The 123,057-nt window shown below is 30.9% G+C and overlaps 10 protein-coding genes, 1 long non-coding RNA gene and 2 pseudogenes across 12 annotated transcripts; 4 read left to right on the top strand and 9 right to left on the bottom strand.

Annotated features, from left to right (window-relative positions):
* The first annotated feature begins 682 nt into the window (after positions 1-682).
* NTRC (NADPH-dependent thioredoxin reductase C) lies at positions 683-6,017 on the top strand. Its single transcript, XM_016349530.3, has 11 exons — positions 683-854; positions 1,734-1,853; positions 2,293-2,500; positions 2,619-2,724; positions 3,085-3,350; positions 3,496-3,775; positions 4,222-4,329; positions 4,618-4,704; positions 4,825-4,929; positions 5,077-5,207; positions 5,688-6,017. Exons 1-11 carry the CDS (start codon positions 683-685, stop codon positions 5,746-5,748), a joined length of 1,644 nt encoding a protein of 547 aa, XP_016205016.2. The 3' UTR covers positions 5,749-6,017.
* A 12,118-nt stretch (positions 6,018-18,135) lies between these two features.
* Positions 18,136-18,839, bottom strand: LOC148554458 (uncharacterized; annotated as a pseudogene).
* Positions 18,840-22,381: 3,542 nt separating this feature from the next.
* LOC148554459 (xylan glycosyltransferase MUCI21-like) lies at positions 22,382-23,471 on the top strand (annotated as a pseudogene).
* Positions 23,472-27,905: 4,434 nt separating this feature from the next.
* LOC107646289 (F-box protein At5g07610-like) lies at positions 27,906-29,108 on the bottom strand. The gene has a single exon (XM_016350481.2). The coding sequence runs from the start codon at positions 29,106-29,108 to the stop codon at positions 27,906-27,908; it is 1,203 nt and encodes a 400-aa protein (XP_016205967.2).
* A 6,465-nt stretch (positions 29,109-35,573) lies between these two features.
* On the bottom strand, positions 35,574-41,444 carry LOC107645495 (ABC transporter G family member 15). The gene is made up of 9 exons (XM_016349531.3): positions 41,164-41,444; positions 39,283-39,362; positions 37,526-37,987; positions 37,233-37,352; positions 37,009-37,140; positions 36,659-36,937; positions 36,309-36,581; positions 36,119-36,226; positions 35,574-35,949 (listed from the first exon to the last, which is right to left on the bottom strand). The coding sequence occupies exons 1-9, from the start codon at positions 41,426-41,428 to the stop codon at positions 35,713-35,715; spliced, it is 1,956 nt and encodes a 651-aa protein (XP_016205017.2). The 5' UTR covers positions 41,429-41,444; the 3' UTR covers positions 35,574-35,712.
* Positions 41,445-55,223: 13,779 nt separating this feature from the next.
* LOC107646291 (ABC transporter G family member 15-like) lies at positions 55,224-59,821 on the bottom strand. The gene is made up of 9 exons (XM_016350482.3): positions 59,548-59,821; positions 57,897-57,976; positions 57,254-57,715; positions 57,044-57,166; positions 56,831-56,962; positions 56,472-56,750; positions 56,122-56,394; positions 55,938-56,045; positions 55,224-55,669 (listed from the first exon to the last, which is right to left on the bottom strand). The coding sequence occupies exons 1-9, from the start codon at positions 59,813-59,815 to the stop codon at positions 55,307-55,309; spliced, it is 2,088 nt and encodes a 695-aa protein (XP_016205968.2). The 5' UTR covers positions 59,816-59,821; the 3' UTR covers positions 55,224-55,306.
* Positions 59,822-62,785: 2,964 nt separating this feature from the next.
* On the bottom strand, positions 62,786-65,653 carry LOC107645496 (P-loop containing nucleoside triphosphate hydrolases superfamily protein). The gene is made up of 6 exons (XM_016349533.3): positions 65,248-65,653; positions 64,934-65,153; positions 64,727-64,797; positions 64,187-64,283; positions 63,715-63,932; positions 62,786-63,174 (listed from the first exon to the last, which is right to left on the bottom strand). Exons 1-6 carry the CDS (start codon positions 65,521-65,523, stop codon positions 62,935-62,937), a joined length of 1,122 nt encoding a protein of 373 aa, XP_016205019.1. The 5' UTR covers positions 65,524-65,653; the 3' UTR covers positions 62,786-62,934.
* Positions 65,654-70,404: 4,751 nt separating this feature from the next.
* Positions 70,405-76,276, top strand: LOC107645497 (P-loop nucleoside triphosphate hydrolases superfamily protein with CH (Calponin Homology) domain-containing protein). The gene is made up of 19 exons (XM_021103786.2): positions 70,405-70,463; positions 70,559-70,634; positions 70,863-71,020; positions 71,175-71,321; positions 71,440-71,698; positions 71,867-71,970; positions 72,054-72,125; positions 72,342-72,449; positions 72,675-72,749; positions 72,959-73,040; positions 73,175-73,270; positions 73,370-73,543; positions 73,636-73,742; positions 73,907-74,247; positions 74,334-74,584; positions 74,700-74,863; positions 74,961-75,607; positions 75,728-75,903; positions 75,986-76,276. The coding sequence occupies exons 2-19, from the start codon at positions 70,568-70,570 to the stop codon at positions 76,051-76,053; spliced, it is 3,096 nt and encodes a 1,031-aa protein (XP_020959445.1). The 5' UTR covers positions 70,405-70,463; positions 70,559-70,567; the 3' UTR covers positions 76,054-76,276.
* A 2,123-nt stretch (positions 76,277-78,399) lies between these two features.
* On the bottom strand, positions 78,400-80,789 carry LOC107645498 (uncharacterized). The gene is made up of 3 exons (XM_016349536.3): positions 80,085-80,789; positions 78,986-80,014; positions 78,400-78,889 (listed from the first exon to the last, which is right to left on the bottom strand). The coding sequence occupies exons 1-3, from the start codon at positions 80,787-80,789 to the stop codon at positions 78,626-78,628; spliced, it is 1,998 nt and encodes a 665-aa protein (XP_016205022.1). The 3' UTR covers positions 78,400-78,625.
* A 159-nt stretch (positions 80,790-80,948) lies between these two features.
* LOC107646292 (uncharacterized) lies at positions 80,949-82,165 on the top strand. Its single transcript, XR_015885723.1, has 3 exons — positions 80,949-81,089; positions 81,235-81,691; positions 81,774-82,165. It is a non-coding gene; the product is annotated as an uncharacterized LOC107646292 (long non-coding RNA).
* Positions 82,166-84,632: 2,467 nt separating this feature from the next.
* On the bottom strand, positions 84,633-87,075 carry LOC107646287 (xylan glycosyltransferase MUCI21-like). The gene is made up of 3 exons (XM_088490311.1): positions 86,595-87,075; positions 86,420-86,485; positions 84,633-86,176 (listed from the first exon to the last, which is right to left on the bottom strand). The coding sequence occupies exons 1-3, from the start codon at positions 86,818-86,820 to the stop codon at positions 84,840-84,842; spliced, it is 1,629 nt and encodes a 542-aa protein (XP_088346437.1). The 5' UTR covers positions 86,821-87,075; the 3' UTR covers positions 84,633-84,839.
* Positions 87,076-98,042: 10,967 nt separating this feature from the next.
* On the bottom strand, positions 98,043-99,109 carry LOC110263883 (uncharacterized). The gene is made up of 2 exons (XM_021105759.2): positions 98,582-99,109; positions 98,043-98,501 (listed from the first exon to the last, which is right to left on the bottom strand). The coding sequence occupies exons 1-2, from the start codon at positions 99,107-99,109 to the stop codon at positions 98,043-98,045; spliced, it is 987 nt and encodes a 328-aa protein (XP_020961418.1).
* Positions 99,110-110,030: 10,921 nt separating this feature from the next.
* On the bottom strand, positions 110,031-113,049 carry LOC107645500 (DET1 complexing ubiquitin ligase). Of its 2 annotated transcripts, none has more exons than XM_016349542.3 (5): positions 112,817-113,049; positions 111,930-112,181; positions 111,158-111,218; positions 110,614-110,675; positions 110,031-110,501 (listed from the first exon to the last, which is right to left on the bottom strand). In XM_016349542.3, the coding sequence occupies exons 2-5, from the start codon at positions 112,011-112,013 to the stop codon at positions 110,427-110,429; spliced, it is 282 nt and encodes a 93-aa protein (XP_016205028.1). In that variant the 5' UTR covers positions 112,014-112,181; positions 112,817-113,049; the 3' UTR covers positions 110,031-110,426. The 2 variants fall into 2 exon arrangements, with proteins under 2 accessions (XP_016205028.1, XP_016205024.1); XM_016349538.3 differs by having other exon boundaries at positions 110,031-110,534.
* Positions 113,050-123,057: the final 10,008 nt, after the last annotated feature.

The raw sequence follows: 123,057 nt of genomic DNA on the forward strand, positions 1-123,057 counted from the left end.
ACGTCGTTTTAAGATTCCGATGAACGGAAAATTCTTCAAGGACTACTATGAGTTTTGGAGTGGAATTTCAAGAACGAATTTGAGGAATTATTAACTTCGGGAATTACTTTGAGACTCGAGTGCAACTTCAGAAACTATTTTGAGACTTATCTCATAAACGACTGACACAAGATACTAGTTAGGACCTGATTATTCCTAATTTGCCGCGCATCTAAGAATCATTATTTAAGAGCTTGCGAATAATGTCTAAAACTATCATTTATTTATTTATTGATATTATAAAACTTTTATGTATATTCTAAGAAAATAATAATGTCACTTCTAATTTTTATAGTGTCACTTCTTAGTTCTTATTGTTTTTGGTATTGTATTTTGTATGAATTTATAAAAAAAAGTGCCATTATCTATCATCATCTCTCTATATTTTATAATATTCAACAAATTTTTTTTGGGCTGGAAATATATTCAACAAAATCGTTTCTGGACACGAACGGGGAGAGGGTAAAAAGAGAAGAATGAATGACATTCTAAAAGAAAGCCGGTTAACGAAAACTGTTTGTGGGCTAAGCCCAATAAGAAAAGCATAGTGGGCTAAGCCCAATAAGCGAAAGCATAGTAAGCAAAAGCCCAATAAGCCCAAGGTTTGGGAGCGATGAGTGTTATATTTGAATGGTGTGTGTAAATGAAAGTTATGATTAAACCAATGGCTCAGCAAGTGAGCATCATCTTCTCTAACTCGCTGCTTCCTCCCTCCACAACCACCACCACTTCCTCTTCCATTTCCGCTTCCAGGCTCCGACCAAGACCCTCCTCCTTCTCCCCTTCTTCTTCATCCTCACCACTTCCACCTCTAGGTAACTTCATTACTATTGCTTTCAATTGTTCTTTCTTTCTTTCTTTCTTTCTTTTTTACCATTTTAGTTTGTTGAGTGCAATTGCAATGCAATAGTTACTGGCTAGGGTTCAAATGGTGTTCTATAGAATGAGAGCATCATGTTTCTTGTTCTTAACAAAGAGGTAAGTAGCGACTTTCAAGACTCGAGCTAATTTGATTTCAAGAATGAAGTCAAAAGATTGGTACACCTCGTGGATCATCAACTTTAGCACATTGAATTCCGTGAAACCGAATCTTGGATTTAGGTTTTATTATCATTTTCTCTGAACTGATATTTTAGATAAAAAGAAGGAATATTAGCAGAATTTCATATTTATAATAGATTTTTTTTTTCTCATTTGGTTGATACATTTGCTGATTAATAGTTATCACTTAATATACTTTCATACGTGCTCATTAATAATTTAGATTCTGCTCGTTTATAGTGTGGATTCAGTTTTAATTCATAGTTAATGATAAAATATAGTACTATTCCGCAGCTATTTATTTATAGGGTGTTTTAATTGTAGCATTATCAAATAATTTTGAGAACTGTTGTAAAGTTCAGTAGTTGTTGATCACTCAGAACATAAAGATTTGATACCGTTATACCTTGCACCTGTGAGCTTGGTTAATCTTGAAGCACGTGTTCCACACTTTCAGATATATGTAGTATATAACACATTTATAAAGCAGTAATAAAAATTAGAAGAGAGAAAAAAAATGCACCAAGAAAGAGATATATAAGATGCACTTAGAGTTTGTTAGTCAAGTTCACTCATCACTCATACTTTTCACTATTTTGCAATATTTGTATGGTGAAAAATTATTATTAAACCAATGGCTGCTGCTAATATAGGAATCGGAATCAGAATCGGAACTCAACGATTCACCTTTATCTCCTCCAACGTGATTCTTCCTCCCTGCACCACTTCCAGTTCCAGGCTCCGAGTCAAAGCCTCATCATCACCTCCTCCAGGTCGCTTTATTATTAGTTTTTTCTATTTTCCGATTGGTTGTTGAATGCAATGCAATTGCTATGCATATATGCTCTATGTGAGTTGGATACTAAAGGAACTACTAATTAATTAAATTCATCACTTTGTTTGTTGAGTAACGCAATGTAATCCATGAAGTATAAATGAAAAGTGGTGCTGATAGTGGGAATTATATTGGTCCATATCATACTTATACACAATAGAAAAGCTTTTGTTGGAATTAACAAGTTCAAGGAATATGTCATATATATTATTCTAATTTATTGGGTTATATACAGTTTTATGTTATTTTATTTTTTAAATGTTCCTCTTAAAGTAAGAACCCAATATTTTAGTTGTTTTCTATACTCTTAAAATTTAGATAACCAAAGTTGACAGTCGAATTTACTTGTTCTCTTTCTTATGTTCTTATTATTACAGGAAAAGGGGTTGAGAATTTGGTGATTATAGGTTCAGGGCCTGCAGGGTACACAGCTGCAATATATGCAGCACGTGCCAATTTGAAGCCTGTGGTGTTTGAAGGGTACCAAGTTGGTGGTGTTCCTGGGGGGCAGCTCATGACTACCACTGAAGTTGAGAATTTCCCTGGATTTCCAGATGGGATTACTGGACCTGACCTCATGGAAAGGTTTCATTTGATAAAAAGACATAACGAATGAACAAAACTAACTTAACATCATAACTGTCACTCATGTTCTTTTGTAATTCAGTTACATTAAGTCCACATAGATTTTCTCACTATATAGGATGCGAAATCAAGCCGAACGTTGGGGTGCAGAATTGTATCAGGAAGATGTTGAAGCTGTTGATGTGAAAAGTAGCCCTTTCACCATCCAAAGTACTGATCGGAAGGTGACATGTTTGTTTAAATGCAAGTTGGTTTGTGATTATGACTGCACAGAATATTGATATGTCTTTGAATACGTTCTTTTAGAATGATCTGAGTTAGAATACAGCTACTTGTTTTTGCCACAAATAGGATTAACAAATTCTATGTAGATAATCATTTATTGATTATCATGGTCAATTTGGTGATATGGTGATAAACCATAGAGATTATTGAAATTATAGAATACCTGCTGAAATAATAGTCATTAAATGTGTTACACTCGCATCAAATTTACTCATTTTATTCACTGGTGTTTATTTAGATGGAAAGTTGTTTTTGTTGTTGTAGTTATATAAGGTGTTCTTGATTGTATTATACTCCAGGTTAAGTGCCATGCGGTCATTTTCGCCACTGGAGCTAATGCAAAAAGGCTAGGACTACCCCGAGAAGAGGAGTTTTGGAGTCGAGGAATAAGTGCGTGTGCAATTTGTGATGGAGCATCACCACTCTTTAAAGGTCAAATTCTTGCTGTTGTTGGAGGTGGTGATACAGCTACAGAGGAAGCATTGTACTTGACTAAATATGCTAGTCATGTTCACTTACTAGTTCGTCGCCATGAACTAAAAGCTTCCAAAGCTATGCAAGATAGGTATGTTGGATCAGTATTTCCCAGTTTTTGTAATCTTGTTACATAGTAGTTATTAATGCACAACTAATTATTCAAATGTTTGATACTCAAGTTTTCAACTCCTGAATGTTTGTTCAAGAAGGTTGATTATCTCAAATGTTTTCAGAGTGTATAACAATCCGAATGTCACCGTGCACTTCAATACAGAGGCCGTTGATGTTGTGAGCAATAATTCAGGACAGATGTCTGGCATTTTAGTCAGAAAGGTTGATACTAAGGAGGAATCTGTACTTGATGCAAAAGGGCTATTTTATGGCATAGGTCATTCACCAAATAGCCAACTTTTGGAAGGCCAAGTTGAGCTTGACCAGTCAGGTTACATACTTGTTGAAAAGGGTTCTGCAAAAACTTCAGTTGACGGTGTATTTGCTGCTGGAGATGTTCAGGTAATCTGATATAGCTGTTTATTTAATAACATTAATGCTAAAAAAAATGTAAAGTATATTCCTTTAAGGAAATACGGGAAGAGGAGAAGGAAACCATTTGACCAAGTTTATATCATATGCATTATACCATTTTCTTAAAAGTGATTTTCTCCTCCTTTTATTCATTTAAATCTTCTTGGAAAGGTGTGATGGAGAGAAGTCTATGGTACAGATTCTGCCATTGCAAGTGTTCTAGTAGGGAGCAGCAATTTGATCTTTCCCCTTAAAATAGATTTGGTTGCTGTTAATACCAACTCAGGCCATGTGTATAAATTATGAATTAGAAACATTTCAGAGATTATTTTCTTCATATATCTTGTGTTTGATTTGACCATTTGTTTAGAGTAGCTAGTAAGTAGTAACTTCTGTAGGAATTCTAGTAAATTTGTTCCTTCTAATTCTCATAGGACCATGAATGGAGGCAAGCAATAACTGCTGCTGGATCTGGATGTATTGCTGCTTTATCATCTGAGAGATATCTCGTGAGCAAAGGTCTTCTTGTAGAGTTCCATCAGGTATTGGAATGAGCCCCATTTCAAGTCTTAGTTATTCTCTTCCTTATATATAGTGGTACATAGTCAGTTTCGTATCTCTTTAGTTTATTGATTCTAATCCTTATAAGTCCTAAATGGCACTTGCAATTTCTTTATGTAGATTTGGAAAATCTCTTTAGCTGATAAGTTGCAAATAAATGTTTAGAAATTTAAGTCATTTGTCGTCAACTTTGAATACTTAAACTCTATTCACCATGCACCATATTCCACTGTGAATCTCATCCTTACAAATTTGATTGCTTGTAATAGCCTCAAACTGAAGAGGTCAAGAAGGAACTTACAGAAAAGGATGTTGAAGAGGGCTTTGATATAACACTTACAAAGCATAAGGGACAGGTAGGATAATAAGATTAGTCTTAGCATTGGTTACATTCAATCAAATCCCTTTCCTTTTTAATCTATTGGTTGTAATTTATGCATTTCTTTTGCTTTTCTTGTATGATTTCCTTTTTACAGTATGCTCTAAGAAAATTGTACCATGAAAGTCCAAGGCTTATATGTGTATTATATACGTCACCAACATGTGGTCCATGTAGGACACTCAAGCCAATTCTTGGCAAGGTAAGTGAGAAAATGAGATGTTATAAAGTTATTTCATGATCTTTAAATTTGGTGTCATAATAGTTGTCAGCATTGTGGACATCTGAGATAATGTGTATTCACTTATTAGCAATGTTCATTTTCCCACCTTGACATCTGGCATAGCAGGTAATCGATGAGTATGATAACAATGTACATTACATTGAAATTGATATAGAGGAAGATCCAGAAATAGCTGAAGCAGCCGGAATAATGGGTACACCATGTGTGCAGTTCTTCAAAAATAAGGAGTTGCTGAGGTTGGTTTTATTTTTATCTTTCTTACACTTATTTTGTTTCACTATTTTCTCCTTATAGTTATGCACGTGTTGCAAGACTAGTTATTGTTACCATCATAATGCGTTCATGATTATCATCAATTACTGCTTATTGATTTTGTACTTGAACTGCACCTAAGAGCTGATGGAAGTACTATATAGTTGTGTTGTTTACTTTTTGTCCTTGATGATTTCGAAAAGCTTAAAAAATATCCCCCAAGTTTAATTTGTTTGAAACTTTTCGAAAACATCCGGATCAAAAAGTAAACTTTACCTATTTTTATTATTTATTTGTTTGCTGGTTCTGCATTGTTATGGCATGAAATTGCTTGAGACATGTTGCTATATAAGCCAAAATGAAAAACCTTTGGAAGAAGTTATGTTATGACGTGTGTTATTAGAGACTAAGAGGTCATTGTTGCATATTTGCTAATTGGTTGTACTTTTACACTGATTTTACAGGACTGTCCCTGGGGTCAAAATGAAGAAAGAATACAAAGAATTCATTGAAACAAATAGATAGAAGTAGTAAAAAAGATTGGAGGTTGATTCCCTCATTCCATGATTCAATTTTGTTTTTCCAAATTGGTCAGCTTATTAATGCTGTCAATTTTGACAAGCCATACCTAGTCCTTGAAGTAATTAGCAGAGAGTCCTCCTGTACAAGTATAGTTGCCAATCACTGCCATACTTTTGGTTGTTCAGTGTTTTTTCTTTTTGGATTCACAGGGTGTAAGATACATACTTCACAGTCATATGGTGAATGAATGAAGCTTGTATAGGTTTTCGCCATATCATAGTCCAAACTGAACGTTTTATTGATCCACTTCTTTTTAATATCCAAATGAATATTACTTGAGATTTTACATCAAGCAAGTGTTAGAACTTGGAACTAATTTCCCCCTTCAGGTTCTCTATACTCAAATTAAAGGAATATACATTCGTTCACCATTGAATGGGATGCGGAATAATAACAAGATGTGTATCGATGTAATATATGAGGTAAAATAAGGGGTGAATATTCAATTCGGCTCCAACAATTTTTTCGAAGGAAAACGAGATCTCTAAAAAAAGAAATCACTTTTCGGCTCTTGATATTTTCCTTCCGTGAAATAAGTTAATCGCTACGTCAATAATCTATCTTTGGGATTAACGGAACGTGAATACGTGACACGTTAAGATGGTGATGGATTGGCATGTTAATGAATCATCTAACTCGGTCTAATGAATCATCTAACTCGGTCTCTGACAATTCTTTAAAAATATAACTTCGCATCTTAATTGCGCAGAACACGAGCAACCCTATATTTTTTCTCCTTTTTCTTTGTGTAGAATCCTAACTGTACTACCACCATGAGTCATGAAGATCATTCTTTAGAAACTAAGAGTCGCACTCTACGTGATTATAGTGTTGGTAAAGATAGTAGGAGCTGCACCCTTTCTTCTAGAAGTGTTGAGCAATCAAAAAAGAAGAAATCATGTCTCCAAAATATTATTGTGGCACCTATGCGATTCTCTTCCAATCTTGCACAAAACTTAACTCAGATAGGTCTAATTACAATGTAGGTATTGATTTATAATTTTTGCATGAAGTTAATTTTTTTTGTATACTTTTTAAATTTGAAAAATTTATATAATTTTGTATTTTTACAATCCAAATTTTTAATTTTAGACACCCATCCCATATTGCAAGTATTTCAGGTGACTAGATATATTAGTTTAACAAAATATTAATGAGGACATTACTTTTAAGAATGCTATTTTAATAGAAAAGAGATTGAAGGAGGTAGAATATAGAATGAAGGAGTTAGACATTGAATTAAATTTGAAAAATCAAAATGAAATTGAATCTCAAGATAGTAGATATTACTTCAGATTTAGGCTTATAATTTTGGATATAATTAGTATCATAATTTCTTCAGCCTTTAGGACATGTCCTTAGTTGTCATAACTTTTATTTTGACATTTTATGATAATTATGTTGCTTTGTAATACTTTTAAGATTAACTAAATCTGTATAAGGTTATATTTTATGTTAATAAATTTACTATCACTTTAATTTAAAATGATATTATATTAAAAGAAATTAGATTATACTACAAAAATAAATTGTTCACATTATCAATTTTTTGGAAAAAAAAATAGTCTATCCATTTGTAATACAAAAAAGAACTAAGGTATTTTTACAATTATTTTAGACATTTGACAATTTTTTAGTATGTCACATTATATGTTTTTTAGGTGGCATACACTTCCTTATTTGTTGTGAATGAATATAAGAGATTAATTAGTTTATATTGGTACTTCACTATGAATATAAGAGATTAATTAGTTTATATTGGTACTTCACTATATATATATATATATATATATATATATATATATATATATATATATATATATTGTATTACTTTATTATTGAGTACAGTAGTAGTACAATTTTCAATGAATGACTTTCACTTCACTACTTTGTGTGTGTTTGGATTACAGTTTGCAAACGGAAGTTTGCATAAAATTGATTTTGCAAACTTGATTTTGGTTAAAAGTAGATTTGTGTTAAAGTGATTTATGTTTGGTAATTTTTGTATCAAAATGGATTATAGTAAAATAAATGTTGTTTGGCTTATACCATTTAAAATTATTTTTAGATAAAAAATTACTAAAATGGACATCAACTTAGATTTTTTTTTATATTATCTTATTGTTTTAATTTAGATATTTAAATAGATTTTATTAGTTAATTTTATAATAAAATTAATATTTACTTACTAAAATAAAAATAACATATAAAAATAGACAAAATATATTTTTAAATAAAAATAAAAATTATATATATATATATAATCAAATATGTTACATTTTTTAATTATTAAATATTACTTTAGTATTTTTTTACATCGTACTCTTATTCTAGTACTCTCAATAATCTTATTTTTAATATTAATTTATCCAACGTTTATGATTTTATTATTATATATGATTAATTTTTTATTTAATTTATCTTTTTTAATGGAATCATAATCTATATTATAAAAAATTACACTAAAACATAGTATAGCAGAATTACAATTATAAAAGATAGTACTGAAAATAATAAAAAAAATTAAATATTTACTTTATAGTGATTGAAACAAATCTAAAAGTTCTTAATGATCTTTTTATATAATATATTTTTAGTATTTTTAGTACTCTTTTTTTAGTATGTTATAATTTTTTACTATTATTATTATTTACAGTTAATTTTTTTATTTAATTTACTTTACCTAATAGAATTAATAAATCATATTATAAAAAGATAATAACAAACATAATACACAAAAATCACGATTATAAAAGTGTATAATGTCAAACAAATAGCTAAAAAAAATAAAAATAATAAATAATAAAAAAATAGAATTCATATAAATAGAAATAACAAGAATTTTATAAATAATACAATAACATATACAAAGGATAAAGTTGGTAAAAAGTAAATAAAATGTTAGTATCTATGGCTAAAAGCCCGTTAAGAAAACGCAGAAACTAAAAATAGTTCTTCTTGTAAACGCTAGTTTTGGCAGCAGAATCACTTCTGCGTTCATGAGAAAAAAATTTGCCAAACCAAAAGTTGAAACTTTCAAAAAATTTAAACGTGCTTCTTCCCTTCCAACGGGTTTCCCAAACACACCCTTTCATCTTTCACGTTTCAAAGTCTCCTTCTTCTTCAATTCTACTTCCTGCATCAATGTATGAGAACACACTCATGCTTTCAATTTCTTACTCTATCTCAATTGCTATTATGGTATCAGAGCATTATTGACGCTGCAATTGCCGTGACAAGCACAGTTGGGTTTGCACCTCCGGAGTGCATCCCTGCAGGAGCAGCTAATGGCACATGTACCCTGACAAATACATGTTTCTTCCCGATTTGGGCGCCTTCGGTTCCTCCTTGGGTGAGCAAGATTAACGGCAGCGTTGGCCAAAACCTCCAATTCCATTTGGTGCAGCTGATATAGCAAGCCAAAAGCAGTCACGTAAAGAAAGAAGCGATGATGATCCTCTAACAGTAAAGAAAGAACCTCAAGAAGTAATGATCTTCGATCCCAAGCGATGAAGAAAAATGAACAAGAAGAAAACCTGAAGCTCATATGCGTATAGAGAGATTGTTGGATCACTTCAGTATTTGACTATTTCAAGACCAGATCTTGCTTTCTCTGTGAACAAGGTCTCTCAATACATGCACTCTCCAACAATTGAGCACTGGAAAGTTGTCAAACGCATCCTCAGATATATTACAGGTACAGTATCAGCAGGTATTAAATTTCAAAAATGTACTGACTTGAGACTACTTGCATTCGCAGATGCAGATTGGGCAGGGGATTTGGAGGACAGAAAATCAGTTACTGGCTATTGTGTATACTTAGGAAGCAATTTGGTATCATGGAGGAGCAATAAGCAAGCCAAAGTTAGTCGTAGTAGCACTGAGGCAGAGTATAGGAGCATGGCAGCATCTCAGTCAGAATTAGTATCTATACAGTATCTTCTAAAGGAGCTTCGAATTCCACAATCCATAGCACCTACTATTTACTGTGATAATCAAAGTGCTTGCTCATTAGCGGCTAACCCGGTCCTTCATACTAGGTGCAAACACATGGAAATTGACCTTCACTGCCTAAGAAAGATGGTAAATCAAAAACAACTTTATGTCCTCCATATACTTTCTATAGATCAGATTGGGGATATTTTCACCAAATCTCTCTCATCATCTCTATTTCACAAATTTCGAGACAAACTTAGAGTGGTTCTTCAACCCACTACTAAGTTTGAAGGAGACTGTGAATGAATATAAGAGATTAATTAGTTTATATTGGTACTTCACTATATATATATTGTATTACTTTATTATTGAGTACAGTAATAGTACAATTTTCAATGAATGACTTTCACTTCCACGTTTCATCCTTTCACTACTTTCACCTTCCACGTTTCAAAGTCTCCTTCTTCTTCAATTCTACTTCCTGCATCAATGTATGAGAACACACTCATGCTTTCAATTTTTTACTCTACCTCAATTGCTATTATTTGTATTATATTTTAAGATGTTTTTAATCTTTTTCTACCTCCTTTGAGTATTTATTTATTTTTATATTATTTTATATTTTTAATATTAATATTATTTATTTTTAATATGTATAATTAAATTCCAATTGTGATTAGTCATTTTTACTATGTGTCTTTTACGTGTGAATTTATATTCACACTTATTTACTTTATATATATATATATTATTTTTAACAAAGTCTTTTCCCTTATGATTTTACACGGTATGAAATTGAAAATTCGTTTATTTGTGAAATGAAAATTTCTTGGCGTGCTTTTAGGTCTCTCAAATTTTTGGCTTGAAATTCATTTCGGAATTTGTATTTCTTTTTTCTTTCGTAGTCATTATTTATTTTATTGTGCTAAGATCTCTATTATTTGATATGTGATGCATTTTCATAAGATATTTGTTATAGTGTCTATAAATAGTTGTCTAATTTACTTAAAAAGAATAAATAAATAATTTTTAAATATTTAAAATTTATTATAAAAAAAGAGTTCGATAAATTCAACACCAAACCTAGAAGTACCAAAGAATTTACCTTTTAATAAAATTAAAAGAGTATATAAAAAATAAATAAAAATAAAGAATATGGTCATGTATTTTTTTTATTTTATTATTTTTTATGTATTTTTTATTTTTTTAATATTAATATTATTTATTTTTAATATGTATAATTGAACTCTTATTACTTATCAGTTATTTTTACTATTTGTCTTTTTATGTGTGAATTTATATTCACATTTTTTTTATTATATTTTTTTTAATGAAGCCTTCTTCTTTATGATTTTACACGGTATGAAATTGAAAATTCGTTTAGTTGTAAAATGAGAAGTTCTTGGCATGCTTTCAGATCTTTCTCTTTTCTCTCTTCTTTCGCCATTGCTAATTTCTGTTTTCGTTGTTCTTTTGATTGGTTGCAGATCTCAAATTTTTGGCTCAGAGTTCATTCAAGTTTTTTTTCATAGTCATGATTTGATTTATTGAGTTTTGCTAAGTTCTGTTATTTGATATGTAATGTATTTTAAAAAAGTGTTTGCTATAGTGTCCATAGATAATTGCCTAATTTACTAAAAAAATAAATATTAATATTTAATTTAAAAATATAAAAATAAATAATTTTTAAATATTTAAAATTTATCATAAAAGGTAGGTTTAGTAAATTTGGTATCTAATTTATAGACACCAAAAAATTTGTTTTTTAATAAAACTAAAAGGGTGCATAAAAAATACGTAAAAATAAAGAATATTATTATATATTTTTTTTAGTTTGATTATTTTTTATGTACCCTTTATGTATTTTTTATTTTTTTAATATTAATATTATTTATTTTTAATACATATAATTAAACTCTTATTACTCATTAGTCATTTTTACTATTTGTCTTTTTATGTGTAAATTTATATTCACTCTAATTTTTTTTATTATACTTTTTTAACAAAGCCTTCTCCCTTATGATACTACTGCCCATTGTGTGTAATCGTTATCGTTTGTATTTGGACTCGGATTTTAGCCATCTTAATTAATTCACAGATGAAGAGAAACTAGTTCATAACATTTTTTTTTTCTCTCTGTCTCTCTCAATTGGCTAGTAGAAGTTGACAAAATTTCTTACATGTCAAATAAAAACAGAACCTAATTGATGATTGAATTAATTTGTCAAACAAATATAGTCTTTTGAAAATATTGGATGATAGTTATGTTTGATACAATAACCTAGATAATTATTGGAATGAGAGGAGCTTCACATGCTGCAGATTAAAAAAATAATTGGTGTTTTTATGTTGCCTTCTAATAATTGGTTGCTGATGAATCTTTAATTGTTAAATAATGTATAATTATGACTTGATCATCCATGTAACACTATAGAAATTAAATTTGATAGTTTTTTAAAACATATTTATGATACAAGCAATCGATGGAAGAATCCACAAATGAATCGAAATTATTTTAACTTTGAACATTAGTTCATTTAAAAATAAATTAAAAGTAGTTCAAATTTAAATAAACAGACAAAAAATTTAATTATCAACAAAAATATATCTAATTTATTTTCTAGATGTGAATAAGCACACATTCCAAAGCTTTTACTAAAATGTACTCACATAATTAGCAACTATTTAATAAATCAATTGAGCCATGTTGTACAAGTCTTAAGCACTGTAAAAACCAAAATCTGTGTTAGCAATACATACATAAGGCTGAATTTTTTAGAGGAATTTTAACAAACATTTAGTGTGCAGGTTTCATTAAATAAAAAAGTTTCATACTAATATGTTTGACAATTAAAAAAAAATAGTAAAGACAGACGTATATTTGAATTCAAATCATCAAAGTGTCATAGTAGATATAGGTTTATTTGTTGTAATTTTTTTATAATGGAACATAAAGAGTATATAGTATATAAGATGTAATAATTTAACGAATAATTTTTTAGAGATTTTTTATTTTTTTTAAAATGAGAAGAACTTATTTTTTTCACTCTCTCAATTCCTTCTTTTCTTTCAAAATAGACGTTTACGCTCAGTTTTCTCTAAAAAAATATTTCAGATTCTCCACAAAAATTAGACGAAAATCCAGTGCTATGAACAAGTAATTTGATCCGAACAAACGCAGTAGAATCTGAAATATTTGTGAGAAATTTTGATAAAAGATTTTAAATTTCTTTTGTTGCAGTTTTGAGAAATCAAAATCAACCGAAAAAAATGCAAAACCTACTCAAGTAAACAAATCAACGAAAAAAGATGGGAAAATGCAAAACAAATCAATGAATATAACAAAGAAAACTTCAAAAAAAGAGAGACTAAAAACCTGAAAGAAAAGTTTTGAGGATTTTTTTTTTCAGAAATAAAATATAAAAAAATAATTATTTTTCTATACATAATTTTTTAATTTTAGTTTTTCAAATACAATTTTAGTTCAATTATTTTTTATGTACTCTTTATGTATTTTTTATTTTTTTAATATTAATATTATTTATTTTTAATACATATAATTAAACTCTTATGCTCATTAGTCATTTTTATTATTTGTCTTTTATGTGTAAATTTATATTCATACTCATTTTTTTATTATATTTTTTTAACAAAGCCGTCTCCCTTATGATATCACTGCCTATTGTGTGTAATTGTGATCGTCTGGGACTCGGACCCGAATTTCAGCCATCTTAGTTAATTTAGACTGCGTTTGTTTTTAGAGACAAGACAGAACATGATATTGGGACAGTGATAATAGGATGAAAACACTAAAAATTATTGTTTGTGTATTGTGTTTGGATACATATACAAGACAAGAATGTAATGTTCAGTGTTATGTTTGGATACACATGGACAAGACTAAAATATTATATGAAATGACTAAAATAACCATATGATTCTAAATTTTCTACATCAAGTACAAACTAATTTAATAGAAAATGAGAATACGTAGGAGTACAGGCAAAACTTGAAAAAACGTCTGAAGAGACCAAAAATTTTAATAAAAAAATATATAATAGTATTTATATTAAAATAAAAATTATAAATATATTTATTTTATTTTTAAATTTATTATTAATATATAGGAATACATATGGTTAAGATTAATAAAAAAATAGATCTGAGTTTGATTAATAAAAAAATTTGTTTAGATTAATATGCCGAATTAATTTTAAATAAAAAATCAGTTTTAAAAAAGAATTCGTTTTTACATGGGAAAAAAAATTAGTTTTTGCACATAAAAATCTATTTTTATTTAGAAAACCAATTTTTTTTAATCTAAAGACTGATTTTTCTTTAAATTATATAAAATCAATTATAATTTATAAAGTATTTTTTAGCAATTTAAAAATCAATTTTACTTTTAATAATATTTATTTTTCAAAAGTTTCAAGACTAATTATAGAAAAAATAAGAAGGGATAAAATAGTGGAATAATAAAAAATATCTATGGATAAAAAGGGAAACAAAATTTATAAAAAAGTCGTGTCCACTCCTCCAAATTCCGTGTCTATCATTGTCCTTCGTAAAATAGTGGACACAAAAATATAAAAAACTGTCTCGGAGACAATGTGTTCCGTGTCCATGTCTCTACTTTCAAACACATTTTAAACATGTACTGTCCATGTCTCTGTGTCCTGTCTCTGAAAACAAACGCTACCTTACAAATGAATGGAAACTAATTTATATTTGAACATATAAAAAAAAACTCAATTATTACTAAAAATACATTCATGTATTAAAATTTCTCAAATATAGCCAAAATGCATCCAAATTTCAAATGAGCTTCCAATAAACTAAAAATAAATTGAAATTATTTCAGCCTTGAACATAAGTTAATTCATAAATTAACCGAAATTCTTTAGACTTTGAACATAATCTATAATTCTTTAGCATGTTGGAATAAATTAATTTCATTAACTCAGATCATTCATATTGAATTATCAAAAAATATAATATAATGCGGAAGCGTACCTTTACTTATAAGAGTCAGAAATTAATGGAAGAATTTGGATCTTGTGGTTCTTTCGATCTTCCTTAACCAAAGCCTTCTGTATTTCTAGGCGGCTGAACTGCAACTCTTTTGATGAGAAAAAAGCAACAAAGGCGGCTTTGGTATATTGGAGACCGAAACCCTGAAGGTCTATTTATATTTGAGCATGACACCCATTAGACCCTAAATCCCAAATAAAATAGTATCTAAAGCCCAAAAGATAATATATCTAAAATTCAAAAAAGATAATTACCTAAAGAACAAAAGATAATATCCGGTTTTATTCTCATTTAATTCCAAATCAAAAGTAATAATGACTTATTCAATTAGCATTTATAACAATAAATGAGATCATCATTATATAAGTCATTTAATTTGAAATAGCATAATTTGTGATTATAATTAATATATGTATTGCCCACAAATAAATTAGGAAGTTAAATAATTTCCTAACAATCTCCCACTTGGGCTATACATATATTTTTTCTTAACATAATCACATCTTATAAATTTTATGCACGCATATGAATGCTATTTCTCTCATTACTTTAACAATCTGGTTCGTCTCATACATTAGATATGAAACTACCGCAGCTTTTATCACATTAATGTCGTGACTAAACCACGACAATCACCATCCTAATATACTTAACGATATAGATCAAATTTGGATGAGTAATATGGAAATTACATGCCAAGTGATCTCATATATGTCTATTTCCAGCTGGTCCAACTTTATTGAGATCAAACACAAAATAAATATTACAAAATGAACATTTCATACAACATGAAATAAACCATCAACTTAATTCTGCAGAAAAATAATTCAATATATGTCATAGGTCATATAGCATAAAATAACTCCCACTAAACCAAGGTATCACTAATATTGACACTCATCCGAACAGTGTGCTCATGAAAAGACTTTAGGGATCAATTTCTTGGTTAATGAGTCTGCTAGCATATACTCTGTTCCTATATGTCCTATGGAAATCAGTTTTTCTTAAACTTTCTCCTTGACAACTAAGAACTTGATGTCTGTATGCTTCGATTTTGTCAAGCTCTTATTGTTATTGAAGTATAGTACTGCTGACTTATTGTCACAAAATATCTTTAATGACCTTTCAATGTCATCTACTATATGAAGCTCAATGACAAAATTTCACAACCATATGCCATGAAATCGGAATCAGAGTACCCAATGATCTCCAAATTTTCTGATCTCCGATAAGTAAGCATGTAATTCTTTGTTCTCTTTAGATAACGCATTACGCGTTTAACAGCTATCCAATGATCTATGCTCGGATTGCTCAAGTATCTACCCAACATTCCCAATATAAATGATATATCAGAATGTGTGCAGACTTGAGCATACATTAAATCCTCTAGTGCTGATGCATAAGGTTTATCATGCATTGCTGTCTTCTCAAAATCATTTTTAGGGCATTGCTTGAGACTGAACTTGTCTCCTTTAGTTACGGGTGTGTCCATTGGTCTACATCTTTCTATGCCATATCTATTTAAAATTTTTTCGATATAGTTATTTTGTGATCATCCAAGAATACCTTGAGAGCGATCTCTTAGTATCTCGATTCCTAATACAAAAGAGGCATCACCAAGATCTTTCATTTCGAATTTGTTCGATAGAAATTTTTTAGTTTCAGGCAACAAGCCTATATCGTTACTGACAAGTAGAACGTCATCAACATGTAAGACCAAAAAGATATATTTACTCCCACTGAACTTGCGGTATACACACTCATCTATGATATTTACCTCAAAACCATGAGGTAATGACTTGATGAACTTGTGATACCATTGACGGAAAGCTTGTTTGAGACCATAGATGGATTTTCTCTTTTCTCTATTGGATCTCCTTAGTGACACTTCTTGAGGTTGTTGAGCTTGCTGTATGGATTGGGATTGAGGAGGATTCTCATTATTTTCCTGTGCTGTAGTAGTATCTTGAGAAACAACGATATTCTCATTGTTCTCTTGTACTGTAACTGGATCTACAGTAGAATTTTTATTGTGCTCTTGTACTATAAATGTGTCTTGAACAATAATAGGTATAAAGACCAGATCATTGTCAGTTACAGAATCCTCATCAAAAGCAACATTCCTAATATTTCCTTCCCCCCAAACTCAACATCTTCAAGAAATCTCGCATTTTCCGTTTCAAAAATAGACCTTGATGCAGGATTGTAAAACTTGTACCCCCGTGAACGCTCAGCGTAGCCAACAAAGTAGCAACTAATTGCCCTTAAGTCCAATTTTCTTTCATGCGGCCTATAAGGTCGCGCCTCAGCTGGACATCCCCAAATATGCAAATGCTTTATACTGGGCATTTTTCCAGTCCAAATTTCATATGGGGTTTTGTTAACTGCTTTGCTTGGCACCCTATTAAGGATGTACACTGCGGTCTTTAAGGCTTCTTCCCAGAGTGATTCAAGCAAGGAAGAATGACTAATCATATTTCTCACCATGTCCTTAAGAGTTTGGTTCCTTCGCTCTGCAACACCATTCATGCTAGGTTTGCCTGACATGGTGTATTGCGGAACATACCACACTCCTCTAGAAAAAGAGTAGAAGGCCCGGGACGTTGCTCACCTGAACCATCATATCTTCCGTAGTATTCACCACCACGATCAGATTTGACAGCTTTAATTTTCTTTTCAAGTTAAAGTTCAACTTCAGCTTTGAAAGACTTGAAAACATCCAAGGCTTGGAACTTTTCATGAATTAAATATAGATACCCGTAACGAGAGTAATCATCTATGAACGTAATAAAATACCGTTGTCCATTCCAAGAGACAGTAGAAAATGTGCCACATATATCGGTATGTATCAGTTCTAAGACATCTTTAGTTCTCTCGGCACCTAATTTCCTTTCGTTTGTCGTTTTTCCCTTTATGCACTCAATACAGACTTCAAAGTCCACCAAATTTAGGGGTCCAAGAATTCCATCCGACACGAGCCTCTGAATTCTCTGTTTAGAGATGTGACCTAGGCGTTTGTGCCATAATGATGTCGAATTCTCATTTAGTTTTCGTTTTGTACCCGTTTGCAGTATTTTATTATTATAGGAATTTAAGTTAAGCCTATATAAATTATCCACCAAATGACCAAAGCAAATTTTATTCGAATTATAAACGAGACTGACTTTATTGTCTTCGAACGAACAAAAATAATCTGATTTGTCCAAACGAGAAATAGAAACCAAATTCCATCTAAGTGACGGTACATAAAATGTCTCTAATAAATCCAAGTAAAATCTACTCGTGGAACATAATCTAAAGGTTCCTATAGCTTTGACTGCAACTATATTGCCGTCTGCCACGTAAATGTATCTTTCAACATCACTTGGCGGTCGGCTCCACAAGCAACCCTGCATAGTAACACTTACATGAGTAGTAGCAGCAAAATCTACTCACCAAGTATCAACAGGTGCATAACTTAAACTAGCCTCAGAACAAACGAAAGTAAGAATTATATCCTTCTTTACACGTCAGGTGGCATATTTGGTACAATCCTTCTTCATGTGTCCCACCTTCTTACAGAAGAAATAAGTTGAAACTTGATCTTATTTCTTAACCTTTTTCAGCTGAGAAGGCACATCCGCAGTAGTATCACGCTTTCTTTTATACTGAGAAGATGAAGGCATGTGAGCACTTTCAGTCTTATCTTGCTGTAGCCTCTCTTCTTCTTGCACACAGTGAGATATAAGCTCATTTAAGGACCAAGTGTCCTTCAGAGTGTCATAACTCACTTTGAATTACCTAAAGTGTGCAGGAAAGGAAATCAAAATGAAATGCATGAGTAAATCTTCAGACAACTCTAACTTTAGTGCTTTCAATTTTGAAGCAAGATGAGACATTTCCATAATGTACTCCCTTATGTTCCCTTTACCTTTATACCTCATGGAGACAAGTTTGCTCAAAATACTACTTGCCTCCGCCTTTTTATTCTTAGTAAAGAATTTTTCAACATCCTTTAGGAACTGTTTGGCATCTTTATCCTCAGTAATTGAGTCCCGAAACGCTTCAGGAATTGAGCGTTTCATGATCATAATGCTCATTCGATTGGAAGTGGGTTTCTCCTCTCGAAGAACTATATCTAGATCCATACAATCGAAGATAAACTCCACGGTATCCTTCCAAACTTTAAAGTTTGAACCATTCGGCATAGAAATACTGCTAATTTGTGCAGAAACATTGGTAGCTGAAGCCATAGTTTCTGGATTAGAACAAAAAGAACATGCAGTAAACATTAGTTAATTAATGAGAAAAAATATCCATATTAAGATATCTAGCACAACATTAATTTTCAATCTTTGGATAGAAAAATTAACTGTAAGTGATACTCTCATTGCAGTAATCAAATATTGTCAAAATTCCTGTCACACACTAAGCCTTTCTTTGGACCGACTTAATGCGCACATGGAAACTTAAACTTCACAACCTATTTATTACCGCATATATTTTCTATTAATTGGCCAAACAATAACCTTCCTTTGGGCCGATTATTGACCGCATAATTAAGAAAATAAATAAAAATGTGCAATACTTATTATTTGGCCAAACAATAAACTTCTTTGGGGCGATTATTGTCCGCATAAATAATAAACATTACTTTATTCTTAATTAGTTACCCAAACATGTATTTACCATCAATATGTGTATACAATTCGACCAAATATAGACTTTTCTTTGGGCTGACTAATATTCGCATGAATTACATATCACCATATTCCTAATGTTTTAAATAAATCAATTTTCACAAAAGAGGCTACTTCAACAGCATAATGTTCAATCAATTTATTCCAAAACCAAATCTTTATAAAATAAATGGGTATACTAATCCAAATTGTTACAAATTTTTTTATGTAATAATTAAATAATATTTTTATTATTCAAATATTATTAATATATACACATAATTTGACCAAATATAAATCTCTTTTTGGATTGATTAATATTCACATAAGTTATTATACCTAATAATCATTATATCCCAAAAAAGATTATTAATCAATTTTATTCCAATTAATGGTACACAAACAGATCGGAGACGATCAAAGATTAGCAATAGTTTATTACTATTTAAAAAACAAATCAATTTATTACTTAAAAAAAAAATTTTGCTAAACTAATAAAAGAAAGACCGTCTCATGTAAAATATATACATGTCTCAATATATAATCAAATAATGATATATATATATATATATATATATATATATATATATGATTAATATACATATATGATTAATATACATATATTTATATATATACCAAAGTAACCCAAACGGCGACATATTATATATGTGAAACAATACCAAAAAAACACATATATGCACACAGTCGCAACATCTAATATATATATATATATATATATATATATATATATATATATATATATATATATATATATGCAATATCATAATGTAATATGTAACGCATATATATATTGATCCAGAGAAAATAAAAATGGAATATTTTGATGATTAAATTATGGATGGCTTTGATATCACTCGTTGGAATAAATAAATTTCATTAATCTAGATCATCCATGTTGAATCACCAAAAAATATAATATAATGCGGAAACTTACCTTTACTCATAAGAGTCAGAAATTGATGGAAGAATTTGGATCTTGTGGTTCTTTCGATCTTCCTCAACCAAAGCTTTTTGTATTCTTAGGCCGCTGAACTGTAACTCTTTTGATGGGGAAAAAGCAACAAAGGCGGCTTTGGTATACTGTGGACCGAAACTCTGAAGGTCTATTTATATTTGAGCATGACATCATTAAATCCTAAAACCCAAATAAAATAGTATCTAAAACCCAAAAAATAATATATCTAAAATCCAAAAAAGATAATTATCTAAGGAACAAAAGATAATATCTAGTTTTATTCTCGTTTAATTCCAAATCAAAAGTAATAATGACTTATTCAATTAGTATTTATAACAATAAATGAGATCATCATTATATAAGTCATTTAATTTAAAATAGCATAATTTGTGATTATAATTAATATATGTATTGCCCACAAATAAATTAAGAAATTAAATAATTTCCTAACATAACATTGATGGCGGCAATAACAACCATTATCATCGTCTCTAGATATACACATATGTACAGGAACAAGCCATATTTAACTAGGTTTTTTTTTTCATTATAAATTAAAAAAAAACTATTATTTCTCCAATAAAAATATGGCGTATTCCTGTATACTCCTACATACTTTGAAGAGGATGATAGTGAAATTTAAGAATTTGAATTAGTCATTTTTTTTAAATTTAAAATTGAGTTCTCCGGGAGCTAGCCGAACTCTATAAAAAAATTATAGAGTTCGACGGGTGCGGCAAAATTGTTTTAGAAAAAAAATCGTATTTAAAAAATTAAGGTTAAAAAATGAGATTTTGAAAAATAATAAATTTTTTATTTTATTTTAGTGAAAAATCCAAAGTTTCGAGCCAGACTTTGGAGTATTAAAAACAAGTTAAAAAATTGGATCGACTGATTAGATCGGTTTAACCACAAACCAAATACTTTTTACATTTTAGTTTAGCATAAAAAATTACTACATTTAAAACTGTTTACAAACTGTTAAACCGGCCAAAAATCGGTCGATCAGACCAAATTCAAACTCAGTCGGTTTTCATAAAATATTTGTTTGGATTATTTTATTTTATTTTATATAAGACAAATAAAAAGACAAAAAAAATTATACAAGACCATTGTATAAAGAAACGTGATAGACATATAACGTATTTTTTTATTAGTTTAAATTTAAAAATAATTTTATAACATCTTTTTAAACATGAATAATTAACTTAAAAAAAATTTTAAGCCACTTTAATTATTTGGCAATTTTCTTTATTTTATTTAACTAACATAGTAGACATTAATTAAAAATATTTGATCCTTTAACTTTTATTCTGTATGGGTTTTATCACATATTTTTCTTTTCTTTCAAAATTCTTTAATTGGTTATTGGTGTAGTTTATCTGAAATAAATATGTTTTACCCTTTGAATTGTCTCATTCTAACTTTTTTATATTTATAATCTAACTTTTTTATTTATATTTTTTTTTATTATCCACGGTATCTTTCAATCTAAAGCAGGAGCAGGGACAGAGTTAGCATAAAATTTGGGGAGGAACAAAAGTTTAATTTTTGAATGTAAAGAGATCAAAATAAAATTTTTTAGCAGGTTAAACCAAAATTTACACACAATTTATAAGAAAAAATTAAAATCCAGAGACGAGTAGTGTTTTATCTAAAGAACCTAAGACTTATGACCAATGACATTTGATGTAGTATTTTAAATTTAGAAGATATTTTAAAGTTTATATTAGACTATTTTAAAGTATAGGTAAACAATGAAAAAATTAAACAATATAAACAATAAATATATCGGATGTTCATTTTACTAGTATACGGATAGTTATTTTAATATTAAAATTTAGAGGATTAATTTGGAGGTGTAATGTGTTTTTATTTGATTAGTAGTTGTTCATATTGTTCAACAAAGTTATTGTCCCCTAGCATTCCCCATAATTTATTTATTATTTTAATATAAAATAATTTTTGGGAGAAGAGTGTAATGGAGACCATTGACGAGCTAAACCTCATCTCAAAGAGAGTGAATTTTGGTAATTCAGGCCATGGTTGTGATGTCAAACATGATGTCCCGGCCGTGTTCTTCTCAAATGGGGGCTATACCGGCAATGTGTACCACGAATTCAACGATGGAATCATTCCTTTGTACATTACCTCCCAGCATTTCAACAAGAAGGTTGTGTTTGTGATCCTTGAATATCACAATTGGTGGATCACCAAGTACGGAGACATTCTTTCTCACCTTTCGGATTATCCGGCCATCGATTTTAGAGGAGACAACAGGACTCATTGCTTCCCTGAAGCCATTGTTGGCCTTAGAATCCATGATGAGCTCACGGTGGATTCGGCTTTGATGCAAAGGAACAAGAGCATTGTTGACTTTAGAAACCTTCTCGATAAGGCCTATTGGCCGCGGATTCATGGATTGATTCAAGATGAAGAAAGGGAAGCACAAGAAAAGTTAAGAAAACAAATGTCTTCATCCCCATCATCAGAATCGGAACCAGAATCAGAATCTCCACAGAAACAAGAGTACATAATTAAGCAAAAAGTACAAGAGAATCCTTTGAAGAAACCCAAGTTGGTTATTCTCTCTAGAGACAAATCAAGAGAAGTAACAAATGAAAATTCTATGGTTAAAATGGCTGAGGAAATCGGCTTTGAAGTCGAAGTCTTGAAGCCAGACAGAACAACAGAATTGGCCAAGATTTATAGGTCACTGAATGCAAGTGATGTGATGATCGGCGTCCACGGCGCAGCAATGACACATTTCTTGTTCTTGAGGCCTGGCTCAGTGTTCATTCAAGTTGTTCCTTTGGCACAACTTTGCAGAAACATATTATGGTGAACCTGCAAGAAAACTTGGTTTGAAGTACATTGGCTATGAAATTCAGATTAGAGAGAGTTCTTTGTATGAGAAATATGATAAGAATGATCCTGTTCTAAGGGACCCCCAAAGCATCACAAAGAAAGGTTGGGAATTCACAAAGAAGATTTATCTTGATAGCCAAAATGTTGTGTTTGGTCTCAGAGGATTTAGAAAAAGGTTGCAGCATGCTCAATAATAATTTTTTTTCAATTTGTTCTTTTGTTTCATTTTACTTCTCTATGTTCATTCTTTGAAATGTAGAAAGAAAGAAAGATTACATTTTTTTTAGTATTGAGCATATTATACAGCAAAATACTTAAAAATGAATTATAGAATGTGTAAGTATAAGAGCAACAACTTTCCATTTTGGTATTAATAAATTAAGGATTTAATTTGTAAATTTAATTCTGATACATAATACATGTATCTAATTAAGTAACACCACATAGTAAAAATAACTACCTTTTACACTAATCGAGTGAATAGTTATCTAAAAAAACATATGATTGTACGAAACATGTACTCTTAATTTAAATTTATTGATGAGTTTTAGTATCTTACACAAATATTTGACTTAACTGTTCAATATTTTTTAAGTTGGTACAATAAAATTCAGTTTTTATTCAGCCTTTAAATTTAATATTTTATTATTTTAATTTTTTAATTAATCATATTTTCTATTTTTAAGAAATCACTTTTATTTTTAATATTTATCACTATAAAATTTGTAACCATTTGCAATACATTAATTTTTTGCAAACAAACCATAAAAGTAATAAAACTTGTAACAACTTTTTGTGTACTAATTTTTAAAAAATCATTAAAGTTTTCAAAATTAATTAAACTCACTTCAATTATTTTTTTATTCAAAACATTTAAAACTCATGTCAAAAAGACAAAAACACATCTAAAATTAAATAAACATAATCACATTTAAAATTATGTATTAACATATCTAAATTATTGTCATTATAGTTCTAAATTATATATTGAACACAGAAAAAAATTAAATTCAAATACACATTCAAAATTATAAGAATGCATCCTAAATATTTTATTAACACATTCAAAACTCAAGTAAAAAAACTTATATATATATATATATATATATATATATATATATATATATAAAAGAACATAATGAACAACGTAAACACATCCAAAATTAAGTATAAATTTATGGTGAATACTACCCAACTCCTCTAAAATAACATATAAGTTACCTTTCATTATATGTCACATTGTAATTGGTCCTTATCTTAACCATAGTTGGGGCGCCAACGTCATCGCCATCTACTGCCCTCCCACACAACATTTCTTCCCAGTATAGCCAGCGCCTCTTTTTGCCATGGATCACTTCTTACCCACATAATTAATGGTTAATTTGGTTATTAAATTTTTTTATTAAAAAAATATATCTTTATTTAATTACGTGATAGAACATATATTTATATGTAAAATATAATATAATAAAATAAATCTATTCAAAGTATTTAAAAGTATAATTAAAATCATGAACATACAAATATAATAATAAAATTTGTACTCCAAACAAATAAACATATTTTTTTATCATACATATATTATTTAAAAAATAAATATATTATTAAAATTAATAACAGAAATTTAAAATGATAAAATTCAACTTTTTTACCTAATTTTTTATAGTATTTTTATTTTTTTAATTTTTAATTTATTAGTACTTTATTATTTAATTAATAATTAAACAAATTATTTTTATGAAAATTTATTTTTTGTATTATATTAGAGAAGAAACCAATATAACAGTTTAAAAAATAAATTGTATAAATATTTAAGAGATAAATATGAAATACATACCTAAGTAATGTTTAGTTTGGTTATTAAATTTTTTTATTAAAACAATTTTTTATTTAATTACACGATAGAACATATATTCATATGTAAAATATAATATAATAACTCTATTTAAAGTACTTAAAAGTATAATTAAAATCAGAAAAAATATATTTTTATCGCACATAAATTATTTTAAAAAAAAATAAATTGTTAAAATTAATAACACAAATTTAAAATGATAAAATCTAACTTTCTTACAAGTATTTTTTATAGTGTTTTTATTCTTTTAATTTTTAATTTATTCGTACTTTATTATTTAATTATATTTTACATATAAATATATGTTCCATCACGTAATTAAATAAAGATATGTTTTTTTAATAAAAAAATTTAATAACCAAATTAATCATTAATTATGTGAGTAAGAAGTGATCTATGGCAAAAAGAGGCGCTGACTATACTGAGAAGAGAGGTTGTGTGGGAGGACAGTAGATGGCGATGACGTTGACGCCCCAACTATGGTTAAGATAAGGACCAATTATAATGTGACACATAATGAAGGGTAACTTACATGTTATTTTTAGAGGGGGTTGGGTAGCATTCACCTAAATTTATATGTGTACATAAGAATATAATAAACAACATAAACACATCTAAAATTATAAGAATGGATTCTTAAGAGTGATGAGAAAAAAACAGAACAACAGAATAAAGCTTAAAATGACAAAGAAAGAAAATGAAAAGATAGAAAAATAGAATAGATTCTATGAGAAAAAGAAAAGTAGAAAACACAGTAAACGCAAAAAAGAGAGGAGGTTAATGAGAAGGGGAATGAATGAATTGAAACCCAGGCTGCTTGCTTCCATTTATAGACTAAGCAACAGGAGCGCCAACACGAGTTTATGGGTATTTCACAACATAGGAAAATGAATTTTGAATTTTAATTAATTTGATTTTTGTATGTATATTTAAATCGTAATATATTAATAATTAAATATATTAAATTTAAAACCGAAATTTAAAATTGAAATTTAAATTTTAAATTTTAATTTTATTTAATTTGTATTTTAAATGTGTATTTAATTTTAAAAAAATATTAAATTTATTTATAATTTTTAGATGTGTTTGTTTTATTTATTTTTTAAATTATTGTAATAAAAGGTTGAATATTGTACAACTTTTAAAGGATACTTAGTTAAATTGGTATTTAATTAGGTAATGCCACGTAGTAAAAATAACTATCTTTCACACTAACCACGGAAATGGTTATCAAAATTAAACTCTTAATTTAAATTTATTGATTAATTTTAGTATCTTACACAAATATTTGATTAAACTGTTCAATATTTTTTAAGTTGGTACATAATTTGGTGTACAACAATCCCTACAATTTACTTAGTATCATTGTCTTGTTGTATGTTAATGTATCTTCCAAATACAAAATAAAAAAATATATTGGTCTACTACTTAAATGTTAAAATGATTTGTTTGAATCTAAATAACATATTATTTTATTATTCAAAATATTAATGTGTGAGTTTGTATGATATTTGTAGCTGCATAAATTTGTTTATCAGGTTTAATGGGCATAATTATACCGATTTTTACTATGAATTTAGGCTTAATTTAAACACATTTTGGTTACTTTCACCAATTCACTTGAATCTTATGATTTACACTTTTTTCAATTATTTCTCTATTTCCTTGACCCATGCACTTATACTTAAATGACCTTACTCCTCATGTATTATGTCATTTTTCAATTTATGTGCAAGTTATATACTTATGTTTTGAAAGGTTCGACACAACAAATGGAGCAGAGTACAAATAGAACCCACTAAATAAAGAAAAAACTATACAAAATTAAAATTTGATACCCCTGTCATCTTTGACATTGTCCTCAACTAGGGCTGGCAATTCATACCCTACCCGCGGGTACCCAACCCGGTCCAACCCGTTCGGGTAGGGTAGGCTACCCTACCCGCTGCGGGTAGGGTAGGGTATGGTCCGGGTATGCCTGCGGGTAGGGTAGGGTACGGGTTTAGGGTGTACCCTACCCTACCCTACCCGCACCTCAAATATATAACACATATTTTATGAAAATTAAGTATATAGTGAAAGAAATAAGAGTTGAACCTACAACCTCTCTTATATAATGACTTACAATAAGTGAACAACCACTAAACTAGTTAGTCAATTTAGTAATTTAGAGTATTAGTTTGTTATTTTTTATGTTATTAATATGTATAAAATTTGAAATGATTGAATTTTATATTTATTTTGAAAAAAATTGATATATCTGCGGGTAGGGTAGGGTAGGGTAGGGTTTAGAACTTTAGGGTGCGGGTAGAGTTAGGGTTGAGAGATTCTCAACCCGCGGGTAGGGTAGGGTAGAGTTTTAATAGAATTTTCAACCCGCGGGTAGGGTTAGGGTAGGGTCCAAACCCTACCCTACCCTACCCATTGCCAGCCCTATCCTCAACAATAGAAAGGATCCACACATATTCACTCCTTGCAAGCTATATACTTGTAAAACTTATCTTCACAAATATAATTTTGAATCTAAATCTTCTCTTAGTATAGTCCTGCATCAACAAAATATTCATCTATCTCACTATTTTTAGTCTTCACACTAGCTAATTGGAACTTTATCATGCATATTGTGAATAATGGAAAATATTTGTTGACAAACAATTTCCTTTGCTTAAAAAAAATGAAGAACAATGTAAATAAATAATAAAATTAAAATTTATTAAATATCAAATATTGCACATCATCAAATCAAAGAAAGCAAAAAAACTAAGATCTATGTCTAAACACAAGCTAAGCTCTCAATGAACCCAAAGGCTCTGTACCACCCCTTAAATCCAGGGGAACAATAACGGAGGAAATTTCCTTTTACTCTTGTAAAGTCCAACACATCATCACAGGTATTATCCTTTAACCGCAGAGCAATAACTTTGTTTGGTATCTGCAACAACAAAGTCATCTCATCTTCACCATCTTCAATGAGATGGAGTATACTGCATGCATACCCTAAATTGAAGTAGTTTTTAAGAATTATTATCTGATAAATAGTTCGAAGATTTATACATCGTCGAAGATCAACGCTGTGCATCAGAACCCACCGTGATGAATAATCATCTTCCTTCAATCGGAAGATGCTTATACGATACTTAGAGTCAAATCCAACTGAATTCATGTAACCGCATGCAGGTGCAAGAACCCATCGATATCCGTAACCAGCAGCATCATGTTGATGATGTTGTTGCGGCAAGGGAGGCATGTCATCCTTCACGAGCTCTTCGTTCAGATCAAAACGCAGTGTCGTTTTGCTTTCTGTGTCGATCCAGTAAACTGAGTCTTTGAAATAAACACCACGTGCAAAATGCATGTTAATGGGAGCCGAGAAGGAAGAGCCGCAGTGCTTCCAAAAGGCACCGGATTCCGAGGAGTAAATCATGGTTCGGTAACTGTCTTCTTTCGAATACTCGCGATGATAAATGCAGATCAGCTTATAACCAAGAAATCGCAAGGGATCAAAAGCCAGAGAGTAGTAATACCTGAAACGTGATTCGTCAAACGATGGAAAGGGAGAAGGCAAGGGTTTCTTGTGTCCGGTGGTAGGGTTATAGATGAACGTGTCGCTCCTCGATTGGACAAGCATTAAGCCGTTGCAAGATTGTGATATACGTGAACGAGGCAGATCGAGGATTTTGGGGAAGAACGAAGCTGTTTTCTGATCCAAGTAGAAGAAGTTTAATTCCTGATGTGGAGAGTTGACGGGGGGATTTAAGAACAAACAGGAGATTCTTCGTTTTACGGTGGTGTGGCAGTGGCGGAAGTAAGGGGCGGAGATGAGAGAGCGCCACCGCTTGGAGACACGTTTGAAGGTTTTGACATCTCTCAAAGGAAGACGAACAAGAATTTGAGTAAGTAAGTAATCGTTTCCTTCAATTACTTCCATTGTGGAACGGATTAACTTTGTGTTGCGTTGCTCTCCACTTTGGTTCATATTTGAAATTTGAAGGTTTCTTATTTCAAAGGAAAAGTAAAGTATAGGTAGACAAGGTGAATAATGGATATGTTAAATGTTCAATTTAATAGGTATGAGATAGTTATTTTAATATTAGGGTTTAGAAAGTATTTTGGATGGAGTATTTTTTTTATTTTGTTGGGTTAATTTTAGAGTCCATTATTAACAAAAAATTATTGTCTACCTAACAAAATCTTATTTTAAATTAAAATTAATTATAACTATTAAATTTTTTTATTAAATTTAAAATTTAAATTAAAAAATAAAATAATTAATTATTTGTAATTTTTATTTAATATTTTTAATTATTATATTATTATTAGATTTTTTTAATTAAGATAGAAATTTTATTGATATGAAAAATTTGGGTCTAAATATAGGTCTCATATATCAGCAATTCTTTATTATTATATTGTCTATGCTAATAAAAAATATAATAATATTTAATTCGAATTAATATAACTATTTATTTTATTAAATAAAATTAATAATTAAATAATTTTTTGATAAAAATTATAGTATTTTTCACTGTATAACCTCATAAAATCAAAAGATTGACATTTAGCCATATTCATCAACGAATAGATAATATAGAGAACAAAATACACAATTAAATTAAATAGAGGTCTAAATTATATAATTCTACTAAACAGAAGAATGTTAGTTAAATTTCCTAAAAGCATATTCTTATGCAAATCGAATGAGCTTTATTCGAATAAAATAAACCAACACTAATTTGAATTTGACCAATTCGAATTATGCATACATGTAATCTTAGAATAGTTAGAATCAGGATGATTCGAATTATGCATGCAAGGGATGTCCCTAGTCATTCGAATGAGTCTGTTTCGATTTAATAGCATATTGAGTTCTATCTATAAATTGAATTTAGACTATTAAATTTAATGTAAAATTAAAATATTATTTTTTATTATAAAAAAGAGTACTTAATTTATTAATTTTTATATGTTATTTTTAAGTTAATAAATAAATAAATATTAATTTTATTATAATAATAAAAAATTATAGCATACTAAAATAGGATACTAAAAAAATACTATATAATATAAAATAAAATACTAAAAAGTATAAAAAATAATTATAACAAATTTAAAAATATAATATTATAATTTAAATTATATTTTTTTAATAATTATCTATTTAAAAGTGATTTTAACTAATATTATTCAAATAATATTCATTTTATTTTAAAATTAATTTTAGTATAAAATTATCAAACATAAATTAATTTTAACTCTTATTAATAAATTGAATTAAAAATAATATATAAAAATATACTAATATTTATTAAATTTTAATAACATATAAATATTTAACAACTTTTTAAATACTCTTTTAATAACATATTTATTAAATATTCTTTTTATAAATTATTTAAATACTCTTTTTATAAAGTATTTAAAATATATAAAAATGTACTCCTATTATAAAAAGAGTATTTAAAAAATTGTTAAATTTTTATATGTTATTAAAATTTAATAAATATGAGTACATTTTTATATGTTAATTTTAATTCAATTTACTAATAGGAGTTAAAATTAATTTATGGTTGAAAATTTTATATTAAAATTAATTTTAATAAAATGAATATTATTTGGATAATATTAGTTAAAATTACTTTTAAATATATAATTATTAAAAAAATATAATATTAAATTATAATATTATCTTTTTAAATTTGTTATAATCATTTTTTATACTTTTTTAAGTATATTTTTTTATATTATATAGTATTTTTTCTAGTATCTTATTCTAGTATGCTATAATTTTTTATTATTATAATAAAATTAATATTTATTTATTTATTAACTTAAAAATAACATATAAAAATTGATAAGTTAAGTATTCTTTTTTATAATAAAAATTAATATTTATATAAGTTATTTTACATTAAATTTAATAGTCTAAACTCAATTTATAGATAAAACTCAATATGCTATTAAATCAAAACAGACTCATTCTTTGACATGTGGGAGGAAAAAAAGATTACAATTTTTTTTAGTATTGAGGATGTTGTACAGCAAAATACTTTAAAATGAATTATAGAATGTGTAAGTATAAGAGTAACAACTTTCCATTTTTGTGTGAATAAATTAAAGATTTAATTTGTGAATTCAACTCTGATATATTGTCACACATGTATCTAGTTAAGTAACACCACATAGTAAAAATAACTATTTTTTACACTAACCGCCTGAATAGTTATCAAAAAACATATATGATCGCACAAAACTCTTAATTTAAATTTATTGGTAAGTTTTAGTATTTTACACAAATATTTAACTAAATTGTTCAATATTAAACTTATAACCCTACAATTGGCTTAAATTCTATGGAGAGATTGAAGTTGTTTGTGCAGTTTGCCCAACCAATGGTTAGGTATAGATTGAAAACTCCCATAGCAGGTTCTTTACTAATTTATTTATTTTCTGTAAAATTTAATCCCTTAATTTTACATATAAATATATAAAACTTCAGCTTCTTGAATGAACTTGAGGTTGCATCATTGAGGTGTGAGGTAGTTAATTGGGGAATGACATTCATGTTGCTGTGGGTCTAATTTCTTTGGTAACAACACATGTTACAATGTGACTTGAGAACTGATCCCTGCATTTTCTATTGTTCTTTATAAAATTATTATTGCTTTTATCTTATTTATTTTAGTATAATAACATTTTGTTACTATGAAATGGAAAAGATGTAGTTCTCAGTTATAAATCTAAATTTGATGAAATGAAAATGGTCGTAGTTCTCAGCTATAAATCTAAATTTGATGTATTATTTCAAAATAGAGTTTGTGGAATATTACGATATTGCTTTTTACAATATTCGAAGAAGATTATGTATGAGTAACAGGGGAACAAAAAGATTTAACCATCAAAAAAAGTTAACAGCAACATCAATTGAATGTCAATTAATTCACAGTTAAATTGATATCAATTGATATTTTCGTGTGTTTTTTAGTTGATTGCAAATCTCATATTTTTTGTTTTGAATCCATTTCAAGTTCTTTTATTAGTAGTCATTATTTGATTTATTGACTTTTGCTAAATTTTCTGTTATTTGATCTGTAATACATTTTAATAAAGTGTTTGTTATGATGTCTATAGATAGTTACTTAGTTTATTAAAAAAAATAAATATTAATATTTAATTTAAAAATATAAATATAAATAATTTTTAAATATTTAAAATTTATCATAAAAGATAACTTTATCAAATTTTTTACACCAAATTTTTAAAAAACTTATTTTTTAATAAAAACAACAGAGCACATAAAAAAATACCTAAATATAAATATTGTTATATATTGTTTCAATTTTATTTTTTTTTTAATGACTAATTTTATTATTCTTTACTTACTCTTTATGTACTCTTTATTTTTTTATTAATATTATTTGTTTTAATACGTATAATTGAACTCTTATTATTCATTTTTATTATTTGTCTTTTATGTGTGAATTTATATTCACACTTATTTATTTTATTTTATTTTCTTTTATAATATTATGTTTTTATTTATTTTTTATTCTATTTTTTCTTTTCGTATTATAATGTAAATATACCTATCATATTAATATAATAAAAATATTTTAAGTATTTATTTATAAATATATATTTTAAAATATAATTAATTTTAATAAAATATTTAAATATAAGTTTTGTGTCATTGTCTTTTTCATTTAAATAAATTTTTACATATGAGTTGTTAAAATAATTTAATCAACTTTAGCATTAAAAAAAAAGATACAACTTATATTAATTTTACCCATAGTATCTTGTGATGCACGGCACTTAATCAGTTTATTTTTTAGAATGGATTTGTTATTCTGCTGTTGTTTTTTTTTTTATTTCTGAGTAAATGGAGTATGCTGTTTTTGAATTTTAATGGATAAATTTATTGATTTCTGATTTAAGGTGATTAATTGTTGCTGTTTTTTAATTTTTGTTGATTGTTCTTAATTCCTGATTCTGTTCAGTCTCTTGTGTTGTTAATAATGGTATTTTTGATTGAATTTATCCTTTTGAGAGATACTGTTAGTGTGTGTTATCTTATTAGGTTGTTTTGTTAACTTTGATTTACCTTATTAGATTGTTTTGTTAACTTGTTTTGATTATTAGGTCGTTGTGTTGTTTTTTGAGATTTTGATAACTTATTAATTCAATAAATTGTTTTTGTTGTGGTTTGTTGTTCTTGATCTTGATTTTATTATTGTTGTTTTGATCTTAATTTGATAATTTATGTTTTTATTGAATGATTATCTTATTAATGATTATTGATTAGCTCTGGCTGCTCTGTTCTGCTGCTGTTTTGTGTTTTGTGATATGGTGCTGGTGATGTGCTGCTTGTGTTTCTATTTTGTAACTTAGTTATGCCTAGATTGTGACTGCTCTGTTCTTGCTGTTCTTTAAATGCTGGAAATAGACTGCTTCTGCCTGGGTTGTGAAAATAGACCATCCTTTAGATTTAATTATTTTTGTCAGGTAATTATTAGTTGGACAATTATAATGTTTAGGATTTTTAATTTGTTGTGTTTGGAATATGAAGGATGAGCTTAAGGAGAAGTTTGCTAGAAACTATATGATCTTAAGGACTCCCAACACTGCGTTTGTGTTCAAATTCCGCACCCATTTTGGAGGGGCAAATTCACTAGTTTTGGTTTGATTTATAATTATTGACAATGTTAAGAAGTATGAATCTAAGTACAGATTTATTAGCGTAACATAACTCCATTTTTTTTTGTTCTTCTGATATGATTTTTGTTCGTAAGTGTAATTGCTATAAAATAAGAAACACTTTCATTCAATTAAGATGTATTTCTTTCGATCTTTGTAAATTGTAAGACTGGTATGTTAGTGCATACTAATATTAATTGTTATTGGATAAACTCTATGTATAATAACGTAGTACTCCTTCCATTCTTGTCAGTTATTGGATGAACTCTATGTAGTCTAACTATAATAACATAGGACTCCTTCAATTCTTGTCAATTATTGGATGAACACTATGTATAATAATATAGTATTCCTTCAATTTTTGTCAATGCTGTTCTTAACATAATTTTAATATGTCTACTCCTTCATATTTGGAGTTTATATATTTTTTTAAGATTTTAAGATTTTGGTTTATGATATTTTATATATTTTTTAAATTTAGAAGATATTTTAAATTTTATATTACTGTAATTACGTTTTAAGAGAGTTTATTTATAATTTATTTATTATTTTATTATAAACAATTTTTTTAATTGGATCACAATTGAACCAGTTAAACTAATAAACTAATAAATCAATAACTAAAATGGTTCGATAACCAGTACGATTTTTAGAACCTTGGTTTATTGTTAATGTAAGTGTCAAGTCACTTCGATTGCCACCTTACCTTCAATAAAATTTTGTACAATTTTCAAGTTTTACATTACACAATCAACTCCTATTTATAATCTATAAAAGTTGAGTCACCAAAAAATAATCTACAAAAGTTGATGTTAATTTTTTATATAATAAATTTTAGTCATTTTGTTTTTTTTAATAATGTCACATCAACACTTCTAAATATATGACAATATATAAAAATCAGTCAATTATCTTCAAAAAAAAAATTTACCTATTATTATTCAATCGAAATATAAATTACTAATTGAATACAATAAATAAATACATATAAAGTGTCATAATAATTATAATTATAAAAAATTTTAGTTACAAATATTTAAATTCCACATTATTTAGCTTAATTATACATATTATATAAGATTCTCACTACTATACTATTTAGTCTATTTACAAATCATATCTTGGCATAATATCTCTTTACTAAATACATTTAAATACATCATCATAGTTATAAAATTAATTCATCATTTTATAATATATTTTGGTATTTTCAGTTGAATTCATTTTTTTCTAACTTTCTTCTTTAATTATTTGTAAACAATGAAAATAACAAAAATATAGATTTTTACAACTCTAATATAAAAAAATTATGACTTTTTTAAAAATAAATGAATTCAAATTCCTAAAAACAATAATTTATAATCCAATTTGTATTATATTTTTGTTGAATAATTATATAGAATTATATACAAATTATCAAATAAATATTTTGTAAAATATTTTTAATATAAAATATTTCAAATTTAACATTAGTATATATATTATATAATCAATTTCTAAACAGTATAAGAATATATTATATAATATAATTAATTTACCTCCTCACAATATGCGCGAATCTCATTCTAGTTATAAATAAAGTGGGAAGTTCAAAATCAATTTCCTAATCCGTATGTAAAACCCCAAATTATTTAACTATGACATGGAAATGAGAGACAGAAAAATAATGGAGAATAGATTCTCAAATACATTTATTTTTATCTAAAATTAATCATTAAAAATTATTAAACATATAATAAATTTTAATTATTAATTCCATACAAAAATTACTACAAGTGAGTTTTTACTCAAAAATATATGTAGTAAGATAAAAATATGAAGCGCTTATCCTTAATTATGTGAGATGAGGATATTGACTACTCTTGTGAGTAAAATGTGAAGGAGAGTCATTCACTCATTGTGGTGCGTAATATTGATGAAGCTCTGTCCCTATGCTTAAGAGCCAAGTAAAAAAGCACTCTATAAGATATTAACAACAAAACCAAGACTCCAACATCCCACCATTTTGAATAATCTGTTTGGATTCCAAGTATTTCCTTAAGTATCACCTCACCTTTTATCTTCCTATCCCCAGGTATTAGTGGTTCAAATTCAAGTCCAACGAAGTCATTCTTGTATTGACCCTGATTCTCACAATAAAGATTCCTGTGTTAATATATCAATCATGCATTACCATGATATATATATGTGTGTGAATGTGTTAGGGACTTGCGGATTATGGGATGCCCCAGGTTTCACATCGACTAGTATGAGATGCTTGATGTTGTATAATATGAGTATGAACATTTGTACCTCTATGGACCATGCAATATAACTGATGTAGGACATTGGATAGCGCCAGAAGAATTTAGGAATGTCTGTTATCCTTCTGGCTACATTTGATGGCATCAACATGAGTACCTATTTGAAAATTCAAACTTTTATCAAAACCAACTTAGATTAGTCGAGTGATCTGCTCGCTGTGTGAAGATGAAATGCTTACAGATACACCAGCTGCAGTTACAATAGCTAGCAATTGGTTGGAGACTAGTGCTGCAACCACAAGCATGGAGCCTTCTGTGACAGAAATGCTGCAGAAGAGGTTTATGCAAAAGTAGCAGTAATGAGAGAATCCAGGGTGAAAATTCACCATGTGGTAAAGTATTGTTCCTGAAGTCAGGGAAATGGCAACAACAAAAGGGAGTGATGATATGAAACTCGACAGCACGTAAATGGCCTCGCCATAACGCCTCCCAAACCTTTCGCCTTCGAACACCTAGTACTCGAAATCATGAAGGAAGTGAGACTCTTTTTGTTTCCATAATCCATTGGCATGATTTGAGATTTGTGTACCTTTAACTCCTCAAGGAAGAAGGGCATGCCACCAATACAAAGGAAGGTCATAAAGCCATAGATGAATCCATCACACTTGCTTCTTGGCAAGATTGCATTATTACTTGTTCCTACATTTAGATAAAGAAAACCAGCACACACTGATACTAAGATGTAGAACAAGATCCTTAACCAGTAGTAACCAATGTCTCTAGTCATGTTAAGGAATGATCTGTGAGTCAAAGTGCATAGCTGCTTCAGTGTGCTAGTATCATATGCTCTCTCAATAACAGCTTCTTTCTGCAACATATTGAATTGAAATTTAATGAAATACAAACAATAGAGGAATGTTATCTTATAAACTGACTTACTCTTAGTTTGATTTCTCTGATTTTTTCTCTCACATTTGCTGAATGCATGGAATTCTTGAAACTGTTTATCAGATTCCATTTGGTCTCCTCTGTAGTCATATTCACTAAAGAATTCCATGATGATGGGGTATCCTAAACATAAAAAACACAAACAATAAAAGCATTTTAAGAAAAGTCTAAAAACATTGAAACAATTACTACAAGATAATTTTTTATGTACTAACATTGACATTTTTGGACCGCATTAGACTTAGAACATTATCAAACTCTGGACTAACGCATCGAAGGAAGTGCTCCGGAGGATTCTTTCTTGTTGGACAAGGAAACCCTGCATCAGCAAAGAACTGAATTGGAAGAATAGAATCTAGTAAGTTCTTCAAGTTTTAGATATAACATTTTGGGTAGTTGTAGTTCTTAAGACAAAAAAAACAATTAATTTTAAGTTTTTAACCAAAGAACTAAAATAGGACGAAATAAGACCTTAGAAAATAAAAGAGTCTAACTTTTCACCACCCACCTTAATAGCATTAGTTCTTTCTCCAAAATAGACAGTTTCACCTGCTGCAAGGAGCACCAAATCATCAAAGAGATTGAAAACTTCACTGCTAAGTTGGTGAATGGAGCATAATACTATTCTTCCATTATGTGCTATGCTTGTGAGAGATGAAATGACAAAGAAAGCAGCAGCACTATCCAATCCACTGGTAGGTTCATCAAGCAAAAGTATATGAGGCTGAGTTAAGATTTCAATGCCAATGCTGAGTCTTCTCTTCTCTCCTTTACTTATTCCTCTTGAATGCCAATTCCCAAGCCTGCTCTCTGCACATTCTTCAAGACCCATTTCATCGAGCGTCTTGGCTACAACCTTGTCAATCTCATCTTTGCTCTTGTTTGCAGCAAGTCTCAGATGAGCAGCATATGTTAGTGTTTCCCTCACTGTTAGAGTTCCCAGGAAATAGTCTTCTTGAGTTACATAATTCTGCAGATGCATCATAAAATCATGTTCATTCAAACTCCAATTTGATAAATGCCAATCCAAATATATACAGCATGTGTTTGGATTACAGTTTATAAACATAAATCACGTTAACTCAAACTAACTTATCATTAAAATCAATTTTACAAAATCAATTTTATGCAAATTTTCGTTTGTAAACTGTAATCCAAACACACATTAAATGATTAGTATCCATAGCTAAAAGCCCATTAAAAAAACGCAGAAACTAAAAATAGTTGCTAGTTTTGGTAGTAAAATCACTTCTGCGTTTATAAAAAAATAATTTGCCAAACCAAAAATTAAAACTTTGAAAAAGTCTAAACGTGATTCTTCCTTTCCAACGGATTTCCCAAACACACCGTAAGTGATTGGGTATAGTTTCATAGCTGAAATTTATGTAGAGTTATTTGCATGTACATTTTTGTGCAATCATCTACTTCTTGTAACTCATTTGCAAACAGTAAATTACTCATGGTATTAAAGTCATATATTTGGTATCTAATAAAAAAATTATTTATACTATTATAAATAAATTAAATTATTCTTTAATTACAAGTTTGATTATTTTAGTGTTAATTATTTAGTTAAAAAATATGTAACTTAATATATATAAAGATTAAAATTTATATGCAGTTAACTTCACGTGAAATTGATAGCTGAGAGTGATCAGATGATAATTTAGTTAAACCTATCAAATTATTTAACGACTCTCAACTATCAACTTCACATAAAATTAACTGCACATGAGTTTTCACTATATATAAATGTATAATAATTTATATCATTTTTTTACATTTTTTATAATATAACAAATAAATTGTTTAATTTTTTTATTAATTATTTTTAATATTAAAAATACAATGTATAAAAAAATGTGCATAAAGCAAGTTAGTACATATTTCTAGTTACATAAAGCATTTTTTTTATAGTCAATCAATAAAAAAATTTTGTACATACATATCTTAACAGATTAACCGTATTATCATTTATATTATGCATCCACACTCATCTAAACCTGATTTTCTTTTTAGGTCGATACTTTATTTCTTTGTACAAGAATCATCAGCTGTAGTTGGTCGACCTTATTTTTTTTTGTTTCGATAAAAGATCCAAAAATAACATTTTTCTGTGCAAGAGAATAATATCAACAATAGATTTCTAATGTTTATGAAATATTGTGATACAATTATAAATGTGGACTTGACATCTGTAGTTAGATATTTTCTTTACTCTTTAGACACTATGTATTATTAATTTATTATTGTTTTGAAACTTACAATGTTTCTGCAGCTTGTAGTTGTCTTAGTCCCATTGAGTGTTACATTTCCAGTGATTCTAACATTGCCGCCAAGCCTTCCTGAATCAAAGGGGAATTAATGTGATTTTTAAAAAGAACTTATAAGAAAAAAAAAAGGGAGAGAATTTGGAAACTTTTAAGCTTTTTTTTTTTCTTAAAAAAATAATTAATTTAATTGTTAAAATCAAGTCATGGAATAAGTCTTGTTTCTCATATGCTTGAGAAATCCACATTCAGAGAGAGTATAAGAAATTCTTTTTTAAAAAGAAATAATACATAATAGAGAACATACGATCAATATTCAATATATCTTCCTATTTTTTTTTTGCCAAATTCAAATAAAATTACAATGACAAAAACACACACACATAATATTAGATTCTCTTTGTTTTTGGTGAACAAATAAAATTACAAATTTGAGTGACAGAGAAAGAAAGTGGACTTTTAGGGGTAAGAAATATATTTTTTTAGGTTGCTGTGCTACTAAAAAGTGGTAATTATTGTCAGATTTATGGTCGAATTTTACGACAAATATTATCATCGAATCCTGTGACGGTTTAATGTACAATTTTGTCGAGCTTAAATATTACCATTAAATTCGTATTTTCGCAAGAAAATTCAATAATAACAAATGGCGCATAATGTCTTTAAATTGACACGCATTTTAAATAAGATAATTTTAGATTATTATAAAAATAACCGATATCAATAATTAGTCAGGAGAGATTTATTTTTTCGTCAAAATTAGTGTTAGTTAATTATATTAGTGTATTAATAATGTGTCTATTAATTTTGATGTAATGTTAATATAAAGCAGTTTTACATGTGTATTTAATTCCGTATTCCCACGTTGACAGAAATAACTGTTTTTTTTATATTGATAGTGTGAATGGTCATTCAAAATAATAAATATGATTAAAAAATTGTATAAAATATTTTATATTATCAGTGCATCAAAATTAAATTTTAAGTATAATATATACTAAAACTAAAAAGATTGTGGATTCAATTCTTAAACTTAACAAAATATTTTTATAGATTATACATATAATAAAAGGTATTTTAAGAAAAAAAATATACACTAATTATTTTTCATGTTCCATTATATATAGTAAATTAACAAAAATTATTTTTAATATGATGCATGAATATGAAAATTAGAAATAAAAATAAAAATAAAAATCATACCCATCGATTTTTATTATTTATTGTTTTAAAGAAAATTAGAAATTGCATCTAGTTTCATTATTTAATATTTTTTAAATAAGAAATTGCACACATCCACTTATCTTTTTATTTTTTTAACAATTAGAAATCGCATCCATTGATTTTTTAATTTAAAAAAAAAAATCAGAAATTGCCCTAAATTTTCCTTATATCAGCTTTTATATTACAGTATTAAAACTCTAAAAAAATTCAATATTTTTTACTTTTACCAAAAAAAAAAATCATATATAAAAAAATAAAAAAGTTCCCGTAGATTAATCTATATAAGTAATAAGAGTGTGATGGATTACAAACCATATATACTATGAACAAAATATACTAGACATACAAAAATATTATGTGTATATAAAAAATATTATATATTTTAATATAAATAATAAGCAATAAATTTGGTGATTGATTTTATATATATCTATAAAAGATGGTTGATCAGAAAAAGATAACAAATGAATCATGGTTAAGAAGTGATGGCTGAAAGCAAAATGATTATATAAAACATATAAATAATGGGATAAAAATTTATGTACAGTTGATAAATGAGAGTTGTTAAATAAAAAGCTATTAACTATTAATTTCACGTAAAATTAACTGCACCTGAGTTTTCAACTATAAATGAGTATGAATGAGTAGATACCAGCAAGAGCATCAAGGAAAGTGGATTTGCCAGCACCAGAAGGACCAATTAGAGCCATGATTCTGTTTGGTTCAGCATATCCACTTATTCCATTCAACACTTTCTTCCTTCTTTCATTACTATAACTGCTTACTACTTCCACTTCCAAATTCTCCCAAACCAAGCACACTTCTCTAATATTATTATCACTCTCCATGATTGCACCACCATCATGCAACTCCATTGTTGTTGGAGCCATAATAACAGGCAACATGCATGTACACATCTTGTCTTTATGTTATGTTTATATATACAGCTGTCTACATATTTAAATGAAATACATGTTTAAATTGATATTCAATTTGTATATTTCTTCAATTTAAGTTTGAAAAAGCAAAACAATAAAAAATAAAAAATTTTAAAACCACAATTAAATTATTAATAGTGATAGGTGCAAAATATATATAAGTAAAGAAAAAGTATAGGGTACTAACATATTATTTGTCAATTTATTGTCAATAATAATTAATTATTATATTTTAAACACATATATAAAGAGACACATCTAGAAAATATATCTATAAAGACACTTCTATTAAACACAGTCATAAAAAAGACATTTTTATTAGACACATCCACGAAGACACTTTCATTAAACACAATTATAAATAAGAGTTGATAGAAGTTGACAGAATACTGTTGGTAACATAGCGAGACCGATAAGTAAAACACTGAATCTACGAGATTACAAACATTATTTTTTTAAAATGTTACGTGAATACTAAAAATTAACTATTAAATTAGTCACTGTATTTATTTTTATGTATGTATGCATAATTTTAATTTTTTTTCGTCTTAAATTTAAATTAATACTAATTAACTTTTTTTTTTCACATAAAAGTTTTGATCATCTAATATTACCCATAATAAATTCTCTGACAAAATGACAAGAACCTAACAAGCATTTAATAATCGAAGAAAGTGATGAAAAATATGAAAATATAATAATACTACTATTTAATTTGATGGAGCACATTTAACATATTTTTGTTTTCATATACAAACATGATTTAAGAAGAAAAGTTCTCAACCAAATTAGTATTGAACCGACAACAGAGAAAAGTCAAAACTTACAATCAATTCCAAATTAAGAACTTAAATTGATATATACCTAACTTAAGTTCTCAACAGACTTAATTTTTTTAGAAACACTTCACGTCAGTTTTATTTCTTAACAAATTTTAATTATTAAATTATTTAAGTTCTTCTTATTAAATTATTTGTTCATATATATAAAATGATTAATTTGAGAATTTTAAATTTTTGTAGTTTTTATTTTTTTCTTTAAATATTAATAGCGACTGAACTACTAACAGAATAAAATATTGTGGCGTGTTTAGAATACAATAAAATTGAAATTGAATTGATTCCAAAATTAAATTATTTGTTTGAAATGAATAAAAAATAAGAATCGAAGTCATTTGTAAAGCTCATACATTTATATTATAACTAAATTTAAATGAGTTAATAGCCAAAATCGTCTCTAAAAGATACTTCGATCTCCATTTCGGTCTTTGAAAGACAAAATTAATCGAAATCGTCTCCGAAAGATACACGACTTGGTTACGTTAGTCCTTCCGTCAGTTGGATGACGAAGTGTCACGTTAAGTGCCACGTGGCATGATGACGTAGTGAGTTAATGCCACGTGTCACTTGACATGTAAAAAAGTTATTTATAATCAAAATAATCCTCGAAAGTTCAGACGTAAGTCATTTTTATCCCTAAATTTTTAAAAATTAATCAAATTAATCCTTATATTTTTTTTTATTTTTTCTTGATAATATTAAATTTAAAATATTTTTTGATGCTACTAATTTTAATAGAAATGTAATTGATAAACAAAAAATTATTAATTGTATCTTTTCTTCTTAAAATTTTTTTCAATAAAATTATCTCTCTCTTTTAATTCTTCTCAAAATCTCTCTTATTCTTTTCGATTCTAAAACATTTTTCTTACATTATTACATTTTGCTGGAATATATATATATATATATATATATATATATATATATATATACTCAAAATTAAAATGTATGTATTTGTTAACCTAAACAAAGTTATATGCTCAAAATTAAAATTTATGTATGTTAACTTAAACAAAGTTATACCACTATTTTTTTCTACTACATCTTTTTTTTTTTTTCCATTACGGTATTACTTACATATAGGGTGTAATGGTAGTGATATTAAAAGTCAAAATTTAAGAAGATCCACAAATTTTGCTTCAATTTCAAACTTTATAAAATATTAAAAATTTGTTGCTTAATTATTATTATTATTATTATTATTATTATTATTATTATTATTATTATTATTATTATTATTATTATATATGCTAAACGAATTGCTTCTTAAGCGTACTACATGCAAAGATCATAATAAATTTTTGTGTGCTTCGTATGTTTGAGATAGATTATATAATTTTTCTTTTAATATAACTACCATTACATCCTATATGTAAGTAATACCGTAATGGGAAAAAAATGTAGTAAAAAAAATGGTATAACTTTGTTTAAGTTAATAAATGCATACATTTCAATTTTGAGTATATATATATATATATATATATATATATATATATATATATTCCAGCAAACTTAATAATGTAAGAAAAAGATTTTAAAATAGAAAAGAATAAGAGAGATTTCGAGAAGAATTAAAGGAGAGAGATAATTTTATTAAAAAAAATTTAAGAAGAAAAGATACAATTACTAATTTTTTGTTTGTCAATTACATTTCTATTAAAATTAGTAGTATAAAAAAAATTTTTGTTGAGTTAAAAAATTAACTAAATTAATTAATGATGACAAACATTAATTTATTGAAAAAATTAACTAATTAGTTTTAATTATTTTGGTTAAAGTGATGCAAGCCAAAAATTCAACATTCAGCTGCAGTCCAAATTGGATGAAATTAAAACAAGGCTGGTGGACTACAACTAAATAGAAGCCCAAAAAAAAACAAAACAAGGAATCAAACGAGTCAAGCAAATCAAACCCGATCCAAGCCCATATCCATTATTCCAAGCTGATTCTTCTAATGTGCTCTCACACCAAAAGCAACGTACACTTTTTCCTGCTTTGGCCAGAACTTAAAGAAAGTGAGAGAGAGCTTCTTCCATAAGTCATTCACCAAAGAAGCAAGAGAGAGAATGTTAAGCAAATAGTAGAAGTCTAATCACTCACATCAATCTGTATTAAGAAGAAGTCAGAAGCTAAAGGTGATTTTATTTCCTTCTACATGCATCTTATTTTCTTCTCTTCATCTTCAACTATCTGCTACTCCATATTAGGATACATGGGAAAGATAAAGTTTGTTCTTCCCTGTTGTGCATCTACGGTCACAAGTGAGTCTTGGGGACCAAGTAGCTTCTCAATGGCCAGGATCTGGATTTACCATTGAGGATATTTGTTTTAGCTTTTCTATGGCTTTCGGTCAACAAAAAGAGGTCAGAACCAAAGTTTTTACTCTAAGGATTAATGGGAAAAAGTGAGATGGTGGGTTGGTGAAGCACAAGACTCAACAAGTTGACCTAGGGAGAACAACCCAGCAACATGCAAGGAGATAAAAGAATATTTCTGTTCATTCAGAAAGCAAGCAGAAATAACCAGTGTTCTTGAAGTGTATTTTATAAGAAGTGTTCCCTGAAGAAATTCATCTACTTGGATAGTGCTTTGTTTCAAAGAAGCATTCCGCCAAAATGAAGAACTGAATTAGAGACATGCAAATCTGGTTTATCACATAGCAAATAGGCTGTTGAAGAAGTCAATCTCCTTCATATTTTATAGATTGTAATTTACTTTTTAATGTTTATCTTTCTGTAATTTCTTGAGTGAAAAAGCATATTGAGAGAGTTCAAGTAAAAGCCAATGAGTGAAAAGAGGCTGAGTGATACACTGGAGAGAAAAGCCTGGAGTTATTTCAGATTTCTTTAGGCAAGTATGTGTCTTGTATCTTGTACCTGTGAGGTATCCCTTTCTTAGTTAGGTTAGCACTAAGAGTGAATAGTTAAGTATTAGTATAGCCAAAGTCAAGTTAGGATAGAACTTGAGTGTGAAAGAATTGTGTCAATCCTATGGAATTGGTGTATGTAATATTTTAACTATAGTGAAAATTCCACCACTGTTGTGGTGGAGACTGGATGTAGGTTGCATAGCACAAGGCAATCGAATCAGGATACATGATGGTGTTAGCTTTTCTCTTCTCTGCTCTGTCCTGTTTTCTAATATTCATGAGACAAAATAAAATTGTCTCATAAATTTTTCGCTGCTGAGTTCAAACAGATTTAAAGTGCAAATCAGTTTTAAAGGGTTAAGTTTATTAACACAAAAGAAGGTCATAGATTCAACCCCCTTCTCTAAACCTTCTACAACCTTCAATTTCAAATTTAATATTATAAAAAAATAAAAAAATATATATATATATAAGGACTAATTTGATTAATTTTTAAAATTTTAGGGATGAAAATGACTTACATTTGAACTTTCAAGGACTATTTTGATTATAAATAACTTTTTTACATGTCAAGTGACACGTGGCGTGATTGATCTGACACATGGCATGCTAGGTGTCACTGATCTGACACGTCAACCAATCATCCTGTGACACGTGGCATTAACCCATCATGTCATCATGCCACGTGGCACTTAACGTGACACGTCACCATCCAACTGACATAAGGACTAACGTGACCAAGTCGTGTATCTTTTGGGGACGATTTCGATTAATTTTGTCTTTCAAAGGCCAAAATGGAGATCGAGGTATTTTTCAGGAACAATTTTAACTATTAACTCAAATTTAAATTCTTCATTTTCTATGGTATTAATATAAAATAAATCATTTTTGAAAATAAAAAAAAAAGATGTGGTAAAGGTCCAGTGACATTCTAGTAGTGAATAGAGACGGTGACAGGGATCAACTTAGATTGATCGAGTGCTCAATTCACTTGTTCGCTTGAGTAAATATTAGGAGTTTGAATTCCGTCTTGTGCAACCTATTAACCAAAAGATGGTTGATCAGAAAAAGATAACAAATGAATCATGGTTAAGAAGTGATGGCTGAAAGCAAAATGATTATGTAAAGTATATAAATGGGGTGGAAATTCAGGTGCAGTTGATAAATGAGAGTTGCTAGATAAAAAATTTATTAATTATTAACTTCACGTAAAGTTAGTTAACTGCACCTGAATTTTTAAGTATAAATAATTATGAATGAGTAGATACCAGCAAGAGCATCAAGGAAAGTGAATTTGTCAGCACCAGAAGGACCAATTAGAGCCATGATTCTTTTTGGTTCAACATATCCACTTATTCCGTTTAACACTTTCTTCCTTCTTTCACGTGTGTGTGTTTCGATTACAGTCCGTTTGCATAAAATTAATTTTGCAAACTTGATTTTGATTAAAAATAAGTTTGTGTTAAAGTAATTTATGATTGGTAATTTTTGTATCAAAATGGATTATAGTAAAATAAATATTGTTTGACTTATACCATTCAAAATCACTTTTAGATAAAAAAAATTACTAAAATAGACATCAACTTAAATTTTTTTTATATTATCCTATTATTTTAATTTAGATATTTAAATAGATCTTATTAATTAATTTTATAATAAAACTAATATTTACTTACTAAAATAAAAATAACATATAAAAATAGACAAAATATATTTTTAAATAAATAAATAAATAAATATATATATATATATATATATATATATATATATATAATCAAATATGTTACATAAGAATATTTAATCAAATATGTTATATTTTTTAAGTATTAAATGTTATTTTAGTATTTTTTACATCGTACTCTTATTCTAGTACTCTCAATAATCTTATTCTTAATATTAATTTGGAATCCAACTTTTATAATTTTATTATTATCTATGATTAATTTTTTATTTAATTTATTTTTTTTAATGGAATCATAATCAATATTATAAAAAATTACACTAAAACATAATATACGAGAATTACAATTATAAAAGAGAGTACTAAAAATAATAAAAAAATTAAATATTTACTTTATAGTGATTGAAACAAATCTAAAAGTTCTTGATGATATATTTATATAATATATTTTTAGTATTTTTAGTACTCTTTTTTTAGTATGTTATAATTTTTTACTATTATTATTTACAGTTAATTTTTTTATTTAATTTACTTTACCTAATAGAATCAATAAATCATATTATAAAAAGATAATAACAAATATAATACACAAAAATCACAATTATAAAAGTGTATAATGTTAAACAAACAGTTGAAAAAAAATAAAAATAATAAATAATAGAAAAATAGAGCTCATATAAATAGAAATAACAAGAACTTTATAAATAATACAATAACATATATAAAGGATAAAGTTGGTAAAAAGTAAATAAATTGTTAGTATCTATGTCTATAAGCCCGTTAAGAAAATGTATAAGCTAAAAATAGTTGCTTCTTGTAAACGTGAATTTAACAGCAAATTTATGAAAAAAAAAAAATACCAAACCAAAAGTTGAAGCTTTCAAGAAATTTAAACGTGCTTCTTTCCAAACACACCCTATAACTGCTTACTACTTCCACTTCCAAATCCTCCCAAACCAAGCACACTTTTCTAATATTATTATCACTCTCCATGATTGCACCACCATCATGCAACTCCATTGTTGTTGGAGCCATAATAACAGGCAACATGCATGTACACATCTTGTCTTTATGTTATGTTTATATATATAGCTGTCTACATATTTAAATCAAGTATTACATAAACAGGCATGTTTAAATTGATATTCAATTTGTATATTTCTTAAATTTAAGTTTGAAAAAGCAAAACAATAAAAAATTTTAAACCACAATTAAATTATTAATTAATAGTGATAGGTGCAAAATATATATATATTATACAAATAACTAATTTAATTATTAATTTTTTATGTATACATAATTTTAATTTTTTTCGTCTTAAATTTAAATTAATACTAATTAACTTTTTTTTTTCACATAAAAGTTTTGATCATCTAATATTACCCATAATAAATTCTATGACAAAATGACAAGAACCTAACAAGCATTTAATAATCGAAGAAAGTGATGAAAATATAATAATACTACTATTTAATTTGATGGAGCACATTTAACATATTCTTGTTTTCATATACAAACATGATTAGTCACCAAAAAAATATACAAACATGATTTAAGAAGAAAAGTTCTCAACCAAATTAGTATTGAACCGACAACAGAGAAAAGTCAAAACTTACAATCAATTAGAGGCAAGCATATATAGCCAAAGAACTTAAATTGATATGATATATACCTAACTTAAGTTCTCAACAGACTTACTTTTTTTAGAAACACTTCACGTCAGTTTTATTTCTTTACAAATTTTAATTATTAAATTATTTAAGTTCTTCTTATTAAATTATTTGTTCATATATATATAAAATGATTAATTTGAGAATTTTAAATTTTTGTAGTTTTTATTTTCTTATTAAATATTAATAGCGACTGAACTACTAACCGAATAAAATATTGTGGCGTGTTTAGAATACAATAAAATTGAAATTGAATTGATTCCAAAATTAATTATTTGTTTGAAATGGATAAAAAATAAGAATTGAATTCATTTGTAAAGCTCATACATTTATATTATAACTAAATTTAAATTCTTCATTTTCTATGGTATTAATATAAAATAAATCGCCAATGAGTAATAGCTCAAATGGCATAGTCTTCCTATATTCAATTAAGAGGTTGCGGGTTCGAGTCTTTTATTTTTGGTAAAAAAAAATATAAAATAAATTATTTTTGAAAAAAAAAAAAGATGTGGTAAAGGTTCAGTGGCATTCTTAGATTTGTCAAGTAGTGCTTAACTCACTCATTCGTTTGAGTAAATTTTGGAGTTTAAATTTCGTCATGTACAACCTATTGACCAGAAGTAAATCCTTAAATGAATTTCTGATTCACAACGGATTAATTCTTGGTTTATTAGATTGGAGAATACCATGAACAATAAAAATAAAAAAAACAAAAATAAAAAGAGACGGTGGTAGTGATCCAACGATAATAAAACAATGGTGATTATTAATGATGATGGAAAATTATGTGGTAAATAAAAAATTAAAATATGAAATCAAATTATTATATTAAAATTTAAATTTAATCAATTTATTTTTTACATAATTAATTCTAAACACAATAATTCATATCTAATTTAATTCATTTTAAATGAAATAAAAACAATTTAAAAAATGTGTTTTAAACACACTCTTATATGGATTCATTTGACAATCGAGATTAAAGTGTTTTACTAAATATTTGATAAAGACCGATTTGTTTTTTTTTTTTTCCCACCCTCAAAAGCTATGATAATAATGAAAATTTATTATTTTAAAAGGAAAAAGAGACGAGAAAAAATTTTCAAAAATAATTAGCCATTCCTTTTGATATTGTCATCAAGGACAATTAAATATATAGTAAATAATCAATAGAGTCACTATAAGAAAAAATAACAAATTAATTACGAAAACAAGATATCATTTTTATTACATATATTAAAAATGATCTCCATTTCCAACATTTAAAAAAATATAGATTTAATTAATACGTCAATGCATTTATAGTTTTATCAAATTTTAAATTAAGTTTTTATTTTTTAATTAAATTTTTATACTATATTAAATTTTGTGATAAAGTTCTGATAAAAATATTAAAATTAATAGAATATTTCATTAAACAAAATAAATACGTCAAACATTTGATTGAATATTTTTTTTATTTAATAGAATATTCTATTAATTCCAATATTTTTGTCATGGCAGAGATTTAATTACAAAATTTCATATGTTATAGAAATTCAATTAAAAAAAATAAAGACTTAACTAAAAATTTGGTAAAATTATAAAAACCGATGGAATAATTAAATCATAAATTTATCGTTAAAGTAAATGCTGATAATTTAAGGGTTTACTTTAAAAAAAATGTGAGCGCAGTATCTCCATAATTTTTTTTTCGACACGATAAAAAGAGTTTATTTAAAAAAATAAAAAATCACATGAATAGTTGAACTTAAAAAATTAAAGGATAAAATATATTTATTATTATTGAAATTTATCAAAAGCTTTAAAAACATTCTTAAACTTTTGTTTTAATTTTGTATTAAAAAAATTTTATTTATGTCAAATATACTACTGAGTCCTAAATTTTTTAAAAATTTAGGACTAATCTAATAAAAATGTATGATAATTATTTCTAGATTTATTTGTATTAATGATTGCTAAATTTTTTGAAAAATTAGCATCGAAAAATATATTCCGTTTGAATACCAAAACAAACAAAAGAAATATTTTATTAATATGTAAAATTAACGAGACAACGCCTATTTTCTCTGCTCTCTTCATCGCATCTCTTGCTTTCAACGTATCTCTCATCTCTGCTCGGCAACAATGGCGATGGCGGCTTCGCCGACACTATTTTTGTTATTACGCAAATGGTCAATAATATCGAATTAAGTTCCCAACGTCTAACATCTTTTGTAATGATCCAAAAGAATAATCCAGATATAATAAATTATAGAGTGACAGTTGGACAAAAGTTTTTCAAATATAAAAAACAAAAAATTCTAAAGACGCTGGATCAACAACTAAACTATTAATGCTTGCAAGGTTTTGAGTTGGATGTGGTGTCTTCTCATCTTATGTTCTTTTGTTTGATTCTTCCCAAAGTCTCTCTAGTGGTTGAAAACTTTCCACGGTTGGCCCAACACTTCGGACAACACTTGTAGCCAGCTTGTCTCATTTGGTTCAAAATCTTGCACCAAGCATACTCCTCCATAATAGCAAGATAAGAACACATTAATGGTTTCAACTGGTTCTGCAGGAGGTCAGGCCTTCTAAATTCTTTCAAATTCATATAACTTATCCAGGTTTGCATACAAAGGAAACAAATATCGACCAAGCCAAGAATTCTCTTCAGTAAAAATCAGTAAAATAAACATACAAAAAGTCAAAAGTTAACATGGGAACATAATTACAACAAATAACTTATGAAAAGATGCCCGTTACTTGGAACAAAAAAACAATTTTCTCACAATCAGGTGCATTAACAGCTGATCAACATGACATGATTTTTCCACAGATGCAGCCATAACTACAGAGTCTAAATGAGAGAATTTGGCAGGTCACAAATGAAATTAACAGTGGTAATGTTCGATCGACATCATGAACCAAATTCTCGTCATTACATAAAAGGGGTAATCATACTGTGAAAATTTGAGGGAGTGAAACTAGGGATGTCAACGGAGGAGGGCGAGAAATGCCTCCCTACTCTCCATCCTTTTTCTGCAGTGGAGAATATTACTCCCATCTCTATTTTCTGTGGGATCTCATTCTCCATCTCCCTAATAGTTCTGACTAATTATTAATTTTCATAGAAATAGAGTTTAAAGTATCCGTCCTATATAAAAAATAGCAAAATTTTATAAAAAAATCTAAACGATAAGATGGTGACTTCTTTCAAAATGACGCAGAGAATGAACACGATGACAGAGTTGTGAAAAGGAAAGCCATGAATACAGAGAACAACACGGTAAGGGTGATAAAACGGTGATGAATGATAATGCGGTGAGACCGGAGAGTGACAAAGAGGTGGCTGCAAAGAAATTGGATGGAGTATAGACCATATTAGGGATCTATGAATTGAAGAATGGTTATGTAAATGAAGACTATATATATATATATATATATATATATATATAGCATGTGAAATGACTAAAACATATATATGAAAAATAAATTATTAAAAATAATTAAATAAATTTATGAATTTCGAAAATTAACGGAAAAGTAACGAAAATCCCTGCTCAGATCCCACACCTGCCTCGAGAGAATTTTATCCGTTCCCATATCCGCAAACAAAATTCTCCTAAGTACCAAGAAGATTCTTCTTAAAAATAATAAAAAAATGGCATTTTTTTATTTTTAATATTGGATTAACAATGATGTTTTTTTAAATTGTGATCTACTGTGGTATTTTTTTAAAATGTGGGATGATTTAACGTACGGAGTATAAATCGGACCATCCGATTTATAAGAGGTACAGAAATCGGACCGTCCGATTTTTAGGTACACAAATCGGACCGTCTAATTTCTGTACTCGGACCGTCCAATTTGTGTTAAAAAAAATTTAAACACAAATCGAATGGTCCGATTTGTGTACTTCTCATAATTTTAAAAAACACCAAAAATTATCACGTTAAGATATAACACTCATTTTACTCTCATATCTAAATTTTTTAGTTCAAAAATGGTTAAGGTATGAACAAAAAAATTATGTACTGAGTATAGCATGGCATGACATTACCTGAAAATATTATTCAATAAAACATCAAATATCCACCATTATTGACATATATGGGTAAGAGAAATTAATTTAATTTACTAGCACAATACTTTTGATTTATATGTTCTATTTATGGGGATGAAAATAGTTATATCCAAATATCCAATTACCTGCAACCTAACCTAACCGTCGCCCTAATAACTGATACACCCTATCTTTACTGATGGATTTGTCTTTATCAGGTTCAAAGTAGCAGCTAGTGTCTTTATCAGCTCCTGATCTTTCGTGCTCCTGACGTCAGCTTGCGAAGAACGATGGTAAAACATATTCGGCAATAAAGAACGATTACTTGTGTGCATTTGTTTAAATATTTGTGTGCATTTGTTTAATAATTTTTGATAAATTAGTTTGAGTTACCATGTTATTAGTTTTGATTATTTATATTATTTTTTGAGTAATGTTAGGGTCAGTAACTTTTGTGATTAGTAACCATTAAATAGTCATCAATGATGATTTAATGATGTAAAATTGATGTGAGATTTCATCTAATAACTCATTTTTTTCTGCTGATTACATGCTGGCCAATATTCAATAAAATTACTAATTCCTTAGACTTTTTCTTATTTTCTTATATTCTCGATATTTGTGTATGTACTTGAACCAATTGAATTATAATTGGTTTGAATTAATTTGAATTTATATTTTTTTTTTGTATATGTATCTGAATCAAATCAAACCAATTAAAAATAGATTGATTCGATTTAGATAATTGTGTGAAGGCCGTAGTTAGAGACTGTGATTCACAATATGAGAAGACTGAGATTAAGTAGTATGGTTAAAGTTGTATTTATATCTCATTAAATAAAACATGAATTTTATATAAATAAAAGTGTTATTATTAAAAGTTGATAAATTTGATTGAATGGTTAAGAATTTTTTGTACATGCTGAAAGTCTTTAGTTCAATTTCTATATATAATATTTTTAAATATATACATACATAACCGGAATGTGAGTAGAGTTGAGGCTCACTCAGTAAATCAGGTTGGTAATTCTATCTGATCGAGTAAAGTCTATACTGTCAGACCTACCAACACGACAACACTTCAATTATGTTACATGTCAATCTAATTCAAAATACGAAAAAAAAAAAATTTATTATTTTTGGCTAATTTATTATATTATTTATATTATATTATAGAATTTTATTAATTTGTGTTTTAAGGACATAGATTAAATATATCATAAAAATTATTTTATAAAAGTTATTATAAAATTTATTTTTTTTATATTTTTAATGGATTGAATATATCAAAAACATTAAAAAGTTTTTATTTTTATATTTTTAATATATGTTCTTAAGACACAAGTTAGTTGAATTTTATATATTATAAAAATTAAGTTTTTATACTTAAGGATAGAATTGAAATGATATATTTTTAAAAGTATTTTTTAATTTATTTTTTTAATTTATTAAGTACAATTTATTATGATTAACTAATTAATTTGATTAAATATTTAAATATTACACTAATTAATTTAATTAATTCATAAATATCAAATTGAATTTCAATCATTTAATTATGAATTGACATATATAGCTTCTTCTTGCAAAATATTTTTTTATTTTATTTTGTTTTATTGATTAAACTAAATTAATCAATCGTAAATAATCTATTATTATATTAATTATTTGATTTTAGATAGAATTAATAACATGTCATGTGTAACAATTTTTTTTTCCAATTCATTTAGCTTAACATAGTGAACCTAATTATATTAATATGCTAACGTTAATCTAAGTCATTAATAAATTTTGTTTTCCATAAAAATAATAATGTTTCACGTTAACTTTAAAATTTCACGATTACTATATTAAACTTAATTTATCATTGTGATTTGATTTTTCAATTATGCTATACGATTAATATTCAAATGAATAAACGTGAATTTTTTTTTTCTTATAAATTACATTAAATACATGTTTTTTATTTGCTTATATATAATTTATGGTCTTATTTATTATTTAACACTTCTCGTATCTTTCATTTTTTTTAGATGATTCTTTTGTTTTCTTTTTTTACTCTTTAGAATGCTCAAATAATATTGTGTTTTATTTTTTCATCTATTTTTCTATATTTTATAATTTTTTTTTATTTTCTAACATTATTCTTTAAGACTAAATGATTTTATTTTATTCTTTTCAATTATTTTTTGATATTTTGCTCCAACAAAAAAAAATCAAGATCCTTTAAAATAAAAAAGGATTCTATTTGTATAAAGTTATTTGAAGTATTTAATTCAATTTTTTATATTAATTTTAATTTTTTATTCATTGTACTAAACTATATTTAATACTTTTATTTTGTAGACTTTATAGTTCCTTTCTATTAAAAGATAATAATAATATTTTTTCATTTATATTTTGCATTTTAAATTTTATTTTATATTTTTGTTTTTCTTCATACAATTTATAAAATATTTATTTTTATCCTACTATATATAAAAATTTCATTTCTTTTTGTCTAAAATAAATTTTGAAGATGCTATTATGATTAAAATTTATTTATTTTTATTCTTCATTCTTCATAATATTAACTATATTTATATAGGTTAAAAATACTTGGTGATATAAAGAAAAAGTTTATGTGATATAATATAAATTTTCTAACAATAAAAATAGATATATATCTTTTAGGGTTTTGAATATTGTAGTATTTCAATTTATTCATACTAGAGAGGCAAATTTTACATTAGAGACAAATAAGAAGTGAACTAGGATATTATTGGAGAGGTAAATCCATGTTGAGATGAGAAAGGATATAGGGAATGGTGTCTCTTGGTAGCAATATATTTGTGATTGAAATTGAGATTGAGATTGAGTTTGAGTTTGAGGGAGGATCTTGTGAGTAAAATGGTGTGAAATAGTGATGAAGCTCTCTCCCTATGCTTAAGAACCAAGAAAAACATCAATCTGTATGATATTAACAAGCAAACTAAGGCTCCTATGTCCCACCATTTTGAATAATCTGTTCTTATTCCAAACATTTCTTCAAGTATCACTTCACCCTTTATCTTTCTGTCTCCTGGCATCATTCCTTCAAATTCAAGTCCAATCAGGTCATTCTTGTATTGCCCCTGCTCATCAGTTTCACAAACATATGTAGTTATGTATTAGCATCCTCTCAAACATTCTTATATAAGTGTTCCTCAACTTGAATATCCTTGACTCTTGATTATGTTAAAATATTGTTTCTGTTATATATATAATCATTCGTGTATCAGAACTTTTATGACTTAAAAGTCTAGAATTCGACAGATTAAAGGTAGAATGTCAATATAAGACAAAACGGATTCATGCTTCAAGTTCAGAAAAAGACTCCTGCCTGATGAGGCATACTAGTACCTGTATTGACCAAGCGATATAACTGATGTAGGACATGGGATAGCGCCAGAAGAATTTCGGAATGTCAATCATTCTTCGAAATGCATTTGATGGCATCATCATCAGTATCTATATACATATAAGAGCATAGTTTGAGTAACATAATTAACTAGATCTTGAAAGAGATGAGAATTTGGTTGCTTACAGTTATAGCAGCTGATGTTCCAATAGCAAGGAGCTGGTTGGAAACAAGAGCAGCAACTAAAAGCATGCACCCTTCTGTGACAGAAATGCTGCAGAAGAGGTTTATGCAAAAGTAGCAGTAATGAGAGAATCCAGGGTGAAAATTCACCATGTGGTAAAGTGTTGTTCCTGAAGTAAGGGAAATGAAAACAACAAAAGGAAGTGACGAGATGAAACTCGAAAGAACATAAACTGCCTCTCCATAATGCCTTCCGAATCTTTCGCGCTCGAAGACCTGTTATTCGATCAGTTAACTCGCCGTTTGATGTAGGAAGATACAATACAAATGTCTATTTGATTTGTGTTTTGTACCTTTAAGTCCTCAAGGAAGAAGGGTAAGCCACCAATGCACAGAAAGATCATGAAGCCATAGATGAATCCATCAATCTTGCTTCTTGATAAGATTGCACTATTACTAGTTCCTACATTTAGATAAAGAAAACCAGCACACACTGATACTAACATGTAGAACAGAATCCTTAACCAATAGTAACCAATGTCTCTGGTCATGTTAAGGAATGATCTATGAGTCAATGTGCATAGCTGCTTCAGTGTTCTAGTATCATATGCCCTCTCTATTGGAGGTTCTTTCTGCAATCAGAAGAAATTTATTTAATTATTTCAAGAAAAAATAGAACCAATTTAGAAAGGACAAAGGAGTTATGGCTTACTCTTAGTTTGATTTCTCTGATCTTTTCCCTTGCATTTGCTAACTGCCTAGAATTCTTGAAACAGTTTATAAGTTTCCATTTAATCTCCTCTGTTGTCATATTCATTAGAGAATTCCATGATGATGGTGCTTCCTAAACACATAATGATAATACTAATAATGAATAGAAGAAAATATTGATACATAGATGAAATTCATGTGACTATTGACTAACATTATTGGCATTCTTGGACTGTATCAAAGTTAGAACACTATCGAATTCGGGGCTGATGCAACGAAGGAAGTGCTCAGGAGGGTTCTTTCTTGTTGGACAAGGAAACCCTGCATCTTCAAAGAACTGAATTGGAAGAACAGAATTTAGTGAAGTTTCTCAAATCAAATACTTGTTAAGTTGTAAGTAACTTACAAGAACTTTATTTAGTACCTTAACAGCTTTAGTCCTTTCTCCAAAATACACAGTTTCGCCTCCTGCGAGGATCACCATGTCATCAAAGAGGTTGAAAACTTCACTGCTAAGTTGGTGAATGGAGCAAATAACAATTCTGCCATCATGTGCAATGCTTCTGAGAGATGAAATGACAAAGAAAGCAGCAGCACTATCCAATCCACTGGTAGGTTCATCAAGCAAAAGTATATGAGGCTGAGTTAAGATTTCAATGCCAATGCTGAGTCTTCTCTTCTCTCCTTTACTTATTCCTCTTGAATGCCAATTCCCAAGCCTGCTCTCTGCACAATCTTGAAGACCCATTTCGTCGAGCGTCTTAGCTACAACCTTGTCAATCTCATCACTGGCCATGTTTGCAGCAAGTCTCAGATAAGCAGCATATGTGAGTGTTTCCCTCACAGTTAGTGTTCCTAAGAAATGGTCTTCTTGTGTTACATAAGACTGCAACAATTTACAATACAAATTCAATTTGGTTAAGTTTGAATCATAAGAAACTAATAATATGTATGTTCCTTGCATTGTAAGTAATGATATATAATAAACTAAACTAATAACACAATTGCACTGAAAGAACATTACTAAAACTGGGTTTCAAGATTCATAATTGTAAATAGAAACTTACAAGATCTCTAGAGGATGTGGTTCTCTTAGTGCCATTCAGTAGCACATTTCCAGTAATGCTGACATTGCTTGCAAGTCTTCCTGTTGTGTTTGAAAGTTAATTGGAAGCAAACAAACAATATTAATTTTCACTAAAATCATGAAAGAGATGTGGACTCAGGGAGCTTGTCAAACCGTATTTTACATCTATAAACTAAGAAAGTATAATATTGTCAAAATATAAGAGAAAATTTGTGTACACTTTGTGAAAAAAAGATAAAAAAATGGACTAAGGAGGGAATGGTTTTATACTTTTATGAATATGGAGTTTGTATTTTAATATTGCTAATAGATCTCAAGAGATCAAAGATGTGTGACATATTCAAATTTTAGGTTTTATAGAGTTTAATTTTTAAGAATTTTAATTTTTATGAAAACTGACGTAAACAGGACAGTTATCCAATAAAATTCATGAATTAATATGGCAATAAATTTAAAAATTAATTGCTTTTGTTGATATAACAATTTACAATTAAAATGGGTCAAGTCTTCGGTCCAGACTGTTTACCTGTTTAAATAAAATTTTTTCTCTAAAATTATACTCGTTTAAATTTTAAAATAAACGGAATGAGTTCAATCAATCTGAAAAAAATTGCAGGTTAAACAAATTAGCCCGTAGTATTTATAATTTTTTGTATTTTTTAAAAAATATTACTTTTTTCAATACTTTCCTTTTTTAGATTTGAAAACTTGATCCACCAACTAAAAATTAATTTGTTTACTATTTTTGTTATAAAATTGATCTTTTTCTGTCATAAAATATTTTTGAGTCTAAAAATGAAATCTTTATCCAAAAATAAATGAATGGGCTGAGATTTTGGAAAATTTTTCTTTTAATTTTGGCCAGTAGTATAAATGAATGGGTTAACCTATTTGACAATATTTGAATAATCTTTTACTTATTGTATTAAAAAAACGAAAAAAAAAAACCTTTTTAAGAAAATTAAATTCTTAATAATATTTTAGTCGTTAGTCTTTAAAATTATTTATATACTCTTGTAAAATTTAAAATATTTAGATCAAGTTGCTTAATTTTGATTTTTCTAATACGTATATCAATTATATTAGTAATTTTTCTTCAATTATTATTAAAAATGATCCGATTTAACAAAGTCGTAGATATCAAAATTGTCTTTTTTTTTTAAAGTGAGACCATAGGTGATAAAATACACATAGAATACAGGTTATGATCCATTTTTTGGCTTATGGACAGTTAGACACAAATAATGAAGTAACAATCGGTAAACCCATGAAATGAGTAGATCCATTTTTATAGAAAGAAAAACAAATCAAAGAAATAAGAAAAAACAAAACAAAGGGCAGCCATTTTATAATATGACATGATGAAGTGTTTTGGTGTCCCAATTATGCTTAGAAAATTATCAGACAAAGTAAATTATACATTAATTATTGGATACTTTCACACGTCAATAATCATCATAATGTATCTAGATTTTTTATAGGAAATTGGTAGCAAGGTAAATGATGGTAAGATGCCAAACCACATGAAGAAATAACAAATTAAATAATGATTAAGAAATCATGTTATGTAAATTAAAGCATGAATTAATTAACACATTAATGATGCAATTAATTAATTAAAGTGAGCATACCAGCAAGAGCATCAAGGAAGGTGGATTTGCCAGCACCAGAAGGACCAATTAGAGCCATGATTCTGTTTGGTTCAGCATATCCACTTATTCCATTCAACACTTTCTTCCTTCTTTCACTATTATTACTGCTCTTGCCGCTGTTAATAACCACTGTCAATTCTTCCCAAACCAAGCACACTTCCCTCCTAATAACAACATTATTATTTTCATTCTCCATCACTTCTGCATGCAACTCCATTGCTGGGGAATCCACCATAGAAATACACATATACGTGAAATAGTGTGTGTATGTAACAATCGAAGTGACATTTGTATAATCTATATAACTTAGCTATTGCATGCTTCATTATGGCACCGTATGGGCACGATTCTCATTGCTTGAAAAGTCAACCCGCCTTTTCAAAAATAAAAATAATAAAAATATTTAATAATAAAAAATATTAAATAAAATAAATTTTAATTTTTTTGGTCTTTTTAACATTATCAATAAAATAAAAATTTAGCTAATTAATATGTGCTTTTAGGATACGCACATGATAAATTTACTATTAATAGAAAAAATTTTTTATTTAATAGATATAAAATAAATACTTTAAAAACTTAAGTTTTTTATATTTTTAATAAAAAATTTAATTTATAATCTTAATCTATACCCTTAAAACATATGATAAATAAACCTATAAAATAAATACAGTTAGTTTGGTTTGTGATACACTAAAGTCAAGGTAGAAAATAGAAATCACATTTTGCCAACTTCAAATTTTTTTAGCATAATGAGAGATTATTTTCTATGAACAATCTTAATTACTCCGACCTTAAAAGTTTTAAAGAAAATAATCGAATATAATTAAAGTTATTGTTCAATTAAAGCATGTAAACCAGTAGTGATTTACTGATCTTATGAACCTATATATGAAATTTAAATTGAATGATGATATAAAATACAAAAGGAAATAAAAAATCCATATTCAAAAACAACATTTGTACAATAACCCAGACAACAATGTATAATGTATCATTATATATTTAACATTTGATACTTTGATTTGATTGAATGCTAAGTTATACCACTATTCACTTTAAAAGAGTGGTAGAGACTAGTAATTTTTATAATTTATAACCATCAAATAATTATTAATAATATTTTTAATGATATAAGATTTTATTTAATAATATAAAATTATTTTTTTTACTAATTACATATTAATCAGAATTTAATAAAATTATTAATTTTTAAATTTTTTTATTCATTTTATTTGGTGATATAGCAATTAATGAATTAAATAATAAGTGAGAAGGAACCAGTCTCTATAAACCATACAATTTATGATGGTATGAATGAACTCCACGTGACCAAGTTCACACACAAAGCTATATGTGTCATCAGATTCTGAATTTTTCTGATTCATTCCAATCTATCACAGATCACAGATAGATATACATTGATATGATGCATTATTTTCAAGTGGCTGTGTTTTTCCAAGTCCGGCAAATATTAAAGTAATTGGAAAAAGGGTCTCTTTCATTTGATAAAGTGATATTTAAATATTTGTAGATATGGCAACCGCCACAACAGTAGTAGGAGTAGTACACTCGAGTTCCACTTTGGATATGTATGTAGGTATGGTTGCATTGTGTCACACAATCTCATAATATTCTTTTGCAGAGTTAGACCGTCAATGGAAATCATTACATACATTGCATTGCATTGCACCTCTCTCTTGTATGTTATGAGAGTTAAAGCCACCGGTTTTTTTAGTCACTTCATTCATTTCTCTAATGTGAAGAAATTATTATTTTAATATTTAATAAAACATTATTTATCCGCTAAAAATTACGCTTTTTATTTTTGTTATGGAGGCGGGATTGGGGTAGGACGGGGTTATGGAACGTGTGTGAGCATTACCAGATTGTGGTGTCAGCTAACAACAAATCGGATGGTCCGAAAAGCATTGAACAAATCGAACCATTCGCATTGTATTTCAATTCAAAAATATTTTATAATAATTAAATCGGACCATCCGATTTGATTTTCGTATAATTAAAAAAAAAAATAAAACATAGGCGGTCCGATTTGCTGCCTCAAAAATTTAAATTTTTTCTCCTTACAAATCGGACCGTAAATAATTCGGACTATCCGAATTGTATCTTACAAGAGCAGAAAAGAACTGCCCTACATTATGGTGTAATATCACCCTTCCCCATAACGTAGCATAACACGCTTAAAAATTCCATAACTAAATTAATCAGCCTAAAAATTACCTACTAAAATAGTCATCATATAATTAAAATTAATTGGTAGAATAGCTTACTCGTTTACTTATGTATTTGTGCATAAATTATATATTTAATTTATTTTTAAAATATATTTTATATTTTAATATATATTTTATATACTTAACTGAGTAGTTATTAGATTAGATAAATTATTATCCTATTACCACTTAATAATTAAACCATAAATATAAGGCTGTATATCCCAAAATATTAGAGTCTAAAATGAAGTAAAAAATTTGACACGCCAGAAAAAGGAAGACACACATTCTTACATTGAAATTAAATGGTGAGAGATTTTATTTTATAGAGAAACTAGATGAGTCCACAAACAACGAAGCTGTTATTCCACATGGTATAATAATTTTTTATTTTATCAAAGAAAGGTAGTAGATTTGGATGAAATTCAAGAGATGTAAATTAGGATAGTTATTTTCGGTTATTTGGTATATAAAGTGAGCTTTTAACTTGAAACTATGAATTTGGAATTAGATACATTATTTGGCAAAAGTGTATTGAAATTTGAACAGTGGCTTATATATATATATAAAAGGAGAGGGTGTTGTTTGGTGTTAGCAAAAGAAAGATGTTAATAGAGGGTGTTAAGTGGAGATAAATTCTTCTTTATTTTTTAATTGTTCTTTCTTTGTATGTTTTTGTAATTTTCTAGACCTTGCTTTGTTGTTGATACAGGATTCTTTGTGTTTGGCTTTGATTGATTATTTATCCTTAATGACAATGGCGAAGGAGATTTTTAATTAATTAAAAATCAGTCTCTTTATCTTCCTCCCCTTCTTGGGTCGAAGTTGTAACTCAATAATAAAAAAAATGTTGCCAACTAGTCTACTACTCCAAACGAAAATGTAATTAGGTATTTTCATTTACAATAATATTTCATATCTTCAAATAATTATTTTAAAAGATTAGTTTAATTATAATAGTTATTAAACGAATAAAATGTTGATAGACATAAAAGTACAAATCTTAATTATAATCTTGTTAATCAAACTGAAAGGAAATTCAACCTCCAACTATATATTGCAGAAAATCTTAGAATTATAGATTATCAAAACATATGGTACAAATGGGGAGAAAGGGAAGGTGGTGGATCTTTCATGATACAGGAACATCATCAAGAATGAAAGGTCCAAGTTTACCAGCTCTAAATAAAGTGAGAAACTTCTTGGATACCATCAACCTTGCTTCTGATGCCTTGTGAGGAATTTTCATTGCTTTCTGCAGTGCACCAAACTGCAGGTCAATGAGGCCCTCTAAGTCATTTTCATCTTCTACATTGCCGTCGAATTCTGTTAGCGTTGAATACAGTGCACGCTGAACTTCCATTACAAGGTCCTGTGATGGATGGCTCAAGAACAAAATTAGGTAAAAAAGATCCATGTATATATAGCATGGCAGTTAACATTCATATACAGTCCTTGCCATCATCTCCAAGCATCCAATGTCAAAAATGTATTCCAATAAAACCCTTAATCAGTGGCTTAAGACGTGCAATAAAATGCACTTCAATCTCTTTTGCACTTGCAGTAACAAAGGTTTTCTGCTAATTGTTAAAACTCTTGATTGTTTCTCAAATAGGTAGCAGCAACATATAGTTGCACTACAAAATCACTCAAAATATTAATCAATGAAAATCCCTCAGGATTTAAATCAAATCTCACAATGTAATAATTAGCATCATACAGGATTAGATATCATAGTCCAACAGTCAAATCATCAGAAGCAAAAGTATTCTCCATTAAATGAGGTTAGAAAACCTTGAGAAGTGTTATGGAATTTGGAATTTATTAACCAAGGTTGGAAATTGGAAACTGAGAGCATCATAGACTGTCATGCACAGAAGAAAAAAACCAGAGAAATGAAGTCATTTCTTACCTCAACATAAATCAAGTGAGATTTATTTGGTAGATTTCTTGTCTTTGGCTTTAGATTTTTCAGACTATAGTCAGGTTTTTCTTCAGCATCATATTCAATACCATCTATTCTCCTATTATTTAGGTGTTTCCAGTGAAGTGGAGTCCCCCGGGTATCCAAAACTGCCAGTAAGTATTGTGCGATACGCTCCTCACCCACCACTGAATCTTTCACAGAACCTATCAATGCAACAACCAAGGTTAGATGAGAAAAGCTAGACTAGCATATGTGCAACGGACACATGTAGTCAAGAAGTAGCTCATGCAGATAAGATCTTACGAAATTGCTGAGAAGTTCACAAATTGAAGGACGAAATGTTCATGGAACAGTTTTATTGGAAATTAAGAAAACAACTCTTTTTTTATTTTCTTTACTTTTTTTGGGGGAAAAAAAGGGTGTTAGGAATTATAACTTCAATTGCTTGATACATTACCTGCAAGAGCCAGCCTTAACCCTGTCTCTATGTCTGAGATACTTGGAACAAGCACCCCTGGGGTATCTAGGACATATATGCTGGGTTTTTGTGCTATCTGAAACATCAAGTAAGATGCACATTTCATTATGAGAACCATCAAGTCATCAACTTATCATAGAAAAACATGGCAGAGCAATTATAGAAACAAAATATTGGAAGCACTGACTTAATCATATTACAAGAATTAACACAAAACACAGGTACTTCTTTATTACCCTTCTAGCTTTGTAAACAATATTTCATTCAAACAATAACGACAAACTTTCAGCATCCGGGACAGACTGGAAATCTAGACTAAACTCAAGTTTGAAGTATATCCACACATAAAAGCAAACTACAAACCATTTCTGAAACAATTGAGATATACACAACTTCTAAGCTAAAAACCAATAAATTGAGTGACACTAATCACCACAGAAATCCCACATAACAATAAAACTCAGTATGCAAAGTTCATTAAATCAACTCAGAAAAAGTGGGGAAATTTAACTACAAGACCTTAAATCCAGCAATATCTTGGGTAACACCAGGTAGTGGACCTACAGCAGCTCGCTTCATCTTCTCCTGCACTATGGAACCAAATCTAACCATCACCAGATGCAAACCCAAACCAAAATGAACCTTTACTCAAAAAAAGAATTCAATTAGCACATTCTATTATTTCCATCACTATAAAATATGTTCCAATTTATCATCATTGATTACCAGGAAAGCGAGACTGCGCAATTTGATGAATGGAGTTAATCAACGCAGATTTTCCAACATTAGGAACACCAACCACCATAACCAGCAGAGTAGGTTCCCTCGAAATCACTTCCTTCAGCTTCAACTCCGCAAGCTCCAGAAGCTTCTTCACTGAACTCTTGCTATGCGCATTTATCGGAATACAATCCTGCTTGCACCTCGCAAAATAATCCACCCATTTCTACACAGAAATTAATCATAATTTTCCATTAATTCACGCATAACTCAATCTACGTTGAAAAGAAAAGAAGAATTGCGAGTTAGTTTTACTTTACGTGCATGATGTTAGGGTTGGCGAGGTCTTTCTTGTTGAGAGCGACGACGCGGCGTTTGCCGGAGAGGTGAGGCTGGAGGTCGGAGTTGGCGGAGGAGAGAGGGATGCGGGCGTCGCGGACTTCGATGACGAGGTCGGAGAGTTTGAGGCGGTGGCGTATGGCGCGTGTGGCGGCAGCCATGTGTCCAGGGAACCAGTTAATGGCTCCTCCGCCGGCGTTGAATCCCATGTCTCCTAACCCTAACCCTTTCTTCAGCAGACTTTTCAATCCCGCCATTGTTTCTCTGTGTGGCACCGTTTCGGGTGGTGGCGGTGGCGGTGGCGGTGTCTACTTCCACTTCTCTTATTTTTATTTTTTATTTTTTTTTCTGTATACTTCTTTTATTTTTATTATTATCATTTTTTTTTATAAGACTTTTTTTTTGGTGTAGAGTTTTCTTCCATAAGACTTGAAGGCTTTCTTTTTTAACCGAAGAACGAAAGCCCAATGGGCTAGCCTAACCAAGCCCAATGGGCTAGCTCTAACCAAAACCATTACGAGAACTCTTAGAGAAACAAAAATTAGATTATAATCAACTCACACTCGTATGCTTAAACAACGGTGTATCATTCTTTAGATTGAAAGATTTTGTAGGCAACCAATTAAAAAAATAATATAAACAAAAAAAATATATAATTGTCAACTTCTTAATCACATCACTGTTGTAACAATTAGATTTATATCAAATTCATGCTCCTTTTAGGAAGCTTGGTTGCCTCAAAACAACATTAAGGTCGTATTATTTATCTTAAGATTGTAACTACATAACTATAACCATAACTATGAATATGATATATTTTATATGATATGATATGATATGATGATCACACTTCAGTTAATCACTGTACTAGGTCGCAACTGATTTTATATATCAATCAATCACTAATATATTATGTTAATGTGACTATAATAATATTAACAATCCTATCAAATAATAATAACAACGACAACGACTGCATTTTCCTTTAAAAATTCATAGACACCCTAGATCTACGTTATTATTTTTTGTATTCTGTCATTTTTATTTGTTATCTTCAGCGCTATTTTTTATTTCCAAAGTTAATTCTTGGTTTAAAAGTATTATTTGAAGCGACCCAACATTATTGTCATTAATAGTATTTAATGTTTATTATAATTGCTTTCAAAATTATACTTATACGGTGATAAAATACTAAATAGGTTTAATTATTCTGTAAGTCCCTATAGTTTCACCGAATTTTCAATTAGGTCTTTATACTTTTTTTCTTTTCAATTGGGTCCCTCTACCTTTTTTTTTTTTCAATTAAGTCCCTGCCGTCAGTGTAACATTTGAGATAACAGAATATTCTTGATAAAAAAAGAATATTCTTGGCAATTAGCTGTAGAGGCTTGGTGAACTAATCTGAATTTTTTCCTAATACCCAAATAACCCCTCGCATTTCATTCCCAAAAAAAGAAGAAACCCTAAGTTTCTCTCGTCTTCTCCGTCTCCTGCCTCCGTCGACGGCGTGTGTCTGCCATCGACTGCAACGGACGGTTGCTGGTGTGCCCTCCGTCGCTTCTCTCTGCACTGGGCCCTTGTGCGTTGTTGTTGTCAGAGGTCTTCTCCACGGTTTGTCCGGCCAAGGCGTCTTCGTTCCGTCACGGTGAAAGCCCTCGCCTGGAGTCACCGTGCCGCACTTTGCCGAGCCTCCGACCACGCCTCTGCTCCGTTTTCCTGTAGTCGAAGTTTCTGCAAGTAAGTGACAAAGAAAAAAGCTTATTTTTTTTCAAAAAAAAAATGGCATTGTTTGACTGTTGTTGCTGTGATGGTGGTGCTTTAAATGGATTCTGCTTCTATTTTTATTAAATGGATTTTGCTTTTAATGGGAGATTTGTGAAAGTGTGATGTATGCTAATGGTTTCAAATTATGAAAGTCTGAACCTTTTTTTCAAATTATGTGATTGAATGGAGCTACTATGGCATTGGATGATAAATTTTATTTATTCTTAGAATGTTGATTGTTGTGACTGTGATGATGTTGCTTTAAATGGATTATGTTTCTATTTTTAATACCTGTAGTGATGGGGGACTCGGATTTTACCATAGACATACACCATGGTGACAAGTTTCATGATTTAGGGAACGGGCTAGAATATTTGGGGGGAAAGATGTTGGAAGATATGCATTATAATCTCGATGAATGGAGTTTGCAAGAAATAGTTAGTGAGTTACAAAAGTTAGGGTACAAAGGGTATGCCAGGATCTGGTACTGTGAACCAGGCTGTCAATTGAGCTCGGGTCTCAGAGAGTTGATGAGTGATGGAGATGCCATGAGAATGGGTAGGTTATTAGTGTCGTAAACTGTTAAGCATTGCTCGGTGTATGTTGTTGATGGCTGTAGAAAAGGTAATGGTGTTGAGATATGTTCGAATGATAAGGACTATGTGCCAAGTGAAGCTGAGTACAATGAGAGTGGTTTCATAGAAGTAGAGGTTGAATGTGAATCAGAAGCGTCTAGTGAGGAGGATAGATTTGATGACAGTGCAGACGATGGAGACCACAAGGATCATTTTGGGTTTGAGATTGAAGATGAAAATGATGGTGGAGTTGGAAATGCTTTTGGGGGGTTTGATGGCCCTTTAAATGAACATGACAATGCTCAAACTGCTGGTGTTGATGCTGCTATGAATGACGCCGCTGTTAGGGATGATGTTGAAGTTGGAGAGATTTTCGAGGATTATGAAACTGAAGATATTGATAGCTATGAGGGAGATTCGAATGATATGATTAAGAAGAGAAGATATCCTAAATACAATGAGGCTGAGATGAGTAGGGAATATGTGTTTAAGGTGGGATTGGAGTTTAAGTCACTTGGTCAGTTTAAGGATGCTATTAGGGAGCATGTTCTGTTGAATGAAAAGGATATTAGGTATGTCAAGAATGATAAGGTTAGATGTAGAGTGGGCTGTAGAGGAAAGAAAGGGAAATGTAGGTGGATGGCGTTTGCATCCAAAGTTGGTGGTTCCGATTGCTTTCGGCTGAAGACCCTTAACGGAAAGGACACTTGTAGACGAGATTATAGCGATAGGCTTGCATCAAGTAGTTGGGTGTCTCAGAAGATTGTTACCAATATTAGTAAGGGGGAGGAGATGAAGATTGCAACAGTAATTCAGAGCATTCAGGATAAATACATGGCTAATATTTCAGTCACAAAAACTTATTGGGCGAGGAGAAAGACGAGGGAAGAAGTACATGGCAGGGATATTCTACAATAGGACCACTATTTTGATATTTTGTATAGGGACTCAATTGAAAAAAAAAAAGGTACAGGGACCCAATTGAAAAGAAAAAAAGTATAAGGATCTAATTAAAAATTCGGTGAAACTATAGGGACCTGCAGAGTAATTAAACCTACTAAATACTAATATATAAAAAATAGTTTGAACTTCTCATATAAGTCTTAGATTTTTCTTTTATCGAAATAAATAAGTACTTTTTTATTAAGAAAAATAAAAAATATTATTCGTACACCAAAAGTCATCAATGTATTTGTGTATAAATATATGTGTAGTTTAATTTATTTTTAATATGTATTTATATTTCAATATGTATTTTATACTTATAGCTGACTTTTGTAACTGATTTTAGTGTACACGTAGTAAAATAGTAAAAGAGTAAAGCACTCTATAACTAGTTAAATAACTGGTTAAACTAGTAAGAAACAAAATTTCTTTTTATGATAATCTTAAAACTTATAATATATGAATATTAGGCTGTATTTGTTTACAAGCATAAGACACAAAACAGAAACACAAAAATATAAAATCGTGTTTGACAGATAAGATATAGATAGAGATATTATATCCAAAAAGTCAAAAACACTAACAAGAAACAAAATTTATTTTTAATTTTTTATTCTTATTAATTTTTTATAATTATATTTATTATTATTATATTTTAAAATTTATTAAATAAAAAAATAAAAATAAATTAAATTTTCATAATTTATTCTAATTTATCACCAAATAAAATATAAGAATACTAATTTATATGTTTCTGTCTTTTATATCTTATTTTTAATGTTTTGTCTCAAAACTAAATGCAGCCTTAATTCTTATTTGCTAGTAAATAAATACTAAAAAATTCCAAATTCATTCACCAAAATAAAGTATAAATTATAATTTTATGAAATATATTATATTAATTTTTTCACAATAATATATATACACATATTATAAGTTAATTTTTAGTAAATATTATCATTCATTATTAATTGACAATGTCACTCTTCTATTATATTTTATTATCAAATTATTTTCATGATAAAAAATTATCTTTTTTTTTATAAAAAATACAATAAATGAGGATGACTGGATGAGTGAATTTTTCGAAAACAAAAAGTACACGAAGAAGCATTATTAATTATTATAGGAGTAATAATATCACTCTCCTAAGTTTTAAAGTATATAGTTTTGTAAGAGGGAAAGGGGAAAAAAATCTGATTTTACCTTATATATATAAATATAATCATCAGTCAAGACATTTTCCCCCTGTTATTAATAAATTCATGTCAAAACTTTAAAGATTCCAAAGAATTGTTTATGACTAAGCTTATTAAACAATTTAACCTACAAAAATCTCTAAGTATTTATTAATTTCCATTTCTACGTATAAATGAATTTAATTTTAATGTATTATTATTATTGTAAAATAATTTTATATGTATATTTAATTAAATAATATTATATAGTAAAAATAATTATTATTTATATTGATTATATTTTATGTGAATAATTATTTAAAAAAAAATAAATATAATTGTACGGCTATATAAAACGTTCAGTGCATCAAAATTACACTCGTAAATATAAATATAATGGTCTGATTTTCAGAATGAGTATTTTCCCAATAAAACAAATCCCAACCGTAAGATCAGTTGACTCAGTATGCAGAACAAACGGTTGAAAATGCTCGCTGACCCCAATAACGTGGCCTTCTGATTTGAATTCAAAATCAGCGAAATGTAACGTTACGATTCCGTACCTCTCAGGTTCGGAATCCGAAGCTAAGCACGATAGTCCGAACCAAAAGCCAAAAACACTGTCCCATTAATCTGATCATCTCTCTTCATTTTTATGGTTTCTTTGTAATTTTACTGAACACCCACGTCAAAAAGTTTTCATTTTTTTCCTTCAACTTTGGTTTCTACTTTCAGGTTCTTGAAGAAAAATGCTTCTTTTTGTTTTTTAATCATTTCTATTTTCCTTTGTCACTGTCTCAGTCTTTTATTCCCTGCATGAAACATTGCAGAAGAAGAAAATGGAGAATTGCTTAAGAAGTAGGGTTCATGATTTCAACATGGCTTCAAGAAAAGCTGAAGAAGCAGGTTAGTTTGTTCGATCACATTGTTTCTTTTGATTTTGTGTTCAAAGTTTCATGCTTGTTATGTTTATTTGATTGGTGGTGGTAACGGTTTTTCCTTCTTCTTTTCATTTGCTTTTGGGTACAATTCCATATGTAAAAATACACATGAAAATTTGCACCCAGTTCTTCACTTTGCTATTGATTGATGTTTTATTCTGAAAGAATCTATCTGTTATGAAAAATTGAGCAGCTTGGAGACGCTATGAGGCAACACAGTGGTTAGAAAGCCAAGTTGGTCCTCTTGGTATATCCAAACAGCCTTCAGAGAGAGAACTCATTTCTTGCTTGAGAAATGGTCTCATTCTTTGCAAAGTCATCAACAAGATTTATCCAGGATCAGTCCCTAAGGTACTTCAATCTAATCTAATCTAATATATGGTTGCATTTTAGTATTAAATTGATTGGTTCAAATTGGGAAATTTGAGTTTTGCAGTTTGCATAATTGTTATTATGGATATTGGGCATATTATCTCATCTTTTTTGGATGTGATTGTTTTTTAAGGTTGTGGATAATCCGGTTGCTTCGCAATCATTTACCTGGGATTCCCAGCCATTACCGGCTTTCCAGTACTTCGAAAACGTTCGGAACTTTCTCGATGCTGCAGAAGAACTAAAGCTTCCAGCTTTTGAAGCTTCTGATCTTGAAAGGGTAATTTATTTAAAGATTATACATCTTTGATATGCATGTCCAACTGCATGCCAATTTAGCTTGTTTTTTGTAAACTTGCTTATGCATGTGTAAATTGTCTGTTATTTATTATTTTCAGGATAGTGTAGATATGGGATCAGCATCAAAAGTTGTTGATTGCATTCTATCACTTAAAGCACTTCAAGAGTTGAAGAAGACAAACAGTGAGAATGGATCCTCCAACAGGCACTTAAGATCTCCATTACTTATGCAGTCAGCCAGTAGAATTCATTCGAGAGCCGCGGCTGCGTTTCCCTCCGATGCATGTAAGCGATTGGATTTGTCTGCCACAGGGGAAAAAGTGCATTCTGTTGAGAATAATTTTCAGAAACGAGAAGGTTAGATCACTCAGTCTTGCTCATATATTGGTATCTAATTTTGCATCCTGTGCTGATATAAAATATATTGTTTTGGTTGCAAGTGATAAAAAAACTGCTATTGAAAGTGATTTCAAAGCATTCATACTCATATAATTTCATTCTTTCTAATTACTCTATTGGATGCAGAGGAAAATGTAGAATTACTTGTGAAGCTACTGGTTGATCGAATCTTGGAAGCCAAAGAAAATATGGATGGAAACTTTGCTGCTTCTCTTCGTAATGAAAACATGGTAACGATTTTAGTTTAAATTATCTCCTCAACACAATTGAGCTTTTTTATCTCCCTCATAATTATTTTAATCTTTGCTTGTAGGATCCTGTAAAACTATTTAAGCAAATCATGACAAACTTTTGTGGGGTAAAGCTACCGACGAAATCCTCTGAGGTTAGTTTGAGTCTTTGAGATGATCATTTATCAATGCTAAAAATTGTGAGATATACATAAGTAGTAGAAAACAATCATCCTTGGGGATCAAAATTCTGTAACTCTAGATTTGTTTTGGTCATATTAAGAAAGTTCTTTCATGTTCTATTTGTTAATATTTTCTATCTTTGCAATTGCAATGATATTTAACAAAATATTTCCTTGACTAAAACACAGCTGCCAACGCCACTAAATGATTCTACAAAAGAAAGAAGTAGCGTACCTCATTGTTGCACTTCCACTCCTCCATTATCAGATGTTTCATTAGTGCCTGAAAGTTCAAAGGTACCTTTCTGTGAAATATTAATTTAGAATATTTAGAATAATTGCCTAATGTAGTATTTACATAAAATTTTGCAATATTTGTATTTGTATATGTTAATATGTTAATGTGCTCACCTGAATATTGTTTCTGATCAACATTTACATCATTAATACTGTGATACTATTACAAATTCAATATAAAATGTCTTAAACTTGGATTCTGATGCTCCATTGTGCATCTCACAGTGTAATAGAGGTTGCACTGGAAAGTGCATTTGCAATCAGAAGCATCTCTTAGCACTGCAAGAAAAAGAACTTCAGGTAGACATTTGTAAATCTTTAACTGTTGCATCATTTGTGCTCTGCTCTAACTAGAAATTTTAATTATTGTTGAGTTAAGGTAGAAACAATTTAATAGATTACACCGACGTTACTACCTTCCCATTCTAACATACATTAAATACTACAAAAGATTTAGTGGTTTTCTGCATTTACTGTGATAATGCTTGTAACAAGCTGTGTTTTTTCAGGATCTCAAGACTATAAAGTTGAAAATCAAGAATGATTTTGAGGACATGCAATCACAAGTTCAGAGTTTTTTTAATGAACTCGGTATGAATAGCCATGAACATTACAACTTCAAATAGTTGGTTTTCTTTCATTGTTCTGATTGGTTGTAAAAGGATTCCCTTGTTTATTTGTTTTTCATGTAATTATTGAGCTGAAATACTGGTTTATGAATTCAGGGAGTCAAGTAGAGGATATAGCAACTAAAGCTGGTGGATATAACAGAGTAGTAGAAGAGAATAGGAAATTATTTAACATGGTTCAAGATCTGAAAGGTTGAACTTTTAAATTGCTTATTTAATTAATGGTCACTTTCTCTTTATATATTATTGACCAAAGTTAATTTTGTCAAACTTTTCAAATCCAAATCATAGGTAATATTCGAGTTTACTGCAGAATCAGACCCTCATTCCAGGCTGAATCCAAGAATATTATTGATTTCATTGGGGAGGATGGTTCTCTATTTATTTTAGATCCATCCAAAACATTGAAAGATGGAAGGAAACTTTTTCAGTTCAATCGGGTTTTTGGTCCAAAGGCTGGCCAAGGTAGAGTTCCACATGCTGATTACAGAAATTTTCCTTGCCCTTCCCTCTCTTTTACATCATTTTATTGAAATTTATTCTAACTTTGTACACAGATGAGGTTTTTAAGGACACTCAGCCGTTAATTAGATCCGTGATGGATGGATATAATGTTTGTATTTTCGCATATGGTCAAACTGGATCTGGGAAGACATACACCATGGTAAGATAAAAGAAGTATGATACGCATTGCATTGGTTCTTCCATATATTAATTAACGCGGACACAGACCAATGAAATAACAAGCAATGTCTGCTTACTATATATTGAAACTTAAACCAATTATATATCCATCTAATATTTTTTGTTTCTTCTTTCTTTTGGCAGAGTGGTCCATCAGGTGGAACCTCTAAGGATATGGGGATCAATTATCTCGCTCTTAACGATTTGTTTCGAATGTCTAATGACAGGAAAGACATTATGACATATGACATTTATGTTCAAATGGTCGAGATTTACAATGAACAAGTTAGAGACCTACTTGCTGAGGACAAAACAGATAATAAATTAGAGATTAGGAGCTGCAATGATGATGGATTAAGTCTTCCTGATGCTACATTGCGTCCGGTGACATCTACAACTGATGTTCTGACCCTCATGAAACTCGGTGAGGTCAACCGTGCTGTCAGTTCCACTGCACTGAACAATAGGAGTAGTCGTTCCCACAGGTAATTTTTAAAATTTTTTCAGACCCTATAACTTGAATTTAAATGTTTAATGCAGACACTGATAAAATAAAGGCTGTTTAATTCAGTGTACTCACCGTGCATGTTCACGGAAAAGATTCATCCGGTAACACCATTCGCAGTTGTCTGCATTTGGTAGACCTTGCCGGAAGTGAACGAGTAGACAAGTCAGAAGTCACAGGGGAAAGACTAAAGGAAGCACAATTCATTAACAAGTCTCTTTCTTGTTTGGGAGATGTGATCACAGCACTAGCTCAAAAGAATTCTCATATTCCATATAGAAATAGCAAACTCACACTTCTTTTGCAGGACTCCTTAGGTACACACTATTGAATTCTATCTTGAATTCTATTGCACAAGATTCTGTCTTGAATTCTTTTACCTTATAGAGAAAGTTTCTTTAATTTTTTTTTCTTGGAAATTTTCTGCATTAGGTGGTCATGCCAAAACTTTGATGTTTGCTCATGTGAGTCCGGAAGCAGATTCCTTTGGTGAAACAACGAGTACTCTAAAGTTCGCTCAGCGTGTTTCAACTGTGGAACTCGGGGTAGCACGTATGAACAAAGAAACCAGTGAAATTATGCAACTTAAAGAACAGGTAATGATTACCTTAAGCCACAAGAGAGTTAGTATCATAGGTTGCTGAAACTCGAATGAAGTCAAACTAAACCGGTTTTCCCTCTTTATGTGTTTAGGTTGAGAATCTTAAGCTGGCATTGGCAAACAAGGAAGCTCAGAAATCAGTGTTCAGCAGACCCAAAGAACCATACACTCCATCAGAGAAACCAACCATGAAAACTCCATTGCGTTCTAGAAGACTCAGTATTGAGAATTGCAGCACAGCGAAGGGCGAAAAATCATTGAATCCTGAGGATAAGGATAAAGCTGCATGTAAATCGCCTTCGTTTGTACCTCGTTCGAGAAGATTGAGTTTGGAAGGCTCCAAGAGCAACATCAAGAAAGACAGTGCGTCATCCGATGTTAGCAAGACTTTACAGTATGAGTCTGTGCTTGTGCAGAAATATCGTCCACCACAAGATCCAGAAGCTGCATCAAAGCTTTATGGACACTTCAGCAATGGCATGTCCAGGCCAGATTCGCAGGCCAAAGCTCCGCGAAGTCCTACAAGCATGACCTACCAAAAGAGACTGATAAAAGTAGATGAAGGGATCAAAATTCATCCTCTTGTACTACCTCAGACGCCGGAACCAACAATGCCGGATATCAATGATGTGCATAGTGTTATGCAGACAACAAAGGGAATAAGTAGCACAAATGGAAAAGGTTCCTTGAGAAGATCCTTGAGAACAATCGGAAAACTTATTAATGGCCCTGAAAAGAGGTATGTGCGTGTCGTGCGTGCGCGCGCGCGTGTGTAGCAGGCATTGTTGTTTTTTAAGCATGTCTATTATTATGGCTACTCTATAAAAAAAAAGTGTCAATCTTTGAATGTGAATTGCAGGAACCAACAACAGAATTTGGTTGAAGTAAAGTCTCCAATCAAAGGTGCTAGCCATGCAAATGATGTAAGATCATCGGTTACAGCTGTAGAAAGGACACAGAGGAGGCAATCACTAACTGGAATTCATGGATCCGGGCCGAATCGCAGATCTTCGCTAGGAGGGAAGCCGGTACCATGTAAGTTAAAACCTATAGAGCTGCAATTTTTCTATTAATATGTTTTGCAATTTCATCATTCTAAGTACAAGGTTATGTTTAGATGAGAAGGAGAGAAATGCTAGAACACCTCCTCCGGCAGCGGTGAAGACCTCAAAACGGTGGTTGTAGGAAGACTTCAAGAGCCAAATATCAATGCTGGGGTGGTTGCTTTGACTCAAAGAAACACCAACAGCTCCAAGCCTCCAACTTAGTGGATTTTGTTTTTTCTCTTCAGTTCATCAAATTTGGTGTTTAGAAATATTTTTGTAATTATGATACTAGGATCATGAAAAACACATACAAATTTTTGGAAAAGAAAAAGAAAAAATAAATAAATACAGCTTTTGTTCTATTCTCGTGCAATTATATGTAATCACACCCTTTTTATGTTTTTTGTATATATCTTTTTTGTATTAAATGTGATTAAGAAAAATAAAAAATAAGATATTTGTTTTTATCATACAAAAAAAATTACACAGAAAATAGTTAAATATTAATTCTCATATATAAGAAATACTCACTGTCAAGTGTCAACTTACTTTCTATACGGTTTTGAGTTCATTCCATATAATCTAGTTACTCCAATCCAATATATCTATGTGTGCTAATTTTTATTATAAAGTAAATATTTGTGTAGATTCTATGTTTGACTTTACTTTCTCAATCAATAGTAAAATTCAACACACAACATTTTACAATGAGGTAAAAATTTGGGTAAAAGATTTTACAAAAATATTATTCGTATACTAAAATTAGCCACCAATATATTTATGTATAAATATAAGTATGATTTAATTTATTTTTAATGTATATTTGTATTCTAACATATTTTATACTAATGGCTAATTTTAATGTACATCTAGTATAATAAAAAATTTTAATATAAATAACATACCTATATGTAACTACAAAAATATTTGTGTATATATTTGGGTATTTATATTTGTGTATTATTTATCTTAATTGTAACTTCATAACTATGACCATAACTATGAATATGATATATTTTATATGATATGATATGATGATCACGCTTTGCTTAATCACTGGACTAGTCGCAACTAATAATAATATTAGGAAAAGTATGAGTACGAGGAGCTAATGGAATATTTATACAACGTGTACAATGAAAGTTTAGAGAGTATTAGAGATATAATCATTAGTGTTACCTTTTCCCATCATCTGAAGTTTTTGGGATGAGTGGTATCATGCATGGTATTAGAGTGCTAGATTCACAAGGTCAAGAGTTCGAGCCTTGGTAACTCAATAGTCCATTGTCTTCCTAGCGGGATCCATAATATTAATAATAATTCAACGACAACGACAACATTTTCCTTTAAAAATTCATAGACACCCTAAATCTCCGTTATTATTCTCTGCATGAAACATTGCAGAAGAAGAAAATGGAGAATTGCTTTAGAAGTAGGGTTCATGATTTCAACATGGCTTCAAGAAAAGCTGAAGAAGCAGGTTAGTTTGTTCGATCACATTGTTTCTTTTGATTTTGTGTTCCAACTTTGCTGCTTCTCTTCGTAATGAAAACATGGTAACGATTTTAGTTTAAATTATCTCCTCACCACAATTGATTCTACAAAAGAAAGAAGTAGCGTACCTCATTGTTGCACTTCCACTCCTCCATTATCAGATGCTTCATTAGTGCCTGAAAGTTCAAAGGTACCTTTCCGTGGAATATTAATTTAGAAAATTTAGAATAATTGCCTAATGTAGTATTTACAAAAAAATTTGCAATATTTATATTTGTATATGTTAATACGTTAATGTGCTCATCCTAATATTGTTTTTGATCGACATTTACATCATTAATACTGTGATACTATTACCAATTCAATATAAAATGTCTTAAACTTGGATTCTGATGCTTCCATTGTGCATCTCACAGTGTAATAGAGGTTGCACCAGAAAGTGCATTTGCAATCAGAAGCATCTCTTAGCAATGCAAGAAAAAGAACTTCAGGTAGACATTTGTAAATCTTTAACTGATGCATCATTTGTGTTCTAACTGGGAATTTTAATTATTGTCGAGTTAAGGTAGAAACAATTTAATAGATTACACCGGCATTACTACCTTGCCATTCTAACATACATTAAATACTACAGAAGATTTAGTGGTTTTCTGAATTCACTGTGATGATGCTTGTAACATCCTGTGTTTTTTCAGGATCTCAAGGCTTTTAAAGTTGAAAATCAAGAATGATTTTGAATACATGCAATCACATGTTCAGAGTTTTTTTAATGAACTCGGTATGAATATCCATGAACTTTACAACTTCAAATAGTTGGTTTTCTTTCATTGTTCTGATTGGTTGTAAAAGGATTCCCTTGTTTATGAATTCAGGGAGTCAAGTAGAGGATATGGCAACTAAAACTGGTGGATATAACAGAGTAGTAGAAGAGAATAGGAAATTATTTAACACTAGCAATAGCTACGAGATCCGATCAGAGGCATACAAATCACTACAAATTGGTGATGAATAAGAAGGAATATATTCATACATCAACAAACAAAATTACGAGGATAATATTTCACAAAGAGAGTTCTAGCATCAACAAACAAAGTTCCAACATCCAATTTAAAAAAGAAAACAAGGTAATTCCTAAAGCTTGTTTAGTTTTTCTCTATGGTAATGTTACTGTGGTGTCTCCTGCAAGCTCATGTTCTCCAATGCCAAATTTAGTCCCTCTAAGGTTGCATACTTGCATTGGCCACAAGATTTCCATCCTTAATCTTGACAGGGCTAACCTCAGAGAGAAGGTCCAAGCATGGTGGTTGAGATACCTCTTGAAGCAGGGAGTGAGACTTACAATACCCTAAAAGAAATTGTTCGGTGACATCACTAGGATCCGTTTCATCATGGCAGGCTTTTATCTTGTCCTCAAGATATCGAGCTGTCCAGAATTGATCCTCACCTAAAAGCCCAAATGTCGACCGAACATAAGCTGAAGCCTGCAGCATCTCAATCAAACAATTTAATAAATAAAGATTGACATCAATCAATTGTACTAAAGAAAAGATCAACTGAAAAGGTAGATGATTACATACAGGATATCCAGGTAATGATGATCCATCAGATTGGGAATGAGGAAACTTCAATTTCATCTTGGAAATCTTATTTCCTATCATAGTGGTGTATGGTTCTGACAAGTCAATCGTGCCAGATGCCTTCTTAGACTCAAACCTCAGTAGAGAGAACCAATTTGAAGCATCATTTAAGGCGCCCATGGCAAGGCGTTGGCCTTGGATGGTGGCGACATCGCAGGAGAGAGCAATGCGGGTGCAGAGGGCTACCAGGTTGAAGAGAACAGAGGCCTTCTCCAAATGGATGTTATGCTGATAAGAGTCCTGTTGCGGGCTGATGGCATTGAACCAAACAAAGATAGGTGGGTTGGGTGAGGCATTCATAGGGAAGAAAGGCTCAATCATGCAAAGGCATTTGAAATAACGGATGAGGCAGTCACGGTGGAAGGGTAGAGAAAGGTCATCACGCAGCATCTCATTGCGCAATTTGTGTAGCATTTTGAGAAGGCCTTCTACTTTCTTTGCCACGCTCTCAGAGTATTTGAGGACAAAGTAATTGCGCAGGGACTCATAGAGATTCAAGGGCTCACTCTTCTTCAAAGGAAGGTATGCAAGAACATCTGAAAACTGCCGAGATACCAAAGATGAGAGGATTGCGGAATTTGTTGGATAAGGAGGAGGCATGTCCCATGGGTTAGCCACCAGCTTTCCATCCTTGACAATCTTGAAAGGATTGAACTCGGAGAGGAGGAGGTCAAGGTATATTTGTTGTAGGTTGGGTTTCCTGCAAATCCCTCTCACTAATATCTCAGTCACACATTCTGCATCACAAGAATTGACCGATGAGTATACTTCAGCTAGCAAGGATTTGTGTAGGGTGAATGATTGCCTCACAAGAAGAGGCTCCGTCAACTCTGCCTCAAGGAATTTCACCTTCTGGTCAATGTGAGTTTTCCAGGTTGGGCCTTGGTCAAAAGGGTAGTTATATTTCCATTCAGCCACACTAAAAACTCTAAGTATCACATAACTTGCTCTAAAATAAAGCTCACGAACCTACATCATCATCATCATCATCATCATCAGAATGAAAAAATAAATGTAAAATTAAAGAGTGAAGACTGACCGAGATAAACAATCGGGCACATCCGTATTGTCGGAGAGCGTAACTGGCGTCCTTGTTCTTGAGTTGTAGCTGTAATTCGAGTTCGGAAGCCTGAGCGGAGAAGAGGTAGTGCAGAAGCTCCGCGAAGGGGAGAGTCAAATCGAGGGTGGCGGAGACCACGTCCTTGGCAAAAACTTTCCAGAGTTGGAAGAAGAAATTGGCGGCAACCTTGAAGGATTCCATTGCAAGGTGACGGCCAAGGTCGGAAGTACGGTCGCAATCGGCAGCAATCTGGCTGTAGATGGCTCCAAGGTTGAAGAGAACAGCGGCCTTCTCCAATTGGATGGCGTTGCGCTCTGAGGAGACCCCATCCTGATGCTCAGGGTTGGAGGCGTCGTACCAGACAAAGATGATGGGGTCGGCATCGGCATCGGCGTCGGAGGAGAGAGAGGAGAAGAGTGGCTCAACCATGCAAAGACATTTGAAGTAGTGGATGAGGCAGTCACGTTGCATGGGAAGGGAGAGGTCCCCTCTACGCTCCACCATGTCCATGCGGCATTTATTTAGGGTTTCGAGAACGCTTTCAACTTTTTGTGCATCGCTCTCCGAGTATTTTGAGGCTACCAACTTACGTAATGGCAGGTACAGCTCCACCGGATCAGTCTTCTTCAGTGGGATTGACAGCATAGTTTCCAGGTTCAACAACTCCCCATCATCGTTGCTCATGGCTGCGTCGAATGAGGATTAGGAATCACAGAATTGGAATTGGAATTGCAAATTCCCCTCTCTTCAGTTTAATCGGGTTTTTGGTCCAAAGGCTGGCTAAAGTAGAGTTCCACATGCTGATTACAGAAATTTTTGTTCCCCTTCCCTCTCTTTTACATCATTTTATTGAAATTTATTCTAACTTTGTACACAGATGAGGTTTTTAAGGACACTCAGCCGTTAATTAGATCCGTGATGGATGGATATAATGTTTGTATTTTCGCATATGGTCAAACTGGATCTGGGAAGACATACACCATGGTAAGATAAAAGAAGTATGATACACATTGCATTGGTTCTTCCATATATCAATTAACGCGGACACAGACCAATGAAATAACAAGCAATGTCTGAAACCAAATATATATCCATCTAATATTTTTTTGTTTCTTTTTTCTTTTGGCAGAGTGGTCCATCAGGTGGAACCTCTAAGGATATGGGGATCAATTATCTTGCTCTTAAGGATTTGTTTCGAATGTCTAATGACAGGAAAGACATTGTGACATATGACATTTATGTTCAAATGGTCCAGATTTACAATGAACAAGTTAGAGACCTACTTGCTGAGGACAAAACAGATAATAAATTAGAGATTAGGAGCTGTAATGATGATAAATTGAGTCTTCCTGATGTCTATTATTATGGCTACTCTATAAAAAAAAGTGTCAATCTTTGAATGTGAATTGCAGGAACCAACAACAGAATTGGTTGAAGTAAAGTCTCCAATCAAGGGTGCTAGCCATGCAAATGATGTAAGATCATCGGTTACAGCTGTAGAAAGGACACAGAGGAGGCAATCACTAACTGGAATTCATGGATCCGGGCCGAATTGCAGATCTTCGCTTGGAGGGAAGCCGTACCATGTAAGTTAAAACCTATAGAGCTGCCATTTTTCTATTAATATGTTTTGCAATTTCATCATTCCAAGTACAAGGTTATGTTTAGATGAGGAGAGAAATGCTAGAACACCTCCTCCGGCAGCGGCAAAGACCTCAAAACGGTAGGAACTAGGAAGACTTCAAAAGCCAAATATCAATGCTGGGGTGTTTGCTTTGACTCAAAGAAACACCAACAGCTCCAAGCCTCCAATTTAGTGGATTTTGTTTTTTCTCTTCAGTTCATCAAATTTGGTGTTTAGAAATATTTTTGTAATTAAGAAACTAGGATCATGAAAAACACATACAAATTTTTGGAAAAGAAAAAGAAAAAAATAAATAAATACAGCTTTTGTTATGTTCTCATGTAATTATACATAGGGAATGGATCCTCTTGATTGCTTAAAAAAAATTGAGAGTGTAAAGTGTAATCTCTAACCCTTAATTGCTTTCTCTTTTATATTTATTTTTGGTCACACTTCTAAAATTAATGATAAAAGATCACACTTTACTCTCTCAATTATTAAAAAAAATGGAGAGGATCTATTTTCTTATACGTATCACCCTTTTTATGTTTTTTGTATATATATTTTTGTATTAAATGTGATTAACAAAAAATAAAATATAAGATGATCATACAAAAAAAATTACACAAAAAATAATATAAATATTAATTCTCATATAAAAAAATACTCACGGTCAACTTACTTTTTATACAGTTGAGTTATAATAATCCAGTTACTCCAATCTGATATATCTATCTGTGTTAACTTTTATTATAAATTAGATATTTTTGTAGATTTTATATTTCACTTCACTTTCTCAATCAATAGTAAAATTCAACACATAACATTTTACAATGAGGTAAAAATTTAGGTAAAATATTTTACAAAAATGTTATTTGTACACTAAAATTAGTCACCAATATATTTGTATATAAATACATGTGTGATTTAATTTATTTTAAATATGTATTTATATTCAACATATATTTTATATTTATGATTAATTTTAATGTACACGTAATATAATAAAAAATTTTAATATAGGTGAAATACCTATATGTAAACATGTTGCCTTTTACAACTTGTGAAAAGAAAATCCATGCTAACACCTAACGAGAAGTCCTTTAAACTCATTTCATAGATATTCATTAAACTCTTCCATTTGTCAGTCATTTTTTAACAAAACTTTCAAATATATAATTAGAATATAACATTTCTTAACATTTTTTTTAGCCTATTGTTTTCGTTGTTCAGTCTTTTGTTGTCTACTTAGCGAAGTCGTAATTATTTTAAATAAGAGTAGTGCTATGGAGCCAATGGCCTAAGTATACAATGTGTACAATAGGTTAAATTTTTTGTTTATGAATAAAATGAACATCACCTATACTATCCAGAATAACCATCCGGATACCAGGATAATAAACATCTCATGTTATAAAAAGTTAATTTTGGGTTCACGACCTTTCGGATCTGGAACTCTTATACCATGTCCTGAAACCACTCATCCCAAAAACATAACTTGACAGGACAATGTAACACTAATAATCATATCTCTAATACTTTCTAAACTTTCGTTGTACACATTGTACGCTTAAGTCATTGGCTCCCTATACTTTCTCTTTAAATAATTAATAACCAACAATATTAGTACATTACACCAATTTCTCTTTCAAATAGAAACTAAACTAATTTGTGTAAAATTTTCACGGGAGAGAATCAATTTTGAAAGGTACTGTTTGTTCTGACGAATTGGCACAAAGGTTGTGTTGGTTGAGACAATACATGCAGTGTGGTTGATGGATGGTTCATAAACCATTAATCATAACCGTTAGTGGTCCCCATTGAATCTGTACTTGCTTCACTTCAATACTTCAATGTCTTCCCCATACTCGCATAAGAGATGCAATCATGGAGTTTATTCACATGCACTACACAACCCTCGAGGTTAACGTTCCCCACACTACTCTTACACTAGAATTGCCACAATCCTCTCTATCATTATTCCAATAATAAAGTTGCTTCTATTTAGATCTTTTATTTATATACAATCATTATTTACGGTAAAAACTCAGGTGCAGTTCGACTTCACCTAAAATTGATAGCTGAGAGATGTTAGATAAAAATTTAGTCAAATCAGTTAAATCATTTAACGGCTCTCAGATATCAACTTCAACAAACCTTGACAAATACAATTAATTTTGGTGTGATCCACCAAAATAAAACTTGGGTGATTTATAGCTGAGAACTACAACCATTTTCATTTCATCAAATTTAGATCTATAACTAAGAACTACATCCTTTTCCATCTCATAATAACGAAATGTTATTACACTAAAAATAAATAAGATAAAAGCAATAATAATTTTTATAAAGAACAATAGAACATGCAGGGGTCAGTTCTCAAGTCACATTGTAACATGTGTTGTTACCAAAAAAATTAGACCCACAGCAACATGGATGTCATTCCCCAATTAATTACCTCACACCTCAATGATGCAACCTCAAGTTCATTCCAGAAGTTTTATATATTTATATGTAAAATCAAGGGATTAAATTTTACAGAAAATAAATAAATAAGTAAAGAACCTGCTATGGGACTTTTCAATCTATACCTAACCATTGGTTGGGCAAACTGCACAAACTACTTCAACCTCTCCATAGAATTTAAGCAAATTGTAGGGTTATGAGTTTAATTGTTGTACACCAAATTATGTACCAACTTAAAAAGTGTTGAACAGTTTAGTCAAATATTTGTGTAAGATACTAAAACTCGTTAATACATTCAAGTTTTGAGTTTAATTTTGATGCACAGATAGTGTTTCGTGCATTCATGCGATTAATGTGAAAAATAGTTATTTTTACTATGTGGCGTTATGTAATTAGATGCATGTGTAAAACTACTTTACGATGACAATGTATCAAAATTAAATTCACAAATTAAATCCTTAATTTATTCACACCAAAAAGGAAAGTTGTTGCTCTTATACTTACACATTCTGTAATTCATTTTTAAGTATTTTGCTGTACACAACATGCTCAATACTAAAAAAAAATGTAATCTTTCTTTCCTCCCACATATCAAAGAATGAACATAGAGAAGTAAAATGAAACAAAAGAACAAAATGAAAATTTTACTCTGTGCTGTGATTTGATTTGGAGACTATGTACTCATAAGCATGCTGCAACCTTTTTCTGAATCTTCTGAGATCCAACACAACATTTTGGCTATCAAGATAGATCTTCTTTGTGAATTCCCAACCTTTCTTTGTGATGCTTTGGGGGTCCCTTAGAACAGGATCATTCTTATCATACTTCTCATACAAAGAGCTCTCTCTAATCTGAATTTCATAGCCAATGTACTTCAAACCAAGTTTTCTTGCAGGTTCACCATAATATGTTTCTGCAGCCCAAGTTGTGCCAAGAGGAACAACTTGAATGAACACTGAGCCAGGCCTCAAGAACAAGAAATGTGTCATTGCTGCGCCGTGGACGCCGATCATCACATCACTTGCATTCAGTGACTTATAAATCTTGGCCAATTCTGTTGTTCTGTCTGGCTTCAAGACTTCGACTTCAAAGCCAATTTCCTCAGCCATTTTAACCATAGAATTTTCATTTGTTATGGCTCTTGATTTGTCTCTAGAGAGAATAACCAACTTGGGTTTCTTCAATGGATTCTCTTGTACTTTTTGCTTAATTATATACTCTTGTTTCTGTGGAGATTCTGATTCTGGTTCTGATTCTGATGATGGGGATGAAGACATTTGTTTTCTTAACTTTTCTTGGGCTTCCCTTTCTTCATCTTGAATCAATCCATGAATCCGCGGCCAATAGGCCTTATCAAGAAGGTTTCTAAAGTCAACAATGCTCTTGTTCCTTTGCATCAAAGCCGAATCCACCGTGAGCTCATCGTGGATTCTAAGGCCAACAATGGCTTCAGGGAAGCAATGAGTTCTGTTGTCTCCTCTAAAATCGATGGCCGGATAATCCGAAAGGTGAGAAAGAATGTCTCCATACTTGGTGATCCACCAATTGTGATATTCAAGGATCACAAACACAACCTTCTTGTTGAAATGCTGGGAGGTAATGTACAAAGGAATGATTCCATCGTTGAATTCGTGGTACACATTGCCGGTATAGCCCCCATTCGAGAAGAACACGGCCGGGACATCATGTTTGACATCACAACCATGGCCTGAATTACCAAAATTCACTCTCTTTGAGATGAGGTTTAGCTCATCAATGGTCTCCATTACACTCTTCTCCCATTTTCGAGTATAAGGCCTAATCCTTTCGTGCTGAAGTATCCAATCCCCTTTGCCTTCTTCAGCTCCAACATTCCTTGAAACATTGTTGATGATTCCTGAGTTGTAGAGGAAGATTGAAGAGGAAGGAGAGTGTGTTCTAATGTCCCCTTTCATCAAACATATATCAGACCTATAACCAGTTCTATCACAGCATATAGTTCCTGCATAAATGAAAACACCAAATTAAACTTTAACTGTTCATCATCATGTTTGATAACAATCACAAAAATTTGTGCGGTTAAAACACATAAAAATCATTACTTTCCCAGGTTATAAAATGCATAAAGCTATGATATCAAACCCCTTTTCATTTATAGTCATGCAATATGTTTCTAAAAAGAAAGAAAAAAAACATGGAAACTGAAAATTGAAAAAGAAGAAAAGGGGGTAATAAGAAGAATTACCGCTTGAAACTGAAGAGCACACAGAATCATTTACAACAAGAGCATCATTTTCAGTTGCAGGAGAGTCTGAAAACCAAAGCAAACCAAAAGAACAACATAAAAGATGTCAAAAACGAAGTCCCACGTTGTAATAAGAAAGCACAAGTGTATGAGAGTGAAAAGAGGAGTTGCTTACAGAGGAGAGAGAAGGTGAAAGAAGGGGGAAGGAAGAGTGGTGCAAGGACATAGCAGCAAGAGAGGAAAGTGATGAGGAAGAGGAAAGAGAGCAACTTGGGCCTTGTTCTCTTGTAGTAAGAAGAGGTTGAACAATCCATGAGAAGGTTCTGTTGTGATTCTTCATCTTTTGTGATAATGGGGTCTGAAGCTTTTCTGGGTTGATGGTACCTGTGGTAGTGAACCATGTCTTTGTTCTGAGAATTGAATCAAAGGAGGGAGGGAAGAAGAGAAAGCTTCAAAAACAGAGATGGCTCTGCTTTTTGTTGTGAGAGTTTCTTTTTGTTGATGGAAATGAATAAGAAGAAGAAGAAGAAGAAGAAGGAAGAGAAATCAAAGGAAAGAATAGGAGAAAGCGTGGAATGAAGGCTCCTTCGAAGGTGGCAAAGAAAATGACTCTGATGTTTCATTTGCTTCGGGAAGGCGAAAGCTAGTGCACTCCAGACAAAGTAGGGAGTGCAGCACTCTTTAAAAGTTAACCTATTATCAAAAGTGATCAGGTAAATTAAATTTATTTATTATTGTTATTTTTTTTTGTCATGGGTTGAACAAACAAACCGACACTAACAAAAAAAACTAATTGGCTCGTTTAACACAGGACTATCTTTACACCAGAAAAGTACTCAGAAAAAATTAATCGAATTCTTCCACTATTGTTCTGTCTAGGCACAGATTTTGACGCTCTTGAACCCACCCCATTTCACCTCTACCATAAATTGACCTTCAAAGCCCGAAAAATTGCTGCCATAGAAAAGAAAGACGTTGTCTATCGCCGCTGCTGGTTGGCTAACTCCAAACGTAAAATTGATTCTGTAGAAGAACCTGGTCTCCATGAAGGCGCCATGATTCTCAGATGACGACGCAGTCAAAGCAAATACATGACAGTTACAACAAGTCCATTATTTTTTATTTCAAATTATCCTCAACGTGTACGTAATAGAATGAAAAATTAAAATACAATTATATTTAAACAATTATTTGTATTTTTTTTATTAATTTATTCAAAAAATAATTAAATTTTGAAGCTAATTGGTATAAAATATTACAGATATAAAACTAAAAAAAAATTATTTGTATAAGAATGAGTCTAATAAATAATTATTCTATTTAATATATAATTAAGAGTATTTCTTTCTTTGTCAACGAGTTATAGTTCAAATGACATAGTCTCTATATTCACCTAAGAGTTGGTAAAAAAAAAAGAATACTTCTTTTTTTATTAACTTTTTTGAACATTAATTATTTATTTTACATACAATATAAAAATAAATGAATATAATATTTATTGAGTAGACGCAGTTACGTAAAATTTTTTTATTGTCATAGTATTTGAACCAAAGAAAAAAAAGTATTATTTTTAGAAAAATTAATAATATATTTTTAATAATATTCTTAATACAAAATAATAAATTTTAAATATTTTTTAAATAATATATATTAACTAAAATGATATAATTATTTCAAATAATATATTATAAATATAGTAAAATGACATATTTCAATAAAAAAATTGTTAATAAAAAATTATATGAATTTTTGTTTCACACAAAATAAAATTATTATATGTTTGTTTGCTTTTTACGTTGTATATATATTTTTTCAATTAAATTAATATAATACAAAATCTTTTATCATTTTATTCATATTTAATGTTTTAATTTTGTTTCTCACAAAATAAAATTATATATATATATATAACACAAAATTTTTTATTATTGTGTTTATATTTAATATTATAATTTTATTTCACATAAAACAAAATTTATTTAAATTTTAATATTATATACATAATATATATGTAACACAAAATTTTTTATCATTGTGTTTATATTTAATATTATAATTTTATTTCACACAAAACAAAATTTAGTTAAATTTTAATATTATATACATAATATATATTTAATATTATTTTTTTAAGATTCTAATATATCTTTTTTTTCTAGATTTAGTATATGAATTTTCAACTTATTTTTTATGTATTATTTATTTTAATTATAAAGTCCAATAACTTTTTTTTTGTGTACAGACATATTGTTTTTAATATTTATATACTATTTTTTTATTTTGAACTTCAGTCCAATATTTGAGACTTACAAAAAAAATCTAAAACTTGAAAAAAATGATTAACCTGATTAACAGGCTTAAATCCAGACCATTCAAATAAAATATAATAAATGAAGAGTTCAGATTTAATGAATTCACAAGGTGTGCAGCACTCCATACTTAGCAAGGAGCGTTTAAGGATGAGCCCTTCGGGAACTCAAACTCTGTTTATGTTCATGCTTTTTTTTTTCTTTTCTTTTCTTTTTCTTCAAATGATGATTAATAAATTTATATATATATTTCTGTTTATGTGCATGCTTTTTTTCTGTTTTTATTTAAACTTTGAAAAATATATGTGGTAACGTTGAAGATATAATTTAAATGACGTAATTTTTCTATATTCATTTAAGAAGTTGCGGATTTGAGTCTCTCTATTTGATTATATAGCATTGTTCTTATTATTATTATGATATTATTGGATTTTGGTATGATTTTATTTTTAATATACAAATTTGTTTTACTTGCCTTTAAATTTTATTAGTATTTAATATACTAGATACTTATTTTATAATGTGAAAAAAAAATCACATCTAAAGTTTTTTTCCAAATTCTATAAGTGGTAGAATATATAATATCTTATAGAAATAATATTTAGTATTTTTATTTTAAGGAAGAGTTTGTATTTATATGAAATCATCCATAACTTATGAGTAATTACGTATTTTTATATTTATTTATCGGTGAAGTTATAGATATAGTATAAAATATTTTTATAAATTTTTTCAAATATATTATTTAAAAAATTATTCAAATACATAAATTAATTATATAATTATGTAAAACTCAAATACATCAAAATTAACAACTGTGTATTAAGTAAATAATAAACGTTAGGCTTTTTTTTTATCAAACATATTTGCTTATTAAAAATAACAATTATAAACACACTACCTTTGTTCAAAAAAAAAAGAAAGAAGAAGAAGAAAAAGCTGCTTAAGGCTTAATTAGCTAATTTTGTTATGGTGATGAATTAGATTAGATTAGTTACTAATTGGGGGAAGAGAGAGTCAAGTTGGGCAACGGGCACGTCAATGTTACGCGCAGGAATCTGGTTGGCGCTGCCTCTTACGCGCACTGTTTTCTCACTCTGTCACGTAGTTATGTTTATGGATAGGGAATTATTCAAATCAAAATATTTTTATATAAAAATAAAAATTTAATTAACACATATCTTAAGAATATATAATAAATTTAAGAAAAGTCTGGAGGGTTAGTAAAGAAAAATGAGTCATTAGATGAAATCTCAGACTCATCTCACACCATTAAAATTATTATTGATGGCTATTTGATGGTTACAAATCACAAAAGTTGTTGGTCCCTAACATTTTTCATAAATTTATTAAGTCACTAAAAAAAATTTATTATTAATAAAAAAATTAAATATTTTTATTTAATAAATTTAAAATAAAAATATTAAAAATTTAAATTTTTTTATATTTTTAATAAAAAAATTTTAAATATTTTAAATTAAACAGTTGAATTAAATTATTTAATAGTTTAATTATTATTTTATAAATAATATTTTTATGTATATTGTAGATTAAGAATAATTTCTATTATAGGATAAGTTTAGATAAAATATATTTTTAGAGTATATATTAATATTATAAATTAAAATTTTTATATGAATTTATGTGTTTATTAAAATAAAAGAAAATTAAACCAATCTCAAATATTTTAAAGATATAGTCGGATTTATTATATATGCACTCATATATTTATTCATATTAAGGTAATAGTTAAAATTTTCAAATAAGTAAATATATTTAATTAAAATTATTTAACATGCATATATTTATATTTTAATTATTATTTTCACATAAATATAAATTTAAGTTGTCATATTATTACTTTACGCGTCTTTTGTGGCGTGAAAAAGGCTGTATTCCTGTCATTATTTTTGATATTCTTTTCTTCCAAATTGAACTTAGTCATCGCCACCATGATTATCTTCAGAATTAATTCTTCTTCATATATATTTATTTAGAAAAAATTCAAACTCCAACACGTATATTATTAATTTAATGATCCAAATATATGACGATCATTTGACTAAACTGATTAACAACAACCATCAATGGTCGTCAATAATCTACTTCAATTCCAACACTCAATCTTCTATTTCTTATCATGAATGGGACTGTTATTTATTTTTAATTACTCTATTTTCATTTAAATTCATGAAACTCCGATCCTTTATAAATATCATAGTCTCTCATATATTCTATACCCTTCTAATTTGTTTATATCGTTTGAGTATTTATAGGTATGACAGGTACACCAAAGGGGTTTTGGCCTAACATAGTTACGTCTACATTGACCTGTAAATATTATGTTATTGTTAAATTTGACTCAAATAATTAATAAAAAAAATTATATTAATAATTATTAATAGATTAATTTTATTTATATGTTAAAATAAAATATTATATTAATTATTAAAAATTAAATTAAAATTTGACAAATTAAAAAATACTTTACCCGACATAGGTATCGAACTACCGATTAACGTTATTTTTATAATACGAGTCCGCGTCATTTTATATTATGACATAGACATTGATATACACTAGCGTTTGTTTTGAGGTATTGAGATGGAGAATAGAAGACTGTGATTCAGTATTGGTCCGCCATAATAAATCCAATATCATAAATCGATTTTACTATTCATAACTCGACATTATTCATATCATTCCTCAGAAAATCAGCGTTACAGTTCGGCATTACAGTCATTAAATCGGCATTGCAGCCACTAATCGACAATCAATATCATTTATTGATAAATGACGTTACAGATCAACTCAATGGACTGCTTCACAAATGTGAAACGTCCAACCTGACATTTAGCCTTATTATTGCTCTTTAAATACAGATAATAAAACAGGAACATAACGGATTTATACACTATCACCTATAAAAAGGTATGATCTTCCATTTTAAGGATGGATTGAATTCTCAATACTAACTTAAGCTTCGGAGTGCCTTTGCAGGTACACTCCCCCCCCTGTTTCTTGCTCAAAGCTCTACGCGATTGGACACTCTCTTGGAGTGGAGCTCGGATTACCATAAGGCCTGAAGGTCGGCACCAAAAGCAATAGCTCGGCGTCGACTCCCAGAGACTGAGCACTCCCCCCAGGTATCCATACAAGAACAATTGTCGCCCACCGTGGGGCCGAAAATATAAACCTCTCTCTCTCTATATTATCGGCCTCGAGGTTCCCGTTTTGAAGTCATGACTGAACAACCTCCACCTTTGCCATCCGAATTGCTCCGGATGGTGACCGAGTTGCGGCAAGTCGTGGCTGAGGAGAACCAAAGAATGGCAAATCAAATCGCCAACTTGAATAACACTCGAACCGAAAACAATGACCGACAAGAACGGACAGAAGAAGCCGAGCAGCAGTCGGGGCCAACACATGTCCCAGACACTGCTCGACAGGAAGGGGAGCAGCCCGAACATAATGAGGACACTCAGAAAAACGTCGACAATGACGATCAGGAAAGCTCCCCTGGACCATTCACGGCGGAGGTGATGAACTTCGTGCTGCCTCGAAGGTTCACCCTGCCGACCACCCTAACTCCCTATGATGGGTTAGGTGATCCGAAGAAATACATCAAAAAGTTCACCTCCATAATGATAGTAAACGGTGCATCTGATAAAGTTTTATGTCGTTGTTTTTCATCTTATTTAGACGGTCCTGCACTTGATTGGTTTTGTTCTTTGCCTGTAGGTTCCATTTCTCGATTCCGAGACATATCAAAACCCTTTGAGGAGCACTGTGCTGGATCTGCCATCTACCTTCACGACTCCGATTACCTGAACACAGTCAAGCAAGGCCAGCACGAAAGCCTCAAGGACTACATGACGCGCTTCACAAAGATAGCCATAAGCATACCCGACCTCCACCCCGAGGTAGAACTACACGCCATAAAAAGTGGATTAAGACCAGGAAAGTTCCAGGAAACTATTGTTGTGGCCAAACCAAAAACTATGGCCGAATTCCGTGAAAAAGCTAAAGGACAAATTGATATCGAAGAGCTTCGACAAGCTCGGAAAATAGAAAAGCCTCACTATAAAGATGACGACAAGCCACGGGACAGCAAGAAGAATTTCAAACCGATCCCACGATATGAGACCTACACCAAATTCAACACCAAGCACGATGACATCATCAAGGAGATCTTGAATTCAAAGTTAATCAAGCCACCACGAAAAGCTGGCAATTACCCAGATTCAAAAGGCACTGATCGATCAAAGTACTGCTCTTTCCACCAGAAGCATGGACACAATACCGATGACTGCGTCATCGCCAAAGACCTGTTGGAGCGATTAGCTCGGCAAGGTCATCTGGACAAATTCATCAGCGGCCACATGCAGCGGTGAGCACCTCTTCCAGGAGGCCAAAGCTCAGCTACACAACATAACCGAGATAGAGACCGACCGAACAATAACCATCCTGAACTACCAACACGTACAATTAACTGTATTTCTGGAGGTTTTGCAGGTGGAGGAGCCACAAGTTCGGCACGGAAAAGATCTTACCGAGCTATCCTTTCCATCAACGCCGATCAAAGTCAACAGCAGCCGCCACCTACATCTCCACAGATAACATTCCATACAGCCGATCATGACAACAGCGTAGCAAATCTGGATGATCCCGTCGTAATCTCCTTACAGCTCGGTGATCTCCTAATTAAAAAGGTGTTGCTCGACCCAGGCAGCAGCGCCGACGTTCTCTTTTACTCGACTTTCCAGAAAATGAAACTAAGCGATAACATCATCCGACCTTCCATTGGTGATTTGGTAGGATTCTCAGGTGAGCGAGTCCCGGTTATGGGCTCAGTGTGGTTACAAACCACACTCGGTAAGTTTCCTTCGTCAAAAACTTCAGACATTCAATACTTAGTCGTTGATTGCTTCAGTCCCTATAATATTATACTTGGCCGACCTTTCTTAAATAAGTTCGGCGCTATAGTATCTACAATTCATCTTTGTGTTAAGTTCCCTTTGCAGGATAACACAATTGCAACCATTCATAGTGATGCCCGAGAAGCCAGGGAATGCTACAACAATAGTCTCAAAAGACCTCACCGTAACACAAATGCCCAGGTCCACAATATCGGCAACACGAACAACCAAGACATGCTAGCCGACCTTGATCCTAGAGCAGGAACACTGGAAAGGCCGACTCCAACAGAAGACCTAGATAAAATCTACTTCACAGAAAACACAGATAAGTTCACATACGTCGGCTCAACATTATCTTCAGACGAAAAATCTTCATTCCGAACATTCTTACAACAAAATGCCGACCTATTCGCGTGGACCCCAGCTGATATGCCAGGCATCGATCCATCCATCATATCACACAAGTTAGCACTAGATCCATCTATCCGACCTGTGGCACAAAAAAGAGAAATCTCGGGCACGACCGAAAGCAAGCTTCCCTAGAAGAAACCAAGAAGCTCATCAACGCGGCCTTCATCCGAGAAATCAGATTCACAACATGGCTGGCAAACGTCGTCATGGTTAAAAAACATAACGGTAAATGGCGCATGTGTGTTGATTTCACCGATCTCAACAAAGCATGCCCCAAAGATTCATACCCTTTACCCTCTGTTGATTGTTTAGTTGATAATGCCTCTGGATTTGAAAAACTCAGCTTCATGGATGCCTATTCTGGTTATCATCAGATCCAAATGCACCCATCTGACCAAAATAAAACAGCCTTTATTACTGAATATGGAAACTATTGTTATAAAGTCATGCCATTTGGCCTTAAGAATGCAGGTGCGACATATCAGCGTCTGATGGACAAAGTTTTCGCCAAACAACTCGGCAGGAACATCGAAGTCTACGTGGACGATATGGTCGCCAAGACAAAGATCGGCAGTAATCACCTTGAGGACCTCACAGAAATTTTCGGACAGCTAAGAAAATACAATATGCGGTTAAATCCCGAAAAGTGCGCATTTGGGGTTCAAAGTGGTAAATTCCTTGGCTTCATGCTTACTAGCCGAGGTATCGAGGCAAATCCTGAAAAATGCCGAGCTATTTTAGACATGACAAGCCCACAAACCATCAAAAAAGTCCAGCGGTTAACAGGGAGACTTGCTGCACTTTCTAGATTCTTACCTTGCCTAGCTTCTAAATCTTCATGTTTTTTCCAATCTTTAAAAACAAAAAAAAAGCTTTCCAATGGACTAATGAATGTGAACAAGCATTTACAACTTTAAAAGAAACTCTTTCAAAACCATCAATTTTACACACACTCCTACAAGGGGAGCCATTATTCTTATATCTGTCTGTCACTAACTGGGCTATAAGCTCTGCTCTTGTTGCAGAAAGGGAGAAGAAACAGTTCCCAATCTATTTCACAAGCAAGACCTTACAGAACGCCGAGCTTCGTTATCCGAGCATTGAGAAGCTGGCACTCGCACTTGTCTTCTCAGCCAGAAGACTCCGACCATACTTTCAGAGCCATGAAATCCATGTTAGAACAGATCAACCTTTGCGACAAGTGCTGCAGAAGCCTGAACTAGCTGGCCGACTAGTAAAATGGTCGGTAGAACTATCGGAATTTGATATCAAGTACGAAGGCCGAGCATCCATCAAATCACAGTTTCTGGACGACTTTATCGCCGAGTTCTCAGTACCAAATATAACTGAAGATTACATCGAATGGTCTTTATACGTCGACGGATCTTCCAACCCACACGGGTGTGGCGCAGGTATTATACTTGATGATGGCCACGGTAATGTCATCGAACATTCCCTCAACTTCTCATTTAAAGCAAGCAACAATCAAAGTGAGTATGAAGCATTAATTGCCGGCCTTAGACTCGCGGCCGACCTTAACATCACCGAACTTAAGGTATATTGCGACTCCTTACTTGTCGTCCAACAGGTAAACAATCTATACCAAGTAAAGGACCCTTTGCTCTCTAAATACCTGGGTGTCGTACACAATTTCCTTTCGAAATTCTCCAAATACGAAATACAGCACATACCAAGGGAGAGTAATGGCCAAGCTGACATTCTGTCTAAACTCGCCAGCACTCAACCAAATGGATCCTCACTTTATCAATCAACACTACTTAAGCCGAGCATTGAACTAACACATGTCTTAAGTGTAACACAGGAAGAAGATTGGAGATCCCCATACATACAGTATCTCCAGACAGGGGTCTTGCCAGGCGACGCTGAAAATGCTCGACATTTCCGCCGACAAGCCTCCTTTTTTACAATATATAATAATTGCCTATATAGACGGGGATTCTCCCGTCCATTACTAAAATGTCTTTGCAGAATAGAAGCCGAGCTTGCACTTGCTGAGGCACATGAAGAGATCTGTGGTACACACCTCGGAGCCCGAAGTCTGTATTCGAAAATCCTCAGAGCTGGATTATATTGGCCGACAATACGACAAGATTGTCAGGCAAAAGTCAAAAGCTGTAACAACTGCCAAAAACACAGTCCGATTACACATCTCCCAGCCGAACTCCTACACTGTTCCGAGGTTAGTTGGCCGTTCAACCAATGGGGCATAGATATCATCGGACCCTTTCCAACAGCAGCAGGTCAGGTAAAATTCCTCGTGGTAGCAATTGATTATTTTTCTAAATGGATAGAGGAACAGCCTCTAGCCAAGATTACATCACAACAAATGCTTTCCTTTGTTTGGAAAAATATTATTTGTCGATTCGGCATTCCTCGGCACATTATCACAGATAATGGTCGCCAGTTTGCCGATCAGAAATTTATATCTTTCTTGCAGAACTTGAAAATCAGACACCACTTCTCATCAGTAGAGCACCCACAAACAAATGGGTTAGCTGAAGCCGCAAATAAAGTAATATTACATGCTCTAAGAAAAAAACTGGATGATGCAAAAAGCCTCTGGGCTGAGCTTATCCCAGAAATCCTATGGGGGTACAATACAACAATTCACTCAACCACAAAGGAGACACCTTTCCGCTTGGTCTACGGCTCAGACGCAATGATACCTGTGGAGATCTCCCAATCCTCACTACGCACAGAATTGGCCGACGAAACTACACAAGACATAGTCCGTCAAACCGAACTTGATTTCATTGAAGAACTCAGATCGTCCACAGCAATCAAACACTTAGCCATGCAACAGCACATTTCCCGAAGATATAACCAACGACTTCAACCAAGGTCTTTCCAAGTCCACGACCTTGTGCTCCGAAAAACAGAACAAGCTAGGAAACCACCAGCACATGGCAAACTAGCAGCTAATTGGGAGGGCCCTTACCGCGTCACAGAAGTAATCGGCAATGGAGCTTATCGGCTACAAACACTAGAGGGTAAAGATCTCCCTAGCACTTGGAATGTATATTTCTTAAAGTTATATTACAGTTAATACCAGGGACAGGCTAGTACTCTTTTTCCTACTACCAAGATTTTTCCCACAAGGGTTTTGCTTGGAGAGGTTTTAACGAGGCTAGCCTACCTGGGCCTTTAAATTCAAAGGTCTTACATTAATAAAATCCCTTATCCAGTCAATATTTTTTGCATTTTATACTTTTCAATTTGTCAAAATTCAAACAACCGATCTTAATCGGAATCCGATCATTTAATCAGACAACAATCCGATCTTACTCGAAATCAGATTATTTCATCAGACAACAATTCAATCTAACTTGGAATCCGATCATTTAATCAGACAACATCTCCGATCTAACTCGGAATCCGATCATTTAATCAGACAACAATCCGATCTAACTCGGAATCCGATCATTTAATCAGACAACATCCCGATCTAACTCGGAATCCTATCATCAGACAACAATCCGATCTTACTCGGAATCCAATAATTAAATCAGACAACATTCCGATGTAACTCGGAATCTGACCATTCAACCAAACACGTATCCGACTTATCTAAGAATCCGACCAAATTCAATCAAATACCCGATCATAGTCAGATTCACAACATTATGGTATCTCAATTCACAGCCATTGCCAAATGACCATAACAGTTATTATCATGCCTATGAATCGACATCCCAAAATCGCCCTACTCACCTTTTTTTTTTAAGGCAATTCACCATTACAACAAATTTTAACCACAAAAATCTGGTCTCAACCAGATAAAAACCAACTTATCATACATCAATAACATTATATTATCATAATAGGCAAACAGAAATAACCAAGTTTTTCCTCTACCAGAAAAGTAGCAACATATAAGCTACAAAAGCCAACTAAAAATGTCTACACATTGACAAGTCAAAAGCTCAACTCAGGAGCAAAACAAGTCTACAAACAAGAAACAAATTACACATTCTCATCTCCTTGCTCCGCAGCACCATCATCCTCAACCAAGACACCATCCTGTACTATTTTGCCCGGATCCATTGCCGATAAATCAACCTCGGGAGCCAGAAACCTCGCCTGAAGAACAGCCCTCTCAAAACCTTCAAGGAAGGAATCCAGAATCTCTCCTTGCTTATTCTTCTCCAACTCCTTCATCTGGGCAGTAACCTCAATCATACGGGTGCTCAAAGAAGATAAGTCAGCTTCTTTCTTCTTTAAATCTTCCACATCCTTGGCATAGCTCTCCTTCACCTCTTTCAAATGTTTTTCAACCTCAAATAACTTCACCTCAAGTTCAGAAACCTTAGCAACTTTTACAGCCAACTCTTCCTTCAAACTCGGATCCTCCCTCTTTTCAACCATCTTCCGATGAATCTTCTCACGACTGCACCCCAAACTCGCCAGTCGCAAACCCACCACCTGAAGATCAAAGATTAACACATTACTTTTCCTAAAACAAACACACAAATAACACTTTTTACCTCAAAAACAAAAATTACCTGCATATATTGATCAATTGCCACGTCCCCCACCTCTTCCGCCAAACTAACATCAGACGGGGTCTGGCATACCTCATCCACAGTAATCATGAAAGGATGATATTTCCCCCAGAGCGACGACCCCTCACTCCGCTCAATAAAACCATGCAACTTTTTCTGGTTTTCACAAAACCTATGAAGCTCTTCCATCGGAACATCATCCTTCTCATCACCAGAAACATCGGACAAATCCACCACATCACCTTTTCTCTTCTTAGCAATAACTTTCCTCCTGCCCCGCCTTGGTTGATCAACCTCGCCAACACCAACCTTCTCTGCCTTGGATGAGGATACCTCTTTATCCAAACCCTTGCTCTTCACCCGAGACATCAAACTCGCGGCAGATACACCTGGGTACTTCCCACCTGAAAAACACGGAAAACAGAAAATGGTCAAAAACCTCAGACATAATACAACATCCACAATTAAAAATCTTACCCAAATACTCCAAAACAGTAGCCTTATTTTCCTCCCATTGCAGCAGGTCATAAACAGAAATCAATTCTTGCCGATCAACAAACTCGGTCAAAAACTCAATCATGCACTCATCCTTCGGACTTATAGATTCATGACCTAAAATGTTCTGAGGCTCTGAACACCACCAGAGAGGAAATCTTTCCCCCAAATACTCATCAACATAAAACGGAAAGTCATCTTCGCAGCTACTTACCTTAAGGTACATTTCCTTAAAATTCTTAAAAGATGATTTGTATAGCTTGAACACAGCAAAACCGGGAGAACTGTTCAAATTTACCCAACCACCCTTCCAAACTCCCTTCGCCTGGAATAATGAGAAGAACAGCTCCACTGACGGATTTTCCTCCAAAAATTCCATCAGAACCTCAAACGCCCGAAGGAAAGCCCAACCATTGGGGTGAAGTTATGAAGGCGCACAGTTTAACTGCCTCAGAACTTTACACTCAAAATCACTGAAAAGGATTCTCACCCTCAGTTCTTCCAAAACAGAGCTATACATAAAAAATGCTCAAAACCCTCCCCTCTATGAAAAACCCTATCATCCACAGTACAGGGTAACAGTTCCAATCGAACCCCAGAATTAGCCCTAACAACCTTCAACTTATCTATCTGATTCACAGCACCAACATCCAGAAACAAAGAGACACGATCCATTACATCATCATTCACCCAGTCATAAGACCAATCTATCTTCCCTTTCGTTTCTTTCTCATAACCCATTGAAAAATCAAAAGTAGAAAAGGAGAAGAAGAGGCAACGGTTACGCAGAAAAACCAAAAATAACCAAGAGTAACTCACCTCTTTTACTCATTGTTTGGATGATAACACTTGAGGAAAATAAAACAGCAAGCATGCAACCCTTCAGAATTCCCAAAACTTTAAATTCACCCACTTTAAACCCAAAATTTCCCTTCCCATCAAATCAGTCGTGTCAAAACCAATAAACCCACCTTGGAAACAAGCAAACTCATTAATACATTCATTTAATTATTTCTCTTTCCTAATCATGCATGCTTATAGCCTTAGTAACTGTTCAATAAAACACCTTGACCTGGGGGCTACAAGGTTAAACCATACGCCGAACTGTTCAGCAACCAATTCACACATCATTAAAAGCTCAACCTGCTTCATTAAACATTTTCCCAGGCCAAGCTTGGGGGCTGTGGTCCGGCCATAATAAATCCAATATCATAAATCGGCTTTACTATTCATAACTCGGCATTATTCACATCATTCCTCAGAAAATCAGCGTTACAGTTCGGCATTACAGTCATTAAATCGGCATTGCAGCCACTAATCGACAATCAATATCATTTATTGATAAATGACGTTACAGATCAGCTCAACGGACTGCTTCACAAATGTGAAACGTCCAACCTGACATTTATCCTTATTATTGCTCTTTAAATACAGACAATAAAATAGGAACATAACGGATTTATACACTATCACCTATAAAAAGGTATGATCTTCCATTTTAAGGATGGATTGAATTCTCAATACTAACTTAAGCTTCGGAGTGACTTTGCAGGTACACTCCCCCCCTGTTTCTTGCTCAAAGCTATACGCGATTGGACACCCTCTTGAAGTGGAGCTCGGATTACCATAAGGCCTGAAGGTCGGCACCAAAAGCAATAGCTCGGCGTCGACTCCCAGAGACTGAGCACTCCCCCCAGGTATCCATACAAGAACAAGTATTATGTTTATTGGTTCAGATACTGATACTAAAATTTCAGTTTCTATCTCTAAAATTTCAGTATTTCAGTACTTCTAAAGAATAGGAACACAGAGGACTAAAATTTGTAGGAACGGAGACTGAAATTTTAATAATATTTTATACTTAAAATATCCTTATTTCAATTAATTAATTCCAACTTTATTCTTTGTGCAAATTAAATTAGAATTTCATTTTTATTTTCGTCTCTGTCTCCTACTTTACACCAAACACAATATACTAAGACTTATTTCAATCTCTATCTCTCGGTCTCTATCTTTCAATATCAGTCTCTCTACCAAACGCTACCTTCTGTGGTGAATCTAATCACTTGTTCGCGATAGAGAAAAAATATGATTTTTTATTTAAATAATTTAATTTTTATTTACTATCAATATAAAAAAAATATACAGACAATAAATTATATATTATTATATTAATAAAAGTTAACTCATTTTAAATTTAATATTAAAAAAATATTTAACTACATAATTTTAATTATATAATCATATAAAATTTTTTATATTGTTAATATGTCAAAACTAAACTATATATTATTTGAATTGAGGAAATGTGGTGTAAATGTAACCCCAAGGCATAGTATATTGACACTTTGACAATACGGTACAACTTTAATTAAGAATATAAACCAAATATATAAACCCCGAAAATTAAACAAGCTGAACATAACAAAACTACGAAACTAATAAAAGATTTATGCACACACCTATAGCATCAAAATATAAGAACAATGCAACAAGCATAAGGATATATATGCACTAAATCAACCATAAAATATTAAAATTTTAATGGCATATAAAGGAAATTAGGGGAATTGTTGCGTTTTAATTGCTGCGAGTTTGATCCGTCGAGATAGAAAATAATTAAAAATATTTTAAATTTTGAATATTTGACAAATTTAGTAAATTTAATGTAAATGAATGAATGTATGTGATGTAAATAAGTTTGTGCTATAGTTAAATATGTGACTATTTATATTATTGATTGGTTGATTTTTAAAATTTTAGTGGGACTGGTTGAATATGTTGTGTTTGAAGATTATTGTAGCGAAAACCAGAATCTAGCTACCATGATAAGATTAAAGACTCGAAACTTTCTAACGATCTTATTAATCTGCACTATATATGTAGTATAGAAGAAATATAAAATAGATAAGAGGCTACTTTAATTAAGTACTTTTAGTAAATACCTTTAGCAATATCGTTTTCTTTAACATGGATGTAAGCGAGTAAATTTTCATAGTGGTCTTTGAGATTGATGCTGTGCACTAAAATTCTCCTTAAAATTCTAATTACACTAATTACGTATTTGAAATTGGAAAAATTGTACCATAGTAGTTCCTGAACCATTTTCCGTTAACAATGCGTTGACATGGTTTGATGACGTGGACTTTTGGTGACACGTGTCACATCATGGTTTGGTCACGTGTAACGGTATGATGACGTGTCGGTCAACGGCATGTGGTATGCTGACGTGGATGGGTATGCCACGTGTCACAATGCTATTTTACCACGTGTCGCAATGCTATTTGTCCACGTGTCATCCACTATGTCATCGTTACATGTGCACTAAATTGGTCCCTTACTTTGCATCAAATGACTCATTTTAGTCTCTAAAATTGAATGTCATACACCAAATTAGTCATTTCATCAGTTTTTTCTTATTTTTTATAAATTTAAAATTCTCATTATATATTTAAATACACTAATTTTAGTTTTATCTTTTCACAAGTTATTTAAATACAAGTGTTTTTATAAAATATTTTTAAAATATTAGTTTTAATTATACAATTTTTTTTTCAATATTTTATTAAAAGAATTATGTGACATATTGATATTGATTTAATAAAAAGTGTAAGTTAACAGTATAATAATATTCTTTAACACAATTTTTTTAATATTTAACACTTTAATAAATATTTTAGAAATACTTGATAAGGTATTTATTAACTAATATAAATTTATTATTCCCATCCATTTTAAGAATGTCCGATTTTTCATATAATTAACTTATCACTAAATTAATAAGATAGATTTATACTGTCGACTATAATAATTCATTTTATCTATAACTTCTTTAAGTGGCTTTTTTATATATTACACGATTAATCAATATAAGTACTTATTGTAACTATGACTTGAACAGTATTAAAACAGATACAAATAAATACAAGAGACAATAATAAAGTTTTGGTTTTAATTAACATGTACTCTAATGATACAAGTTAACATTATTAATTAAAAAATTTATTATAAAATATGTATAAAAAATATAATTAAAATTAGTGTATAAAAAAATAGAGAATTTTAAATTTATAAAAAAAGAGAAAAAACTGATGAGGGGACTAATTTGGTGCACAACATTCGATTTCACGGACTAAAATGAGTCATTTGATACAAAGTAAGGGACAATTTGGTGCATATGTAACAATGACATAGTGGATGACACGTGGACAAATAGCATTGCGACATGTGGCATAATCTGGCTCATGGCAAAATAGTATTGTGATACGTGGCATACCCATCCATGTCAGTATGCCACGTGTCGCCGACCGACACGTCATCATACCGTTACACGTGGTCAAATCATGAGGTGACACGTGTCACCAAAGGTCCACGTCATTAAGCCACGTCAGCGCGTCGTTAACGGAAAACGGATCAGGGACTATTATGATACAATTTTTCCAATTTCAAGAACATAATTGATGCAATTGAAATTTCAAAAACGATTTTAATGCATGAAGTCAATCTCGAAGACCACTACGGAGATTTACTCGATGTAAGCTTAAAAGTAGACAATTCATAATGACAAGAAAGTTCACTACACATTTTTTATGGTTTGGCAAAAGATGAAGGTTTTTTTAACTATTTTAAAAATTTAATTTTTAAAAATAATCAACATTGTACGTAAACGAATTTGACATAAATTAAATAATTAATTGTGTATTATCATATTTAAAAATTATCTAAATACATAAATTTAATTAAATATTTATGTAAAATTCTTTATATTATTAGTTTATCAAATTTTTTTTAAAGGTGTAAGATAAAATATTGCGAAATCAAGGGTACTTTAGTTTTATGGGCATAGAGACTTTCAAAAGCGAAGAAAATGAAGCGATAATTAAGGTACCGAAAGACACCCCAAAAAAAAAATTAAGGTACCAAGGCTGTCACCTTTTGCTGAACTATGGAGACAATAGAGACAACAATTCCATCCTTCAGGGCTAATCTAGATATGGAAGAAGATTGCATGTAATTTACTAATTTATGGTAATATTTAATTTATGTGTTTTTTTTATATAGAATTTATTTATTTTTTAATTCTAAATAATAAATTGAATCTTTAAATCTGAAGAATAATTAAATTTATAGAAAAATCTGAGAATCAGATTTTTTAAGTTTACAAATCGAAAGATTTGATTTATATTAAAATAATATAAATTAAAAGGTTTGATTTACACATTTAAATAATTTTTTAATATTAACATATAAATTTGAGGGTCAGATTTATATATTTAAAAATTTAAAATAAAAAAAATTAAATCACAAATCTGATTCACAAATTTATGCTCTATACATAAAAATAAATACATTATTTGAAATCACCGTTCCAAGTCCAATACCAAAAATAAGAAGCGTCAGGCTTCAGCTTCATATAATTGCATCACTATTCACTAGTCCCAATTTCAGATTTATTTACAACTTTTAATACTTTCATAAAATACCACCATATTTGATAATTGAATAATAAAATTTACACAAAAGATTAGTCACAAATACCCTTTTAAAAAAAGTTTTCTAATAACTTATTAAAACCTTCTAGTAATTGCAAAGTAAGTCCCAATACATTGCAAATGGCAATCTCTTAGAAATCAATTTCTAGTGCATGTTTAGAAGAGATAGAGTACTATCTTTATCTTTATTTGTATATTCTAATAACCAAAAATACACACACACACATATATATACCCTTTTTTGGTATTCTAATACTGTATTAATTCTTTACACATGATCCAATGTTTAATTTTTATTTATTTAATAATGTGCTTATCTTTTACATAGATCCCGTTTGAACATTATCACGTGTGGGTCTTTTGATTTGAGGCAGAAGCAGATTCAGACATGCATTATTGTTTTCGGAGAATCGGAAATTTAAAATTTATTTTGTCTTCGATCTTTTTTTTGCTACAAAATAGTCCCAAAAATTTTAGTTTGTTTTAAAGAAAAGTCTAGGGGGCTAACAATTTTATTGAATTTTGGCCAGCATGTAACCAACAGAGAAAAGTGAGTCATTAGATGAAATCTCATACCAATCTCACACCATTAAATCATCATTCATGGCTACCAATAACAAAAATTACTTGTCCCCTAGCATTGCTCTTGTTTTAAAATCGTCCTTTTTATCAAATTTTTAATTTTTACTTCAAAAATACCCCTAATTATAAAAACAAAACAAAAACGTTGAATAAGGGAAAAACGGGAAAGGGGAGAAGGGGGAAGGGATTCGCAGGGGGAACGGGGAAGGATATCGCTGCTCCAATCCGCCGCCGTTGCTCGTCGTCATTCGGGTGGCTGGATCTCGCCGCTACTCCTCTGGGCTCGGCGGAGGTGCTCGATGGCGGTGGGTTCTGGTTCGAGGCAAGAACAGGAGAAGGCTTCAGTGGTGAGCCGAGGGAGGAGAAGATGTCGAAGGGATTCGCGGGGGGAAGGATCTCACCGCTCCAATCCGCCGCTGCTCGTCGTCATTTGGTGACTGGATCTCGCCGCTGCTCCTCTGGGCTCGGCGGAGGTGCTCGATGGTGGTGGGTTCTGGTTCGAGGCAAGAACAGGGGAAGGCTTCGGTGGTGAGCCGAGGGAGGAGAAGAGGTCGAAGGGATTCGGGTGCTCGCCGGCTTTTGCTTCTGCTTCCATTCTTCTTCTGCTTCTACTTTTATTCTGCTTTTGTTTCTATATGTTGTTGATTTTTTATTATTATTGCTTCTGGTTGCTTCTACTTCTGATTTATTATATTGTTTCATTGCTGTTGTTGTTGTTGTTGTTCTTCTCCTACTTTTGTTTCTGTTCTTGTTCCTGCTTCTGCTTGATTCTATTGTTGCTTCATTGTTGTTGTTGTTGTCCTGCTCATAGTTTTGCTTGATTACATTGTTGATTTAATTTATTGTTGTTGTTGCTTCTGGTTCTGGTTCTACTTCTGCTTTTGTTTCGCCTTGTGCTTGTGTTTGATTTTGGGAAAGAAGGGGAATGGGCATTTTAATCCGAAGGATGATTTTAAGACTAAGTTAAATCTTAGAGACTATTTTATAGTGAAAAAAAGGTCGAAAACAAAATAAAATTTCACCTTCTACGTTAGGGATCAAAATCATACTTAACCCTTATTATTTTTATGCTTAATAGCCTTTTATATCTATAAGTGCCCTTTGATTTTGTTTATGAACGAAATATTTTCTTTTGTAAAAAAGAAAAACTCTTCTTTACACAAATTTATAAAGAAAATTGAATATACATTTAGTGTTTAAAGTATAGAATAATTTTTTGGTGACTAAAGTATAGAATAATTTGTATTACTTTTTTTGAATGATAATTACAAATTTCAATTTATCTTTTTAATTATTCTTCTAATATTTTAAACAGTAAATATTTAAATATATGGTATTTTTAAAAATATAAAAAGATAAAAATTCAAAAGTCTTTTTATATAAAAGTGAAGAGAATCATATTCTTAATATTTTTATCTTTTATTTTGCTCTTAGAATTTTATTTTAACTATAAATTCAGTACTAGAAAGATCTAAGTGCTAACAAAAAAATATATGAAAGATGTTACGACAAAATAGCTATTAAATTATTTGAAAATACGATAAAAATAATCAATAAATATTATATTTTTATAAATGACAAAAAAATTTCATATTTAACAAACAACTTATGCATTTGATTCAAATTTTTGTGACAATATTTGAATAAATATTTAAAAAGTGCATAAAAAAATTCGGGGCAAAATTTGTTCTCTAAATTTTTTTTTTAAATATGATCATTCATAATTATCTTTCTTAAAATAAATTTACTTGAGATAAAATTACCAAAATTTAAGGATAAACATTTTTTACTTTTCTAATAATACTTACAAAATCTTGTATCAAAATATGACCTCTAAAATATTTTTAAAAAATATATATTTCATATCTAGTCTTTTTTGTCACATTTTTAAATATTTCGAAAGTTTATTTGTGATTAATATTTTTTGAAATTATTTTTATCAATGATGTAAACTTTCAAATATCATTTTGATAGTTTACTCTATATTTTTTATGATTATTTATTAAAGAAACCAACTAAGTGCAAAATATACCAGGCCTTATGGTTAAGGAGAGCCATTCTCCTAATAATAAAATAACTATATTTCTTGGTAGTTGTTTTATTTTCCAAAAATGAAGTTCCTAGGGAAAAAATAAAGCTCAAAAATAAAGAATTCGTTTTAAATGCTTTTATCACATATTTTTTTTTAGTGTTCTTTTTTTTTGTCTTACCGGTATTTTATTATTTATTTTGTTTAACATTAAGTGGATGGTAAATTTAGAATTCTGAACTAACTCTGTAAAAACTAAAAAGTATGTGAATACTAGAAAGTTGATCATAAGAAATTTGTTTAATTTGGGAAATCCATAAGTATAAAATTTAAAAAACAAATAATTATAAATAAAAAAAATCTAGGGATTGCTGTTGTATAATAAAAGGACAACGTTTTTTTTTTTTTTTTTTTGTTATGGTAAACAACAAGTATTCTTCGTTTATTGGACTTAGTTCTTTTCATGGCGGTAATATGTATTCCATGATAAGACTAACTTTTCTGTTAAGAATATTTTCAATCGATAGGACTAATAAAAAGGACAAGCTGAATTTCTTTTTTTTCTTTCCTATCCGTGATCATATCGTTCTTTTTTTTTCTTTTTTTTTTTTTCTAATTTACATAGGGAAATTGAAGAGCAATTTAAGAGAAAAGTCTGCGTGATTCGTGCCCTGTCTAAATTATTTTAAAAAAAAGTAGAACATGTCTTAAATAATATATCAGTCCAAACATTGCAAGACAACATCTAAATATGTAAATGAAGATTTAAATTCATTTTGCGACGATTGGAAAAAAATCGCGGTTAATAGTAAAACATAGCACAGCTATTATTTTTCCGTTGTACTAACTACTAACTGCTATAATATATTAATATGTCAATTTTATAAGTTGTAACCGTCACTAAATATTAAATTAATAGTTGTATCGCTTCTTTCTGTTATACATCAATCATCGCTATTATTTATTTTGTGGTGATTTTTTTAACCGCCGCAAAAATACTGACGTTATATGCCGGGAATTTGTTGTAGTCTATATAGACATCAAAAAAGAAAAAAGAAAAACAAAAAGTACATAGCATGCTCACAAAATTTTGAAAAGGAGAAGCGATGATGGCGGCCATCTCTTGCTTATGTCTTCTTCCTCTCTATTTTGACCTTTGAGGCTTTGACCATCTGTTTTGTTCTTCCAAGTTCCAACACATAATCATAAGTGTTTTATTTATTTTTTTATGCAAAGTACTTATTTAACTACCATAATAGTATATAATACAATGCATCTATGGATGTGTAAGGAATTGATTATGACCGCCAAACAAAGATTATGCGTCAACTGGTTTCAAAATCATTTTTCAGCTTCACCAAATCATTATATTTTTTTTTCCTATTTGGTTTAACCAATCAGGTGAGAAGAAGACTGATAGAACACTCAATTAGGAAAGTAGATGAAATAGAAGATAGATAAGGGTAAAAAACAGAGGAAGACTTAAGAATACTATTTATAAAGTGGTCAAACGAGATCTACATGTAAACGGTCTCTCTGTAAACATGATACATAACAGAACTTAATGACATTGTTTAATTCATGTAACCGATTCCACCTAGTGGGACAAAGCTTTGTTGTTGTTGTTTGTTTCCTATTTGGTTTAACCAGTGATCATGTATATTATTCATTTATTCATTCAAAACGCTTTTGGGAAAATTTGTGAGAACTTATATATTTCATTGTATAGTTAAAGTTTGGTACGAATATCGTGGTCTCCGAATATCATTATTAGAGTATCGCCCTTTTTTTTGGACTAGAAAAGTCAATTTTCTACCTATGACACAGAAATCATACCCCTCTTGGATCTGTTTACGCTTTCAATTTTAAAGAGTTTTGGGCCTCCAAAACCCTTTTAAAAGCCAATTCAAGGTTTTTTTTGTCGTGGCCAATTCAAGGTTTAAAAGAGGATAAGTTTCCTGTCCAAAAAAAAAAGAAGATAAGTTTCATGACAAAAAAAAAAGAGAGGATAAGTTTCCCTTAAATGGAGCTCAGATTCGCGACGGATTAGTCTTCAACCTGTCGGGTTGGGGGATACCGTTTGGGTAAAACCAAAAAAAAAAAAAAAAGACCCCAAAAATCCCATACCAGAAAAAATTAAAAGTTAAAAGTCATGGTTTTCTTTTTGAGATGTCATGAAACTATCCATTCCAAAAACTTAAGTTGATAATAAAAAACAATATAAACTGTTATATTTCTAACACTCCTCTTTAAACAAAAACCTCTTTTATGTTTGTATAGATTTTTTTTTTTATCTGTTTTGTGCTATTTTTTTACTTTTGGAATTTACCAAGAATTGAACTCTAAACCTTTTGGACATAAAATTCTAATATCATATCATGAAATCACTCATACTAAAAGTTTAAATTGATAGAAAGAAGTAATATAAATAGTTATATCTCTAACATGAGATATGTTGAAGTTAAGTTTTTTTTTGGTGAGTTTATACCATTATTGTTGCTACCTAGAAAAGATTTTGAAATACTCGGAAGTTAAATTTATATGATTATTGTTGCTACTTAGAAAAGATTTTAATTTTAATAGGACAAAATAAAATATTTAAGACAAAAATACAAAATTTTAAATTTTAGAAGCCAAATTATATCTGAGCTCAATCATTAAATGCTAAAACAGTACTTTATCTTTATATTAATATATTAACCATACATGGAAATCTATCTCTTTAATGAACAATTATTAATTTAGTAAACAAAGTTCGTTTATTTGTATAAAATGGAGTAGAAAAAAGAGTTTATATAAATCCTATTTTAGTACCACAAGTCCACAACTCAAACAAATAACTAGATAGATGTTTCTAAATTCTCATGGTTCTATAAATAGATAAACCTTTCGAAGGAAGGAATGTGCATAAAAAGTTATCATATAAAATAAAAAATAAAGAATGTGGCACAAGATTAGGATGCATACTTACTGCAAATCCTCAAAATCCTGAATCAAAGCTTCTGCCTCTTTCTAACTTATGTGGACATTGGACAAGCATATGGCACAAAATCTACAATGAAATTCATAATCACTATTTCACTTCATTCACTGAACAATTTTGATGGGGCTAACCAACTCTATACTTGAAAAGATAGTTTACAACACCAAACATGCCAAAGTCTTCTTAGTTACACAACGGCATATCTGACTTCTGAAAGAGTTGTTCACAAACCATATTCACCATTTGTTGGTCAAATAAAATTTTTCAAGTTGAAACCCTTGGTTGTTTGGATCCATGCTCCGGTATGAGGTTATCGGATGCGGCTCTTTTGGGTGTCAACTGCGATGGTGATGGTAAGGCTATTAGATCAATCTGCAGTGATGTGTGAATGTAGGTATTGCATAACTTAAATGTGCCAAAATGTAAGAAGTGTTTAACTTTCAAGACTAACCTTCTCCTCTGCACGCCGGTAGATTTCTCTTAGAAGGATATTTTTGTGTTCGGTATTTATCACTGTTAGGATAAATTTCAACTGATTAGCAAACCCTCAAGGGAAAAAGAAGAAAACTGTCATTGAGCCTGACAGCAAATGTTGAATGGAATCTATGTTAAGATTACCAAAGTCTTTAGTTTAGCTAAACTAAGGGAGCTCAGGTATACTTGAATTCTAAAACTCAACTCATGAACTTGATTTGAGAACTAAACTTTTGTTGTAAATGTTTACGAGTTAACTCTAGAGTTTGAATTTTGATAACCTTGACCTATGTCAAAACAAACTGATGGGAAGCTCTTGGTGACTATTAGTTGGTCATAAATATGGATATGAGAGGAGTAAAGGAAGAGATTTAGGATTCTTAGCAACCTCAACCAACAATTTCATAGCAATGAAAAGTCATATGACTTCCTCTTAAAGCATGATTGAGAAATACTATAGACAGATCATCAACCAAATAGATACAGCAAAACATTAGTACATGAGTTAGTAGATTCACTACCTTGATCGGCTGGTGGTACGTCCCTGTTGTGAATAGAATGGTAAGTGGCCGGTGCCATTTTCTGAAGAAAAAACAATATATCCTCTTCAGAAAGCAAACTGATAATATGCTTGGGTGATTGATAATATGATTGATTGCTTATACACAAAAACAGTGCAGCTGCTTTAAAAGTTCTAATGCAACTTGGTTTAGTCCTGGCTTAGCGAGAAAAGGATGTAAATAAAACAAGGACCAATTCAAAATCTTTATATTAAAAACCATATTTGTTGTATTCAGGCATTCATATTCAATAAATGGGGATCTTCCTCCAAGGCGATGCTGCCTATAACAGCAATGCTGAACAGTCCACCTCGGGACAACAACAAAATGAATTGTGGATATCCAAGTTAGTCAAGACTCATTATAATAATCCAAATTTCAAAAGGTAAGTCCCACTAGTGAAACAAACTTGAGACCAAAAACATGGCAATGTAATTTATCTTACAATTCTCTACCAAGTTCCAACATCAACATTTCAGAACTATTCTCTTCAAATGTGCAATTCGGTTAACCCAGAAGAAAGTCTTTTATGAAGATAAATAGTTAACAGTTAAAATTTAAATTAGATGAAGAACAAGGAAATTGGCTGGTCAACAAAAAAAGGGAAGTTCTCTTTTCATAACAAAATCTGAAGATCAAACTCAAACACAGCAAGTTTTCATAGTTGATGGAATGAATTCAACCAGTGATCTCAAATACTTAAATTCACTTTGAAATAAATAAAAGGACTTACAGAAGATCTAGAAGGATCTGAAGTTCGAAGCTGGCTAAAGTTGTGAGGATCATAAGATGGCCAATTACCAAGGACAGAATCCATGAGGCAGAGGCTGCAACAAACTTCTGATAGATGAAAGAGAAGACGACAACAAAAAATCCTCCCTAGAAGGAACCAGTTGCAAGTAGAGGCTTGAATTTCATGGATAATTGAGTTTTCATGGCTTGAACAACACCAAATTCTCCTAACTCAACAATCCTACATTGTCAGCTGCAAAAAGATTATATTTTCAGCTGCTGAGAGGTTGCAATTTATTAAAATAATAAACGGATAAGTGGAATTTTCATTGCAGAGCCTGAAACTGAATCGATGAATTTGAACAGAAACATATGCAGCAATCTCCTAAAGTTGGAGAGATATTGAAATCCCAGATAATATAAAGTTTATCAAACACAAGAGTTCACCTAAACTCATAAATCCTGGGTAAATCAGACTCATAAACTCGTTCTAGGGACCTAAACTCATAAAAGAGTATACCAAGAGTTTGATAACCTTGCCAAATTATAAGTAAATCACACTTGAATCTTCTCAATGCATGAAAATTGACAAAAATCCACACTTCAATCTTTCTCAAAAAGGAACTTTAGGTTCCAATAAGCAACATGAACTAATAAACAAATAATCAACAAAAATCCAATCATTTCCAAAACAATCAGAAGCAAAAGCCACAAAAGAATGCAAAAAACTCAATACATGATTTCCAATTCCAGTATAAAGGGATTCCAAAGTCCAAATACATCATTCAGCTACAGTGCCAAACTTCGATTATCTACGATTCCCAAACTTCAGTTACATTGCCAAACTTGTCAGTGTTTAATAATAAAAATAATAATAAAAAGAATAACCTTTAAGAAAATTGGAAGAGTGTGAAATTGGAACCGCGATCTGAGATATGAGGTGAGATCTCTCTGGAATGTGCTGAAATTGGTTGTGAGCGGAAAAAGGTGGTTGCTGAGAATAGAAAGTTGAGGGAACCACCATTTATATAGTTGTCTCGTTTGAGTCCAATGGAGAGAACAGAGAAGAGAAGAAAGCTTCATGTCACGGAAATTACAACATTGTCCATTTCAGGGGATACGTGTCAAAAAGGTACCATTAAGTTTTTCATTTATTATTCTGTTTCTATTTCTATGTGCTGATGCTACTGGAGTCTGGATAGCTTGTATTTGTATTTTATTTATGAGTAAATACTCAATCCGACTCATGACAATTACCTCCAAAGAATAATAAGTTTCTTAAGAAAAAAAAACACTCAATTCGGTCTCTGATTTTTTTTTTATTGATTAGTCCACGTGCTAAAAAAATAACATTAACTTTTTTTTGATACATAAGTCTCGTTGACCTTTTGAAATAATTGTCAAAAATTGGATTAAATTTTTTTTGTCAAGAATCTCATTATCTTTTAAAGTAATTGTCAGGAACTATTTGAATTTTTTTCTTTATTTTATTTATCTTTTTTAAATTTTAAACCTTACTTCAATCCACATTTCTATTTTTAATACGGAAGAATTCTATATTATAAGCGAATATTATAATTTTTAGTCAATAATAATTTATTCTTATATTTATTAAAAATAATTTAATAGTTATACTAGTTAAATAATAATAAAAATATTAAAATTGATTATCTGAACAATTTTTCTTTAATATATACAAGTTAAATTTCAGATATTACTAAAAATATTTTTGAATTATTTATTTTTTAATAAAATAATTTTAAAATATTTAAAACACGTACAAAATAACTAAATATGAAAAAATATATTTATTAATGGATTTATTAATCAAAAATTATTTTTATATGAAATATACATTAGTGTATTTGCTCAATATTGAAGAAGGAAGTATTTTATGCTGTTGTGAGTATTAAGTTCAACATGCTAAAAGGCGTGGTACCAAGTCTGTCAGATGCGTGGCAGTTTTCCAGCAACACGAAAGAGGCGTGGTGACGTAGCGGGCAGGCACGGATGGCAACACGCAGCGGGCGTGTTGCCTCAACACGGGGATGTTGCAGGTGGTATGCATGCAGAGGACAGTCTCCTCCTGATAACCAGTGACTCATTAAAACTCTATAAATTGAATTGGTGGAATGCATTATGTGAAGTGTGTGTGTTATATGATGCAAAGTGTGTGTTATACTGAGAAAGAAGAAAATAGGCTGAAGAAGAGGGGTAAAATAAAAAGCTAATCTTGTGTTGTGATGTGAAGAGTGTGTGTGTGTTATACTGAGAGTTATGATTTAGGTGTGTTTAAAGAAAAAAAATTATATAAAAAAAATTATTAGTTTGTGGTTATTAAAAATGGTACGTAATTATACGACCACCAAAAACTATAACCAGATTCTGGTACAAAATATTGCTCACTCTCCTCAACATATCGTTCTCCATGCTTTGACAGAGACCGTTCTAAAGTTCTATCAAGGTCATGGTGCATGGAACCACAAATGAAAACGGATTCTGACATATAAACCTCACTTTTTCATGAGTATTCCGTATAATCTCACCGTTGCGATACACTACCAAGTTTGCGGTACCCTCAAATACACTAACAACACAATCAAAGAACACTCTTCCTCGCAACGAAAATGGTACCGAACTTTGCCTTATATAGAGGGGAGCACTCAACACGCTCCTCCCTTCCCTCCCCCCCTCCCCACACGTGTTGATTCATCAGCCAATGACAGTTTGTCCGGTGTAACTCCCTCCCCCCCCCCCTCTCGTGCTGACTCAGCATGCTCCCATGTGCTGCAGTCCCATGCAACCAGACTTCGCCACGTGAAAATGGTACCAAACGTTGCTTTTATATAGAGGGGAGCACTCAGCACGCTCCCTCCCCCCTCTCCCCACGTGTTGATTCATCAGCCAATGACAGTTTGTCCGGTGTAACTCCCTCCCCCCCTCCCGTGCTGACTTTGCATGCCCCACATGTGCTGCAGTCCCATGCAACCAGACTTCGCCATGTGAAAATGGTACCAAACTTTGCTTTATATAGAGGGGAGCACTCAGCACGCCCCCTCCCCCACGTGTTGATTTATCAGCCAATGACAGTTTGCCACGTGTAACTCTCCCCCTCCCTCGTGCTGACTCAGCACGCCCCCCATGTGCGGCAGTCCCATGCAACCAGAGTTCGCCACCTGGCAATCACGCTCCCCCCCTCCCAACTTGCTGCATTCAACACACTTCCTGCATATTGTGGCTTTCATCTGACACCTCCACCAATTTGTAAATACACTCACTGCACCCATTTCTAACTAAAACACCAATAATAAACCCATAACCAATTTTTTTAGCCTATATTGATATAATCACTTACAATACAAATCTTAATATAAAAAATAACTACATAATTTTTTTTATTTATCTTACATAAAATAAAATATCTTTATATTTAAAAAACACAAGTATTGTTTTAAATAAGATTTATCTAATCTATCCACCGGAGTCATAATATTAGAGGTGGTAATAAATAGAGTAGAGTAAAATTTAGATTTAATCCTAACTCTAAGTGCGAATTGAGAACATTCTAACCCTAATCCACCAGTTCTCAACCTGCAGGTATCCAACCTATCCGCAGATTACCAAAAAGATGCAATATTATTATAAAATTTGATGAGCATGCAAATTAAAAATTTAACACAATCATCTCATAAACAACATAAAATATCAAATGTTCAATTCTATATAAAAATCTTCACTAAAATTAATAACACAAACACAAACAAAATCAATGTAAGTCTATGAGCATTCCTTTTGATATAATTTTGTATTTATATATCACCAAAATAGAACAGGCTTTTATATAAAAAAAATGTGTTAAACCATTAATTGATGACCTTAGTTTAGTGGTTAAAAGTTTTTTGTACCAACCAAAAAATCCTTGATTCAACATCCATCTAAAACATATTTTTATATAAGTATATTACATATACATATATAGGGTACGTGTTGGTCGAGTAGGGTTGAGACTCAACCCGCATGAGAACCCGCTCCATAGTCCACACTCAATCCTACCCGCTGCGAATTGAGTTGGCAACCCTACTTAACCGGGTTGAGTTACAGATTGGGTACTCGCGGGTGTGATACATGCTACCACTCCTACATAACACTTTATGATTATAGATTGTTTTCTTTGGAGTTATTAAATATTTTCTTTACTGGTATTTTCAATAATAATAATAATAATAATAATAATAATAATAATAATAATAATAATCTATGAAACACGACTAATTTATTATTGTAAGTGAGTGTCAGATATATTTTGAATACGAGATTCATTCGACAATCTTCTTTAAGAAATTTTATACTTTTGACCGTTCATATGAATATGAAATTATATGTTTAGGGTTTCATTTTGAACTTTCACACACGCATACATAAACCTCCCTCTCTTGCCCTCTTCATGCTGGCGACCCTCTCCTTCTTTTTCTTGCAGGTCGCACCATTGCAGCATAGGTAGCACCGTTGTGCCCCAACGACTCAGAGCATCGACAGTTACCATACTCAACGTTTCTCTCTCTCTGCACTCAATCCAATTCGGTGCGGATCCGGTTGGCAACCCTACCTGACCGGGTTGAGCCGCAAATTAGGTACCCGCGAGTGGAATACCTACTGCCACCCCTACATAACACTTTATGATTATAGATTGTTTTCTTTGGAATTATTAAATCTTCTCTTTACTAATATTTTCAATAATAATAATAATAATAATCTATGAAACATGACTAATTTATTATTGTGAGTTAGTCAGATATATTTTAAATATGAGACTCATCTGACAATTTTTTTAGGGCATTTTGGATTTTTGGCTATTCATATGAATATAAAATTATAGGTTCAAAGTTTTATTTTGAACTTCACATATGCAGACATAACCTCCCTTTCTTGCGCTCTTCACGCTAGTGACCTTCTCGCTCTCTCTCTCTTGCAAGTCACACCACTGCAGCACAGGTAGTGCCGATGTGCCCCAGCGGCTCAGAGCCCTGACAGCTACCATACTCAACGTCTCTCTCTCCACACTTAATCCTACCTGTTGCGGATTGGGTTGGTAACCCTACTTGATCGGATTGAGCCGCAAATTGGGTACCCGCAAATGAAATACCTACTGCCACCCCTACATAACACTTTATGATTATAGATTGTTTTCTTTGGAATTATTAAATCTTCTCTTTACTAATATTTTCAATAATAATAATAATAATAATAATAATAATAATAATAATAATAATAATAATAATAATAATCTATGAAACATGACTAATTTATTATTGTGAGTTAGTCATATATATTTTAAATACGAGACTCATCTGACAATTTTTTTATGGCATTTTGGATTTTTGGCTATTCATATGAATATGAAATTATAGGTTTAAGGTTTTATTTTGAACTTCACATACGCAGACATAACCTTCTTTTCTTGCCCTCTTCACGCTGGTGACCTTCTCCCTCTCTCTTTCTTGCAAGTCACATCACTGCAACACAGGTAGTGCCGATGTGCCCCAACGGCTCAGAGCCCTGAAAGCTACCATACTCAATGTCTCTCTCTCCACACCTAATCCTACCCGTTGTGGATTAGATTGGTAACCCTACTTGACCGGATTGAGTCGCGGGTGGGGTACATGCTGTCACCCCTACATAACACTTTTATGATTATAGATTGTTTTTTCTGGAGTTATTAAATCTTCTCTTTACTAGTATTTTCAATAATAATAATAATAATAATCTATGAAACACGACTAATTTATTATTGTGAGTGAGTGTCAGATATATTTTGAGTACAAGACTCATCCGACAATTTTTTAGGATATTTTAGACTTTTGGTCATTCATATGAATATGAAATTATAGGTTTAGGGTTTCATTTTGAACTTTCACACATGCAAACATAACCTTCCTTTCTTGCCCTCTTTACATTAGCGACCTTCTCCCTCTCTCTTTTGCAGGTCACACCATTACAGCACAGGTAGCGTCGCTGTGCTCCAGCAACTCAGACCACTGACAGCTACCATACTCAACGTCTCTCTCTCCCACTTGACCGCACTCTGCATCCTTCTCTCCCAGTCGACCACATCCGTCACTCTGCGTCCCTGCCTCTTTCTCCTTCACGTCTCGCTCTCCCTCGTGGATCAAAGTCGTCCAGAGCCCAAAAAACACCGGAATCACCACGCTACAATGATGACTCAGCTCTCTCTCGTACTGGCGTCCCTGGGTCTTTCTCTGCTCTCAGCATCTCGCTTCCTCAACAGCATCTCAACTTGAAGCCATGCCCCCTGCCTAAACTACTTATACTTTTTCTTTATTTAAATAATTTAAATTTTTTATTATTTTATTTATTTAAAGTTTTTTTTATAAAATTACTTCAAAATTAATAAATTATGATTCAAAATTTTAATTTAACACAAATGCTGATAAAGGGTGAATTAGTGAAGAATGATGATGCTGATTATTGAAGAATTGTAAATATATTTCTGATTAATAAAATGAGAATACTGATTATTGATTTATGTAATTGATAAAATAAAAAATTGTGAATATGTTGAAAATCTGCTTCATAATTTGTAATTTAGGATTTGAATTAAAAAAAAAAGATGCCTGCCAATCCACCTTTAGTCGGAGTAGAATAATAAGTTTAACTTATAGGAAGGTTTTCCAATGCTCCAGTCCACTTTTCTGGTTCTTTGATGATCCAGGGTGCAGTACTCTTGAGATATATCATTAAAAATGTTGAGGGTGCAGATTTATTAGGATTATTATGGTGTAGAATCATAGAAAAAGGGTGCAAGCTGTTCCCAAAACCTATTGAAAAGGTGACAAGCAAAACCTACAGGAGTTTATTGAGATTGGGGGCAGCTGTGGTGTGTTGTTAAATTATTGAGCCGCAGCTATTAAGCCAGCGCGGTAGCGGAGTCGTAGCATGGAGTTGGTTTTTTTGTGGACTAACATGGGCCTGGTTGTTTATGTTGGATCGGGTCAGTTTTAAAAACCATGGCCCACCCCCATTTGATTACCTGAATATCATTAGTCGTAACCTAGCGCAGCCATCGTAGAAGAAACTAGAAACCCCGCTCTCTAAACGTGAAACCCAACCCCACGCAGTCCTCCCAGGGCTTCGCAAACCGTCGAAGTCGCGCGGAAGCAGCACCTCACAGCCACTCCCAGTCCCAGGAACCAACGCCCCCTAACCGCATGCGAGTCCCGTTGAAGAACCGCCTCCAAGCAGCGCCGGAGAGCCAAGAAGCAGCGTGGACCATCCCCTCCCAACAGTGGCATACCGGTGAACCGAACCCCTTCGACTCCAGATATGGAGGCTCCAACTTAGGTATTAATTTGAACGATTTCTTTTCTTTGGTGTGTAAGGCAGTGTAGTTTTCTTTGAATTTCCTGGTAATTGTTATTGATATCATTGTTTTTGAATTTTTGCATTTCTTTGAATTTTGTCATTTTATCTTGTTTCAAATAGCCGATTGATTGTCATTAACAGTGTTTGTAATTGAAACTTAATACCTCGCAGATCTAGTAGTTCCAGCTGCATGCATCATAGGGATAGATATGGGTTGCCCTTGTTGTTTGCTACCTAAGTGGTGGGGCCCATCTTCTCCCATTCAGGTTTGTGATATTTTTCTTTGTTGATGTCAAACTTCATTTAAATTTGGTTAATCTGAAATCTGTTTGATAGAGGCTGAGATAGATGCCTTCCGACGGATCTGAAAGTCGGTTGTATTAGGTGGATGAAATCCTGAGTGTTTATGTCAGCGATTACCGATCGAGTGTGCAGTGTGGTGGGACAAATGTAGGAAGCACACCCAGACCTTGGAAAAACTGTAAGTATAACCACCTGTATTCGGAGATCCTGATGTTCTAATTTTGGTTATGAAAGAGGTTATTCGTTCGTTGAATTTATTTTATATAATTTTTTGGTTATAGAATACTGCCGGAATGTATGGGATGAGAGATCTGGATGCAAAACCAATATTGTTCTGCCATAGGCCATTCAGTTAGTGTGTATCAATTGGCGAGGTGAGTGACGTTGAAGTTTGTCCTTGTGTCATTTATATTTTTTAATCAGTTGATGATTGGCTTACAATTATTAAATAATTAATTAAGAAGGGGATTAGTGCTGGTAAATAAATTCACAAATAGTTGTTTGGTACCCGAAAATGGTGAATAAGTTGATGATTCGGTTTGTTTCATGTTGCATCAAAAGTTGCTGGCTTTTTGGTTATGGTTTATTCTGCCAGTTAGAGATCAAAGAATTATTGTAATGTAATTTGAAAACTTGAATATTGTTGGACCTACCAGCTGGGGATGGAATAGAAGTAAAATGGAGGCAGAGAGAAGATTTTAGCGTTTGTTTGAATGAAGGTTGTTACGGAGTTGTATACTTACCGGAGTTAAAGCAAGATTATTTCGTTGTTTTTTAGTATAACGGGGAATTTAAATTTAAATTCCCGGTGATTCATTTGAGTGACTCTGATATTGATTATTCAAGTTTGATAAGTTTCCATGAAGATGACCGCTGTATGGGAAATAATTTTCCTATTCATATGATGGTGATCAATATGAAAACCTCTGAAACTCGAGTAATCAATTTCGGAAGCAGTCGAACGAATCTCCGCGGATTTAAATTTGGATTCTCCTTTGTACTTAAATGCCACGAGAAACTCTTGCTTTAGTTCTGATAACTCTACAACTCTGTCTCAGCCTTCGTTCATTCAAACACTATCATTTTTTTTCTTGCTCCATTTTACTTCTATTTCATCCCAGTTGGTAGCTCTAACAATATTTGTTTCCGCAGGCTATTCGAAAATTTCTGTTTTAAGTAATTCGATGCTACCTCGTGATGTTGGCAACACGGTCTATAATGATTGTTGTTAGCACGATATCCAATAGGAATGCAGGAAATTGAAACTGATATGATTTATAATCTCTTTTTCCGTCGAATAATTACGCAATAGAAATAAAAAATGCAGTAACTTTTTGTTAATGTGCACGTCTTTGTTGCTGACTTCCTGAGGACGAGGCCCACAATGGGGGATAAGAAAATGCTGCGTGCGCACATTAGAACAGACGTGGAAGAATACAAAGGTTATGCCGACATGTACCTTGGTCTTTGGCTAGAAATCATGTTTTCGTCAGGAGGGAGGGACACGTGAAGCAATTTAAAGTGACCAAATTTCACAAACGGGAGACACATTCTGCGCAACATGAAAAGGGTATTTTTTTGGAGAGGTACATATATGTTGTTGACATCTTGTTTCAGTTTTGCTACCTTATAAATTTCAAAGCATGACATGTCGTACACGTGATTGTGTTTTTTGACTTCGCTGGCCACATGAGGCTGCATATATTCAGCATTTTTTCTTTGTTGGAAAGAAACTTATTGAATTTAACGTTACTCTACATTTCTTTACATTGTGTATCTTGTTGTGGCGCAATTTTTTGTTCTGTTCTTCTATGTTATTTGCACTGAAAGCTTTATTAGCATAAGACTAATGTTGCATCTTTCTGCATTGTTTTGGCTTGGTTCTTCAATTTTAGTATGTAACACAGGTTCAGTGGTTTCTGTTCTTTTACATTGTTGGAAGGTGCAAGTTTGGTTCTTTCCATTTTGCTATGGAAAACAAAACATGGGTTTTGTGTTTTGTTTAGTGGAAGGAAAAGACACGGTTTGCTCTCTTGGCTGGAACCCATGTTTGTCTTCTAAGCTTATCCGGTTCAGGTATGCTTCTGTTTTGTTCTTGTTTTTGTTTGTTGTTTTTCCCATTGTTCTGACACTGTTTCTTCTTCCCTTGTATTGAAATTTTAAATATTTTTTTGAATCGTTTAAAGAGGCTCGCTTTACTTTCTATTGTCCCTTTAAATACTTTTGTTCTTATTTGATGAAGAAAATAGAAAAGACGATGAACCACTTTAACTGTTTTGTACTTTGTTTTTGCCAACTTTATGTTCTGTATTGTTCTTTTCGGTTGATATTTTTTTAGATTTCCAATCTTGACTTAAATTTTAACACTTTCAACTCAAATGTGTCACTTGCATGACAGGTGGTTGCTGAAAGAAGTTCTCCAATTCATCACAGAATGTTGAATCTATAAAAGAAATGTCTGTTTCCTATAAATGTAACAACCGGGTTGTACAGAATTTATATGTATTTAGACTTCGATTCAAGGAAGAAATACAGTCTCAATCGGATGCATGAATGTGAATAATCTGACCATCATTAAAGTGCACTAGTATTTTAACTTGGACAATTCTTGTCATGCCATTCCTTTTCCTCATGTCCATTTCATCAAGTCTCGTTTTCTACTTCCTAGTAGGGCTGAGAGATGAATTAAACTTCTTAATGTACTTTGTGCTATACATTTTCATGTCTCTTTTAGCAAGTGAAGCAATTATATTTGTCACGGAAGCTGTTTATCGTTTTGCTGTGTTCATTTTATTACGCAGATAATAATCTCTGCTTATTAGTTGTAGGTGTCAGAGAGTCGGTACAGAATTTAGTAGTTTTTTTGGCTTACTTGCATCGTTGCATTGTACAATGAAATTATTTTTTATGCATTATACATTTCCTATATCAGTTTTCAGTTTATAATGAATTTTTGTAGCTGTATGTGTTTCGTCAAATTATTATCATTAATTAAATGTGTGTCATTTTCAATCCCCAAAGGAAGCAGATCTTAAGATTCTTGTGGTTTTTTCTTGTGACTTACATTGGCGAAGTTATTTTGTTTAGGGTAAAAACAAATGTTTTTTTTAAAAAACGTGTATGACGTTTTGTCTTTTTATAATAAAAAAATATTTATTATTCAAAAACGACGTTTTATCTTTTTATATTTTAAAAAAATATTTGTTTTACAAAACCTCAGTAACGTTATGTACTATCATAACAGGAATGTAAAATATCAAAATGAACAAAAATTGTCGCATTTCACATTAAAATTATCTATATCTAAAAATCTTAGCCTGTATGTACCGTATTTGTTCAGTCGTGAACAGAAGAGGAGGGTAAATGGATTAACGGATTAAAGTGCTAAAATCACGTATGAATAATTATACTTCACTGAGTTAATAACAGTTATGCTAGAATAATAA

Source organism: Arachis ipaensis, chromosome B6 (genome assembly GCF_059453495.1).
Source record: "Arachis ipaensis isolate K30076 ecotype BB chromosome B6, ASM5945349v1, whole genome shotgun sequence".
Taxonomy (NCBI): domain Eukaryota; kingdom Viridiplantae; phylum Streptophyta; class Magnoliopsida; order Fabales; family Fabaceae; genus Arachis; species Arachis ipaensis.

Excerpts from the sequence above, each read along its gene's own strand:
- LOC110263883 (XM_021105759.2), bottom strand. The coding sequence starts at position 99,109 with ATGACCTGCTGCAATGGGAGGAAAATAAGGCTACTGTTTTGGAGTATT. Across the intron at positions 98,502-98,581 it reads CAATTGATCAATATATGCAG|GTGGTGGGTTTGCGACTGGC; the intron begins GTAATTTTTGTT and ends TTTGATCTTCAG.
- LOC107646289 (XM_016350481.2), bottom strand. The coding sequence starts at position 29,108 with ATGAACCAAAGTGGAGAGCAACGCAACACAAAGTTAATCCGTTCCACA.
- LOC107645497 (XM_021103786.2), top strand. The coding sequence starts at position 70,568 with ATGGAGAATTGCTTAAGAAGTAGGGTTCATGATTTCAACATGGCTTCA. Across the intron at positions 70,635-70,862 it reads AAGAAAAGCTGAAGAAGCAG|CTTGGAGACGCTATGAGGCA; the intron begins GTTAGTTTGTTC and ends AAAATTGAGCAG. Across the intron at positions 73,041-73,174 it reads GAGTTTTTTTAATGAACTCG|GGAGTCAAGTAGAGGATATA; the intron begins GTATGAATAGCC and ends TTATGAATTCAG.
- LOC107645500 (XM_016349538.3), bottom strand. The coding sequence starts at position 112,013 with ATGGATTCTGTCCTTGGTAATTGGCCATCTTATGATCCTCACAACTTT. Across the intron at positions 110,676-111,157 it reads CGTACCACCAGCCGATCAAG|TGATAAATACCGAACACAAA; the intron begins GTAGTGAATCTA and ends TTATCCTAACAG. Across the intron at positions 110,535-110,613 it reads ACCGGCGTGCAGAGGAGAAG|ATTGATCTAATAGCCTTACC; the intron begins GTTAGTCTTGAA and ends ACATCACTGCAG.
- LOC107645498 (XM_016349536.3), bottom strand. The coding sequence starts at position 80,789 with ATGAGCAACGATGATGGGGAGTTGTTGAACCTGGAAACTATGCTGTCA. Across the intron at positions 80,015-80,084 it reads GTGCCCGATTGTTTATCTCG|GTTCGTGAGCTTTATTTTAG; the intron begins GTCAGTCTTCAC and ends ATGATGATGTAG. Across the intron at positions 78,890-78,985 it reads CATCATTACCTGGATATCCT|GCTTCAGCTTATGTTCGGTC; the intron begins GTATGTAATCAT and ends GAGATGCTGCAG.
- LOC107645496 (XM_016349533.3), bottom strand. The coding sequence starts at position 65,523 with ATGGCGGGATTGAAAAGTCTGCTGAAGAAAGGGTTAGGGTTAGGAGAC. Across the intron at positions 65,154-65,247 it reads CCAACCCTAACATCATGCAC|AAATGGGTGGATTATTTTGC; the intron begins GTAAAGTAAAAC and ends ATTTCTGTGTAG. Across the intron at positions 64,284-64,726 it reads AAGATATTGCTGGATTTAAG|ATAGCACAAAAACCCAGCAT; the intron begins GTCTTGTAGTTA and ends TTGATGTTTCAG.
- LOC107646287 (XM_088490311.1), bottom strand. The coding sequence starts at position 86,820 with ATGGTTCACTACCACAGGTACCATCAACCCAGAAAAGCTTCAGACCCC. Across the intron at positions 86,486-86,594 it reads TTTCACCTTCTCTCTCCTCT|ACTCTCCTGCAACTGAAAAT; the intron begins GTAAGCAACTCC and ends TTTGGTTTTCAG. Across the intron at positions 86,177-86,419 it reads GTGCTCTTCAGTTTCAAGCG|GAACTATATGCTGTGATAGA; the intron begins GTAATTCTTCTT and ends TCATTTATGCAG.
- LOC107645495 (XM_016349531.3), bottom strand. The coding sequence starts at position 41,428 with ATGTGTACATGCATGTTGCCTGTTATTATGGCTCCAACAACAATGGAG. Across the intron at positions 37,988-39,282 it reads CTACAAGCTGCAGAAACATT|AATTATGTAACTCAAGAAGA; the intron begins GTAAGTTTCAAA and ends ATGCATCTGCAG. Across the intron at positions 37,353-37,525 it reads AAAGAACTAATGCTATTAAG|TTCTTTGCTGATGCAGGGTT; the intron begins GTGGGTGGTGAA and ends CTTCCAATTCAG.
- LOC107646291 (XM_016350482.3), bottom strand. The coding sequence starts at position 59,815 with ATGTGTATTTCTATGGTGGATTCCCCAGCAATGGAGTTGCATGCAGAA. Across the intron at positions 57,977-59,547 it reads CTTCCTTGATGCTCTTGCTG|GAAGACTTGCAAGCAATGTC; the intron begins GTATGCTCACTT and ends CAAACACAACAG. Across the intron at positions 56,395-56,471 it reads TCTTCCTTGAGGACTTAAAG|GTCTTCGAGCGCGAAAGATT; the intron begins GTACAAAACACA and ends ATCGAATAACAG.
- NTRC (XM_016349530.3), top strand. The coding sequence starts at position 683 with ATGAAAGTTATGATTAAACCAATGGCTCAGCAAGTGAGCATCATCTTC. Across the intron at positions 4,330-4,617 it reads TTCTTGTAGAGTTCCATCAG|CCTCAAACTGAAGAGGTCAA; the intron begins GTATTGGAATGA and ends TGCTTGTAATAG. Across the intron at positions 5,208-5,687 it reads AAAAATAAGGAGTTGCTGAG|GACTGTCCCTGGGGTCAAAA; the intron begins GTTGGTTTTATT and ends CTGATTTTACAG.